Consider the following 144,179-nt stretch of genomic DNA (forward strand, 5'->3'; position numbering starts at 1 on the left):
GAAATGTATGTAAATATTTTGTAAAGTGTCGAAAATTTGTAAGTTAAATTTAACTGATTTCTACCAGAATTTGAGAAATATCCTGCTCTTTGATATTAGTGAACAACAGTAGTGTGACTTTATTTCTTATGCATATTTAATGAATAATTCATTGTGTGGTATAAAAATGTTTAAAATTCATAAAAACTTTAAATTCATTTTTCACACCATTAAAAAAGATATAAACGATTGTAGAATCTTTTTATTCCGAAAGAAAAAAAAAACCGAAGCCGGAAATCCGTGTTTTATTTCATGGAAAAAGCACGATGTTCTCCTCAGTTGTGAAAACTAAGGAATACCCAAGAATTGAGAAATAAGGTCAATACGCGATCGGTCCACCTCCAAATCCGTGATAAAAACCTTTGTATATTTCTTTCTCATTTTCCACACGTGCATTTACGGAACGGAGGAGAGTAGTTACGGTTTTAGACGCACCGCGGACACTGGCGCTGATTGTTGTGCGGGATTCATTTTCACATGGTTGTAGAGCGCAGACTGGAATTTACCTTTGATGAGAGAAGTTGTCATTCTGAATCAGTCGGTGAAGTTATAAGTGAAGTGGGATTTTGAATTAGGTGTTGGACTTGCCCGGAATTAAGAAAAATAACATTACTTTGTAGTAAACTAAACCACCTGGATCTTATAATCTTAGTCAGATTTGTTTATAAAAGTAAGTGGCATCTTTGTTTCATTAATACCTATAGTAAAAAACCTCTATTATACTACTCTCAGTGTACTATCAAGTCTAAATAATAACTAAATTTTACTATAGTCAGATGATTGCAATGCTTTTAAAATTTTTGTCGAGAACATAGACTGTTAAAAATGCGAAACGTTAGGGTTAGTTTATAATAATAAAAAAAAAAAAGTGTACCCTTTTTTTTCTTCTTTCTCCATAGTATTTAAAAGTTTTGTTTAAAATACTTAATTTTGTTTAGCTCGTTACTTTGATTTGTTTTAAACTCTGGGAATACTTTGGAGTAATATTCTATAATTGTAATTATTTTCTTGAAATTTTTAATTTAAAGATAATTATTGTTTAAAATACTAATCTCATTTATGGAATGTTTTCTTTATAATATTAATTCTGTATTTAAATGTTATTTATAAAAATGCTGCAAACTAACTTTTTTAGTGATATAGCGTGTCTAACATGCATGAATAAAGTTTTTGATAGAAAATAGTATGCTGATGTTATTTGTTTATCGGTAATTTTAAAAGTTAAAATTTTGTGGGAAATTTTTATTTTGTGATTTAATTTCACAATATTACTTTTTTAAAAACCTTAACGTTTCGATGAATTTACAACTTTTTTTTTAAACGCGAAGGGATCTTTTGCTGATTAAGTCTTTCCCTTTGTTTATTTAGTTTTGTATTTACTTTTGTATGTTGATAATTGAAAATTATACGCTTAACGTTTTTTTTTTTTTTAATCACAATTTGATTTATTTTTAAAGAAAAAAATGCAATGCGATTAAACTATACTTTAGTAATCCAGTTATGACTTATTTCGAATGTTTTATAGAAGTGAAGTGCACATTCTAAATCCATAGGAATAAGTTTCCAAAAGCAACTGATTTTATTTGGAATTTTATATACCGTAATAGTTCTCTTTAAATTTATACGAAATGCTGCTATTCGGGGTCAAAATGAACAATTCTCGTTATTTAGCGTTCAAAACAATAGTTTTCTCATGTAAGTATAGCGTGAAATTCTTCAGGTCAATCATTTTAAACTTTTGACCTCTGTACTTTTATATACCTTTGAATTCTATCGGAAATTGATGTCACAACACGTTTAAAAGGAAAAACAGTATATGTCTAAATATTTTTATGTTTATCATTTTCTCCATTGAAGTCTCTTTATTTTGTTGCGATTCTTTTAAAAAAGGCTATTCAAATTCTAATGGCATTGTAATAAATAATTCTTTTATTTTCAGTAATTGTTTTTCACCTTTTAAATTTTAAGTCTAAAACATTATTCAGAATAGGTTATTAGTGTTTTTAATTTTTTTTTCTCTTTATGATAGCCAGGTATCGAGGCTGTGGATTGTTTAATATCTAGGTCATTTCGTTTTATCCTTTTAATTTACACGCGACATCTTTGACAGTTTTTTTTTTTTTTGAAGTGAAGTTTTTTTTAATGAATTTTTAATGTTATGTAACGCTTTGATCATTGAAAAATGCTAAACTTTTGGACACTTTTACACAGTCGCGTTGATTTTGCTCAATCTTTATTTATTTCCCAAATTTCTTTTCTCTCTTTGCACAGTTTCAACTTTTATATCTATTATAGTATGCATAAACTCTATTGTAATAACACATCATTGAACTTGTGTTAATATCTATAAATTCCCAAATCTGGTGCTATAGCGAAGTGTTGACCAGCAAATCCAATAAGTTAACATTTTAATTTATCTATTTGCTTTTTAAGTATCTGTTATGACAAACCAATTATCTAACACATTGGTTACGAATGGCGATTTCTCATTTGTACAGACATTATCAGATTAGGTACACCAAGCTGAACTCATTTATCATTAGTTTTCGAAGCACGCCTACTTCAGCCTTCTCTGTTCAAAAAGGTGTTCTAAGGATATGACCAGGGGTGACCTTTTGTGTCCCATTGAGATCTTTTATTGGAAAAAGTAAGAATGCCATCGTCATTGGTGTAGTTTGTAAGAGTGACTGTGCCCTGGCATGATAGAGCGCGTTTTTAAAGAACTTCTTATTCGGATCAAGAATTGTTTTAGAATTTTCTGGCATTTTTATCTAGTGGTTATGATAGTCAGGATGAACTATTTCTACCACTCACCCATGCAACATGTTTTTAGTATGCTATCCATATTCTAATTTAATAGTTCTGGTAGGTCACTTGTTTTTTTCTTTTGTAGAATTCTTAACTCCTATTCTGTCGTGCGATAGGAAAAATCAACGTAAGCGACAAAATTCAAAATTGGGATTTGTATGAATTTGCATCTCTGTATGATGAACTACTTGTTGCAAAAATATTTTTTCAAAAATAAATTTCGTTTTATCTGTTTTCTGAAATTCTGTTTTAGCATTATAGCAACAGAAAGAAAAAAGCTGTCAAGCCACTTTTCTCGGATTCTACGTTTTTTCAATTGCACGGCAGTATTAATGTTTAAGAGAAAAAAAAGAAAAAAACTGGTTTGGTACTGGAGTCCAAGTTTCAGGAAATATTTGGAAATTTTATAAGCCCATTGGCACTCTTTGCATCTAATACCGTAATGAAAGAAGTAATTTAGTTAATCACTAAATTACTGCAGGTGAAAGTTTCTTCTAAAGTTATTCGGATAAACTCTAAAGACAATTTGATTTATTTCATTTAGCCAGTATATAAAGAACTTACTCTGAATAAACTGAGTAAAATTAAGCAATGTCGCAGTAGCGCGTTATTAGCCAGGGGAGTCTTTAACATTATTGCTTCACAATCGCGTGACAAATGGCATAATTATGACTATGTGGTGAGTATTGCGCACAGGTCGCCTTTACTTTCCAGGCGAACTGGTACCCATTTATCTGAAGTTGAAGTAGTAGTGAGGTTCTCCATATTAAATTATAGGGTAGGGATATGTAGTCAGAATAAGCGTCCGACGTTTATTGTAATTTTAAACGTAAGTTTAATAAATTTATGATACGTATTCTGTTTTTCTTTTCGAAATGCGTGCTTAAAGAGCTTTTGTAGAATAGTTGCTAGTCGTATTACCAATTTGTTTAATATTAATTTATATTTGAATTAATGACTCTTTATTTTATGGTTTTAAAACTAAAGGTATATTTCCAATTTTTATTAAGTCATTGAGTACAGGGTGCGTAGCCAAATTTTTTAACAAAAAATAAGTACTTTTTAAGCACTCAAAAATATTTTTAATCACTTTTCAAAGAAAAGAAAAATGGTATCTGTGCAGTAGTAAAATTTTTTTTCTATCATTTAAAGTTAATTTATTAACTTTAAACGATAAAGTTCAAAACAATTTTCAAAAACTTAACACAATCATAAAATAATAAATATTCAGAAAAAATTGTGAAAATCGTGCGTTTTTTTTTTTTTTTTTTGTAACGATAATCGACACGGCAAAGAAAAAATTTCTTTTTAGAAGATAAAAAATGAAGCAATTTTTATAAACCTCGAAAGCACTTTTAAGGACTTATAAAAAATGAGCGCTTCTTAAAAATGCTACGCACCCTGGAGTAGGTCTAGAACGCTACCAAAATACCAACATAGACTGGGTTCTTGAGAAAGCAATTACTATTCTTAATTTAAAAGCTTTGTGATGAATATTATTTTCGGCAGTTCTTTCCATTTTACCAGGCTTTGATTATTGGTTCTTTCCGCTTATTGGACGTTTTCTGTTTCATCGATTTTCCTTCAATAAAAAGTAAGTCTCGTCAATAAACTGTCTGCCTCTAGATTTCTTTTTATTCTTTTCAAAACTTTGTGTTGTCTAGTGTCTCAGTGACCTAGATACTAGGCTGAGAACCAATTTCAATCTCATTTCTTTGGGAAGCCTTTTGTCAATCGGTTTTTAAAACAAGGTGTGCATTTTTGAAAACTTCCATTAAGTGAAATGTATTTACTAAGTAGTTGGTGTCTTTATTTAATTGATCAATTTGTATCTGTCTTAATTTGTTTTTAATCGCTAAAGATAGTGTTGTTGAATAAATACTGGTTCCTATTTTTTCTCTCTTTCATCTCTTCGCTCTACCTACTTTCTAGTACCGTTTGATGATTTTACCTTTAGTGCATATCATCGCAAGTTTAACTACATCTAGTTTAAAACTTTGTATCGTTCTGTTCATTTAATAAAATTTTTGATAAATCATTGATTTTTAAATATTTTGTGTCCAGTTCTCTAATTTCAAAAATGGTTGCCGTCACTTTTCTTCCAATTCGGGTTAACTATTAATTTAATAGTATTTTGGACATATTACAAAAATCTGCATTGCGCAGAAAGTTGAAAGCATGTGCTTTATATTTTAAAAAAAAGGAAAAATACTTCGCAGATTAGCTGGAGAAAAAGGTAGTGTTTATTCGAGATTTTGTCAAATAATCCGCATTAATGACCCCCCCCCCCATGAAGAGAAAGAAAAAGGAAGCAGTATGTACTAGGAAATCTCTAGTACTAGGGATTTCATAAACTTTTCTACATGGTTACATTATTTAAAATGAGGCTATGCAATACTGTCAAAGCTTACAGAAATACTATTTTTTTTTAGGAATTTCCAATAGTATTTCGGTTATTATTTTAAACTATTAGAAAACTATGCCTCTTCTTCATTGAGGAAAAAGATTCTTTGATTTTTCATTCTCAAAATCCGATTTTCCCCTCCATAGCTACGAAGCTGAGTACTTACCTAAAGAAATTTCACTAAACACTGTAGCCTGTTTCCTCGTGAGTAGGGCAAATGATATAAGTAGATAATAAATTACTGTCCCTAATCCCACGTTTTAAATTTGTTTGATTCCTAAATGACTTAAGCTTTCGAATTCTCCCCTGCTACTTTAAAACTTATCTTATACACAGGTATTCAGGTTAAAATTTTAAAGTTTTAACACCTGGTCTACCGAAACCTGACAAAGAGTTAATATGGCATACGAATTATGCTTTCAAAATGGGGTAAAATATATTAAATTAATAATTATCTTTTAACTTGTCGATGTCTCTCAGATAAAATTTCGATTTTTTTTTTATATGTATAAGAGGCAGATAGTGTTCTACTGCCAATCGATAACGATCTTGGTTGGATTTTTTTTTTCTCTGTCTCTCCAAGTGACTTAGTAAGCAATTACACATTATCTAAACAATGAGGTAATTTTTCCTCAGAATGGAACGAAATAAGAGCGCGTAGGATTGTTTTCAAGCTCAATAATTTAAATACTTCGCTCAAGGCCAATCAAACATTCTTTTCAGGAAGAGAAGGTATGGTACTTGGAAGTTGCGTGCCATTTGGTGATTGCTCATAAATATCGAATTGTTGACACATTCAGCAGTAAGTTCGAATTGATACCTTTTTCTCCTCGTGAATGGGGTTTTTAAAATACGATTGGTAAACAGAGCGATTACTGCTTTCCTTGATTCTTTTCGAATGTTGCTAGTTTACAAAGATATCACTTCCGGGGGTTTCCTTTTTAATTATGAAAACTCGCGAAAACCAATTTCCTGAGGAAGTTATCTGTATTAGCGAGCTTTGACAAATATGTAGTGTTTGGTTTAAATATTTATTTTATCGAGAAAGAACCGGTCGGATTGCTGTTGTGTGATAGTCTATGTAATTATATATAAAATTTTAAATTTAATGACATTTTCCTTACCGTTTCCTTAAACATTAAATTTGAGTGAAAATTGGTAATAGCAAAATCTTTATTGTTTAACTAAAACAAAATTAAATAGAACTTAATAAGGAAATTAATAAAATGAAGATTAAAATATGCGTGCATCTAATAAGCGTTTTTTGAATTCAGTTTCATACAGGATTTTTAAAAATTTCTTTTTTAAAATAATTTTTTGGAATGGAATAAATCAATAGCTACCCAATTTTATCAGCTACCATTCTGTTAAAAAAAAAGCAAGCTTAAGAAAGTAAGAGAACTGCCTTTGCGTTGTGCATTATAAACAAAATATTTTTTTAAAAGGAAAAAAAAATCTAGATTCTATTTGAGGAAAGAAGGTATTTATTATAAAGGTATTATTGTCTTGAAGGTATTTATTGTTAAGTGATTGTGGTAAAAGAAATTTGTTCAAAATACGCTGATTTTAAAGCAATGAACTTAATTTTTCCCTTCAATTGTGGCACTTAATTCTTCTGCATTAATATTTATTGGTGCAGAGTTTGTTATTTATGCATTTGGGCATTTTATGCTTTCTTAATATAATTGTGCTTTGTATAAATTTTTGAAGAAGCTTTTTTTTTGAGGGGGGGGGGGATATTGGTACTTGATAAAGACTTCAACTATCTTACCCATATATCTGTATCCACTGAATTGTAAAGAGTTCTTAATTTAGATTTTTCGTTAATGTTTTAAGTTTAACAAAAATAAATTATATAACTCGAGTCAATCTTTTTGATCTTGCCGTTATTAAATGTAATTATTAAGAAATATAGTAAATTTGGTATCAAGTTGGTAACTATCAATTTTATCAAGGCAAATGCATTAATGTCTCTTGTGCATATTTGTAGTTAATTTTTGTATTACATGTTTTGACATTTATCTTACAACTATTTTGTTTAAATTTTCGTACCAGCATGTGTTTTGAATGTATACCACTAAATAAAATAAATCATAAATTTATCATAATTTATTGGTATTTTGTCTGTGATGAGATTATTAAGCAATCATACAGCATTTACATCATCAATGTGTGATTGCTCTTTTTCAGTTTATTTTGCTTGTTTTAAATGCAGGTGAGCATTGTCTACAAAGTGCGATTATTTAAATTTTTAACTTCCGCTGGTCTATTGTTTTCTTATAAAGTGAAGTTAAAGTTCATGCTTTCTTATTTAATCAGCTCTTTCTATCTCTGCTTAATTTCATGGAAAATTTCTGTCTTGTTAATCTGATAAATTAACTGAAGGATGAGTTTTTAAGAAACGCGCGAGTTAATTCTATTTTCAAAATCCTTGGACTTAACCGCGATTATTTCGGGGTCATTGCGCGTCCATATGGCCGGAAGTAAATTGGAAAGTCAAGGTGTTGAAAATGCTTTCTTTTATGTATTTATTTTTTCTCCTTGGTCTAAGAAATTAATTCATTTTCATATTTATTTTTATTTCGGATTTAAAATTCGTAATTTAATGTTTTTTTTTCCTTTTCTCCTCTGGTTTAACATTTTATTCATCTGTGTTGTATGCAAAATTGTGAAAGACATGGACATGATGTTGACACTATAATGGTTATAAGTCAAAACTAAAAGTCTCACCGTTTAGAGCAGAGGGTGATTAAATATAAAAGATGACGATTATAAAATTGTCTTACAATTGCCTCTCGATGCCACTTTTTCCGTCGAAAATGTGCATTTTATTTTTAAAAATTGGAATTTACTATGGTATTTTATAATTCTCTCAAAATTGCTTTATTTCACTTATTTCTTACTTTTTTTCATTGTAGAAATGATCATTGCAATGTATATCAGATTTTGAGAAGTGCATGAAAAATCCTTTTTATAAATAATATATTTGTTTTTTAAATTTTTTTTAAAATTATAATTTTCAACTTTTGGATAAGTGGCCTTTGATAAAAACACTACTACTGGCCATTGGCTAGTAACAAAATTTCCTAATTTTGCTGTATTTTTTAATTCATAATTTTATAACTCCTTAAAAGACATGGTTTTGTGTATTTTCTATCTCTCAAAAACAGAATAGTGTTTTCACATTTATAAAATTGTAAGTAGATTTTACACAAAAACTATAAAAAGTTTGAAAAAGCGGATTTTTGTACCCCCCACCAAACTACGACTTTTTTTTCCATGAATTCACAAAATTACGTATTCGTTTTTCGCAATTTAAAATAATTGGCAACAATTTTGGTTGTATTGATAAGGTAAGATATCGATATCTGCCAAGTATCGACATTCATAGTTTTTTGTATCAGTGATTATCTGGCATTCACCATACATAATTTTTTTTAAAAATTCATATCGACAAATGTGTTCTGCTGAATGTTGAATATAAAAATTATTTTTCAGTTATAGGGCAAGTGTGCCTTTATAGCTCTGATCTTATCAGATTTAGTAATTAAGATTGTAAAATTCGATTTTCGTCCTTCGAAGGATATCCGATTATCTTTTTTTGTCTCAATTTTACCAGGATTTGTTATGGAAATTGAGGTTTAATACCCTCATAGTATTTAGCACAACTATGTAAACTATTCAACTATGTAAACTATCTGCGTCGTTAAAACTGGATCAGATTTGTTGAATGAATAAATTGACTCTGTCATCATTAGCCATACCATTACTTCGATGTTAAACAAATATAAAATTACAGTAGTAATGATTACCATTTTTTTCCCGGTTATAGCTACTATATTATGTATATTCAACGTTCTGAAAGTTATCTCAAATCAATATTTTCAAGATGCAATTATTATTATTTTAGAGATAATACTAAAGTATTCTGAATAAAAGTGTTTAAAATTTTCTTTAAATAACTTGTAAAACTAAAAATTTTTTATAATTAGAACGTGAAATACATGTAACCAAGCATTTTGAAATTGGCTTCTGTACTGAGTAATATTGATTACGCAGTTGAGAATTGTTTTTTTTTTTTTACAAAATAAATGTTTCATACCTATTTTGATATATTTAGATCCAAGAGTTTCTCTTTTCTCTTGCAATCGCTGATTTGATGCCATTTAATTGTATTTAGTATTGAAGAGAAGGAAAAAGGAAACATTTTGTAAGAAATTAAGGTGACAGTGAACGTGATAGGATGACATAAAGAATTAATTGTAAATTCGATGAAAATCGTTTGCTTTTTTTGAAGTGATAATAAAATTTAAGTCGATATTTCACAGGAAGTTGAAGCGTAGTTAACTCAGCCAATCAGAGATTTGAATAAGTATCTGCGTTTTATGAAGTAAAAGTTGTTTGCGTTTTTGAATCGTAACGTTGCAAATTTCGTTATTCGCATTTTAAATATTAATTTGCCGTTAGATATTATGTAGCTATTGCCAAAATGCTTTTCTCCATTTCAGTTCGAATGAAATCAATGAACTTAATATCTAGGAGTAACATTTGTTTACAATTTTTATGGCGAATTCGATGCTTGTTCTATCCGCCTTTTGATTTAATGCCTCCTTTTATTGCTCATATCTAATGTTCAAAATGGAATATCATTTATTAGCAAACTTTACGATGAGTCGGCTCGACACTATAACTGTAACTTTATCGACTCTGAAATTTATTGTTCGATTATGGAAATGTTTCGAAATTTTATTGAAATCTTTGTATTTAAAGCTTAGTTATCCAAAGTTTAATTTATTTTATTAGGTTTTGTGGCCGAAGTTAAATTTCTTATTTTAAATGTGTTTTTTGTTAATTTTTTTTGACCTTGGCAAACAGGTTACCAGTTGTGTGCAAATTCTGAATCGCGTGCTTTTTTTCCCCTTTATACTTCGGGAAGTGTCCAATACGGAATTATAACCTTTTTAATCACGGAATCACCTGTTCTTTGCAAAGTTGGGCGTCGACGCTGGTTGAGAGGGTGATCATGATTTTTATGTGAAGTTTTCATAAAATTTTTCTTACCTGATTTTCTAATAAGAATTTTGTGATCCATTTTTAAATAGGTTTTGTAAATTGTACTTTGATAACAGCCTAATTTTAACCCTCTTATCATAAGTTTACTAGGATTATTCTACTTTCGAGAAGATTGAGGCGTTTCTTTTTAAGAAAAAAAAATTTAAATGTTATGAAATTTGTTTTTATTTTGTCTTTTGCCTCGCAACCCTAAATTTCAATTCAACACTTGTATCTAATCAAATTAAAATAAATTAAACTTTGATATTGTTTCTTTGCTGCATAGTCAAGAGGAAATTGTTTTGTGTGTTAAATTTAACTGTAACCCTATCATGGTTCAACAGTTTAATCAATATATAACAATGCCGCGGATGTCCGTTGTGTAAGTTTTTTTTATTGTGTCTACACTGCAATGTGTAAATTTCGATACTACTAAGGATTTTAATCATAACTATTTAATTATAGTTTGAGATGAGTAATTATATACGATCGTTAAGTAGTATTTAATTTAGTTAAGTAGATCAGGGAATCGCAGTTGAATTATTTCATCTCATTATGCCCAATAGTGTGCCCTGTCTCTTATTTTAAGAACAGTTTGTGCGCATAGAGCCAACACCTCCTAGAAAGAACAGGCCTCAGCACGGGTTACCATAAATATCCCTTACTAGTCCAAACGTAATGACATATTTTGTATTTTCAACCACTGCGCAGCTTAGTACCCCTAACGTAATGACATCTTTCTTATTTTTCGTCTACTGCGCAGTTAACTTCGTCACATCGGACTACTAAATTGATCCGTGCTGAGGCCTTTCTACTTCTAGAAGGTGTTGATAGAGCGCGAGTTCGAAGTTAATGTGTAGCAGAAAAATTTTATTCTTCCATGTAGGATTAAACTTACGATCCGTGAATTAATTTCCTTTATTTTATATGCGTTAAGTTTTGTTAGTGGTTACCTATATTTAAACTGAAATAATGAAAATATATATATTGGTTTTAAGAGGATTTTGTGGATGCGTTTTATTTCCTAAATTAATATCGCATTTGGCTTGAATATTTATTATTTCAACCATAACATAATTTTTGTGCAACTATGGTTTCTTGGTTGCAATCTTCTGTGCAATAGTCTTCTAGAGTACAGGTAGAGTTTATGCTTCTCTGAATCAAGAACGTATGACGTAGTTAGCCCAATATAGTTAACATAAAGAATATCTTGGGATACAACTTAGAAATATTTTTATTTCAAATTAATGTTAAGCGATTAAAATACTTTTCTGAAACTGTAGAACTCTTATCAACTGAACGGAAATTAAACGAGGGTAAATTTGAATGATTGTAATATTTTTTTTATTTTTTATAATTGAGCAAAATTAGCTCTTATATGTATATTGCTCAAATCAACTTTTTGAAGCACTGCTTCGAATCAGTAATTCACTTTAATAAGCTGATTCAAGATATTCAAATGACCTTGATGATTCGTTTTGTCCAATAACTAGAATGTTTTGAGTGTGCTGTGTATTTCGTCATAGGTTTTTCGAACTCACCTGGTTCAAGAAACTTCCCACATCACTCCTACGACTTCACAGAGATTATTATGCGTCCCTTGCTCGGGCCCATTCCGGCAACAGAGATTTCAACCCAGACAAGAAATTCACGAGCTACTTTTCCTTACAACTTGCGTCACGGCTAGTCAGTCACACATCGTCGTGGTCCTTATTAAGTAGGGCAGAAGAAGATCCGCATGTCTCTTGAATTGCTGTGATTCATAGTTACTTACCAATATGGAAACATTCAAATCATTGAGTGGGAGGCTCCAATCACTTCTGAATGATAGATCTTTTTGATAGTTAAAAGATAAAACTACAGAGATTTGGATAAAAAAAACTATGATCGGCAGTTTAGAATGATTACATTTTGCAGACATCTGAGTGAAATTTGTTTTACAATACCATTTATGTTATTTCATCAGAAAAAGAAAGTTTAGTGTGATCTTTAAAGTGTCTTAATATCTGACATTTAATTTTTAAGCTCTTTTGAATTTATATTTTTTCATCGCATTTTCATAGATCTATTAAGTCACTAAAAAAATTTTTTTTGGTTTCTCAAGATCCGCATTGACTTTTGAATTGCTGTGATTCTTAGTTACTTACCAATATGGAAACGTTCAAATCATCGAGTGGGCGACTTCTATCACTTCTGAATGATAGATATTTCGATTGTTAAAAATAAGGATACAGAGATGTGGAAAAAAAAAAAAAGCTGTGATTGGCAGTCTAGAATCGTTTAAGTTCTTGAAAATTTCTATTTTCCTTATCGCTTTTCATAAATCTATTTTGTCACAAAAAATATATATATATATTTTTGGATTCTAATTTCAAAAAATTGCTTGCTTTGAAGATCCGCCTGACTCTTGAATTACTGTGATTCATCGTAATTGATAGTATGAAAACATTCAAATCATCGACTAGCGGATCCAATCTCTTTGGAATGATAGTTATGTTTGATTGTTAAAGATAAAACTACAGAGTTATGTCGAAATTTACAACTACTATTGGCAGTTTAGTTTAGAATGGCTACATTTTCCAAACAAATCTGTGGCTGATAGGATACCAGTGTGTTTATTTTCTACAGAATACAAAAGTTGGGTGTTATAGAAGTAGTATCTGATATCGAATTTTTGAGTTCTTGTAAAGTTAAAGTTTCAAAGATGTGTTTAGGGACCAAAATGTTCTTTTTTCATTGTACCTAATTTCCAAAAATTGTCCGCGTTTGCGTGAAGGCGTTGTCGTTTATCAGTTTTGCGTGTCAGAAGAGGATATCTGCTTCGATGCACTTCTAAGTTATTTGTATTGTGATAAAATGTCCGAATGGCCGACAATCGTTTTGGAGTTTTTATTTAATAGTTTCAGCACTTATGTTAATAAAGGAAGTGGAATTTCCAGAGGCATGTGATTGCTTTTTTATGTAACATTTCTTCAAGTTTTGTCTGACCTTGCTGCAGTGTGACGAAACGCTTTGTCAACGTAACTATTAAGATTGTTTTTTTAGTTGGTGCTAAATGCGCATTTTGGTTTTAAATGTCTTATCATTTATGTATATTTTGAAGCTTTTACGACTAATAATTTCAATCACTAGCTTGGTTAAAGGTATTAGATTAGTTCAGAATGATTTTCAAAATCAGTTCTGCCAATTTTCATTTAAAATAGATTCTATATATAATCCGGGATAGGTTCTCAGCTCACTGGTTTGTTTATAATCCTATCTTTGAGTGAATTTGATTTCTATTTTGCATGCCTGCTCAAAAAGAACCCTCTATTTTTCAGCTTTTCTTTTGTATTTTCTCAGTATTTTTCTGTCTTTTACTCTGTACTTTTTCTGTCCGAGACGCTATTTTGAATATTTTATAACTCCAGAACCGTAAAATTTGGACATCGACTATGTGGAGTAACTTTTGATCCCGATCCGACAAAAAAACAAAAACATTTTAAATTTTAATCAGTCCGTTTGAAAAAATATTAGAAAAATGGTTTGTTTGCATAAACTTAATATTAGCACATTGCGAAATGAATATTTTTTAAACATTGGAATGACGATATGTTCTAAGATAGATATCGACGTGAGAACTGTTGATGATTATCATACGCAATAATATTGCAATAATTTTAGACAGTGATGAATATCGTATAAACAATATCGCGATTGCTATCGAATACGATATTATTCGGTGTTGATTAATTTAGTTTAGATTACGAAAATATTGGTCAATGCGAAAATAATGCTAATCAGTAAAAGTTGTGAAATATTGCCGTTTTTCGATATTTTCTGACAAAATATCTATTGAATTTTACCTAATTTTAAATATATAAATTCGCATGCAGTTTTCTAAACTTTAACCAAAAACTTTTTGACTTTGTAACAAATCAAGGGGTGAGCTAAGTTCTACGATAAAAAGTATAAGAATTTGGGTTTACATTTATACGTTTTCTACAATTTCAAGATCTCATCATTCTTTCCTTTAATGATTTCTTTAAACAGAACTTTGAGTGAAAAATTCCTTCCCAAATCATCCCAAGGATAATAATGTAAATAAAAAAGATGATGGGGTGCTTGAGGAGTTGCCCCCCTCCCCGTCGCCTTAGCGGAATCTCTTGGCCCAGAAAAGCAGCACTAGAAAAATGAAGGTCATGCTTCAAGCTGTGGAGGCGTGAGCGAAAAATTTGTCGACTGTTTTAGTGAAGAAAGGACATTGAAAATATTTATAGGTCGATAAAAATCATTTCTTTATTGTGATTTTTTTTTTTCCTTTCGTTTTTTATTTTGTATGTTTTGACAAACAGAAATGATTTATCTTAATTTTATTGAATAATTCATTATTTTCGAGATATTACTAAGCATTTTGCTGGGAAACTTTAGTTTTATTGACCTGATTTTTTTTTTTTTCTCTTTGGAAAATCAAAATGTTTATATTTTATCACTTCTGTTTTTTTCTTTTTTTCCGCAGTTTATCTAGAGTTCTTTTTTTTTAAAATATCAACTTTATTGACTAAAATGATCGAGAATTTAAAATTTTACTCAAATAGTGAGCTGCTTTTGGCTTCACGACTAGCAGTTTTATAAGTTTAATAGTAATACTATTTTATAAGTTTAATAGTAATACTGTTTTATAAGTTTAATTGTAATAAGCAGTTTTATAAGTTTAATCGTAGTAATGAGTAGTTTTATAAGTTTAATCGTAGTAATGAGCAGTTTTATAAGTTTAATCGTAGTAATAAGCAGTTTTATAAGTTAAAATTAATAAATATAAACTGTTGCTTTTTTATTTCAAACACAAAAAATTAATATTATGTTACGCTTAGGGAATTTCTGGACTTGGGGTGATTTTTGGAAAAATTTGGCTTCGTTAACTGAACCTTCTCATTTTCTCATAAAATCGACTCTTCACAAAATATTTTAACTTAAAAATAGTTCTATCACAATTTTTTTTTTTTTTTTTTTTTTTTTTTTTTTTTTTTTTTTTTTTTTTTTTTTTGAGAAATGAAATTATTGACCTCCCTAAATTTATTATTTTAAAACTATAATTCCTCGAAAGAAATGTTTTTTTTCCCCTTCTGCAGTTGGAAAAAATAACGAAAATCAGTAATAAGGCATTAAAAATGTTCCTTTAGAGTTCAAATCGCTCCACTAAAAATGTAGAAGAAAAAATCCCTATCATGAAAGTATATTTTTTTAAAACATTTTCAACAGTTAATTTAGATGTTAATGCATTTCTTTGTTTCAATTTTCAACCTATTCAGCTTGCAAGCATAAAATAAAGCTTGAATTATGCAATAAATAATACAGTATTGCTAAAACTTTACATGTAAATTCATTGACTTATATAAGCTGGACTTTTTCAAGGGCACACTTAAAATTCAATGATTCTTCAATAGGTAATATGATCGTAGAGAAGTTTCATTAATCTTTTCAAGACGAGTTCATGCAGCATAAGAAAATACCTGGCTATAACTTTCACCATGCCATAGGCATTTGCATTGGTATCATTCCATTTCCATTTCTTGTTCTTACAAACGCATGAAAAAGTTGATTATTCTTTGTTTTTTGTCTCCTTAATCATCGAAGCAGAAAATACGTAACAATTTCACAATTTTCTGGAATCTCTTCCCTCGTATTTACTACAGTGAATTCGCGATAACTCGAATCTGATAGGACTGACGAAAAACTTCGACATATCGGAAGTTCGACTTACCGTTAGTTTCGGTTTTGGACTTACAAAATATTGTCGGATTATTTAATTAATGCTTATTAATTACAAATCTTCTAAATGCTTACAATATTTAAGATCATTTTTCTGACAAGCCATTTACGATAAGACTGTTTTAAGCACTTTATGATGCCCTGGTCCATCGGCTGCAACTTTGCTGTTGTGTTTGGCGGGAGAAACTGTAAGTTTACGGCTTTCAAATTAGGTAGCTCACTACGTGCTGTGCATTTATCCATTAAGAGTATCACTTTTCTTTTTTTTAGCGAAGAATTTCCGATCCAATTTTCTTACATAGTCTTCAAATAAAGCTGATGTCATCCAAAACTTTTTGTTAGACTTGTAATCCAAAGGATAAGTTTTTACATTCTTGAAACATCGGGGATTTCGGTATTTTCCAATAACAAGTAAGGGCAATTTCTCTGTCCCAGACGCATTTCCTCCAATTTGGACAGTCAAACGTTCCTTGCTCATTTTACCCCCTGGGCAGTTTTCATCCTTAAACATCATAGTCTTATTTGGAAGACATTTAATAAATAAACCCATTTCATCAATATTGAAAACATCATTTTCACTGTATCCTTGAAGTAAATTTGGTAACGTTTCATTTAACCACTGTTCACATACTTCAAGAGGGACAGCTTTAGCTTCTCCATGAAGAGTGCGAAAGACATTGTGTGTGTTTAGCAAAGGAAGGGGAAAGATATCAGTTCCTAGTTTTTTTTTCTTGCTTTAAAAGATCCAAAAAAAAATCGAGTTAAAGGGAGTAAAATTCGAGTAATCGAGAATAATTAACATGAAATTGAAGATAAAAGGGTCGGGACCTCATAAAAAAAATCGAGTTATAGTAATATTCGAGTTATCGTACTTCGAGTTATAGCGAATTGACTGTATTTGTTAATTTAGCTTGTTTTGGTGTTGATATTTATGTGCTTTGCTTTCGTATTTCATCATTCTGTTGCTTATGATTTTGATTTATGGAGCTATTTGTTTACGAGTGCGAATTAGAATTTTCTTCCACACTGAACAATCTTAGTGCTTGCGATCGCCTGCGTTATTATGGTTGATAATTATTAAAATGTAAATATCACATTTTAATTCCTTGAAGTGTAGGCATTCGTATGCAGGACTCCCGTGGGGCAGTGAAATCCGGTAAAAATCTGGAATTGTAGAGAAATTTATTTTTAACTCTAAAAGAAAAAAAAAAGGGGGGGGGGTAATCAGAAAAAGTTAAATTTTTTTCTTCTTCAAAAACCTGGAAAGTTCCTACATAATACCTGAAAAATAGCCAGTAATTGTCAGTTAAAGTAATCAGTTATTGAAATTAGAGTTAAATAAGTCTAATGCGTATTACAATTATTTGTTGTAAAAATTCTGCATTTTAGGGTAAGTTTTCCATCAATATTTTTTCGCTCACAAATTCAAATATTTGGCATACAAATAATAAAATTAGTTTTCTGATGAAAAGTGCATGGTTTTGATAAAAAATATGATCTGGATTTACCTGAAATACCTGGAAAAGTCGTGGGAATTTTATTTTACTTCTAAAATTTAGTTGGAACCCTGGTATGCTATGTCTTAAAAGACCCGCACGTTTTTAATTTCCCTAATTGCTGCGATACAGGTTGAGGCGTTATCGAATCAAAATTTTACTTCTTAAAGCTTTGTTTTTGCCCAGAAATCTATTTTAATGAAGCACAATATTGTAAATAATAAATTTAAAATGTTACTTTTTTTGTTTTGGGGCAATTTAAAAAAAAAAAAATAATAGGTTATTGAGTTGTGTTATTCGAATATCCCAACAAGGCTTTTTTTTATTTTTTATCCTACTTATGGTTGTTACGAAAGCATAAATTAAAGCGGAAATTCCATTGCCTGTTACAGTTAAAGCTTTGGTTTCTTTTTTTTTATGACATAATTTTTAAATGACATTATTTTTAATAATTAAACTAAAATTTGTATGGTGCTCACTCAATCTAGAAGAAACGAGAAATAGGTTAATATATTTCTTCAAAAGATTTTTATTTTTTAAAAAAAAGGACTCCTTTGGTTGTTAGCTTTTACGTAAGCATATTTTTTTTCCTGTTAATATTTAATTTTACTTAAGCATGTCATAAACACTAATAAAGCGAAAAGTTTAAAATTTTTGTTATAAAAAAAATTCCTTTAAATACATTCAACATCTTGAAATTTATTGAGATACTAATTAGAATTATTGATATATAAAATTTAGAGATTTAACTTTTTTTGTATCATAACCAGACTCAGTATATATGCCCCTCGCTTAATCTCTAATTATCTATAAATTTATTATAAAACATTTTGCAATAAGTATATATTTGGCAATGTAATGGCAATCCGTAGTTTTTTCAAATTCGATTTTTCGCTTTTGTCTTGCATGGTATGCCAAATACTTTATAAGTAAAAATGCATTTTTCTAACTTCACTTATTTCGGATTGGGGAATTCCTAAATTTTGTTCTCGCATGCCATTCTTTTATTGTTCCTTCAAGTCATTCGGAGTTTCGCGCTCTTTCGAATTATAGCATTCCTTTGCAAATAGTTTGATTCGCTCGTAATCAGTGGGAGCCGATATCTATTCAGGATGAGTTAATAAAAAACAAAATATAATTTCGTTTATACAATATGAACTATTATTTGTACATTCCATAGTTATATTACATTCCAGCTCTCTAATTAAATTTTGATCAGTGACAAATCCGATACATAACGTAGTTAATGTGAATTGAAATCTAGCGATACATTTGATCATATTGATTCATAAGTTAATAAGTTTATGAAAGGAAGTTTATTCAATTTTACCTTCTAATTTGTTATGAACTAGGGATCGGCATTTACCCGAATTTCCAATGTTAATATCCTTCTAGAATTCCATTGTTCTTTTACCGTTAAATAGGGTATTTTTTTAAATTTTTAGTGTAAATACTTGAAAAACAGTATCATTCGAGTTATTAAGGAAAACTAAATATTGTACATATTAATATAATTTTGAAATTTATTTCCTGATTTACATTTGGTAGCAATATTCTTGTATTTATTCGTGTATACCATTTTCTTTCATTAAAAATGATTTAGAACATCAGTCTGATTAATCACTGAAAAACCGGCGTTTGTATGCGGCAGGGATCATGTAACATCTTGGTTATGAAAGTTTAAAGAGGTATCAGCTCAGATGTCGCCCACGTCGTTTGGCCGGGTTCAAAATTAAGTGACGTTCCTATTATGGCTGGTAAAAGATAGTCCTAAAAAACTGGCTTGGTTATGGTTAAAGTGGTGTGTGATTGACAATACAGAACTTATAAATTTAGTGTAAATACTTGAAAAATCGTATCTTTTGAATTAATAAAAGTATTAGTATGCAATTAATCGATTACAAATTTAAAAAAAAATTTTAATTACAAAATACGTTAATTTTTATCATTACGAAATTATAGTGTTTAATATTATAAGAGATCAGAATTTTTTTTTTTAAACTTTTGGCGATTGAAATTTAGTTAAATTTTTTTTCTCATTAAATTTGCAACTTTATATCTGATAGTAATTAGAGTTTTTTTTTTTTTGAAGAAATACTGAAGTGTGGTGTATAATCATTGATATCAGTATCCTTAGGGGGTGAGATTTTACAAATATTGTTTTGTTATGTTAAGGAGGAACTTGTTTTTGCATCTAGGGTTACAAATATATTTAAAGTGCAATTTCAGATGTTTTTTAAATATCATGATACCGATATTCCACACAGTATTTGCCCATTAAATCGATTATATATTTTCTTGCGATTAGTACCGGATATACAATAATTATCGACAACGATAATATCTCTAATATTATCAATGATTATTGTGAATTAAGAAATTTTATTTGGGTAGCGATAATACTGACTAATGTAAATATAATGTCAAACATTTAAATAGGTAAATATCGCATTGTATAATGAGGTATTGATATTCCAAACGTACATTGTAACTTGTCGTCCTGAGTCTTGAACGCCTTGAAAAAAAAAATCTTTTCAGATATGACGAAAAACTGCTTTTAATATTAAGGAAAATTGTATAAGTTTATTTAAAAAAGTATATATATATTTTGTCCTCTTTTAGAAAAGTTCTATTCTTTTCTAAGTAGTCTCAGCCCTGTCGCTATATAGAGTGTAGTGTCTGCTCTTTCTTTCCCTGTCTTCATCAGATTTCGCCTGTTTAATATCAACTGTTTATTTTACTGTCCTCAAGCTTGAAATTTCAGCTTATTTAAGGATTTGACATTCGTTATTCAAAGAAAAAACATAAGAAAAATCTTAAAATAGTTCACAATCCCAGGCAGGAGGAAAAAACTTATCCAACTAAGTGTTGAGAAGCTCTTCCTCTTGTCATAATTCCTCTGCAGTTTTTCATCCACCTTCAGAGATTGCTGGACTTTTTTTTTTTATAACTTCTGGTTCTCAAGAAAATCTATAAAAACGATCATAACAAATTCTCAAAATAGCATCCACTGCGTAACAGTTCCTAAGTTTAGCATAATCTTAAACATCTTCGGGTCAACGCGGCGTTTCTTAACTCATCCGTCTGTGTGCTTGTTGGTGATTGATTTACTTAAGCAAAGAGAAAGAAAGATGCACCATTGACCTGGAAAGAAGAAAAAAAAACTGGCTTTTATTCGATTGGCTTCACGCTACCCTCTTACCTTCTGTTTTTACTTTAAATTACTTTTAGTTAGTGGTCTGCGTGTACAGTGCACGGTTCTATTCAAGTCCGGGTCACGTGTTTTCAAAAGTGTTACTTTCAAAATATTTTGTCTAACGCACCAGATATAAAAAGATGTAAGTTTTTACTCAACTGAAATGAAACAAGGAATAAATGTTAGAATTAGTGGTAATTCTTTAAAAAAAAAACAACAAAAAAAATTAAAGAACAGAATTACAGTTGAAAGGAAAGGGTTGTATTTCTCTTCTAGAAAATTAAACTTGCTGTGCCCGGGCAGATGTGTTTTATGGAGGAAATGTTTGTAATGTTGGATTTTAATCGTTAAGTTTATTTTTTTATTTTGCAGATGTAGTAACACGTCTATGGTAAGATTTTAAATCGAAAGTTTTTCTTGTAGCCTGATTATTATAAAGTTTTTAAATCTGGTGTTTCATTTTACAATACATTGTTTGACTTTTAAACTATTACTTTTTTAAACGAAATTTGAAGTTTAGGTTTTGATATTGCAATTACCATATAAATTCAAATATAATCAAATTAAATTATGTCAGATTTAATTAATCCGTACTTTATTTAAATTATAATTTATAAAATCTTAGCTGTATTGCCCTGATAAATTAATAATAATTAACTTCAACTTTTTCCTAATTTTTTTCTCCAGTGTTTCCGATCCGGTCAAAAAAAGAAATTACCTGTTAATAACACGAGTAAGCTTTTAATCAATAAACCGATGAGTTATATTGAAATTAAAAATGGTCCTAATTTGATGCTGTAGAAAATGTTTTCCACATTTCGTGCAAATTTATAATGGCCCTAATTGTTTTGATGCAGGTGCATTGCTTACAAAACTTGTTATTCGAAGATGGGCTTTTCCTGCTTTTCTTTTGGCGCTGATGGTACCGACACCGGTGTCTTTTTCGAAAAGTTTTTTTCTGACTCTCTATTTACAAGCAAAAATATTAGTTATAAATTATTTATATTTTAGTTATAAAAAATAGTTTAATGGCTGCTAAAAGAGTGTTTGATTATCGGAATTATATTTGTACTAAAATATAAAATCCAAAATAGTAGTTTGAAATTTTTTTTCCATCCATATTTAAAATTTATTAGTAATCGATTTTTTAAATGAAAGAAATTTCAATAAATGATTCTTTCTCTTAGACCTAAATAACTTCAAATTAAAAAAAAAAAATAATAATAAATTGTTTGGAAGTGAGCCATGTTAGTTATATTTTACTTTTAACGTACAAAAAGACACCGGTGTTTCATGCTATATTTCATAACCATTATTTATTAATATGCTACATTTAATGTTTTTTCACTTATTTTTACTTAAAATAATACAAAATAACGAGAAAGTATGAATTAAAATTTAAATTTTTATCGATAGATTTTGAAAATTAAAGAAATTTCAATGATGGACAACTGTTTCTCTTAGATCTAAGTAACTGCAAATCAGAAAAATTGTTTGGAAGATTTTACTTTCAATGCAGAAGGACACCGGTTTTTAATTGCTGTATTTCATAACCATAAATTATTAAAATTCTAAATATAATATTTTTCACTTACTTTGACCTAAACTAACACAAAGTAATGAGAAAAAAAAGGCGTTCAAGGGCATATTTTTTAGATCTACAATAACATAATGCCCAATATTCACATATTCACAGTTATTCGTTTAAGTGTACGGGCAATAAATATACAAATTATAGTATTAAATTAAAAGTTTATGTTCCAATAATTTTGAGTAATTTTTCTATTAAAATTATTTTTTTGTTAACAAATTATCTTTTAGGTGCTTATATTCAACAACCTTGGGGTTTTTGTTTGTTTATAAAGCAATAAATTAAAATATTATGATGAACTAAGTCCCACCTTTTAGTTTTCATCAATGCTTCAACAAGTACGCGGAACATCAAACTTGCTACAACTCCTCAGCATTTTTAGTCATTTTCAAAGTTTTCTTTAAATAGTTTACGACGAAAGGAGGACAGGCTATCGCCCACAATTGCATGTGATGTGAACTCCCTTTTTACGACCAGTCCTTGAAGAGTTTTTTGCTTTTTTTTCATCACTAAATATTGTCAAAGATATACCCCACCTTGCTGCCACGTGGGCAGAACCTGTTTTATTTACTAATTTTTTTTTTATTTTCAATTTATTTTTTACTTTTTTATACCTACTGTTTTTCCAATCTTCGCTTGACGCATCTTGAAATATCTTCCAAGTCAAAGTTATACGGACTTGGGTCACGGTTTTTTGATTTCGGACAAAAGCATTATTTGATTAGAATGGAATAGAAGCAGAAGGACTTCTGAATTTGCAGCTTGCATGCGATTCTATTCAATTTGATTGTGATGTGTGTGCGAAGTGTCAAAATTCATCCAGGTTATGGAGAACTCTTCCTAGTTTCAAAAAAAAAAAAAAAAAAAAAAAAAAAAAAAAANAAAAAAAAAAAAAATTCATCTTAGAAACTAATTCTATGTTCATTTTTTCAGAAAGAAAATTATTTTATCACTTGGTGTGCTTCCAAAAGATATTTGTCTCAAGTTAAGCCTAGACATTTTTTGTTGGTAGAATTGAGCGGTGTGCGATTTTCATAGTGCTTGGTAGTCTTTCTAGAGAAAGCAAACCTCGTGTTGTATGGACAAGCGTTTCTCTATTGTTTTCTGCTATGGAATCTTAAATAAGCAAGTCGCTTCCGGCGGACCCAACTTCATATTTAAAGTAATTCAAAACAAGCCTCTTTCGTTGGTGCCCCCATGTTTAAATAAATAGACAATTACGTACGTTTGAGCCTGGGTTTTCTGGTTGGTGGGCGTTGGACTCTTGTTCGAGAGAACGGGAGTTCGAATCCACCCATCCTGTAAAATCCCCGAATATTAATTAAATGGTGACTGGTGCACGTTAAAATCTGTCGGGGTGACTGAGCCCTCCAAGTTCCCATAAAAAATCAGTACCTTTGGGGGTACTGATTGAGTTCTCTTGTCTTCTGGCTTAGGTTCAAAATTACAAGGTTACGGAGTTAAACACTGGTAGTCGTAAACTCAAAAATTGGGACAGCTGTTTAACGACGGTTGTTAAATAAAATTCTGTGCTTATTATCCATAAAAATACTACTTTATTTTGATATTTAGACGTTTTTTTTTCTATATTTAATAAGATGAATAAAATAAGATGTTTTATCATCGATAATCTTAAATTAGGTTTTATGTTTGACAGGCGAATTCAGTCTTGTAGATGAATCTAGTCTAGCTAAAAATTTGTTTTTATATTGCTATAATGAAAAGAACTATTATAAACGTTTAAAATTATTAGGGAAACATATTTCTTTATAAATGTATTCAGTTATTTCACTTTGATTTGAAAAGCGCAATATGAATTATTGATTTTTTTTTTTAAATGCATGTCCTTTTTATAATTCATAATTGTAAAAAAAGTTTGATCTATATTTATATATTATTAAATTTCTCTCTTTAGCATTTTGCTTAAAATCAGGGGTCTGTCTAGGTTTTTCTGACAGGTACCTATTTTGTGAAAATTTAGACGTAATTTGTGAAAAATTAAAAATTATATTAAAAAATCAACACAAAAATATGGATTTATCGTTTCTTAAGGGATACAAAAATGAAATTTTAAGAAAAAGTATTTTGTGAAACTACCGTTTTTCCTAAAATTGAATTTGTGAAACTACCGTTTTTCCTAAAGTTGAATTTGTGAAGGTACCGTTAAACGGTAGTAAATTCGGCCTGGACAGACCCCTGAAAATATAATTTCATAAAGGAAATCGAAATAATAAGTAAATAATGAATCATTGATTGGATCTAAGAGTTGCAGATTTCAAAAATGTTTTTTTTTAAATTTTTCAAATTTTTTTATAAAGAAAACTGTTTTAAAAAAAGTCTCTACTCTTGGAATCCCTTTTAACTCTTTTACGGAACCCTCGGGTTCCACGATCACGAAACACCATTTGGAAACCGCTGCCATAGACGACAGATATTGTAAACATTACATTTTATAAACTTGTCTATTTTTTTTAAAATTGAAATTATATCGAATTTCCTATTAATCGCTGTGCTACTTTGTATGGTTTTTTTGAAAAAAAGAAAAAAAAAAGGCACTTTAACAATCAAATAATTAGTTCCGGAGCAACATTGCTTTTTTTATAAGTTAAATTTCCTAAAACTAATTTTTTTCTTTTATGAATGCATGTCTGGTTTTGTTTATTTTATAAAATTAACGAGTTAGTTTCTAGCTCATTGGTTAGTAAAAGATACATTTGATGTACATAAATCGCCCCAGTTTGCCATATTGTGCGCACCATGTTATGTGTCCAAATTTCAATAATGGCTGTAAAATTATTTAAAAATCAGAACTGTTTTTATGTAAACGAGGGTTTTTATTTTTTCCGTTTTTACGTTACGCATAGTAAGTGATCTTATCTTTCCCCGCTATGTATTCTTATTATATTTTGTTTCGTTAAATTTAAAACAAATCGTAGTTTTCTTTTTTAATAAAGAAACTGGTACTTTTGATATTATTTGACCTGGATGCCTGGATTTTAATATCTTACTGGATTCTAATGTTCTCATCACCGGAGAGAAAATGATAAAAACTATATTCTTTCTGCTCACTGGGTGTACGTGCTGTATTTCATAACCATGCATTAAAATGGTAAATATTTTAACTTATTTTAACCTAATTTGGTACAAAATAATGAAAAATATTTTAAATAGAAATTCTGCGTCAAAGGGTTAATATATTAAGATAATATCCACGATTTACAACAAAATTAAATACGAATTGAGCCATCAATTCTAAACTTCAGCGTTCTACAATTTCTTCGACATAAAATTTACGTTTACAAAAATCTACCTTGGAACATTTTAGTGGGAGGGAAAAAAGAGGGGGTCTTTTACGCGAATCAGAAAACTGGTTTGATTACTCAAATGAGGTGGGGAACCTGTTCCACCTGGATTGTTTTAGTTTCCAAATACTCTTTGAAAGTGTTTCATCGCATCGTTTGCTTGTTTAAATTACTCAAACGACAAGACGATTTCGGGAGGTCTCTAAATGGGATTGGCATAAAATTATGACATTTATTTTGAAAGTGTCTTTAATTCCCTGTAATGATAAAATTACTGTAATTCGGGAAGTCTAGTGTCATTTACGTCCTTGATTTCAGGGTGTTCGTTTGAATATTTGTTACTCTAAATTATAGTTTAGAATTGCAGACTATTTTTTTTCCTCGGAAGAATAAAAGAACAGTTGGTGAAACTTTTAATTTTGATGATTGAAGTTTTATTACTTTTTCATGCATTCATAATAATTTGCGTTAGTTATTAATAATGAATGGCCTTGTCTTAAAATTTATTGATTTAATTGTCTATAAGTGATAATTTAATCGATATTATTGCAAGTTGTATGTTTTTTTATACATGTGGCAAATTACTTAAATTTTTGTTTTCACATATCTTTGTAAAGTTACTACGCAATTACAAAATTGGGTAATAAAATATGTCATCTGTTCATGGTTTAATAGTTAGAGGACAAAATCAGGTTTGAATAATCAGGTTCTGCTTATAATACGTTTAAAATCAGGTTATTGCAATAGTACTTATTATTGATCTTGGAAGTAGACTTTTCAATATTTAATAAAATAACCTTATACAAAGGCCTTGATAGACTTTTTATATTGATTGTTTGACTTGATTTTCTGCGAACTTGTTAATATTTTCCAGTTTTGTTAATGAATCGTTGGAATTGTCGATGTAGGTTGTACAATTTTCCGACATTACATGATTTCCGCTTTTCTTTTGTTAAGTTCTATTTGCCTATTTTGCTTTCATTGATTGTATTTTGTGAATGATTTGTCAAAAGGGTGTTATCGCCCTCAATATTCGGCGGCCATATTTTTTTCCCGCTTTACTGCTTTGTTGAACAGAAAAATTCACCGGATTCTGTTTTGTGAGTGAAATATTTACCGAATCAATGGCAAGATAGTAAATAGTTTTTTTTTCCGGGTGTGGGGGGGGGGGAGAATATGTTTTGGTGAAGAGAACGTGACTCGTGTTGAAATGAATAAATATTGTTTAAATGACCGTGCTCGTGGACCATTTTATGAGGACGATTTACCACCGAAGAAATGTTTCGTGGCAAATTCTGTTTCACCAACATTGGTGTTATAAAAATTAAAGTTTTGAGAAAGTGTGAGTTCAAGGAAACCTAAGGTAAATAAAGTTTCAAATGCTGCAAAAATGCTTAAGAAACAAATTTTTGCTGGGTTATTTATTTGTTTGAGTCTGCAGTATTCCTGCATTTTTCGAAGATTTTTCGGCATTTGAAACTTAATGGTTTATTCTGGTTTTACCAGAGTTTTCTATTTTTTTCTTTTCCTTCATGCTTTAAATTGTCCAGTAAAGTGCAGACAGAAGTGTCCATACACAACAAGAGTTTCGGTGCTACCATCTGATTTTTAACCCTTTAACTCTGAAGTTTTATTAAACATATTTTTCATACTTTTCTCTTCTTGTATTTTAAGTAAAAATAGGTGAAAAATATTAATAAAATTTAATAAATAATGGTTATGAAATATCGCATGAAACATCGGTGTCTTTTTCTGCTTTAAAAGTAAAATTTTTCAAATTTGCAGTTATTTAGATCTAAGAGGAAGATTTATTCATTGAAATTTCTTTAATTTATAAAATCGATACATTTTTGAATGTGAATGAAAAAAAAATTTATTTTTCACTCTACTTTTTTGGATTTTATATTTTAGTACAAATATGATTTTAATAATCTAACTTCTTTTTAGTAACTATTAAAGCGTTTTTCATAATTAAAAAATACCAAAATATGTATTTGTTTGTATTTAAAGAGTCAGAAAAAATTTACATAAAAGGGATATCTGCTATCTGGGTCAAAGGGTGAAATGGTTACTTTTTATATCCAGGTGAAACAGTAAGTATGGTAATCGTGACTTACGCTAAGACATCTTTACTGGCTTCTTTACATGGATAATAATTCCGATACTGGCTTAAATGTCCAAATTAAATTTACAATTAGTTTTTTTTTATATATTATATGAATAAAAAAAAGCACTAACAAAAATGCAGATAATAAAAAAAAAAATTTTCGCGCAATTTTCTTAAAACACAAGTTCTTACTTTTCAGGTTTTTATTTTCAAAAACTTCATGTAGTAATGGAATAATACAGGATTACAAAAACTACTAAATACAGGATTCTAGAATCTTGACTCTAAACCTAGAATGTAACTCGATTTTTGTAATTTTTTTTTTAAAATTGAAGCATTGGTAGCAAGTGTCAAATTAATTCTTAAAAGTACAAATAATTTATTTCCGAATAATCTTAAATTATGCAAGTTCAAAAATTTAAAACTTTTCTTTTTCGTTAGTCTCTTTCGTTGGAAAGAAGGGGAGGATTTTTGTTTTACAAAATTTATTTTGAATATAAATAAATTTTGCTATGTTTTCATACTTTGATTTGCTTTGTATTTCGGCGTAAAAATAAATTAAAATTAAGAAATTTTTGAGCTATGTTAAATAGATAAAATTGTGATGTTCGGCGTAAAAATAAATTAAAATTAAAAAAATTTTAGAGCTATGTTAAATAGTTAAAATTGTGATGAGTTAGGGTGTTATTTTTCAAGGATGTGCTTTGGTTGCTGTAAGTTTTCTTTGATTCATAATTCTAAATACATAGTTCTAAATACTTAGTTCTAAATACTTAGTTCTAAATACATACTTCTAAATACTTAGTTCTAAATACATAATTCTAAATACATAGTTCTAAATACTTAGTTCTAAATACATAATTCTAAATACATAATTCTAAATACATAATTCTAAATACGTAATTCTAAATACGTAATTTTAAATACGTAATTTTAAATACATAATTCTAAGTGCCTAATTCTAAGTGCCTAATTTCAAAATCAATCATAAATTCTAAGCTTGCATGCTGCTGTAAAAAGAAATTATGTATTACAATTTTAAATGAAGTATTCTTTGCCATGTGTTCTGTACTGTTCTGCAACTGTAACTTAGTTAACGTCTATTGCTGACCTTGGCAAGCGTTTCTACTCATTAAAAACATTCTTCCATTGTTCCAGTGATAATCATCGTTTCGTACCTGTCCCAGAACATTTTGATGGCCACGCAAAAGCGTGCTTCGCAAAAACTCTTAGCCTTTCAGCTCTAAAATTTATCTCAATCGTGCAAATACTTTCTCTACGTAACCCTTTTTTTATGTTAAGAAAACTAACTAAATGAAGCTTCTCCGCCAGTTTATATATAGGGCACTCTTTTTTTGATACGAAGACAACCATAGTTTTTATAGTTTTATCTTTCTTAGATTCTTCATATGATTCTGTCTTCTGGACCAGTTTTGTTAGACTCCGCGTCTTTTTCTTCGTAAATTTTTAACAACTGATTGTTTTATTTTATTTACGTTCTCTAAACTGAAATTTAGTCTGGAGTTAGGCCATATCATATAGTGATGTTTTCGTTACATCGATATTACTTAGTCATCACGATGGCAATATTTTAAAAAATGTTCTCTCGCTGTATCGTGAATATCATGCCTTATAATTCATATCGCATATACGATAATTAGCTATACATATTGAATGCTGTAATATCGCTTTCATTATCGACTTCGATAAATACGTACTCGGGTAACATTGTGATTAAGATAAAATGTGACGTAATAGATTGTTTGATAAATATTTTGGTAACGATAACATTGATTAATGTGAAGATAATGTAAATAGATTGGAAAGATATCTCTATACTGTGAAATATCGACCTTTCCTTATCGATAATTCAGATGCCGTTCAGGATTTTTATCACTAATGCTTTTTTTCTTTTTTAATAGCCTTACCTTGATCATTATCGACTACGATAAATACACAATCTGATAACATTGCGAATAAGATAAAATGTGATGTAATAGATTGTTTGATAAATATTTTGGTAACGATAACATTGATTAATGTAAAGATAATGTAAATAGATTGGAAAAAATATCTCTATACTGTGAAATATCGACTTTTTCATAACTATAATTCAGATGCCGTTCTGCATTTTTATCACTAATGCTTTTATTTCTTTCATTTTTTGATAGCGTTTCCTTAATAACTGTTTAGAGGTAGACTGTCACGTATTTGAAGAATAATTGAAATTTACTCATTTATTTATCAAAACACTTTAAAGTTAAGTATAGCTTGTAGTTCATTGAATCTCGGGCATATGAATCTTCAAAATTGACGTTAGTCATGTGCCGACCTGGGGCTCTTTTCTCACTTTTTTATTTAAGTGGTTTTTTTTTATGATTGAATATCAATTATAAAAAATAATTTTTCCAGAATTTCATTAAAAAGTAAACAATAAGTTTCGGGTCTTCTTAATCGACAAACAGCGCAAGGTTTCTAAGCTTATTACTGAACTTGTATCTGCCTTTACAAACTAGCCAGCTGCTAAAGTTCTTCCCACGATATCGTCTGCAAATGCTAGCTGTTGTACGGATTTCACAAAAATTTTGTTCTGCGTTTGTGTACCAGTCTTTAATAGCCATCTCTAGTGCTATATTAAAGAGATGACATAACAGGGAGTCTCCCTGTTTCAGTATAGAAAGCATTTGATATTTTCTGAATTCACTCAACATTTTACTCTATTGGGTGTCATTCTTATGAGGTTCCCGAATTTTTTAGGAATTCCAAACTCTGACATTGCCTGATGATGGTTACGTGCTCAAAAATGACTAAACTTTTTTTACGTGAAATTTCAGTTGCATAATGGATTTGTGAATCATCACATTTCCAATTAATTTATGCAATATTTATTTCAAAATTTTGATTTGCTGTGAAATTCTGTTCACGCATGACTGTATGAAATAGGGGAAAAAAACCCATTGAAACATAAATCCGCCCCAGTGACCTAAACGTACAGAGGAAAATTTTTCGAGCCGGTCCGTGCTTGCAAGAGTCCATTAAAATGGATTATCATTGGATCGTCAACTACGTTTATTGCCATATTCCAGCCATGCTTTGTTTTGAAGTCTGCTTTACCGATCACGGTCACGGCCAAGTGGATATTTTCAATCTTACTTTTTCTTACTTAGGGGTCTGCTACTGAATTATTCATGCCTGTGTCACTGCCCTATATAATTGTAGTAGCTGGTAATGTTTGGTCATTGTCTTTTGTTAAAGGTGGCTGACACGTGATTGTTTTCTGTGTAGGAGCAAATGATAAAATTTAACCCTACAATTGAATGTACAGAATACATCATAAACTTAGAACAGTTGTGAGATATACATAGTTTTCACTTTAATCTTTTATATTTATTTTTACTCTCTGCGTTGGAATCTTAATTAGGTGGGAGATGGGATCTTAGAAGTTAGAATATTAGTGTTCAATCTTAAACAACGTAAGCAAGGTACGCGTGATTCAAAAGTAAAAATCAAGCATTTTTTATTCTTAATTATACCTAGGTGCTATCTTAGCATTTAATTTACAGACATAAGTGTTTAACAATACTTGTGACAGTAAAAAATAAAAGATGGGGCTGGTAAGTACATAGATGAGTTCAGCTAAAGGTTTTTAATGCATTGCTGTAACTTAGTTGTTAATATTGATTAAAAAAGTTTTTTTTTAGTAAGAAAAAATTGCAGTTTTGTGAACTTAACTTCTATTGTTAAAATTTGAACCCTTTTTTTTATTTTTAAGTTTTTGGCTCAAAGATAAATGCAACATGTCTAGTGGTGGCACTGGCAAGAAATTACGATGCGCTTTCCAAAGCAGTCTACTCCATATCACTGCGATGCGTTAAATATTCTATGCCTTATTAATCGGTACAATTTTTTAATTGTGATACGAACCACGAACTTTTTCCTTCTCTTATAATTGCTTGGCTATGTGTACAGCAGGTCGTTGACGATTTTGTGACAAAAGCATCATGACTTGCTTGTGGTACTTCACAGCGTTAAGTGGTTATAAAACTGTAATTCTATTAATTATGCCCAAATAATTTTTTTTGTTCGTTATCATACATGTCTAGTTAAGTGTCAGGGGTCTGTTTAGAAGAAATTTGGGTCCGTTAACGGACCCTTCACAAAATATCTTTTCATAAAAACGGACCCTTCGCAAAATATTTTAACCTAAAAACGGACTCTTCACAAAATGATTTTTCTTTTAATCGGACCCTTCACAAATTTTTTTAACTTCATTATTATTTTGTTAATCGAACAAATCCTTTCCAGGGCAGAAAACAAGAAAGATGGATGTAAACGAATTAAGTTTTGTCTTCGGCAGACGATTCTTCCATTATTCGTCCGAAATTAATATTCTGCGTTCAGCAGTATAGGCTAAATACCAAATATTTGTATGTTGCATCTCTAATTTAAAAGGAGCAATTGTTGTTTATTTTTTAAAATTTAATTTTTTTAATTACAATTTTACTGTGTTGAGCATAATCTTGTATGTCTTACAATTTAAAAACTCCTTGAAAAAAAATTTTTTTTTTTGCAATAACGGACCCTATTTGCACAAATTTATAAAGGCGGACCCTGGTTGAAAGAATGTGAGTAATTTTTTTTCACAATTTCACGAAAAACGGACCTTTCACAAAATGTCTGGACAGACCCCTGAGTGTTTAATAAATATTTACCACAACTCTTAAATCTTTAGTCTTAGAAACACTTCCATGCCCGTCCTCTAACTTTCTAGTGCTCATCGGTAGTACATCCTCTACTTTTTCACTATTAAGTTGTATCAAAAAGAAGCAACACAAAGAAAATATGCTATAAATTTTAAGCGTGAGACGTCATCTTTACGCATTTTACTGAAATTGTTTTTATCCTGCTAGGCAAAGAATAGGCCTATTTTAATTTGTGTTTCGAATATTTCGATCCTTCCAGCAGGAATAGGATCTAGACTTTTAAATTTCTAATTATGATTAGTGCCCGACAGTTGATATTAAGCCATAAATTAATTCTCAGTAACTCACCCTTCATTAAAATATTTTGCTTCTTTTTTTCGTTTTTGAAAATAAGGGAACATAAATTGCTAAAATTTTAGTGTAATATTAGGAATATTTCCCCAAATTGCTCATTCTTTGTATGAAACACACAATTTATAACACATGAAAATTATTCAAATTACTAGTCTAGTTTCACATAACTATTTTAAGCTTGTAATGCCTTCCTTAGTAGAATGCAATTTGAAACACCGCTTGAAATTATCAAGCAAATCATAGGCGTTTGAAAGACACGCGCACAATAACAATTTTCAGAGCCGAAAAAGCCGAAATATTTACATTCATGTCTTACATAACAGAAGTTTTTTTCATTCGAAAAATGTAAATATTTCTTTACTAAAATATAACTTATCTCCACGGATTAAACGAACGAGATCGGGCTGATTCTTATGATAGTCCTGTGTAGATTTCGTGCTAAAAAGCTGCTATTCAAATCCCATAAAACCATTGTTATGCAAATCGCATCATGTTCTTTATTTATTGACACGTTAACAGAAGGCGAGGCAGTGTCTTGTATTTGTAAGTTTATAATACTGACAGCCGTACTCATAATCGTGTAACCGTAACCGTTGAACTCTACCTGTAGACCAGAACTTGTTTTCTCTTCAGGTTTATTTTTCGCTCTTGAATTTCTTTTAATTGGCCTCCCTTCAACCATTGTTTTCTAGCTTCTTTCTATAATTTTGTTTTCTTTCATGAAGCCAGCGTATGATAAAATTTGCATTGTGACAGCTGCGTACTCTTGGCGAGATTCCATTTGGTTATGTTTGGTGTTTGCTTGCAATCAAATGTTTTAAACTTTCTAGATGGATTTTTTCCCCTTCGAATTATTTGTTTGCTGAAATATATTCAAATGAAAATTGTATTTAATTCGGAATTAATCCGACTTTATTGCTGCAGAAAATGAGATTTGTCTTGTTTAGCTTAGATATATACTCTGATGACATTGTTGAATATCATATTTGGATTTAGTCTTCCAAAATTGGTACAAACCGACTCTTTCCTTCTGATTTCAACTAAACTGGACGTGCTGGAGAAATTTCTCAAATAGGTAAAGTGGCTGCAATTTTTGTGATTTAATGATTTAAAATTTGAATTAGTTGATTACCACGACATTTAAATGGTTATGTGGTACATAAAAAGTATGCTTTGATGTGTTTTAAGTGCTGGCGAAATTTTTTAACCCGTTTGCACACCTAATTGTAATTTACCCCACAGCGGAAATGTTGAGAAGAGTAACTTCCGTGTTGGCAGATCTGTCTTTATTTTTTGCAAATGAACTGTTGCTGGATATTTATGTTCTCGCCAGTAACTTAAACTCGTGTAAAATACAAGGTTTTCACCAAAATAAGCTTGAAAATGAAAACCTAAGAATGAGGTTTTAAATGTTAAAAATCGCTTGTTTCAGATACTTAATAAGTAAACCTTTCCCTCAATAAAACGCATTTTAATATTAAAATTTTAAATATATTTTTGGGAAAAAGCACGTGGTTTGTGAATATTTTAAAATAATTTTCCTCTCGAACTCCTAAATTAAAAATCCTGCTAATTGGACTCACTAAATGTGTGGCACAAAGTGTGTTTTTCATATTCCTATTTTAAAATATTTTTAGTTATGTCCTTTTTTTAAAGAAAATATTTATGTACATAATTAACTTTTTATTTATTTTATTTTGTTTCTTTAAAAATGTTTTAAGGGCATCTACCCCCTTCTTTAAATAAGGAATTTTGAGAAAATTGGCTTCTTGGCAAGCCGTCAGGACATCATATTTTTAAATTTTAATGGTCCGTGCATACCATGGAAATGGTAAAGTAATCCACTGCTTAGATATTGAGTTTAGTTGAGAACTACTGAATAAATAAATAAATATAATAAATTCAATATAAAAAAATGGCTGTACAACAATATTTTTTCGAAGTTGTGATAAATTTTGAAGTCAATTATAAAACATTTAATTTTCGCACATTTTATTTCTTAAATAAGGCTGCTTTCTTCTCAAATTGATCTTAGTTCCGTAATACTTTTTTTTAAAAACATTTTCAAGTTTCTTACCTTATCGAAATTCATGAAAGAGTTTAAAATGACCATATGTCGTTGAACTTATACATGTCTTTCTCTGTAAGCGATTTTTATGTTTCCTTTATTTCAAATTCGTGCAGTTTCAAGAAATCTTTTCACTCTTATCTTAGGACTACTTTTGAATCTTAGTTTAAATATGGATAAGTTATACAGCTTAACATTTAATATCTTTGTTAAAATGTAAAGTCTCGAATTAGCGAAACTCACTTGTCTGTTACAGGAATGTTTTGTAAACTGAACATTCATTGGGGTTAAAATAATCTTTAAATAATGATCACTGTTTCATTTCAGTATTTTTTTAAAAATTTAATCGTTAGTTTTTTTTAAACTTTTATTATTTTTTATTTTTTTACTGTAAGTGATATGGAACGTTAATGTCCAATTTTTAGTTTATCTATATATTTTAATAAGAGCACAGGTAAAAAAATTTTATTCCATTTACCATTTTGTAAAATTCTATGGCGTGCAAAATTTTTCTCCGCAAAATTTAACTTCTTAGCATTTCTAGCATTTTTTAAAACTATTCTTCAATAGAAGTAGAAATCTTTAAATAGTTAAGTTTTTAATAAATAGATGTTCTCTAAATTTGTAGAATACTTTCAAAATTTATTGACCGAACTAGTTAAAGCGAAATTAAAACAAGTTAAAATTTCGAAATGCCTCATTCCCGCTTCAGTCTAACGAGCTTGTAAATTTTTTCGTTTTAACTCAACATTTCGAGGAAAAAAAAAGAAATTTCACAAGTCTGGACTTCTGGTTTTTCTTTTAACGTTTTTTCGTTTCAAATTGTAAAAAGCCTAATTTGTTTCGCCAAGCTCTGCAGCACTTTTAAGTGTTTATGGATGCAGTCACAGTTACGCTTTTATTCTTTGCTATGAAAGCAGGTTTTTATTTGCAGGTAATATATTTTTTTTAATGTTTCGTAACATCGAGATTGCGTATGTTGAATATCAATTGAATATTTAACTAAATCTTGGCTTCGTTGTGGGCGTTACGGTTAATATGACCGGTCTCTGACGTCAACCAAGTTTATTGTGAATTGTATTCTAGAACTATTTCTTGAACACCATTTCACGATTTCATTTTATTTCCAAATTATTAATTTTATTTTCCGCCGTTGTAATTTTTTTTCTTTTATTTTTTTTAAGCATTTGCTTTGTGGATACAATTTTAATCGCTGTTTCCAAAACAATTATTTAAATTGTGGTATTTTTATTTTATCTGGATTATATATAGAACACTAAGTTTGTGGTAATTCTTTAAAATTATGTGCACAGGTTGCAAATGATATAAAAAAAAAAACATCCTTCGTTTATGCGTCGCTCTAAAAATAAATTTTTCAATTATGAGCCGAAATTTTAGGCTAAAATTTTATTTTTTTAATCCTTTAAATATATTTTTTTAAAAAAAAAATGTTTTAAATTAAAAATGAAACAAATAAGCAATCCTTGTTACAGATAAAAAGAAATATATGTTAGATCCTATTAAATTTTGCTTCCCCCTGTGACCTTTTCTTTTTTGCTGTTTCTGGAAAGACATTCTTTCTAGAATTTTGAATAGGGTGTCTTATCTGTTACACCAACAACAATGAAAGCCCATTCATCTTTTAAAAAATGACCATTCCTCTTGTCCAGAGGTTAGTTTTACTCCCATGCTGTTTTCTAAAAAAAAAACACCTGGAATACGAAAGATNACTTCATAAGTGATGTTTCACCCCCTCCCATAAAACTCAAATTTTTTTGTGAAGAACTGTTCATTTATATCTAACTAAAACTTGTGAACGATGAGTACGTGGTGGATGATACTGACGAGATGATAAAGTTCCTCCAAATCACACAGCAGTATTGAAAGCTTTAGACGCTATTCTTAACCATTTACAATTTAATTTTGCTTCTGAAACTCCCCCTTATCCCATTTATATGAACAGGAAAAAACTGTTTTTGAATAACATCTGCAAACACAAATACAAACATGTATTAAGATTATTTTGTAAGAAAATAAATTGTCTTAAGGTATGTTAAATTTTTTTCTTTGTATAATTATAGTAAATACCAAAACAGTATAAATATTAACATTTAATCTTCAGAAACATATTTATTTATATTGTCGCTGCAATTTACGTTACGTTTTAGAATTTTGAAGTTTTTCACTTATGCGCCTCTTTCACTTATGCGCTTTTTTCTCTTGGGCCCCTTACACCGGTGCATAAGTGAGAGTTCACTGTATTAATAATTTTAAGCTATTGTTAAATAAACAAGAGCAAGATATCTATACAATTTTTGGGCAATAAATTATTGTACAGTTTGGTTGGAGCTGTGCTTGCTTTGAATTATTTTAACATTCCATGTATTTCCTCAGAGGCATGGGATACTCATACTGTTTCATTCCTTTCCTTTTAATTATATGATTCAAGCTCTTTGCAATTATTTTCATTGCCGCTTATCCGAAATATGAATGGAATGTTGCAATGGCATGGTCAAAAGTTCAGGCGTGCATATTCATTGAGAAGTGTTTGTAAAGGTAAGCATATACAGGATTCCCTTTCGCAAACACGTGATTACCTGGCCTTTCAGCCCCCAAGCTGGACGTGATGTTCGGCAAAAGCGGAAAATTATTCTTTTTTGTCATTTGCCTCGAGGGTCCGCAGTTGTTTTGGTTTTGCTTTCTTTTTGCAGCATCTGTTGACAAGGGTAACAGGTCGTTGACTTAACATTTGCTCATAAGTTATAAACACACCTTTGATAAATAGTTTGATTAGGCTTCACTTTTAACCCTCTTAACAGAATTCGAAAAGCATCGAAGTTAAAAATTCATTGTATTATTATTGATTACTTAAGAACTTCTTAGCTATTTTGAAACTATTAACTTAAATATTTTTAGTAGTTTTATATTAAAGAAAATATTCTGTGTACGTCCAGGATTTATCTGTGAGCTTCTATTTTCTATTACAATGACAGAGTGTAAATAACTGTTTTAACTTCTGCAATTTCACAGATCTATTATTTCGTAAAAAGTAGACGTGTTAAATTTTTCCAAACATGTTAATTTTTTAATGCTACAAGTAAGAGAAAGTTTCTGTTCTAGTATGAATCAAGTACCTGCATATCCCTTAATGAACTATAGCAGATTTAGAATGTAAAATTTGTTATAAAAATCATAAACTACTTTTAAAAAAACAAAAAAAATCAATGCAAGTGTAAGATGTCCTGGAATCCTCGCAGGATATAAAAATAAAATTTTAAATAAAACAAAATTTTGGGAATTTCTTTTAAGTTATGAAGTATACAAAGTATACAGATGGTTTATGTTTATAGAATATCATATCGAATAAATTGTTTCTGAAGTTTTGCAGACTCGTGCTCTTTTGTTGAAGTTTTCAATGACCATTTTCTGCGCATAATATAAGTGTTCTAAAGTTTTATCTATTAAGCAATTAAAATATTTTTATGTAGGTGCGCTTCTGTTTAAACATAAGTTTTAAAGTAATGCCTTAAGAATAAACGCCTTATCATGCCTTAAGATAAAACAATCACTAACTGCAATACTACAGTTAATTTTAAATGAAGTCTTTAACTAAATTTGAAACTAAGTATTAGGTCGTTAAATATTTAGTTGATTATTCGAATATTTTTAGTTAATTCGGGATTTCATAGTGTCAATAGTAGAGGTGATTTGATTTTGCGGTAAAGCTATTTTTGCTTAGGTAATTTTGAACTTAAATCAGCCTAACTCCTTGGGGTTCTGGACTTGTTGTAAATCTATTTCCGTTCCAATTTTTTTAACGAACTTGATTCTAAATATGTGGGTTAATTAGAACTTGAAATTCGAAAAGAATATATTGCCTTTCATTTAATTTCGTGATAGAATAACTTTTTTTAAAATGCAAATTTTATTTTGATGTATTTTGTGTTGTATTTGTGTCACTTAGACTAAAATTGTGTTTTTTTTTTTTTTTTTTTTTTTTTTTTTTTTTTTTTTTTTTTAGGAAAAAATGCTTGGAGTGATATGGGCACTTAGTGCCCTATTAGCGTTTACGGAAGGACAAAGGTGAGTTAATTCCTATTTGTCTGTAATTAAGGACTTATAAGTGGTTAGCACTAGGTTACCTAAAGGAAGTCATTTTGAGTGCTTTTTAACTGTTTTTTTCATTTGCAAAAAATGTACAAATAATAATGCATAAAATAATATTTTCTTTCCAAGTGAAGTAAATTTTTGTTGTTGTTAATATTTACTAATAAGTTGTTATATAATTGAAAATAATATAAAAAATATTAAAAATTAAAATTTTTTTTTTTACACTTTAGTTATTCTTTCACAATGCAGTCATTTTGACTGCTTTTGTTCGATGTAGGTATATACTAAGTTTTAGTTTTTCTAGTGTTAATTATTGATAAATTACGTTAGATGTAAATTAGATAGAGTAAGTATTAAAAAATATAGATGAGTAAATAATTCCAATATTAAAAGTTAAATTAAAAATTCTGAAAAATTGTTTCATCCTGCCGAAGAAAAGCGTGAATTTAATTTTGCGTTTTAATTTTTTAATTGCGCCCTAATGTTGTGTCGCACATTTACGGGACAAATACTTGCGATGGAGAAATAGTTTCTTTTTTATTTATTTTATTAATATTGCAAACAAATTTACAAAAATGATTACTTTTATCGCTTGTCGTTGAAAATACTTAAAGAAATTACTTGAAATTCTTATCCGGGAGATTTTATAAAATAACAAAGCCTGAAAATTCCATCTAATTATGCCACTATTTGGTTGCATTATTGATAATTCGTAAATTATTTAGGAAATTCTTAACGATATTCGTTCCAGAAGTGAAAATGTGCTATAATCACTACATACATCACTGAATCTTGCAGGGCTGTTTCTGTCGTCATGGTGGCATCAAACTTTTTAATAAGTTTCCTATCTTTGCAGATATAAATGTAAAATAATTTAATCCATTAATATCGTAAAATGTTAAAGCTTTGACTATTTTAAAGCTTTTAAACGTTTAAATGATATAAACGTATTGTGGTCTTGGTGGCAATCGATAGTTTATTCAAAGCCTTTTTAATTGTTAATTTTTCAAATGAATGCTATCATAGGCTTGATTCACTGTGATATTGTATTTCACAATCCTCTTCAAGGCATATTTTTTTTTTATGCCTAATCAGTTTTTATAAGTTTTCAGATTTATAGTACAGAAGCTTTAAGCAAAATTTAATATCGTTTGATTTTATGATTGCAGGCTCAGAAGCTGCAAATACCTTCTTAAAAATTGTGTGAAGTTGGTAATTGATTCAATGAAAAATATAGACTATAGGTATTGTTTGCTTTGTTGTTAAAATTTTCATTTTTTCCCTTTAAAGTAGTACGACAGTAGCTCCCCTGTCTTCAGCTGTCTATACTGTGATAGCACCTGCAAAGCTGCGACCAAATATTCCTTTCCATGTGAGTGCGTCTGTCCATAATCTTCCTGCACCACTAGATTTGAAAATTACAATCGAAGGACCAGCTGATAATGGCCAATACAACACAATAGGAAAACAAATTACTCTAAATTCTGGTGAGTTGGTAAACTTTTATTTTTCTCAGATTCTTTTATTTCAAGGTTCAACTGAACCTAGACTTACAAGATCATACGCTATAACAGCTTGATGTCAAACAAATTATAAGAAACTGTTCATAAATGTGATTTTCAGTTTTTTACTCAGCATATTTGTAAATATAACTTTGAAGCCATTACTTGGTATCATCCAATTTTTTAAAGCTAGTAATTGGCATTTTACTATTTTTAAAGTCAGTAATTGGTGTCTTGATATATTAAGTTGGAAATTTTTTATATTGTTTATATTCAGTTAGAAACATGTTAAAATAATTTCAAATCTTTTTTTTTTTTTAATAGGTGAAACACAGATCCTGAATTTTGAGGTAAGTGCTTAGTTAATAACTTGTAGCTATAATTTGCATTTAAAAACTAAAATAAATTTGCAATTTACATATAAAAACGATCAGCTCAAATATTCTGAGATATATTTTAATTTAAATTTTAAATCGTTATCTTAATTTTTAAAAGTTAAATATTTTATACTTTACTTAATTTTTAAGACTTAATTTGAAAAGTCTTAATTTTTAAAAGTTAGATACAGATACATTATTAATAGATTTTATTTTAATATAGTTGATCCCATTTTCACTATTTAAGTTAAAGGCTTTTGTTGCATAAACTTCTAAAATGAGAATTTTTATTAAAAAAAAAGTATAAAGATAAATCTAAAATGAATATTGATCAATATAAAACGTCTTGCTCAAATTAATGCTTGAGTGTTTCTAATTTTTTTCTATTAGAAATGATTGTTTATAAAATTAAAGTGTCATTATATATTTGTAAAATACTTCTAATTTTCATATTTTCTTATCCATTTGTGATGCTGCCAAAATGCTTCCTAGGGAACATTTGCTTTGATTTATAAATCTTAGTTATTTAAGTTTTTTTAAAAAATTATTGATCAATAATTTAAGCATATTCGTAGTTATGATTAAAAGGATCAAGCAGTTATTATTTTAATTAATGGCAAAATAACAACTTTTTTATAAATTTTTTCTTTCTTTTACTATTAATTTACTACCACTTTGAAAACCCTTTCCCAATGATTGTACTGGCTGTCTTTAATGTACTGGGGTTTAGAAGAAAAAAATCACCTCATTCTTCCTTTTCCATTAGATTGGTGAATGGAGCTCTGGAAATTACAGTCTAATTGTGGAAGGCGATGGTGGACTAAAATTCAGAAATCAAACAGTCTTGACTTATGAACATAAAAGCTATTCTGTCTTCATTCAAACAGACAAAGCCATTTACAAGCCTGGACAATTAGGTAAAACTCAAATTCTTTTGCACTAAGTGCTATATCCTGAATTTATGTTGTAAATTAATGAATTATATTAATCTAGTTGATGAAATAGTTTAATTTACAGAAATTTACTTTATTTTCAGTGCAATTCAGAGTGCTTGTTGTTAATCCACATCTTTTGCCTTCTGTAACTGGTGCAATAAACATGTATATTACTGTGAGTATAACTGTTTATTAAAAGTAATAATTTACTATACTATTTGTTTTTTATACTTTTTAGTAATTTAAAAACTAATTGTGTTCATTTGTTTTGTGGACACGCAGCTTAAAACTATTAAATCTATAATTATCAATCTATTTTTAAAAGATTATTTTTAACTTGTCTATGTTTATAAAGCTTCCATTTTTTAAAAAAAATGCTTCCAATATACAGATTTTTATGATATTATTCTTTTTTTTTTCTTTAGCAAGTTACACTATTTTGATACATGCATACATGAAAATATTATTTCTAAATCTCTGTAATAGACACATTTAAATAAAAAGATAGTTTGATCTTTAATAGATTTTGAGTAACAGTGCTAAAAAATATAGTTCAATCAAGTCAGTTAAACTTACAATTTTTTATATTAACGTTCTTTATTCATGCTAAAATCAATTAAGTGATTTAAATTTTTCATTAACATCATATCAATATGAAATCACATTTCCTATTGATAAATCTAAACAAATGAGCTAATCCTAACAAAAAATTTTAACTTTTAAATCATCTTGGAAATTGAAATGATTTTTTTTGTTCAAATTATTTTTATAACATTTTAATTTTAAATTTATTTTGTATTAATGTATTCATTACAATTAATGTATTTCAGGATGCAAGTGGTAATAGAATAAAACAATGGGGAAAAGTTTTTACCACAAAAGGTATTAATTTATAAAATATTTGTTTATATGTGGCACTGAAAAATGTATTGAAGTAATTTAGAGTTGTTTTAAACTTTAAACAGGTATTGCATCGGCTGAGTTATTGTTATCTGATCAACCAGTTTTAGGAGATTGGACTATTAATGTCGACATTTTGGTAAGTAAAATATTAAGATTTTTATTTTGATAACTTCATAATATATTTTTTCTAAATGAATTTATTTATATTTTAGGGTCAAATGTTTAAGAAAACTTTCACAGTGGCTGAATATGGTAATTTTTTTTTGTTTTTTTTGTTGTTGTTTATAATGAAGTCTTATATTATTTCTTCATGAGAAATGTTTAACTTGAAACAAATATTGAGTCTGATAGAAACTTTTGGCAATTTTCTAGTTTGCATAGTTTAAGCTATTAAAAATGCACTTATAATTCCACATTTCAGGAAATCTTTCATATTTCAATTCTCTGTATAATTATTGCAATTATCTTTATATCTCTTCAAGGGGCTTATATATTTTGGTAAATTACCATGAACCTATAGCGCCCTGTTGAGCTTTTCTCTATTCTTCTGTTATTACTTATCAATGCTATAAGTATTTTTTTCTTGAACTAATTTGCCTATATATCCCTATCTTATCTTGATCTTATGAAATTTAAATTCTGTATTCAATCTGTTATTTAATGATTTGATTTTGCCTGAATGTATTATAATTGATTTTTCTAACCCATTTTTTACTTGAAATTCATGTATAATTTTAATAATTTATTAGAAAAATCTCAATTGGAAATTTATTAATTTAGCTTATGTAATATTTTCACTTCATTAGCAAAATTAGTAAATTACTAATTTGTGTTTTTTACAATTATTTTAAAACTTCACTATGTTTAAAGTATTTCTGTTAGTATAGATAAGAGTAAATTATTGAATTTTTTAAAATTTATTTCATTTTCTCTGTGTATGTATATGCTAAATAGGTATTGTAACCGTAATGTATAATTGTGATAAAAGCTGTTTTGATTAACCAATGTGATGTATAATTACATTTTCGTGAAAATAAAAAGTAATGGTCATAATAGTTAAAGATATAACTCGATGTCATATTTAGAGATTAATCTAACAATCTTTTTAAGTATTTTTTGTTTTAAAAGCAAGTCTTTAGGATGTTAAAGTTTTAGCTAACATATACAAAATTACATAAATAAAAATGATTGTAGTTTGTTTACATAAACTGTTTCAATTGCTGTTTCTAAATTTTAGATATGTTACTGCATCTTCATAAGAAATAAGTACATATATCTTAAATTATGTTTGTGTTAAAAATATATTAGTTTTTATGTATTTTTTATATATTTTTATATATTAATTTTTATATACTAATTGTTATATATTTGAATATATTTTTATATATTAATTTTTATATATTTAAATATATTTTCTATACATTATTTTTTATATATTTTTTTAGTCTTACCCAATTTTGAAGTTCAAATTGCCCTACCACCTTATGTTACTTACAATAAACCAGATTTTGTTGCAACTGTATCTGCAAAGTGAGTATTATTTTTAAGAACTAGTTCCCATACAATCAGGCATGAGTTAGGATTCATATGAATCATAAAACATACAATTTTACAAATTAGATTAATTCTCTTCCATAATGTTTTATTTTATCTTATTCAGGTACACATACGGAAAACCTGTAAAAGGCCATGTCAAACTTCTTGTCAAGCCTTCCTTGAGATTTGGATACTTAGCAAATGAAAATAAGCCTGCTGTAACTGAAGCTGAGGTGAATCTTATATTAAACTGTCTAAATTATTTCACTGGGATTCTGAAAATTAAATTTGCAGATATTCTATCTCTGAAGTTTCTCTCACTGTGTTGATAATGTTATTAGTGCAGAGCGAATTTTTAGTACATATTGTCTTTATAAACGCTTCATTCTGTAGTTGATGGTCTGAGAATTTGTTCTTAGTTATTTTTAACAGCTAGTTAATTTTATGCGATTCTAATCAAATAGTTCATCTTGTAAGGGATAAAATGTATTCATTATTTTGAATAATATACCCATATTAAAGTTTTTTGTTGCAAACTTACCTCAGAAACTTAAAATCATCTAGAGGTTAATATTTTATTTTTGTTATTTTAGTACTCTATCTAAGTTGAAATTATCTATTTATTCAAAAGATATTTGTATAAATTATGTCTCTATTACATTAATAACTTACTTCATCATTGTCCCAACATTTTAATTGTTACTTGGAAAATTTTAGCGAGAAATTTTCCTATATACATTATTATACAAGGATGAAAACGATATGTATATTCTTTTCATAAACCATGCGAGTGATTTGGCAACAGTCTTCACAGCATTTTGTCTTCATGCAGTTGTCTGTTGCCCTGACAATTTATAATGCTTAAAATATAAGTTTTTCTTGTTTTTTCTGGTGTTTGTTAGTATTGCAAATTGTTGAAAATCGAGCATTCAGTTGACATAACGTATTACGTATCAGCTTCGTTTATTATGTTTTATGCATCTTGCTGCATCTCTTTTGTTTCGTTCAAATTTTTGTTTTGTAAACAGTAAGAAGTTCTATTCTTTCTTTATTCTTTAGTTTATTAAAATCCTAAATTAAATTAGCCATAACTGTTTTGGAGATTTTTATAATGCAAATGTCTTTATAAATGTTTCATTTAAACAAAAATTACAGATGTTTTAACTGTTAATTTTATTATAAAACAATTCCATTATATACAAATTTAATATTTAAATTAATATCTATGTTTCAGATTGATGGTTCTGTGGACATTCCAATAAATTTAGCCCGTGATTTAGGTTTGAAGGAAGATACAATGGCTTTAGAAATTGATGTGATTGCTGAAGTAGAAGAATATTTAACTAAACGAAAATATAATGCCACAAATATACTTAAAGTATATGACAGAGATATTAAAGTAGAAATGGTGAAATCTTCAGAATCTTTCAAACCAGGCTTGAAATATACTGCACATGTAAGATTTGCTTATTTTATGTTTTGGTTTAATTCCTTTTTTTTTTGTATTGATAATTTTTAAAATTTTATACCTACAAGTGTGTATATCCATTTTTTTAAAATCTCCTTTAAAGTGATTCATGTTTTTTGTAGCACATTGTTTTCTTATTAACGAAATGTAAATTTGAAACATGTTTATTAATATTTGCTCTAATCTTTTACACGGCTATAGTGATAAACTACATTGTTAAACCAGTTGCTTTTTTATTATGTGCAGAATAATTTTTTAAATGAAATAAGCAGGGTTTTTCGTATTTAGCAGCATAAACATTGACACAGTAAGTTAATAAAATAGCATAAATGCTCAAATGTTGATGCTCAAACTTACTGTGATTACTACATTTCGTCAATAGGTATTCCTGCATTAAATAGTTATATATATTTTTTACATATTCTGCATTTTAAGCAATTTTTAACTCAGAAGATTAGTTTGTTATATGTAGATGCATGTGGATAATTGTTTTGATAATATTAATTTGTCAATTGAAATTTTTCTGCCTTTAAGTAAAAAATTTTAATTTAAATTCAGTAATTAATGAATTTTGTGATAATAAACTATCCATTTTATTATGACTTATGATGGCTTAATTTTCTAGCTTAAAGTATGCTATCAAGATGATACTCCTGTTGTGGTTACAAACGGTGATCAAATTGTGTTGAAATATGGATACACTTATGATGAGCGCCAGTGGGACTCTCGTCGAATTGCAGTGCCCAACAATGGTTTGCTTAGTGTGGATTTCTATCCCCCCGTCAACACCAATGCATCTTCCTTAAGCATGAATGCTGAATTTAGAGGATTCGATTACAATCTTGATAATGTTGAAGCAGCAATGTCACCAAGTAACAGCTTCATTCAAGTGCTGTTGAGAACTGAAAACCCAACTGTTGATAAAGAAGTTGAGTTGGAAGTGAATGCTACGGAACCTTTATCTCAACTTGTATATGAGGTAATTTTAATGGTTATCTAATTTTGTTTTGTTGACTCCTAAATGTTTGTGCTGCAGTCTTGTGCGACAAATTAAAAGTTAAAGAACTTTTTAAAAAAATCCCAATTTCATATTTTTATTTAATAAGTATTATTAATAGTTACCAGAGTTTGCTTGGATGATTCGCTTGTGAATGAGTCCTCCCTGTAAAACTGGCTGTGATGTATGTGTTCTTGTCCATAGATAGCATCACTGGAAACTAAGATTAAGAAGTGCACCCCTTTGAATTAAATAGTTTGCTGGTATTGGCTAGTGGTATAACAAAACAATTAGTTTATTGCTGGAATTTGTTCAGTCTAATCTAGCATATCGAGAAAAAGGTTTAAAAATTAATCTCTGGAAATTCTATTATTCCCAGATCTGATTATTTAAGAATATTTTTTTAGGTGGAGACATGGTTTTACTAATTTGAAAAAAATTATTTATAAAACTATCAGAGTTAATTAAACTGAGTTGTGAGGGTTCTTTCTTTCTCACAGAAATTATTACAGTATTCCTAAGCATGTTCAAAGAAAATATTTAAAAAATTAGATTATCTTTTAAAAAAATGCTTTATTAATTTTGAAGTTAAATTTTTAAATATAGGTTTTAGGACGTGGAGACATTGTGTTGGCTGGTGCTATTGATGTTCCTAATGTTAAAACCTACAGATTCTACATACCTGTTACTCACAAAATGGCGCCCAAAGCAAGGATTGTTGTTTTTTATGTTAGACCTGAAAATAATGAAATTGTCGCTGATGCTGTGAATTTTGATGTATCTGGAACATTCAGAACTCCGGTAAGTTTATGCATTAATTTATGATTTAAAAAAATTCATTTTGAGAATAGTTTATTAAATTTAATAATTTTTTTTCATAGGTCAGTATCAATACTAATGTTAAAGAAACAAAGCCTGGTGCTCCAGTCAATGTGACTGTTGCAACTAAACCAAATGCCCTTGTTGGTCTCCTTGGAATTGACCAAAGTGTTTTATTACTCAAATCTGGCAATGACATTACTCAGAATGATGTAAGCATAAATTTCTTCATATTTGATATTAGTGTTATGAATTTTTTACTTTATTATTTTTGGTGCTCTAATTGTGTTTTAAAATATAAAACTTCAAATGCTGAAATATAGTATTTGACTAAATAAATTCTTATAATAAAAGCTTATTAGAATATATTAAGTGATATTTAAGTAAATTTTTTTTAAAAAACAGCTCTAAAATTTAAAACCTGTTCACAGAACATTTTTTTCCTTAAAAATTTAAAGGCCTGTGGCAACTGTCCCATATTTGGTATGGTTTGTTTCGACAAGATCTTAAATTTTGTGAATCTTTATATTTTTGAGGTTTCTGTGTTTGATGTATCAATATGTTGAACATTAATATTTATTATAATTCAAAAATTTTTTTAGGTCATTACTGAATTAGAAACCTATGATGGAGGAAAAAAGAGGTATCAATATGGTCCATATTATCGCAAAAAGAGATCTTTGTGGTGGCCTGGATCTGCAACTGCTCATGATGTATTTGATGTAAGTATTATTATTTTTTTTTTACTTTTCTCTATTTTTAATGTACTTTATCTAATTTTAAATTAAAATTTTAGTCTGTAGTATATTTGTACTATTTTTCAAAATTTATTTTTACATCAGTTATTTTATTTCAAAACTTGAAATATTTTTTTATAGATGATTCAGTATGATATTGCGCAGAATGTTACTTTATCATTGATTAATTCAAAGAGAAACTTGTTTTTGTTGTTGAGATGTAATCAGCTTTAAGTTTGGAAAAATCTTAAACTGAAGCTTAAATGGTTAAGAATTTTATTAAGGTGTTAGGTAATGCACATATTTTTTAATTATTATCATGAATTATGTTATGTTTATTCAATCCTCTGTAACTACATTGATTTGTAATACATGCTTATAAAACATGAAAGAAATTTACTTCTATTAACTTCCATGTTTAAAAATGTAAGTAATTAATGTTTGTATGCTTGTATATTATCACTATTGCTAATACATAAAAGCATTAAAATCTTAAATTTTTTATGCTTGGAACAAACTACTTATTTTGTACTTTGACATTTCCAATCAGTTTTGTTTTAAAATTAATATGTATGTGTAGTATGGAGTTTTAATGCTTTTTATTTTGTTTAGGACTCTGGTGTTGTAGTTTTGACTAATGGTCTTGTATACCGCTACATCCAATTAAGTGAGTATTTGTTTTCATCGAATGACATTAAATTTGTTTCTTGGAAATATATATCGTTCACAGCATTATTTCTCAAAAATTTTGTAAAAGGTAGTAAGTAGTTTTGTAAAAGGTAAAAGTAGACATGCTATTAAACCAAAAATATTGTTTGTTAATGCTCAGATTTAAAAAAAAAAATAAAATAAAGGATTTTATGATATTAAAGACTACTCCAATGACAGCCATGTGTGTGCTGTATCATCTAGAGCTTATATTTTTGAGTATTTCAAAAATGCAGAAAAATAATTATCAAAAGGTGTACTGCACAAATAGAAATACTAAAAATGTAGATTTGTATTTGGCTGAAAACCTATCCTCCATTTGAAATATTTCTTATGTTTTATAACCCAATAGTTTTTGTTAATAGTTCTGTTATTTTTTTTGTTTACTTTTAGCAATTAATGTAAATATTCTAAACTTTAAAAAAAATTTTGTGTTTATTTAAAATATTTATTTTAAACTTTTTGTAATACATAGTTTATGCCTTCATGTTTTGAGGAAATAACTTTCTGGTTTATAAAGAATTAATCTTAATTTTTTTACTCCTATTTTCATTGTATAACTTAAAAACTTTTGAATTTCAGTTATGTACAGATCTTATTCAGGAGCAATAGAAGATGAGTTAAATGCTGTTGACACAATGCTTTATGATCATGGCAATGGAAAAGGATCTAAACCGAGAGTTCGAAAACATTTCCCTGAAACTTGGATATGGGATCTCTTGCCTGCTGGGTTAGTTTTATACTTAATTGTAATTTTTTAAACTGTAAATTATTGAATGCATGTTCATTTCGTTTGTACCTATTTAAACTTAATTTCAAAAATTTGTTTTTAAATTTTAACATTTTTGTGTATAAACTTCGTAAATCTATTAAACTGGTTTAGAATCGTGTTTTCTGGTTTACGAAATTTGTTTTAAGAATATTAAAATTTGAAGCAATTGTTATTTTTAGTATCGCACTAGAACATCTGGTTAGAATAATCTGTGATATGTACTTCCAAAATGTGCAGAAATAAATGCTATTTTTGGGAAGTATTTCACTAAGGAACACACCTCAGCTTTCAATATTTACTCTATTTGTCTTTTTCTTTCTTTCTTAGAAATGATGGCAAATTATCACTTGTGAAGAATATCCCAGACACCATCACATCATGGGTAATCAGTGCTTTTGCTATGGATCCTGTTAATGGTTTAGGAATTGCACCAGATACTGCAAAGGTATATATTTTCAACTTAATACCACATCTTGTTAGATATTAATTTTTGTAGCCATTATACGGGATTTGAAAATAATTCTGGTACCTGGTTAGCTGTTTAGTTTGTTTTTAAAAGTTTTTCCTATTGTGTACTTTCTTAGCATATTTATTGAAATTTTAATTATAAATTTAGTTTTAAAAGACGTACAAAATAAACAGAAGTTTTGTAATTAAATGGAAGCTATAGTTTCTACTGATTATTTATCTTTACTCAGAAAAAAACTTAAAAAACATCTAGAACTTGGAAAAATTTTTTAACTAACATAATTTGTTTTTTTTTTTGAAAATTGTTTTTAAGTAAATTGCAAATACTGATCAAATGAATTTTTTTTTTGGACTAGGCATTTTATTCTATTGTTATTAAATGAAATGAAATTTTTTATAATCCCAAAAAACTTATTTCATTTAAAAAAAAAGGAAAAATTTATTACTTTTTTATTAACCAAACAAAAATGTAATAAAATTTTTTTCTTCTTTCTATTACTGAAAAATATTTTTTCAGTGTAAACAACTCTATATGTTCTTTACCATTGATGTAAAAAAATTTTTTTGATATATGAATTTTATCCATTTATCTATATATTTTTTCGTTACAAAGTGGATAAATATATTAAGTGGTATACTTTTTTGTAATTTCTAAAAAAAAAGTAAAAGTTGTAAAACTATGTGATTTTAAAATTTTTAACTCTAAAACTATTTTTAAGTAAGATAAAAAAAGAAGATAAAATGGTTTTTTTATTTTCAATCATAAGAGTACATGATTGCAAAAAATTATAACTTTATTGTGATTAGTTTTTTCTACATATCAGCATTATCATTTAAAAACTGATAAATTATTTATTTAATCCAAAACTAAATAAAAATTTGACCAAAGTAAGGCTATTATAAATTATGTTGAAAAAAATATTAGGATATTGATATTTATTGATTCTTCTAGGTCACTGTGTTTAGACCATTTTTTGTCAAACTAAACCTGCCATACTCAGTTGTCAGAGGAGAATCATTGTATTTAGAAGCCATTGTTTTCAACTACAACAAAAAACCTATGAAGGTAATTTAGAAAAATTTGTTATAATGCAACAGTGTCTCTAGTATGGAAGTTCTAATATGATTTTTATGTAATTTAAATAAAATTTGCATTAAAAATGTAATTACTACAGTATTTGTGCTAGAAATATATGTGCTGTTTATTTTTAAATTATCAGTATATATGCTTTTAGTGCAGTTATTTATCTTAGTTTATGTGTGATAATCTGTGTTCATAAATGTGGAGAAATTTGCTAAAGTAGATGTAGTTTACATTGTAAGTTTCAAATATCTGCTTGTATTGTGGCTTTAGATTTCTCCTCATATTTGTACATTATGTGTGAATATAATACTAATATATATATATAAACAAACATAATTTGACAAGCATATTAAAGGCTTTATATAAACTTAGACTTATTATAATTGCAAAAATGTTTTGTGTCAATCAAAGCAGGGAATAAATTTTATGGACCTCCTCCAATCACAACATCCATTGAATACAGTCATGGTGTTAATATTCTGAAAAAAGTACAGAATCCATGCGCACATTGCTTTTATGCTATTAGTATATTTGTGCTTGTAGTGAAACTTAGTTAATTAGAACAACTTTTGATTGATCAAAATGATATTCAGTTAAGCACTAGAGTTTCTTAGATGCATTATTGATCTTTCTCCCTCCTTTAAGTAATTTCCATTCTCTTAAAAATATGATAGTATAGTAACTTTTAAAAACATAATTTGATTGTTATATTTGCAATTCGTGTTTCAGAGAAATGTATTTTAATGTAGTACATAGGTTGTTGCAAGATATTGAAAGAAGATGTTTTAATTAGCAAATTTTAGTTTAGTATCCCCCAGCCATCAATTTCCTACTCTTTTTTTGGAGTAAGTCATATAGAGTTTAGCTTCAGTTATTAAATTTTATTACCCTCGTTCAACAGCCAACCGAATTTTCAGTTTACAACTACTAATGTTCAACTCTGTATCCTTGTAATTTTGAACTCAATATAGAAGACAATGAAACTCCTGGATCAAGTATTGGGAGAAATTTGCCTTTCGCGGAGGACTTTTTGAGGGAACTAACACGCATTTGCGTTACAAAGAGAGGGAGAGCACGAAAACCTCCTACCTAAGGGCAAGGGCTAATCTATGTTCCATCTACCACTGAGGCTATTTTACGTCAGCACTGTGGTTGGTGTGACCTGGGTGCAGAATTCAAATCAACTAGCCATCACTGGGATTCAAACCAGCTCACCTCATTGGGAGGCAAGCGCTCTATCACCTGAGCCACCATGTGTCACAGTTATTACATTAAATTATTTCATGAAAATGTACTTTTATTTATTGGAACAACTTTATGAAATTGATATTGGATAAATTTACTAATTGTTAGATTTTGCTTCCTTTGCATTTTTGGCTCAGACTTTTTTTTATTTTTAAACAGGCTGTTGTTACATTGGAAAATAAAAATGATGATTTCGAATTTACAGTAGCTGGAAATGAAATTGGTGAGGCTTATGATAAGATGTCAAAGTCAGTTGAGGTATGTTCTGTTGTACTGTATTTGCAAAGTGCTTATAAGCAAATTTGGAAATTTGTGCATCATTATAATATTTTTTTGTTCCAGGTACCTGCTGAAGATGGTGTGTCTGTAATGTTCTTAATTACACCAAAAAGTCTTGGTTACATTGATATTAAAGTTTCTGCTGTTGCTAATAATGCTGGTGATGCAGTGGTTAGGAAGCTTCTAGTAAAAGTAAGGATATGTTTGAGGTGTATTGTTTGACATATTTAACTACCCTCTAATTTTTTTAATGTTTTATGTTTGCATTTTTTATATGATTAATCATTGTTTGTCTTTTATGAGAAAGTTTTTTAAAATTTTAAATATTAACATAATAAATATAGATAGAAATATATAAAGAAAAAAATTGTAGCAAGTTATAATTTGTCTACAAATGGCTTCTCTTACCAGATATGCTATAATTTTGCTGTTTCTGGAAATTTTGAGCATAATTTCAAACTATAAACTTTTTGTTGAAGTTTGTGTTGCAAATTTTTTTCACGGTATCATCAAACATTGATGATTTATTTGAGGATTAATTACTTTAAAATGGGAAAATATGACTTTATATTGTTTTAATTTAATAACATGATCATTTTTCTGTTGAATATTTTTCTTCTCAATATTTGTTGAACTAAACATCAAAATGTGTGTTGCTGCAAAAATATTAAAAATTTTAACCATATTACTAAAATATTACTTTTGTTTGCTAACTTGAAATAAAAAATAACATTTATAACAAATAAGTACATGTATATTATAATATCATACTCTAACTTTCACCTCTACAGTTTCTGTATTTAAATTGAAGACCAAAAGAAAATTTGAAATTTTAAAGCTTAGTGGTAAAAATTTTAAATATTTGTTAATTTAAACAAAAATGTTTGTTTTTAGCCTGAAGGAGCTCCTCAATACTTTAATAAGGCTATTTTGGTGGACTTGAGAGATACCAATTCAAAGAAATTTGAGGAAACTGTTGAAATTTCTATACCAGAAGAGGCTGTGCCTGGATCGGGAAAAGTATCTCTCTCTGCAATTGGTAAATATATTTACTTAAATATATGTATAATTGGTCGATTTTTTGTACCTGTACCGGCACCAAAAATGTTTTTTAAATTTTGACTACTACATGGCAGTAGCACATCAAAAATAACTGAAAAGGGCCAACTTGAAATTTTTTAACTTTTGCAAAAAGCAATTCCCTTATGCAGGTGAACAAGTATTCCAGTAAAAATGTCCCTAATATAATTATAAATGACTTAAACAATCTTATATGCTAATAATAATTTTATTAAGTTCAAAGTGTTTCCAGTAGCAAATGCTGTACTGTTCCTGACTATTTAATGTTTCTTCATTTGTGGTGTTTATTAATGTAATATCTTTTTGTTTCGCCATTTATGTGTTGAATGTTAACATGAAATAATTATTTGATGTATGATAAAAATTAGAGATCATACTGTTTTATGAACTCTTAATCCAGATTGTGAAACTGGTTCAGATTGATTACTTTTCCTATAAAAATATTCAAAAGTATGCAGGATTTTAGAGGGGGCATATTTTTTTTTGTATAATAAAACTTGAGTAAATTGAAATATAATAACTTGAGTAATTTGAAATTTACCACACAATTTTTTAATAAAAGATAAAAATCTTTCTATCTTTTTCAAATTTTAATTTTGCTTTTTTTGGGATACTCAGAAGCAGAGATTTATAATTGTAGTCTTTCACAATCATACAGACTATTTTTATGCTCCAAATTTTAAGAGAATATGTAAAATAATTTAAAAAAATTTACAAGTAACATTTGTCCAAAATTTGTCTTTTGAATTTTGGATAAAATCGCAAAATATTTTAATAATGATAACCGTGCAATATTTTGGATAAAACATTTATTTGAAATAGTTTTCTGCCTTTCTCTTGTGTAATGTGCTTTTAATTCTGTGACGGAACTCCTGAGAAGATTTTATTCGGATGTTTTTAAATCATATTTTTTCTTTGATTATTATGAAATAGTATCTCTCTCTGCTTTAAAATGTGAGGATTGAAAAAATCTTTCAGCACTTAAGACTAGGTTAAATTTATGCTAAAATGTATCTTTCTAGAACATTTTATAACTTTATTATTGCTTTCCAAGCTTAATGAGTCTGTGCTAATTTAAAAGTAGATTGAAAAGTTTTATTGTGTAATAAATTAAGTGGTCTAAAATATTTATTATTATAGCCATATTTAATAACATTATAATTATTTTTATGTTGCAGGAGATTTGTTAGGTCCTACTGTTAATAATTTAGATAAACTGCTTAGAATGCCTCAAGGCTGTGGTGAACAAAATATGTTGAATTTTGTACCGAACATTGTCATTACTAAATACTTAAAACGAGTTAACAGATTGACTCCTACAATCCAGAAGAAATCACTGAATTTTATGGAAAGTGGTATGTATTATACTAGCTTGTAACTTCATTTTTAAAATGCTAATGAGTATATGTTATCTGAATCTAAATATTACACTTTCAGGATACCAAAGAGAGTTGACATACAGAAGAAATGATGGTTCTTTTAGTGCTTTTGGAAATAATGACAAAAATGGAAGCACATGGTGAGTTATAATTTAGTAAAATTTGGTGAATTTTTTAAAAATTGGAAAATGTTAATGCTCTGTAATTATCAACTGTAGGGTAAAACTAGGAAATTTTGTTACTGATCATTGTTACCGGTCGTGGCCTTTTTAACCATGGTCACTTTTTCTAAAATTGAAATTCTCAACCGTAAAATATGATAGTATAAGCATTTCTCAAAATATTGTAAAATTTATAAGGTTCACTTCTAAGATTGAAAAAAAAAAACATTGTAGAATCAGTGAAATCATGGGCGTCTTTGGCAAAGGGGAGCAGTAGGTATATGTCGCTCTTAGTAATTGGAATTCTATATATTTCCCCTCAATATTTAGTTTATCAATCATTATAGATTTAAATTCATTAAAGGTAAAAACAAGAAAAAGTTTCATTTTTTGTATGAATGTTTAGACGATTGAAGAAATGTTTTCTTATGAATAAAATTTAGAGTTAATGAGATTGCATTTCAATTTTGTCCTTGGAAATTAGATACCTGGGACACTTATGTATGAAAGAAAGTAGTTTTCTATGTATTATAAAACAGTCATAATAAACCCATGTTTAGTAAAAATGAATTATAATAATAAAATAATGCACGTAGGATGCATTTTCAACTTGGGTAATAAATACTTAAGATATGGTGCAATACGCAAAGTAAACTTAACATTAAGTGGTGCAAACTTTCACCTGATTTAATTACCAAACTATTGGAAGCATATTTTCCTAATTTAAGCAGCCCCCATGATTGAAGGTTCAAAAATTCAAATCTATCTAAAGGAAGGTATGTTTATGCAGAGAAAAGACACTTTTGTATTTGATTTCATTACTGAAAATAAAGTCTGCACTAACCAATTATCATATTTGTCGTACGTCTCTTAATGAAAATCCGACCATTAGATCTAAAGTTATTCAGAGTAATTAGTGTTTTTTCCTGCACAATGTATTCAGTCAGTAGATACAAAAGAGAAAAAACCTCATAAATGACAAATTTTTTTATTAGATTTAAAAATTTTTTTTTATTGTTAAGGCTATATTTGGTTTTAATTTTTTTAAAAGAATTGTGAAACAAAAAACATGCTATGATATTACAATTAGATAAGCAATGTTTTTAAATATGTGAATGCTTAAATTTATTGTTAGCTTAGGCATTCAAATGTTAAGTGCTGTTTTACTTTATTTAATGAAGTTGATAAATTCATACCTGCCAAGTCTCCTTTTTTTTTTTATTGAAGACTCCTGTATTTTACAACTATTTCCTGCGTAATTGTATATTTTCAAATTTCTCTGTATTTGTTGAAGAAATTTGCACATGATTTTGCATGATGTATCAAAACGTTACTCGAAGCCTAAAAAATGTTACTAGCAAAATCTGTGTTATTTTATTTCTCCAATTTTGGCAGGTATGTAAATTTATGTATCATTTTGATTTATAATTTTTTTTAACTCTTTAGGCTTACAGCATTTGTTGTTCGATCATTCCATCAGGCTAAAGAATTTATGGAAATTGATGATGGTGTAATGACTTCTGCATTAGAATGGTTGTCCAGACAGCAAAAATCTGATGGTTCATTTGATGAACCAGGAGAAATTCATCATAAAGCAATGCAGGTAAAATATTTTGAGTGTTATTTTCATCAATTTGTATTAATTTATGTATTGTTGGTGTGTCATTTAATATATAAACTTGTGATATAAGGTTTTGGAGATTATTTCAATTGCTGCATCTTTAACAGAGCGCAATACTAGATTTGTATTTAAATATAATAATAATTTGGTTAATTAAATAAGTGTAATTGCACAATGACATTTTTTCCGCTTTTTGTACGAATTTCCATTTTTTCAGTTAATAAATGTAGATTCTCCCTTTTTTTAAAAAAAAAAATTGTTTTTTTCCGAATTCTTAAAAAATATTTAATTTTTTACTCTATCTCCTATTTATGTAAATGCTATTTAAAATTACGTTCACGAGATTTAAAATAACTAATCGCGATTCACATTCACTAAAATGAAAATTGCATGCAATTTGAAACTATGTATCATGACATATTCACGTGATTCCAAGTTTCATGTTGAGATTTTATCTTCACACAAATTAAAAATCAGATTCAATCATGTAATAAAATAAACCATGCATTATTTAAACCATGATTTGTATTCAGGAGATTTAAAAATCACGCTTTGGGATTCGTATTTACATGATTTAAGCATCACATTCTGGTTTGTATTCATACAATTTAAAAATAATAAATTAATCATGCAAGGACAATTTTTATCAAAACGTTCGTAATATTTTATTGATATATGCTTCCTACATCTTTTTTTCTTGCTCAAATTTCGTGTATTTTTTCAACCATTTAGAAAGTGTTTTATGCATAATATTTTTAGATTTCTATTTTCAGCTTTTTTGATTTTATACAAAACTCATCCATCTAAGATAATACTAATCATTTAATCTTTTTTTAGGGAGGTTCTGGAAGCAAGAGTGCCTTAACGGCATACGTTCTTCTTGCTTTCTTAGAAAATCAGGTACATAAATTTAAATTTTACTTTTCTCTCAATGAAGCTTTCAAAGAGAACAAAATTAAGTTTGATTCTTTTCTGGTAGGCGCAAAAAACTTTTGCTCAAGAAATGGACAAAGCTACAAAGTACCTTTTGAGAGAATTGAAAAACTCTCAGGACCCTTATTTTGTGTCTATTGTTACATATGCATTCCATTTATCTGAGCATGAGGAGAAAGATACAGCTCTTCAGAAACTGCTGAGTTTATCAACAAGAGGAGGTAATTTGCTTTTTCTGTTTTCATTTTGTAGAAAACTTATTATTTTTACATCAATAATAAAGTCAAACGATGTTAAAGGTGAGAATTTGCAGTATTAAATTTACAGTTAAGCCTCCTTTAAGTATCACCTCTAAATAACGACAATCTCGGAAAACCGAACATATTTTAATGGAACTAAACTTTTTTCATAAGATTTACTTGAGGACCAACTTCTGAACAGCAATTTTCTGAACAATGGCCACATGCTGCAAGCATGAATTTCAGTTCAAAGTGAATTTAATCACTCTTTTTTCATTTATTCATCTCTAGTTTGCAATAATTTTTATTGGTCACTACTTAATATATTATCCCACAATGGATATCTCATTCCAATTATTGTTTGTAAGAATTCTTTCATACAGAAATCTATCATAGATACAACCGGACAATTTCATTCCACCTACTCGATCTGTCATGGATGTCTGCATGAATATCAATATGATCTTTTAAAATGTTGGATACATTATTCTTTAAAATTCTTATGCATTCTAGATTGTGCAATCTTTTATCTTAAGTTTAAGTAGTTAGAAAAGCTTTGTGTAATTTAAGTAGTGTTTCCATTGTGTAAATAAATTTGGTGTAATATTTGTTTTTACTGTGAGCATTTGCTCCTAATTTTCCAAAGTTTGATTTGTTGTCTTAATATAGTGTCTGAAATTATTGCTTTGTCTAAAATTCTTGTAGTGATATCTCATTTAAAGTTTATCATTAATTTAATTTTCTAATCTCAATTCAGTTGATACCATCCACTGGCAAAAACCAAAGGACAACTCTATGCCTTACTACGAACCTCAATCCCAAGATGTAGAGATGACTGCTTATGCCTTGTTGACATACTCTGTGCGAGGAGATGTTGCCGGAGCCTTACCCATTCTTAGGTGGATGATCTCCCAACAAAATGAATATGGAGGATACTCTTCCACTCAGGTAAGTCTTAAAAGTGTTATTTTTACATTATATCTATCATCCTTTGTTGCTTTCGGCTAGGTATGGATTAAAATATTTTGAAATAGCAACTGTAAGAAAATATTAAAATTTCTGATTTCCTATCCTTTCTAAAATGTTATTTATTTCATACCTAATATGCCATGTAGCCTTCAGCTAGGTCTGGGTTAAAACTTATCTAGTGTTTTCTTTGCACATTTGCATTCAATTTTTTTATATCTAGCACAGTGGTGTGATAGTTGCTTCAGTCCATATTAACTACTACAAAGCAAGCATTGTACTAATCGGAGGATGAATCGTATTCGGATAAATCAGATAGTGGATCGGAGAATAACTTATTTATTAGTACATTACACAGAGAGAAACTCAATTGAAATGTACACTGGGAAAGGCCTAATAGAAAAGAACATTTGAGTTAAGGATTAGTTTATATTTATAGCCTTTTTGGATTGAAACTCAGCCTCCAATTAGAACATTGTGATTGCATGCAGATGTAAAAGAAAGCTGCTTCAAATAAATGTGGTTAGTTTTTCTTCAAGCAGAATTTTTAGACATAATATAATTATATTGTGCTTCTGATTAAAATTAATCACATATCCAAAGATTCACAATTAGGTAGATTTTCTTCTCTAGTCTAGGAATTAAGTAATTTTAGTTAGTTTTGTAATGCTGATAAATTATTCATGTTGTGTTAGTATACTATTTTGTAACTGTAACAACAAATAGAATGAAACTATTACTGAGAATAATTGAAAAATTAAAAGGCTTTGGCCAATATAATAGGCCTCATATTATATTGGCCAAAATGAAGGCCTCATATTATATTGGCCAAATGGCAGAAACTCCTGAATTACCTTTCTAGAAATAATTATGTAAAAACACCACTTTTGAAAAAATGTAGCTTATTACTGTATTCTCTAAAGACTTGTATCATAAAATTTCTATTATATATTTGAAATGCTTTAAAATTACATCATTGCCGACAAGACTTATATTTTTGACTAATACATAGGAATATTTTTAAGTTACAAAATATTTTTTCATTTTAGGACACAGTCGTTGGTATCCAAGCCTTGGCTTCTTTGGGCGTCAGACTCGCTTCAGCTTCAATATCTATTAACATCTCTTACAACTTCAATGATATGCAGAAAACATTAAGCATTAATTCTGATAATGCCATGGTGCTTCAGAATGTTATTGTAAGTTACTTTTTTATTAATTCAGATTTTTTTAGTTGTACCTTTTTTTTCAAGAATTTAATATATATTTTTTCCATACCAATAGTTACCTTCTGATGTCAGATCTGTTGCTCTTCAAGCTGAAGGTTTTGGAGTTGGTCTAGTTCAGGTGAGAATTTAATTTTCTAGTCGAAATATTTAAAGTTTTTTGTTGAGATATGCATTTTTTAAAATTTTGTTAGTGATGGAATGTGCAGTGTTTAAATAATATTATTAGTAATGAAATGTTTCTCATTAAAAACATTTTTTTAAAATAAAGGATTTTGGCTTTAGTTCACTGCCAGTGATAAAATATTTTGGATATTCTGGATCCTTTTAGTGGAAAAACCTTAGTAGAAATAAATTCTAACTACTCCATCAATTATTCATGCAGTGAAGGTTACCAACTACGAAAACTTATTCATAAAATTTAATATATTTACTTTTCGCACCAAGAACTTTTAATGTGAAATTTCGTTTTTATTTTCGGGTCTTTTGAATATTTGGTTAAATTTTTAGTTTTTGTTTCTTGAAATGTGTGTTTCTTTGTCTACTGGGTTGGGTTCAAAATTGCAAGATTACAGAATTAAACAATGATAGCCGTAAACTCAAAAATGAGTTGGCTGCTCAACGCTAATAATAAAATAAAATAGTATGCATGAGTCGCAGTGGCTGGTAATAAAATAAAATAGTATGCATGAGTCACAGTGGCTGGTAATAAAATAAAATAGTATGCACGAGTCACAGTAGCTAGTAATAAAATAGTATGCATGAGTCACAGTGGCCAAAGATGAAGGGCTTGCCTTCCATTAAGGTGATTAAAGTCTAAATTCCAGTGATAATAGATTGTTAAAAATCCTGTCACTTGCTCCCACTGGCCACAGTGCATTGCAAAATTTCCTCACTGGTGGACATTTAACATAAATACAGGTTAGTTCCATCTGAAAGTTCACTATGTAATCTAGTTTAATAATGCTCATTCGAGAGGCTCCCTTGTCTTCTGAGTTGAGTTCAAAATTACTAGACTACATTGTTGAACATTAGTAGTTGTAAACTCATAAATAGGTCAATCGTAGTTATAAAATAAATAGTATGCATGACAGCCAATTATAACCATTTAATAAATTTACGTTTTCTTTCTCATTAAAGTGCATACCTACCAACTCTTCCGGAAGATTTTATTTTCATATTTAAAGTGGTAGCAATACTCAGGTTATTCCAATTAACTTTTTGAATTATAATGATAATTATAAATGAGTCTGACCACCACTACATATAAATAATTACAATAAATATATGAAAGCATAATCTTTACGCAAGCTATTTTCATCGGGATCAAAATATAAATATATTTTTGAATCAGATTGATTTTCGGTTATTGTTTTACAACCACTCTGAAAATCCATTCTCGGAAGGAGTGAAAGTTGGCAGGTATGAAAGTGTTCATAAGCTAAATAATTAAAAAAAAAATCATTGAGCACAGAAAGTATATGCAAACAACTACAAATTATATAGAATAAAAAGTATTCCATTAATTATAGTTTTGAATTGCAGGTCACATGGTCATACAATGTTGCTGTTACTGATGTCACTCCCGCTTTCTCATTAAAACCTGTTTTGGGCAAAGCCTCCACCGATGATTACATGGAGCTAGATATTTGCACTCGGTAATATTTTATCACAATTTCTAATGTATTTTTTATCTTATTCTTTAAATTTTTTAATATTACTTGGCATAAAAGGAAGAATTTTGAGTTAAAATAGAAGCATTTGACAAATATTTTTAGGTATCAGTACATTAGGTTCATATTTGTCCTGATATTTCTGATTTTCTTGATATTTAATAAATTCTGATTTTTATCTTCTTGTTTTGAGGTACCTAATTTTTGTGTGCTTTCAGAGAATCCAATTTTCTGCAATACAAATGCAGATTTTTTTAAGAAAAATAGATTTGAAGAATAAAAGGTTTTGGATTTGAAAAATAAAATATTTAGAAAATTTTGGTTTAAGATATAAAATATTTAGAAAATTTTGGTTTAAGAAATAAAATATTTAGAAAATTTTGGTTTAAAAAATAAAATATTTATAAAATTTTGGTTTAAAAAATAACATATTTATAAAAATTTGGTTGGGTAAAAATTAAAAAAAAAAAATTATGCCAAAAATTTTTTTAAGGGGAAGAGAAGTTTTTCAAAGTTGTCCATTGGTTGCTTTGTTGTGTGATGTAAGAATCTTACATTACAATTTGCTTTGGTTGGAATGCTATAATTTCTATTTTGTGTAATTTTATCTTATATAGGAAATAATTATCTCTGCTTTTGTCGTAAATGTTTTCTTTTTTATAACAATAGTTTGAATTTTGTTCATAAATAACAATAGATAATTTTATATTATTTCAGCTACAAAGAGAGTGGAGCTAGTAATATGGCTGTAATGGAAGTTGGTCTTCCTTCTGGATTTGAGGCTGATACAGAAATTTTACCCATGATAAAGAATTTAGACAAAATAAAGAGAGTTGAAACAAATGAGGGTGATACCAATGTTGTCATATACTTTGACAGGGTAAATTTTCATTTTGTAAAACTTTCATACATAATGTTGAATTTTTATTATGTTAAAGTATAAACTTCAATGTTAAATGTTGTTATTACTAATTTTAATATATTACAAAATATATTAAAATTTGGTGTAGGGAAAATTTTCTCATTTTAACTAAAAACTTTAAAAGAGATTTCAAGAAAATTTAAATTAAACACAATTATATATTTAAACATAAATTATATATTTTGTAATAATTATTACAAAAGCAGTGTTTATATGTTTCAAAGACTTGAAAATAAATTTGGCCATCACTTTATTTTGTCAAAAAAACTTAAAGTATTAGCTTGTTATTCTATCTTACCAATAAGTCCTTTGAATTTCCTTGTTTTTTGTTTTATTCTTGCCGTAATAAGTTTTCAATTAAGAATACCAATTTAGAAGTACGAAAATAAAGTTATATGCTATGCATTGCTAAATTTTCTTTGCAACTTTAATATGCATCATGATTTTGAGCAATAGATTACAAATATAACGTTAATTTAAAGTAATGTAAAAAAAATGTCAATAATAATTTGTTATTTTATTTCATTTTTATAATCAAGGAAAAATAACTGAATTCTGCCTGGAAGACATGATTTATAATATGAGTGATATATATATCCATGAATTTTTTTTTAGATTGACAATGAAGAAGTCTGTGTTCATGTCCCTGCTTTCAGAAGTCACAAAGTAGCCAATCCTAAACCTGTGCCTGTTAAAGTGTATGATTATTATGATTTATGTGAGTACTCTTCCTGTTTACAATAAAACTTTTGTTACTGTGATAAATAAAATTTATTTTAAATTAACTATATATAGATGATTCCCATAAAGAGCATGAAATAAAATAAACAAAGGAGGTATGTAGCAAAAAGTATATATAGGTAAATCAGTATTTGTTTGTGAGATTAATCAATGTAAGATATTTAAATGTCTAAAAATATTTTTGATCAATAAATAATAAATACAAAGCCTAAAAACTTAAACATTTCCTATTCGAAAATTAATTATATAATTGTAAAGATCTTGGAAGTAAAACACGATTACCCACATTTTATAAGAAATTTACTACTTAAAATAATTGTACATAAAAGTTTTAATTCTTTTTATGTAGATTAGTTGTAGATTAAATGGATATTTTATAATATCAGTTGACAGCAACACTTATTTTTACAAGTAGCCTCATCTCTGCTATATCTGTAGTGAAAGAAAAATGCACGTGTTTAATCTACAAAAATGTAGGTTGGTACTATTTATTAAAAGTCATCATTTTTAAGCAAAGAGTTATTCTAAATTATGTATTATTTTTGTTTAATTAAACAAAATTTTTAAAAGAAATTTTTTTTTTAATAACATTGAATTGCAATGCTTTGTTGATAACAATAATAGTATAGTGAAACTTCTAGGAAAGACCACTTCTATGTAGAGACTACTTCCATTTACGGCTACCTTTGGGAGGCACAGAATTTTTTCCATTAACTTTGTGTTGAGGAAAACCTTTAGGAGAGACCATTGAAACCTCTCCAAGCAACCGACTAAACATCTGCACCAAATGTGGAAAAGGTCAAATGAGGAAACACGAAAAATATTAAAACAAAAAATTTAACAAAACAAATGAGTTTATTGAAATGTGTTCAAACTATTTGTGTGAGGCTCTTATTTAAAGCTCTTTTTGACGATACACCCTCATGTTGCAAAGAGTGCACTAAAGACAATGCTATCAATGATTTACTTTTAGAATTTAAAGTTAAACCAGAAAAACAAAAAGTTATTATGATAAAACAGGCATCTCAAACAAACTTCATCTTTTAAAGCTAACTAATTTTTTTTGTTATAAAATATAAATGCAAAATTAAGCAAAAAATATTATTGTTTATATAAAATAACTTTATCATTCATAATTGGTACAGTTGTTTTTACACATAATTATATCAGTTGGGATCATTTTTATAGACCTTAAATTTTATGCATTGATTTATCTTTTCACAATGTCAACAGAAGTAGCATATCCGCACCAAGAAAATGACACTGATTAAAATTGAAATCTTTTGGGAAAAATCATGTACCTTCAATCGATAACAATTTTGAAATCAATGGGGGGTTTTATCAACGACCAACCTCCATAAACAACCATTTTACACTGGAACGGAGAGTGGTCACTCCCGAGAGGTTTTATTGTATTGAAGTATTAGTCAATGTAATTTTTCATAAAGCATTAACTTAATCTCTAAAGCAATCCAAAATTGATAAATTTGTTGGTTGTTAGCTCTATTGCTTATAATATAAATTTTTTCTGAAAACAATGAATATTTAAGTGCATTTTTCTGTGTTTTAAGTATTAACCTTTAAAGTTGTTTTAAACCAGTAATACTGATCTGTTTCAGATATACATTTCTATGTTTAATACAAAAGTTTAATGTATGAAAAGTTTAATATATAGCACAAAATTTTATACAATGCAAAGCCTCATGATTCAAAGTTTGTTCTGAATGAAAAAGATATTCTACCACTTTAAAAAGAATAATTAACCTAAAATTCTATGTCAGCTAAATTCTGTGTTTAAAAAATCCAAACTTAAATGGCAGCTCATTATACACAATATATTTAGTATTACAAATTTTTACATTTCATTCATTATTATTTCAGCCAAAAGTGCCAGAATGTTTTATGAACCAAAGTCTGTTACACTGTGCGAAGTCTGCGAGGGTGAAGATTGTGGCAGTAAATGCAACGAGCTTACAGATGGTGTAAATGCATCTTCAACACCCATATACAACTTATTCCTGATTGCATTGGCAGCTATGTTTACCTTTCAAATTGCAAGAGCTAATTATTGAGGAGGTGATTAAATTGTTGACTTGAGCCATACAGCTGCAATAATGGCAAAGCTTTTTTTAGCTAGAGTGGGATGTGTGTATGATCTGATATGGTGATATTTTTTGTATAGTTACATAACGACAGTGCCTACCGAGGAACTAATAACTTCGGATTTTATGAAAGTTTAGCTATCGTCAAACTATTGATAGAACTATGAAAAAGCTCAGTGCTTGGTCATTAACTTGTGGATTGTCATCACTACTGTTTTTATCGAGTTTTCTTTAGAGTTCATAATACCTAATGCTAACATTCCATACTTTGTGTTAGATCTTGGAATATTTCATGTGTGTTGTCTGATTTTCTTTTGCAATTAAGATAATTTATTCATATTTTTTTAAAAATAACTATTGCATTCATCAGCATTTGTTTTTGTTATAAACCTTGAGTTATTACTCTGGTGCATTTTGATCTTAAATATTTTTATAATTTAAATCTTTTTATTATTTAAAGTTAAAAGGTAAATAATCATTTGTTGATCGGCTTTCTCTAGTCATCCGTGCATATTTTGACACCAGACAAATAAATCAAGGTTTAGTTTTTCTTAGATATTTTGTGAAATTTAATTTTAAAATAGGCAGTTTTATTAAGTATTCTACATCTGGAATTCAGCCAAATTTTTTAAAATATAGATGCAATTAAAAATTTATGTTAAATCTGATTTTAAATCAACATAATATATTTTTCTAGAAAAATTGTTAATTTATGCCAATGAACTTCAATCATAGAAAGTTTTAATCCTAAAAACTGAAATTTTAAATTGTTGTATTGTACTGGAATTTTTAAAAATTACATTCTTGTACATAGCTTATGTGCAATCTCCCAATTTTTGTACTTTATTATTCTTGGGAATTTTAAGCAAAAGCCTGTACAATGTCCTTTCTTTTTTAAGCATTAAATGTATGACTTTTATAAGAAGACATTGAATATATTTTAGCTTGTCATTTTCTTTTAATAGTCAAGGTTTTCTTATTCTAAAAATAATACTAATTGTTGCAAACAGAATACAGTATGCTGCAAACAAAACCAATGTTATTGAAAACATAACTTTTAAATATCAATAAACAGTTTGTGGGACTATTTGGCAGCTTTATTTGTAGAGACAAATTTCACTTATTTTCCATTTTAGTGTAGATGAATGTGCAAATGATTAAGATGAGCTATATCATTGTCATCTTCAACTGTGATAAACTAAAAACCCTTATTTTCATACTCAAATATCAAACTGTTTCAATATAAATTTAAAATTTTAGCCAAAGAAATCTGGTTTTAAAATTATAAAATTGTTTATGTTTTGACATTAAAGTTCATTTAAGCTGTATTTTTGCTGTTTCATATGCCTTTAAATATTTCAAAAAGTGATTTGTAATAAAATTTTTATTAAAACAGTTTTTATTTTTTTTCTTCTTTTTATCAACATCAGTTTGAATGATAATGTAAAAGATTTTTAGAAGTAAATGGGGTCAAATGAATAAGTGAAAAGTGAGTGACTCAGCATTTTTTATTCTACATGGTGGGTGGCGTTTTTAAAAAGTGCTTATTTTCGATTTTCATTATTTAAAAGCCCTTAAAGGTGCTTTTTTCATTGGGTGTTTTTAAAAAGTGCTTAATTTTCCCTTTTAAAAAAAAAAGAATTTTTTTTTTGTTACCATGTTGATTTTCGCCACGTATTATGCAAAAGCGTGATTTTCACATTGTTCTATTTAACGTTTTCACAGTCCATTTTGATGTACCGTCGGTCCATAGCGTATGAAAGCGCCTATCATTTTGCATGTTTTATGAAATGCTTGAGAGTCCATATGTGCGTCTATTGAGCTGGGTTCAGTGAGATTATTGCCTTCTCATGTGCAACTCTGCTGCATTTTGCAAGATATTCTCAATTTCAGACATTTTCCAACCTCTTATATCAAACCGAAAAATCTCTTGATCATTTTATGAGGGCTAATATAATCAAGAAAAAGAGTAACTAGTTATTTCAGAAACTAGTTATTTTCTCATGATCATATAAAGTCTTTGAAAATTATTTTGCTAATGTATGTAGTGCTTAAAAATATTTTTTGAGTGCTTAAAAAGTACTTATTTTTTGTTGAAAGATGTGGCTACGCACCGCAGCCTGTTCTAAATGAAAGAAAAATGGCTTCGCTTCAATGAGTCACGATAATCTAAGCGTACTTAGTTGAATTTATAGCTAAATTATTTTAAAAAGATGAAACATATTCACCAGTCTTAAATATTTGATCACCAATGGTGAGCTCCCTTGATGGCAATTTCTTATCACTAAGGAAATTTTGAATTGCAAGAAAAACAATGTAATCGCTTTATGCCAGGTGCAAACTAAATGGTGCATTGCATCAAAACTTGCCAACCTAGCTCCCGGAGTTTCTGGAAAGTCATTAGAGACTTGTGTGGCCTAGTGTTTTCTTGATGGAGAACCTCGTTGACCAATTGTGGCCGTTATTGATCACCAACTTCAAATGGTTGAGTTGTTGACAGTAGAGATTCAAACTTATAAATTATTTCTCTCCAGTCCCACCTAATGCACAAAATCTTCCTGGTCATTATCCTGGTTTGGACACAGTTTGAACTGCTTCACTGCACTTTGACCATGATCATTTCACACTATCTTGTCGTATATGACCCATTTCTCATCCCCAGTCTCCGTTTATGAAATGGCTCGATTTCATTCAGTTTAGCCAAGAACGATGCTCACATACTGAATCAAATGTCCATTTTCCTAAATACGCATTTCACTGGCCTCTAAACTAAACTCAGTGGCTCGACAGTCCAAAGACAGGGTGCGTAGCGTTTGTAAAAAGTACTTAAAGGTGCTTTTTTGGGGATTTCGTTTTTAAAAGCTTTTAAAGGTGCTTTTTTCAGCTGGCGTTTTTAAAAAGTGCTTTTTTTCACGAATAAATTTTTTTTCCTTCAGTGATATCTGGTAGATCCCATTAATTTTACGAAAAATGGGGTGTTTGCTACGCAATCATTCACGCGGACTTCATGTCCGCGTGAATGATTGCGTGTCATACCCACGTTATGACTTGCGCATGCGCGCACGCTTAAAACCGAAACCTGAGTGCTCCAATTCGGATAGAGAATAACAGATCCTTATGAAATGTTTTTCTTTTTAATTTTATTCTTGTTTATTTTATTTTTTACTTCTAACACTTTTTTTGACGTAGGGGGTAAGGGTACTTTTGTTCTGAATTCAGGGTCAAGTTGAATTCACTCGGTGATGTGGGAAAGTACTGATTGTTTCGATTTACGCCCGTTTCTTTTTGGGTTTTTTTTAACGCTAAAACTGTTTATAAAAAGTTTTTGTTTTTCAATAATATCATTGATTGAATATGAATCTTTTGAGTGCTTGAAAATTTTTGTAAAGTGCTTGAAAAGTTTTTAAAAAGTGCTTATTTTTGATTCAAAGATTTGGCTACGTGCCCTGCAAAGAGGGTCAAGGCCTACTGTGCCCATTTAAGTTTTCTTGGGCTCTGTGGTGCAGAAGCACGTGTTCCGGTTAGGTGGTTAGCCGAAGGCGAAACCCCCAGTGTTTAGTTCCCAAGCATGCTTGATACTCTTTTCTCGACCCACTGAAGGAATGAAAGACTGAGTCAACCCTGCCCGAGGATTGAATCCAGGACCTGTGGCATGGGAGCATGAAGAGCTACCACTCAACCACCAGGAGTCATTTTCACTGGCCTCTTACATAAAAAACAAGGCTGCAACCTTGACTGCAAGTTATTTATAACATGACTTAAAAAAACGTGTAATTTTATAAATGAATGTTCCATTACAAAGAAAACTACACATATGTAAAAAATATATTTTATTTGAAGCATAACTGTAGTATAAAATGTGCCAATTTCCAATAAATAAATTGTCGAACAGAAGATAACCGGTATACACAATAGATTAAAACAAAGAAATAGAATAGAAACTATGAAAAATTAACAGATAGGTAAATAAACAATAGCAATAACACATTGTGCTTATACATAAGGTAATTCGAAATTCTGATGTATGATAAGCAATTTTAAGTCTTATTTTAAATATGCTTATATTTATTTATAAGGCTAGAATTTGGTGATAGTCAAACCACTGAAGTTAGATAACTTAATAAAATTTGTCAAAAAAATAACAAAACGCTATCCAGACTTGTAACAGAACATGCTATTATTACACCCAGCTATTGAAATTTTGTTGTAATCATTTTAATCCATTAACTATTATAAAATCAAATTTAGAATCTTGGAAAAGCTGTAAAACACATAGAACTATAACGAAGATTCATAAAAAGTTTCATAAACACAGCCCTTCACATGTATTTTTTGAATCCTTGACAAAAAGTATGCACATTACAGATAGCAAATTAATATTGAAGTCAGAAAAAACATAAATGAATAACTAAAGAAGACAGGATTGACCACATCAAAACCAGCTTGATTGCCTGATAAACCTTTGATATATTTCTGTTTCCTGTGGTTAATTAATCACTGATGTTTTCATCTTCTTCTGAAGTGATTTGCTAGATTTTGATAGCATTTATGTTTTTCTCATAAATATTAATTTGTGACCTCTAATGTGTGTATTATGACTTCCTTTACTAGAAATCTTGGAAAGTATATACTTCAGAATACACTATACATTGAAATACATGCAATCTATTGAAATAGAAACACTCAAAACTTTATGTTGGTAATATAGTAGAAACCCAATTATCTGATGCTTGATTATACAACACTTCAGTTAACTGACACCTCTACCGCCTGGTATTAAACACAATCCAACGCATGTTTTGTTTATTATTACAGATGCTGCTGCTCAGTAACTGCAGTGGTGACCAAACCAAAATTTGGTTGTAAGAAAACTGCAATCAAACAGAAAGCAAAAAGGAGAGGATATTTTTCTTCATGATATTGTATTGTTCTTTTGCTAGAACAATACACAAATGAGAATTTTTTTTTATTTCAGTCCCTAATTGGAGGAATTTCATTCATAATTTGGTTATAAACTTAAAAAGGTCCTCTAATCATCCAAGGATTTCGATTTTCTGACATATCCCTGGTCCCGAGGGCGTCTGATAATTGGATTCTACTGAATAAAACATTGGAATATCATTTGATTAAGGTTAACTTTAAAAATTTTTTTCAAAACTCTGTAAATTTTTTTTACAAATTATGCTATAAATATTATTTAAAAAAAATCAATGTGGCAAAAATCGTTATCTATCATACTCTATAGCAGTTACTGAATGTTTGAAAGACAAGGAATTGAAATATCAATCAATATGTATACAATTGTAGCTACTGAAAGAGTATTAAAATAAGGCCACAACCAATATAAATATCTTTTCAGACCTAGTTCAATCATGATCCTTTCACTTCAGTTGTTTCGTCGATGGGTTTAAATTCGTATGCACCACGGCCATCCATGTACAGTACATACTGAAAATAAATAAATAATTTTAAATTTATTCGTAATTGTTACAAAAAAATAGATATTTAAAAATATAACATCAAAATCTTCAACTAACAACAAGGCACAAATTACAAGAAAATGCTTAAAATTGCAGTAGACTCAAATCCAATTAAAGCTGCTTTGAAATTTTGATTAGAAAAATAAGGAAAAGATAACTTTAGTTCATTAGTTTGGAATAAATGTGAATTTTAACATAACATTTATATTACATTTTTCACTTTTCTTTAAGATTATTGATTCAGTCAAACATATAATATTTAAATATATACAACTTGAGAAGCTGAAGTACGTAATTTAAAAGTCTAGGCAAAATTAATGGTTTTAACATTAAGTATTGCTCCAGTACTCAAATCTTGAAAAATGGCGTTTTCCAATGTTTTGAAGATAACTCTTTTCCCGGGACACCAACTTTTACCCACAAGGTGATTTCTTTTTAAAGTTTACATCTTTAAAAACCTCTGGCAATTCAAAAATAATACGCAGACAAATGAAAAGTAGTAGGAAGAAAGAAAACAATGTTAGAAAAGAAATTTATCTAAATTTCTTCTTCTTTTTTTTAAAAAGATAAATTTAAATTAGAGCCTTAATCAAAAATTAGTAAAATAAGAACATGGTTAGTTTTATTTTCATTTATTAAGAAAATTCTAAGGTACACAAAAAAATTATCTTTCTTTATTTCAAGTGTTATTGCAATTGTTTCCTTTCTTCTTTCTTACCTACCACATCACTCTCTATGGTATAGTTATAATAATAAACTACAATTTTTCTTTCACTTAAGTTGAAAGGATCGATGTTAACTCTTAACTACTTTAACTTTTTGTTTCATAACTGAGAGTTGTTAGATATAGCTCTGGATGATTAAATATTGCAATAAGTACTAACATTCGACTGTTTGTAGTTGTATCACTCAAACAAGTGTTTTACTTAGTTGAGGTTGATGCTTTTCTTAATCTTATAATGGTCTTCTTAAAGCTGTTTAAGTTTTTTAATGTAGGATTGCAAATTTAACATAACTTTAACGGCAGGAACTTATTTGTACACCCAATATAATTTCAGAAAATAAAAAAAATTACTACATACAGATGACTGATAAACAAATAGGTTTACCTCATGGTGCTTCCATAATGATTTTCTGTGTGATACAGTAAACAAAGTTATACCAATCTATAAAAGTGAATAACATTTTATTATAAAAGGAGTGAAATATTAACAAAAAAACAAAACAAAGTAAGCAGAAAGAGATGACTTTAAAGTAGAAGTTTCACTGTACACACTAACTTTTATTGTAGTAATTATTACTAATAAGTATGCTTCCTTACCTCACGACATTTAGCATACATATTTTGTTCTACATCTACACTAACGGCACTTGTGCATTCATCAAGAATAGCAAATTGAGGGCAGTGATAAAATAAACGCGCCATCTGAAAAACACAAAATATGAAACTTTCAAATTAATTGCTGGAATTTCATTTTAATTAAAAACAAATGCAATTAGGAGGAATAACTGTAGTCATATTCTACATTGACTCAGTAGGTTCTCTAAATTCTATATTAACGGTTTGCAGATTTTAAATCTTTTAATTGTTTATAATTTTATGATACAAATTTTCTTAAACTCATATCAAAGTAAATATAAAATATAAAAAAGCAGCGAATACTATTTAAAGATAAAAACCAAAGATAGTATTATATATATAATTTAAAATTCTTTTTTTTAAAAACAAGTTTCGAGATGTTTTAAAAGCAAATGTAATGTTCTTTCCAGCCAACTTAATTCTTTGAATCTTGGAATTATCCAATCATTTAAAGAATGTTATTTAAAGAAACGAAACAATAGGTTTGGTAGTAATTTCTTTTTCTTAATTTTGGCGACCACAAGATGCTGCTTCTAAAAGTAAAAATTAATATTTTGGAAGTTCTGAATGTGATTTCTACATCATTGGACAGTTTTGACCAAAACGCATTACAAATGAGTTAAATAAGGCTTCTCTGAATTAATTTCTTATCGGCACTTAAAGGGAACATTGGGGTTCCACTGGATTACTTTTTTTAAAAAAATTTATAGAGATTGAATTTTTTTTTTGTAAGAGATGCAGTAAATACTAAAACACATTAAGTTTTACGTTAAACATTTTTGTTTTAAAAATGACAGTAGCTTTTTAAAACTCAAAAAAAAAGTACAAGGACAAAAAAAAAAAAATCAAGTACAAAAAGAAAAAAAAGTGAGGAAAAAAAAGATATAAAATACTTACAGCAATTCTTTGTTTTTCTCCACCACTAAGCAAATCCATCCAATCCTAGAAAAAAATAAATTACTATATTAGAAAGCTAAACATATAAAATAAAAGAAGGCAATACAATTTAAAAATAAAATCTTACTTTTATGGATTCCCAACCACCTTCTCGATCGAGGATGTATGTTAATTGAACCTGACAAGAAGAAATAATCTTAATGAAAATTGTATTAAAAGGTAATTTTATTAAAAAGTAATTTTAAAAATGCTATCAATTAACAATTAGTTTAATAGACAAATTGAAAAAGAAATCTGTAACTGTAATAATCTGTAATAAGAAGAAAGTTCTGCATTTTAATATTCCAATAAAAATTTTCATAATAATTGAAATACTTATATAACAATCGAAATACTTATTAGTTTATACAACAATATTTTAAATAAAAAATCATCTAAATTAACTTTACCCATTCTAATAAAGTTTTTAAGTCTTGGTCAGATTTTCTTTTGCGAATCATTTCCTCATGACTATCAGGATATATAATTTGATCTCTAAATGTGCCTAAAGTCATATATGGTCTCTGTAAAATATAAAAATTAATGATATAAATGTAGTTTGAATTAAAAGAGAACAAAGTTAAATGTTATAGATAATACTTCTAGTGTTCTAACTCCAGTAAAAACTGGAACATGTTATTTTTCCCATTTTACTTATTAATTAAGCACACTAGTTTGAATATCAAAAGAGTAAAATTTCAAGGTTTAAAAAAAATATTAAATCTTGAAAATTTCATAAAAATTTTTTTTTTTTTAAAACTCTAAACTTATACTAAGTTGATTTTTGTCCCAAAAAATAGCTGTTATTACCATGGAGTATAAGTTTTTATTCAGTATATGTCTACTAAATTGGACTGTCATAATTAAACCGATAAAAGTACAAGATCAAGTAGTTTTAAAATTCAATTTTGTTTTCTTTTAGTTTAATTTAGTAAAACTTTTTTGTTTCACTCTTTTTTTGTTTTAAAATTATAGGCAATTGAATGTCATTAAGATGTTCATTAGTAATGAAATAAATAATTAATGAATTTAAATTTTCTGAATGATTTGAAAAGAGTTTAGGACTGCATTTAAGATTAACAACAAACTACTTAATAATAAAAATAAGCTTATAGCCAAAATAAGCTTAATGCTACAAATGTGATTACAAAGACGCTGTGGAAATGTAGTAATGAGATCTAAAGACATTGAATAATTAATAAATTTAAATTTTCTGACACAGTTACAAAGAGCATTAGAGCTACATTCATGATTTTCAAGCACAGAAAAAGGTTTTTATTTATTTCATCCTTTTTATTTTATAACCGTCATTGAATTATTTTAATATATAATATTATATATATATAATATTGTATATATATATGGTCACATTGAAATCTTTCTCCACTTCATCAAAATAAAAATGACTTTTTTTAAGAAGTTCCCCACACAGATGTTCTCAAAACCATAAATAGATTTCACAGTTACGGTAATGTCATCAATAAAACTGAAAGTGAATCGTAGGTGAAAGATTTCTGAAAAATCTAATCAAAACATACAAGTTGGAAAAATTTCACTATACATTTATGCTTTTTTAAACCAAATACTAAAGTTTAAACACAATTTTATTAAGCACACAGTTCTAACCTAAGATTGTCTTACCATTTATAAATAATAAACAAGAAGAAATTATAATAAGTAAAAAGGAAAAAAAAAATACCTGCGGTATGTAGAACAGTTTGTTCTTGCTGGGTTTTGTCAATGTTCCTCCAAACAAAGGCCACAACTAAGAACAGAATAATAATTTGTTTCGTTTAATTTTTTTTTCAAAATTAAAATAATTTTGTTTAAATTAAAACTCAAATGGTAATAAAAAAGAGCAGTTTTCCTTATATGCGAAAAGATAATGTTGTATTAAGAATAAACAACTTTTAGGCATCAAAGTTTAAATTACTTAGTGCCAATTGTAATCAAAACAATAAAAATAATTTTTTTGTAAAATTTTCAGTGATAGCATTTAACCCTTAAGTTGCTAATATTTGAATTCAGTTCAAGGTAAAATTAGCAATCTTAACTTGATCACAAAGAAGCTTCATACAATGTGAATCATTTAAGGTATATAGCAGAGATGATACATTTTTGATTAATGGCAAAACAGTTAAAGAGCTAAGCCCTTTAATAATGGATGGATTTAGGATGGATTGAATTAGGGTAGTCACATTTAAAACACTTGCTTTGAATAAAAACATGTTTTTCTCAGAATAACAAAAAAATTTCTTACTTAAACAATGTCATCAAATTAAAAAATTGATGGAGAAATGGAAACAGGATAATCTTTTATATAATAATAAAGGTGTGTTAAAAGCACTTTTGTTATTATCTTTTACCAACAGATGGCACTAAACATTTACAAATTATAAAATCTTTTTACTTTTTCTTTTTTTTACTTTTTTACATGTATAGTACTAGCAATATAACTACTAAAACTGTAACTGTAAAAATTTCTCCAATATCTTGGTGGTTAAGCTTATCAAAGGATGTGGATGAATATGTACTTAGTTATTATTAAAAAATTACATACAGCTGTATGTTCAACTGAGGAAAAGGAGAGGACCTTTTCGGCATTTGGTTTCATACATAGGAATATAAGTAAATAATATTGCTATTGCTAAGACTACGAAACATGGCAACATTTGAAGTTCGAAATAAATAATTTATTTTTTAATTTTTTATTAGGTGGCTAAGCCTCCTGTTCGCTGCTGCTCACCAACCACAATGATTGTTTCCAATATTTGGTGTTTCTTGGCATGAAACAGTTTTTTCTATGAAAGTTGACATGATTCACTTGAAATAAATTAACTAAAAAAATCAGTTTGTTCAAACTTGTGGTCCTAGTACCCACCTCCAAACATTTTCTTACGATTCTATTAAGATCTATTAGTGAATATAAAATAATATTCCCTAGATTTAAAAGAAATTTTTTTTCAACCCTGCTATAAAATTAATTGATTAAAAATTCAACTACAAAGAAATACACATGGAAAACAACATAATAAATAAACCAATAAAAAAAATCGTGATACTCACCTCACCTAATACTCTAAACAATGAACTTTTACCACAGCCATTAGGTCCAAATACTAGAACATTCATTGAAGATTTAACCTAGATTAAAAAGTAAAAAGAGTCAATCATTTGTATATTTTATTCTAAATAAAATAAATTAATGCATCTTTAATTTAACCCTCAAGTATTCAATTACTGATTGCATACAAAAAATATTGCCTCTAGGTAGAGAGATATTTTTTCAATAACCATTTCCTGATTCAGATTTGGTACTAAAGGATTAATAGAGAGTCATTTTGATAAACAGTTAAAATAAAATATTAAATTAATCTTTTAGTGTTAAATAATTGATTACTTAACAAATTTTGTTTTTGTTTTAATGAGCAAAGACCAACAATAAATAAACATTGTATTATAACACTAATTCTCTAAAATTTTATAAAAACTGTCCCTTGAGTCAGATTTTGGAGCTAGAGTGCTAACAATAAATCATCTAAATGAACCATTTCACAAAATCGTAACTAAAGCCTCTACTGCTTTCTAATTGATTATTTGACAAAAAACGCACTAATTATAGTTTGTTCTCCAGGAGCTGGCACTTGGCTCCATCACCCTATATCCGACGATACTATTTCGCTATTTTTGGGAGAAGGATGTAAACAATCCTGAACAAGGTTGCTGTTTGGCGATTGTATGACAAAAATACTTATTTCACAATCTTTAAGTGCATTTTTTTACATTAAAAATTTCATACATTTTATGATATTTCTCCCTTTTGAGTGAATAGTTTGTCCTTTTTGAAAATTCAGCTACAATATATTTAATTAGCTAGGGTGATGAAAGGTATAATAGCAGATGATAAAGTGAAGTAAGTGACTGAAAAAGAATTCACTGTTTGCATTTGGCGCACATTAAGGGTTGTCTCAATTTCAAGCGTGGAGACGTTTCTCCTCTTACTTCCGCGCTGAAATGAACTCTTTGTCCAAGGAGTTGGAGCCAAGTGCCAACTGCTGGTGAACGAACTATACTTCCAATTTCATAAAATTCACCTGAAGTCTCAGATTTTTTGGTACTAGAGGGTTGACAGTAAGACATCTAGATTATTAAGTACACAACATGAAAATCTATCTACAAAAGAGTTAATACACACCTCAAATGAAAGCTCCTCGATTAAAACATCTCCATTTGGTGTAACTAAAGGCACACGATCAAACCTTAAAGAAGACAAAACCATTTTACAAAACAAATTATAATAGAAATCTCCATTCAAACATCTTAAATATTGTGTTTTTAACAAGTAAACTAAGATTATTCTTTTGCTACTGAACATTAAACCATCAAACAAGGATCATTTTTTTTTTAATAACGGCAGGCACTGAACTTTCGTTCTTCGCCTTAGAAGATGCCGGAAGTGTTGCTCATTTATCGTTACTCAGTGGGCACCTGTGAGCCAAAGTCACGGAGGTGAGCAACATTACCCACGCCACACTGCCACAAAAACACGTTCATAGGGTGGGTCACATTCATACATTCACGCATCAGAAGACAACAGAGAGAGAGAGAGAGAAACATCGATGCCCAGAGCAGGATTCGAACCGGCAGCCATTGGCCTCGCAGTCAGGCGCGCTAACCACTCGGCCACCTGGCCGGCGAAAAAAAACAAAACAAGGATCAATAAATATGGACAAGCTCTTTTCTCATTATTGACTACAAAATTACTTTATTAAAATAAAAAATACAAATAATTAAAAAGATATTTTAACTTCCACTTATCAACCGATGGTGAAATGTTTGATTATTTATGGAGTGGATGGTTTCATGGCATACAAAATGAGTGTTTAGATATGAGCAGTAAATAAAATTTAAAAGTGGCTCACTTGATTACGTTGTTTTTGTTAATAATTCTGCCTGATCCTGGTATAAGTCGAGGCTTTTTTACAGCTGTTTGAAGAGAGACATCTGAAATTCAAAAACAAAGTATAAAGTTATCCCAAGTCAATTATTTGATTAGTTCAAATAACTACTAAATTATTGTTAACTATTTAAGCGAATTATGCACAAATAAAGTAATGTCTTATTCATGCATAATAAGATTAACTCAGAACCAATTAATTGATTTTGTACAGCTATTTTAAGTCTCAAAATCGTTGTACAAGATAGCTTTAAAATAATTTCTTTTGTTTTGTTTCACAAGCAAAATCTTTGAATATTTATTTAAACCTCATATTAAACATTTCATATTATTCAAGTATTTGTACAATGCAATGTTTTACAATTTATTACAATTATTACAGTGTTGCAAAACAGGTGAAAATGCTATAGTGACAGAGAACACATTTTTATCCTCAAATAAGGTAGCTTTGATTAGGATGTTAGATACAATTTTTTAAAAAAAAAGTTTTAATCTTATTTCCTGGTTTTTAAAAATTTTAGCTTCCCGGCTAATAAAAATATGAATTATTGAAAACTTTTATTAAATTTAAAAGAAAATTTTAAATAAAAAAATACTATAAAATAATTTGTTTTAATGCACTGAAATTATACCTAATTTCCTCCAAAACTCAAAACGTAAAGTACTTTATTTCAGTAAAAAATTAGAAGAGAAATTACCAGCAGCTTTGGAATGTTCTGTTACCATTGTTCTAACATATGAACCTTGACTCAAATCTTTGAGAACAGTCACAAGTTGTGTAATACGAGCTGTGAACCCTGCTAGTCTAGTCAATTCACGTCCGGACAAAACTAAACGGCCAATAGCTTCAGCTAATTTAACCAGCATTCTGCCACTTCTGTAATATGACTAAAAAATATTTTTAATAATAATTTTTTTTAACAATAAACAGGAACAGACTTACTGCATATGAAATATATGCCACACAATAATTCATAATTTAATCATAAGTAGTAATTACTGCATTTACAAAATTTTAGGTATAACACTTACCAACTGGAATATAAATGATATTTTACTAACTAGCAATAATAAATCATCAAATGTATAGACAATATTGTTTAATACAAATAGAAGAATCATATATTAGGTTGGTGTGCATGAAATGTCAGATTTTTTAGTGAATATATAAAATTGCATATCTTTATGTGAAAAATTGCAAATCAAAATATGCTCCATTTGCTTCAATAGAATACACTTTTACCAACAAGACATGATTACATAAATGCCTGTCGTAAAAAAATTCTGATTTTTTGAATCAACAAACTCTAATATGAAATTTTTCAGGTTCTTAATTTTCATACATTCTAACTCTTAAAAACTGCTCTAAATTTTTAAAAATCTATATTAATATATTTTAAAAATATAATCTATTGGTGAAAGATCTTGTGAATAAGCTTATTCACTACATTAGAGTTCCATATTTGAGTTTCAAAATAAGAAATTCCATAAAAGAATTTCCATATCAAAAATTCCATATTAGAGTTTCTGTTAAGATCAGAATTTCTTTCAGACAGACAGCTCATTCAAAATTGACATTTCATTGGGAAAAGTGTATGGAAGCAAATGGAGTATATTTTGTTTAATAAACAGTTTTTGAAAGAAAGATATGCAGTTTTATAAAATTAAAAAAATCTGACATTTCATATCACTAACCTAATATACCTTTAAACTATTTGCTCTTTATAACAAAAAAACAATTAATGAAATAAATGCTATAAATGAATGTTTTTATTTTCATAAGAAAAAAGTAGATGAGTGAGAAAGCAATAACTCAAGATGATGCTGAAAGCAGCAATATTTTAACTGCCAACTGATATGGTGGTTAAAAATGACTTTAAAGCCAACATTGGCTTGAATTCAAAATTACAAGGCTACGAAGTTGAATATTGATAGTTGTAAATTCAAAATGGTTCCAATTATAAAATATAATTAAATTGTTACTACATTGTACCTCTAATAATTTTAGGAATGCTTCAAAATAATTTTTATAATTAATTTTCTATAGAGGTTTATAATAAATTATAAAAAATGGCAAATACAGCTACAAGCTAAACAATAAAAAATAAAACAAAAAATAAATCTGCTTAAAAAATTTAAAAATTCATAATCATAAATTAAAGATCTATCAATTAATAATTAAGATATTACTGCAAAATTTGACATAATTAACGAAAATAAAGCAATGTTTCAAAAGATATTGAAGAAAAAATTATTTTAATTTGCACATGAAGTTTTTGGGAAACGAATAATAAAATTAATACAATTCTTACCTCAACTCTGTCACCATGAGAAAGTGAATCTTTTCTAGAAGTTATAAAAGGTCTACTTATCAATAGATAACCAACAACTGTAGCCCAATCTAAAGTAAGCCAATTAGAAAAAATATTTGTACAAAATATTAGGATACACAAAGTTATTATAAACATTACTTATTAGTCATTACATGAATTAAGTACATTTATCACACTATAAAATAAATATTCAGTGTTGACATTTGTTATTTATTACACATGACAACAATTTTTGACATAAATTAAATTTTTCAGAAGATAAAATAAGCATAAACAATATCAAATTATAAAAGATAATAAAAAGTACATTATTTGCTAATTATCCCATCATTAAGTAGTATTAGTTTTTTCCCCCCCACTAGGGTTTTAAATCTTAACTTATTGAATCCTAAATTTTATAAAGAATACTTTAACTACATTAAAATTTATTACAGTTCAAGTATTTTTAAAAATAAAAACATAAATTGACTATAGAAAAATTTTTTTTATTTGAAAAAAATACAAACTTCTATAAATTAATCAAAAGAAATTTTAATTTTTAACTAAAATGAACATTTAAAAATAAAACATTCCTGCAATATCAGAATATAAATTTATTTAACTATATATATCATGTTTTAAGCTTTATCCAAACAAAGGAGGATTATTACACTTTTTCTAATGCTTTTTATCCACTTATTTGATTAAATAATTAGAGAAAACATATCTAGAAATTAAAAATTACAAATAAAGAAAAATATATATAAAATTACAAATGCCAAAAAATATCGAGAATCAAAGATTGTCTATAAATATGAAGAAAAAAACCTAGCTCTGCCCCAAATACATAAAATATAAATACTTAATAATGTTAATTTGTATTTTTCAAATAATATGAACTTAATTGAAATTTTGTTTCTTAAACAGATCTGCTAAAATAAATATTTAAAGATAATTGTTCAGTTCAGAAAGATTTTTGCACTCAGATAAAAATGATTAAAATTGATGAATAATAATTTTTTTTAAAAAAAAACTCAATATATATTTTAAAATTTTTCTTTCATATTTCAGGAGTTCCAAAACAAGGCAGCTTTGCAGTAACTTTTAAAATTAAAAAAATTACATCACAAACTCGTTTTTCTCTAAGTTTAGATCTTCATAATGACCTTTTATACCATTTTCATAATTTGCACAGAAAAAGCTGGCTTAAAATGGATAAACCTTAATCAACCGTCAACAGCTGTTATAAAGTCATAACAAATATCAAAATAGCACATCATTCGCTAAATAAATGTTATTTCATGCAATGACAGAAACATCAAAGAACAGCTTTAACAAAGAATTTGAATAAGAAGTTCAATTATATAATCATTAAAACACATTTAAAACAAACAACGATTGAATAACTTTTTGAATATTTTTAAAGTTGAAATACAGAGACGTATACATTTTCAAGAAACTTAAATATATATAAAAGTTTTTAACCACATTGAAATAATTCGTAATCATAAAACGAGTGAATTATGAGTTGTAAATTGTAAAACATGTCTAATTTTAACTTACAGCGAGCAACAATATTATCAATGTATCCCATTGAAAAATTGAAATGATGAGACATTCTCAGGTGATTAATCTAAAATAAAGAAAATAAGAATTTATGTTACAAAATACTACTGAATGACCATTTATATATTAACAATATAAATACTAGAAACTTACCAGTCTTTGAAATGAATGTAGCATGGTAACTTTTTCTTTACCATGACCCTGATAAAATGCTATTTCTTCACTTTAATAAAAAGATATGTTATAAATATACAGATAAATGTATACATGAATCGTTAGCTACATCAATTATTAATAAATATAAAATATAATAAAAAAAGTGTATAAAGTTCAAAATCAAATATTTCAATTGCAACATACAGAAAACTCATTTTGAAAGATGTTATATTTCATTAGAGTTTAAGTAAGTAGATTGTTGTTGTTGCATCAATGATTGCGGTCAGTGTGTGGGTAGGTGACCACTTTGATCAGTTTGTGTAGGGACCGAGGGGGTGTGGTATTGGTCCTCGTTAAACTGTTCTACCGTAAAGTGCTCGACTTCGCATGCAGTTCATTGGGCTACTGAATCGGGGGTCCATCCCCTCTGCAGAGGATCAAAATTGTGATGGCGTGTCTTCGGGTCATCCTCAGTGATGTTTCCCAGACCGTCGCCAATAGCTCATTGTGCAGCTCTAGTGCGACATATATGAGATACAACAAATAAGTAGAGTTAAGTTTTAAAAGGTTTTGAAAATCAAAAATAGACCTTCTCATCATGAATATGCTCCAGTACACAGAGAATCAAGAAGAATGCCATGAAAATTTTTTAAACTTTCTTACCACAGGAGAATGAGAAACTTATTAACTAGGCTTAAATCCATTTTTTCATTTGGTTAATTTTGGAGACAAGGATTTGTACTAAGACTCATAAGATTTATGCATTATTAAGAAAAACCTTATGGAAGGAATCTGACAAAACAACAGGACTAGGTGAGTCGCAGAACTGAACTGAAATTTTTATAAACACTTAGTGATGACCAAAACACGTCATCTCTATCACATGTTAATATGTAATAAGTAGTAATGTTTCCTTGTTCATTCATAAGTCTGGTTGTGGTATTTCCGTTAGCATTTAAATTTTGTACTATATGAGCACAAGTTATTTCTAGTCAATAAATAGCAACTCTACATTATTATAGAAGCAATGCTATATACAAATATGTATTATTCAAAGCAATGCTATATCATAAAATAGCTGATTTTATCAGACACAAGAATAATTTAAAATATTTTTAAATAAATTTAAAAAATTTCAAACTTAAAAATTTACAGATCTCAATTATACCTATTAGTAATTATTCTAGAATTAACATATCTCAATTCTCCTTCCAGTTTCTGCTCAGTCATCGTCATTTTACCAATCGGCCTTCTAAGTCTACAAGAAGATAAAAGATAGAAAATGCTGTATTAAAATTTTTCCATAAAAAGTAGCTTGATTACTTGTAATAAACAATAATGCTCATAACAACAAAACAATAATGAATAATTACTGATACAGGCAGTAATAAAGACAATTGATTAAACAAAATTGATTAACATTTTATTAGAATTGATGAATTCAAGAAACACATAATGTATAAATTTGTGTTCTAATAATTTTTTGAAAAATGATTTAAACACAGTAATTTTTTAAATTAAGTTAACATAACTTAAATATAAAAATATTTCTCCAAAGGTAACAGTAGTAACAGAGGTAGCAATATTCAATAATGTTAACAAAAATGAAATTTTTTTACAAAAATGAAAACAAAAATGAATACAAATGTTATGTTAACAAATAAAAATGTTAACAAAAATGAAAAAAATGAAAAGGTAATTAAGTAATAATCTTAACTACTATGACCTTCTTTTATTTAATGTTTCATCAGAAACCAAAAAGAAATAAACATATTTAAAAAAATAGTATTTCTAAGTAATATAACCCATGAAGAGATTTGAGTTTGAACTCATAGAAACCAAAACAATTGTTAAACAAATGCAATTTTAATGAAACGGTGTCTAAAATGTAAAAAAAAAAAAAAAAAAAAAAAAAAAAAAAAAATTATGAAGATAAAAAATTACAAAAGTTTTCAATTATGTTTTTTATGCATCAACTTTAAAATCTACTAATTCATTTTAACTTCAAAACATAAAATAAAAATTAGGAAACAATTTTTTCCAGAAGAGAGAGAGAAAATGTATTCATTTATATATGTCTGTGAAATGACTTACCTTAAACATCAGGTTTAATCAAATAATAATTCAATACATAAAAAGTAAATATGTTATTTCTTATTTAACTAAAAAAGTAAACATATACATAAAACAGAAAATAGGTTATTTTACTAAATCAAAAATTTCTGGCATAATAGTAAAGCAATTATATTATGCTGAGGTAGTAAGTGCCCCAAATACATCAGAACTTTTGCACGTAAGATTACCTTTCAAAACATCTAAATTTTTTTCCTTTGAAATGTATGTAATTAAAACACTTAATAATTTGCATTAGTTTGGAAATTATTATAGAATGAGCTATTTTTTTTATTGACTGTATATATTAAATGTACCAATAAAATGGATAGAAACAATCAACCAAGTTAAATGAATGTTCCACATATAAGAATTTAAAAGAAAATAAGGAGAACAGCAAAAATAATTTATTTAGTATTTTCATAAGCTACTAACACTTCAGTTTAAAATAAAAGTTATCTTCATACTTTTATAGCATAAGAAGTTCCAGTAAACCTTAGAAATTTATGTTTGAAAGAAAAAAATATTGAATAATATTTATTAATTGGACATGGATATTGATGACATTCTTAGATATGGAAAAAAATATTTTTAAAAAATAATTAAAAACTTTTAAATGATAAAATCTTTTTTAGGTTTAATGGCTAAGATGTGGCACTAAACTATGATTAAATAAAAGTTATCTTTATACATTTATGCACATCTTTATACATTTACATTTTTATATATTTAAAATAAAAGTTCTTTATACATTTATGGCATAAAAAGTTTCAGTAAACCTTAGAAATACATATTTGAAAGATAAAAACTTCAAAAAATATTCATTAACTGGATATGAATAATGATGAAATTCTTAGATAAGGAAAAAAGTTATTTTTAAAAGTTAATTCAATACTTTTAAATAGTAAAAAAGTTTTAGCTTTATTAGTTGAGAGCCAGATGTGGCACTAAACTACGCTATAATTAATAAACAGTTGTGATATTATCTATTCAAAGTAACAAAAACAAATGGCACTATAATCAATTTCTCATACAAAAATAATAACATGCAAAAAAAATTTTATTGAGGCATTTTAAAAATTCATCCCTAAGTGAAAATTAAAGCAACAATGCTTAAATGCAATCATAACTTCTACAGAAATTGTTGATATGATTGGTTTACATAACTTTAGTGATTAACTGTTTTAAATATAACACCCAAAGTAAAGTGAAAATATAAACTTAAGTCAAAATTCAATAAAATTTTAAAATATTTAATTATTTTTTAAATACTACTTCTGAAATTTCAGGTTCTTATTAAATTTGAAATTATGAATTTATTATGAAACAAATTTCAAAAGTTTATTCTAATTAATTGACATTTTAAATAAACTTGGTTAAAAAATGGCTTGATAATAAGCTTTAATTAGCTTGAAACTTTGCATGAATATTAAATAGAAAATCTGAAAAGTATCTAGAAAATCTTATTTAATACAAACTAAAAAAAGTCATAGGGCATTACAGCATTTTGAATTTTTTAAAATGGGTTTCATGCCTAACAATAAAACAGTTCTTATACAGAAAAAAAAATGTTCTTAAAAATTAAGAAAAAAAGGAGTGGAAAACCAGTTTATAAGGAAGGAGGAAGTTTAAACCTTCATAATTACTGACAAGAAAGTGACAGATATTTGAAAAGGTAAGGTTAGAGAGTAAGAATTTTAGCATCATAAATGCCATTATGTAATTTTCTTTTAAAGAAAGTATGTAAGTAGAAGAAGTCCAGTGAAAAAAAAAAGTATAATTTGATCGTTAGTTCAAAAGATATTCAGAGTAAAAATTGTTTATATTTTGTATGCTTTGCATAAAAAAACAATGTATAAGAATTATAAGTCTTACTAAACTTACCTTGTGAGAACAAGACCAGCTAGTATTAAATAAGCAATCATTAGAGAAGGACCCTAAAACAAATTTGTATACATAATGTAAACTTTTTATGATTTGAAAAGATAAAAATTTTAAAAGATATATTCAATATAATATAAGAACTGACACCAATTAAATTATTATATTTCTCTTCACAATATAAATTCCTTTTATATTGTGGCTGCATAAATAAGTTATTTCTAAAACTTTTACTGCCACTTACAAGAAAATTGAAATTAGTTCAATAAGAAAGTATTTGATAAGTTATAATAATAAATTTGCTTTTTAAGGGCAAATACCAGCAAAAAGGTTTTAAAAAATTAAATTTTAATAATTTTCTAGGTTGTTTAATATGGGTGAATATTTTGCAAAATAATTTTAACTCTTACTACAAAAAAAAAAAAAAAAAAAAAAAAAAAAAAAAAAAAAAAAAAAAAAAAACAGCACAACCTTATCTCTAAAAAAAATGATAAACTATGAATTCAAATTACATATTAATAGTGGTAAAAATATTTTAATGGGATAAATACATTATACAAATATATATATAGATGTATATGTTATTATTATTAAATTTTTAAAAGTTACCTCAGCCCCAATGTCTGAAGACAATCTTTGAACGAAGATTATAATGTCAAGAAGAGGCTAGAAATAAACAATTGAATTAGAAAAAAGAAGAGAAAAAAAAACCCATCAAACTTGAAATAAAAACTTACTTTGCTTATATTTGAATATAGCTCAACAACAGAATTGCAAAATTTATCAACATCCTGAGTCAAAAGCTGATCAGGATTGGCTATCCTATTGTCAATGTTACTCATTTTGTAATAAGTTATGCCGCTGAAAAAAAATATAATACACAGATATCTCATTTGCTCAAAAAAATATAATAAAATATATTTATACTGAAAATATAAATAAAATATATTTATACTAAAAATATAAATAAAATATATTTATATAAATTAAGAAGAAATATTAAAGTTACAAGTTCAAACAAATTAGTAAAGATACATCAAATAATTTTATTTTTTGAATTCCCCATAGCAATATTAAACACTATACCAGAGGTGGAGAACTTGCTGCCTTGATACCACAGGCAACTTCTGTGAGCTTCTTGTGCAGCCCCCAGCTCTTATATTAATTAAAATTTAATTATATAGATTATTACAATTTGAAAATTTATAGAATTAAAAAATGTGTTATCATCCATTGAGCATAACATGAAATATAATGCTGCATTGTTGTAGTTTTAGCAGCAGCAGCATGCCATAGTCTGAATTAGTTTCCATTCTAACCACTTTTTCAGTTTGCCAATGTCAAGCAACAAAAATTCTTCTGTTATGTTCCTATTTTTTTGGCCATGGCTTACCCCTATTTGAAATACAATAAATCTGTTGTTTCAGGTCGTATTGCTATCGGCCATTGTGAAAAACTATGTATTACTTTACCAATTCTGCTATTATAATACATGGTTTTCATGTATTTTCATTAAGTATATGCTTTCTTAAAAATACTATTTGGTACAAATTTTTTCTTTATTTTAAATAAAAAGGGAATAAAATGAAGAAAATAGAACATTTAATAACTACTTTGAAAAAAAAAATGAATACAAATAAACACTATTTGACTCATTTCATAAGGAATATAAATATTTCAATTTTGAAGGTGAGGCTCAATGAGAAGTATTTATTGAAAAATACTTATACATTATTCAAAACAATACTTAAATCAATGTAGTTTATTAAAACATTATTAAATATTAATGCTATTAATAAGTTATTATCCTCATATGAGTACAAAAATATTTTATACTGTTAATTTTTATTTCATAAATGACTTAATGTTTTTTTAAACATTATTTCTAAACAATGCTATAAAGTGATAAAACTATAATTATTTCACAAAAGTCACATCTATAGTATATCAACATATGCGGCCTCCTTTTTCACTGCTTAATTTAAATGTGGCCTCTCATGGTAATTCTTACATAAAAGTCGAATTTATAGGTATATCAACATATGTGGTCTCCTTTATCACTGCTTAATGATAATGTGGCCTCACATGGTAAAAAAACTGCCCCTTTCTGCACCATACTATAACGATTTAAAGTGAAATAAATAAATTACACTTTTTAATGTTAAAATAAAATATTATAGTTTAATGTAGTTTCATAAACAAACAAGATTTTAAAACAAGTACTTTACCTTAGGTATTTGTCATACAGATGTTTAGTAAGTCTTGATCGGAAACGAAGCTTTAACTCATTTAAACCAAACTGAAATATAAATTATTTAATCATAATTTCAAGACATAAGAACTAACATTGTTTTTCAAAGCAGGGTTGGCATGATTTAAATATTGATGAAAATTGCGACTGAAATCACTTGATGTTTTTTTAAAATAGTCATTTGTAACAATCAATTGGTATTTAAAAAAAATAAATCATTAAGTCAATTTTCTTTTTTATAAATATATACTTTAGGGTGTGATTCTTTTGTAAGTCTGATTTTCTTGATATTTAAGGTTTTATCCAGAGAAAGAATGAAAAAGGGTAAATTATTATTTTCAAAATAGACTAATAAATATCTAAAACTAGTGACTAAAAGTGAATAGAGTAATGTTAAACTGTTAAACAATGATTTTCCAGTAGCTGCATGTAAAATAATTTGTTGATAATAAACATATTTAAATTATACCCATTTAGTTTTATGTTTATCCGAATGCTTTAGATGCTTTTAAAACATATAAAATACATAGTTAGTGTTAGCCAATATTGAAGAAAGACATATTCTGCCCATAGAAACTTAAAATAATTTTTTTTATGTGTTCTAATCTAAACTAATTAACTAACAAATTATTACTTAGTCTTTACAATTTTAGGATGCTTAGCTCTTTTAAATATAACAAAAGTTTTTTTTAATTAGTTATAAGTTTTTTATAATTAAATTATAATTTTTGAAACATTTTAGTTAGAAATATCAACTACTTAAGCTATATTATTGTTTTTAAATAATATTAAGCACTGTCAACACATTTTAAAAATTATTTGGCTGGTAAATATAAAAATCTGTGTGGTAAATCTGTTTTAAGTAAAAAAATTTAATTTAAATAAAAAAAAATCAGATTTAAATAAAAAAAATCAGATTTAAATCAAATAAAAGTGATTTTTTAAAAAAAAAAACAACATTAATTTTGCAAACTCTGTTTAGAAGTAGTTAATAGTTCATCAATGCAACCAGATGAATTAAAACTTATAGTAAGCAAATAAAATTACAAATCTTTTTTGATGAAAAACAAATACAATTAATTCATAAAAATAAATTACTGTTTTTAGAATTAAAAGTAATAACTCACAAAGTACAACTTTTTTTAAAGTTTATTGAGCAGCCTAATTAAAAACTCAAATTCAGAATTATTTTAGATACCTACCAGTTACCAAACAGTTCAAAAGTTTATTTTAGCTATCAAAAGAAGGAAAAACTTACAAAAATTATATTTTTGAAATGTTATGATTACCTTAGTGCCCCTGTGATGAAATTTTTTATGTATTTTGGTTTTTAAAGCTTAAAAAAAATATTACCCATCAAAATAAATAATTTATTTAAACATTTGTATATAAGATCTTTCAGTTTTTCAATTTTTAAGTGTCAGCAAAAAAGTTTAATATTAAGAAAATTTTTCTACTTTTATCGTCATTTTAGGACCATTTTATAAAAGTTTTCTCATTGGTCATATAAGTTGGGTATGTAATAATGCTTATCAAGTTTGACAACTGTTTTTATAATATTTCAGTGACAAATAATCATCAAAAGAAAAATACACAGCTTATTTAAGCATTGAGTGTCAGTGTGATTTCATATAAAATACATTAAAATAACAATACAAAAGAAATTAAACTTACTTTCATAGCATTGTTAACAAGTGATATCTAAAAATAAATATATTTATTACTTAAAAATAATTAACAATAATCAACATTTACCTAAGATTGTAATGCACGTACAATGTGCCCAAAGAAAGACCACCCTGAATAACTTTTGATCTATTGATCAGATCTTCACATTCTAGAACTCAATCTTAATGGTTTAAGAGGGGTGACTACAAATATGCTAATTAATTACTGAAGGCAAAATTTAAGTTACGAAATCAGGAATAAAAACTTACTTTCTCAGAACAAACAAACATTTTTTTAAACGGATTCGGATTTCTGACCTTCAAAATATAGAGGATAGCTGCAATCTAGGAAATATGGTCCCTATAGTTTGGTCAGGAGAGTGACTCTGAGTTTAGAGCTCATTGTTAATTTTATTTTCTGCTTATCTAGACTATATTTGGAGAACTTTTAAAACAAAATGAAAAATTTTTGCATACAATTATAAAATTCTTTTATCCAAATATAATTCCATGCAAAAAATAAATTTTAGTTAATATTATTATTTTTTATTATTTTATTTAATAACAGTCGCAACATTGGGAATTGTAGGGCATAGAATTTCTTACATTATTTTATAGTATGTAATTTTACATAGCAAAAAAGAAAATTTGAGCAAAATTGGTTGAATAGTTCCAGAGAAATCAAATTTTAAATGTATGACTTTTTTAAATTTTGATTTCTCAGGAACTATTTTGCTCAAATTTTGTGTTTTGATATGCAAAATTACATACTTTAAAATGATATAAAAATTTTATACCTTACAATTTAAATATTTTTCGACGATTATTAAATAAAATAATAAAAAAAATAATAAATATCAACTATAATTTATTTTTTGCATGGAATTATATTTGAAAAAACGAATTTTACAATTGTATGCAAAAAGCGTTCATTTTGTTTTAAAAGCTCTTTAGATATGGAGAAAAATGCAAAAAATTAAATTAACATTATGAGGTTCAAACTTTCGACTGCTCTCCGAACCAAACTATGGGGAATATATTTCCGAGACTGTGGATACCCCCTATATTTTGGAGGTCAAAAACTTAAATCCATTGAAAAACTGAGCGTTTTTATGTCTGATATCGTTACTTAAAATATCGTCTGCACTAATTAATTAGCATATTTGAGGTCACCTCCTCAAACTATTAAAATTGACTCATAGATCATGAAGATTCAATCATTAGATCAAAAATTATTTAGGGAGGTCCGTTTACATGGCGCACGGTACTTGCTTTATGAAATTAAGATAGAGAAAAGGTTTTAAAAACTAAGCGTTGAAGAAAATATAGCCAATTTTTAAACTAAAAGTTAAAATCAATTGTAATGTAAAACTTAGAGAATCTGAAATAAGGTAGATAGGAAAAAATTGATTATTTCAAAAGAAATCAATTTGTTATATAGTAATATAATAAACAGTTTATTTAAAGTATTACATTATTAAAGATAGATTCAATGAATGATTAGTATAAGTGCAAAACATTAGTGAGGTTGTAAAATGCTACAGCAAATGAAGTTCAGAATATAGTACCCACCGCCTATTAAAATCACATTTGTTCTGTGAATATATAATTTTATAAATTGGAATGTCTACACTTAGGAAAAAAAATTTAAAAGTTAATCTTTACAAATACACAAAAAGCGAAATTGATTACTACATTTATATTTTATTTTTACAGCATCTACATTTGCCATTTTAATTAAACAAAAGCTATATATTTTCCAAAATTTATAGATGGGTTTTAAAATATAAGCATTAACACATTTGTTTGATTAGCAAAACTAACAATTCAACATGGTTTAAAAATTTATGAAAGTATTTATAGCTTTCAATATTTCTCTCTTTTTTTCTTAAGTGGATTTTAAAATAAGTGATTTTTCTGACATCCTTTGAAGATAGATTTAATTATTTAATAAGTAAAGATCATTGAAATTGAATGATAATAAGCACTCAGTGCATATTTTGAAACAAAATGGGGAGTCAACTAAAGTGTCACAATAAATAGAACTATTATTATAATTAACCAATAGAATAATTATTAATAATTATAGGCCTAAGAAATTTACACAATTTATATATTGTTTATATTTATAATATTATATTTATAAGAAATCTTATTTTATATACATATATATACTCCTGAAAGATTTTATGCTAAACTATTTTTAGGAGATTTTTTTCACATGATGTTATTTTACTCAAGTTACAATAGTAAAACGACATAATCAAATATCATGCTATTTTAATATCTAACTGTAATCATAATGATTTAACTTGTTATTTTTCATTGTATCTTCAAAGGATATTTTAAGAGGTATTAATAATATTTAAATATAATTCCATAATATACAAAAATTATAAAACTCACCATTGGCATAGCAAAAATAAATTTTTCTAGTGACTGCCTAAACAGGGGTATATTCTGAGTAATTATTGATCTGCAAATTAAATAAAAAAACTTAAATGAAAGATATTGCTTTAAAAAATTTAATTATTTAAGCAAAATATGATTAAGGATGCTCATTTTTTTCTCATAATCAAATGCAAAGACAATAAATTTAAATAATAACAATATGAAAGAGATTTAATATCATGGAAAAACATATAAGTTACTTTTAAATTCCGTGCAACAACATACAATTCAAATAAAAACTCTTTTTTTTTTTTTATTATTCTTTTAACAAATTATTCTTTTTAATGAAGTAAAAAAAGAGAAAAAGGAACATTTCCAGACTAATTTATCTTGGAGTAAAGACTAAAAATAAGCACTAAAATAATTAAACTCATATTATATGACAAAAAAACATAAAATTTTTTTCAGTGGGAAAATTTAATGAGTGAAATTATGAAAGTGGAAAGTAACTTTAATGCCTTTGTAAGTTTTTTTTAAAGTAGGTAATAAATTGTGCATGGAACTTCTGTGCAGTTTCCTTCTTTTGTAAATAGTTTCATGAAAATAAACTTCTGATTAATACTCAGAATTAAAAACTTTTATAAATCATCATTATATACAGTAAATTTAAATGAGAATAAGAAAATAATGTTATCATTTCCCTTTTTAATTATTGATATAACAATACTTATATAACATGCTTATTTCCAAGAATTTTAATATGATTTAGCACTTAAATCAATTTTAAATTTTACCCACTTTTTTAATAAACTTTTGAGCAGAAATCATTAATTTTCTAAACACATTATCTTAACTACTTAATAAATGTATATTAATATCTGAACAGTAGTCTTTAATTCTTAAAATAGATTATATTCATTCAAATCCATCTAGACATACTCGTATAACAGAATAAAGAATTTGTGTTGTAAGTACTAAAACTATGGCATTCAACCTGAAACTAAATTAGTAGAATTGTAAACAAGTTACGAAGCTCGATTTTCAGTTTTTTAGTAAGAATTTAAAAGATAGAATTTTCTCATTGGTTTAGCAGAAGTTATAGCTTTAATTTAAATTTTATACAATTCCGTTTAGTAAATTATTTTAAAGATAACATCAGTGATGTTTGCAAGCGTATAGCTTTAATTAAAAAAGTTGTTTGTAGCACGTTCTATACCTTTATAATTATTCATTCAATATTCCAGAATATGTGAAATGTCAACATGATTGTGGTAGCATAAGTGGTCTACCATAATCCAGCGTCAATTTAGTATTTCTAAAGTTATCTGAAATGATGTGTATGTAGCTAATCAACAGTTGTAACTAGCAATTAAAAGCTATCATCAAAATGCAGTTATTTGCAATAGAAATTACCTATCATGATTTGATACGTTTTTTTGTGAAGTTTTTCGTTGATTTCTGTTGAAGAAACTACATTTATATAGTCCCTGCTAGTACGTTATTTTTCTACAGAATTATTGCTAGCTAAGTATATTTATATGATTTTTATGTTTTTAAAATTAGTTACTTACTAATTTATATAACATGAGTGCTGAAGTTGGTGGGGGGGGGGATGCCGTTCAACCAAATATTTGGTTTGTAATAGTAAAAAAATTTAAAATATTTAAAAGAACAGTTTTTTATTCCTTCCTTTTTGTTCTATGTTTATTTCTTTATTTTTTTATGAAGTGAAGCAAAAATTTCTAGTCGGTTCTGGAAAATGTTTTTTACATTGACCGAAGTGCAAATTGTACCAATCAGATTCGAAAAAGTAAGTGAACTTTAAAATCTGATTGGTGGAATTTTCGGGCTTGCTTGTAAATACACGCAAGGAGAATAGTCCTGTAAAGAAATGTATATAGTTCTTACATTTTTTGATGTAGTTGAAAAGCTAAGTAATTAAAGTAAATATTTAAAGAGAACAAAAACTTTTATAAAGTTTCTTTAACCCCTCAACGATCGGTTAATTTTTAAGAAAACGGTCATAAAAGTGCTTATTTTTTGGCTTTTGTATTTGTATTTGATTCGTGCTGAAATCTAGTTTAAAATAAACTATCTACAATTACCTTAAAAAATATTCTGGTACTGCTATCTGGTATGTAAAATGAGAAATAAAATATTTTCCGGGCAAAAGAAATGAATTAGTTTTATTCTTATTGGCGTGCTACTACTGAACACTCCAGCCCGTCAATATCACGGGAGCGAGAAGTAGCAGGCGAAACGCCACCCTGTCATTTTCACGGGAGCGAGAAGGAAGGGGCTAAATTAATTTCATATAATTTATAAAATTTTGAATATTAAATGAGACTACTATGTTTCTTTATAACAGTGTCTTACATACTTTATAATCTGATAAGCAAAGGATCCAGTCCAAGAACAAATAATTATGTTCAAGCAATAAAAAAGAGGCGATCTCAAATGTTACTTACTTTTTATTTGAATTAAGGCACTTTAATTACCTTACCTTATAATTGAAGGAGTAGCGTTGGATGTTTGCTATTTTACAATATTACCCCCCCCCCATATGCAAGAAAACAAATCTTATGAAACATTTCAACAGAAAAAAACATTTTTCAAAACGTTCTGCAGAAAAGTTTTTTGCAGAACAGCTTTTGTTTCTGCAAAACTTGTGCTGAAAAAACCTCATAAGTTTTTTGTTTCCCAAATGAAAAATTTTCCTGCAAAAACTGCAACAGTTTGAAAACAAGGTTGTTGTAATTCTGCTATAGGGAATATTTGCATAAAAATTGATTTTTTTTTTTAAAATATGGACTTTGATTTTTAAAAATAAATATTTTTCAGTGTTTTTCTTTTCGTTCTCTTCAGTGATTACACCTTTTTACAGGGGCATCTAATCAAGGAGTTTGCCCTTGGCATCCATGTATCTCTTCATGTCTTTGCCAAGTCAACATATGCAGTATTTTGTAGTAAAGCATTATGTGTATTTTTTTAGCATTTTTTCACAAAAAGGTGGCAGGCAATTCAATCGGGTGCATTGACTTCTTATCAATAATTTACTCGGTCACTTTAATGTAATATATTTACGAATTAGTAAATTTAAGTGTGAGGGATTATTTTCAGATTTTAAATTAAAACTCAAACAAGATTTGAATGTTAAAATTTAAGGATTAAAAAGATATTTGTTGAACACATGTCTAAAACATCTGACACATATAACAAAAAAAATACATGAAAACAAAGCATTTGTATTGGTTATTATGTTCTTTTTGAATTTTTTTTTAAATAAAAGATTTCAATGCAGGGTTACATAACTATCTTTTATGTCATATAAATCCATAATAAATCTCCTAAGAAAATTAAATTTAATCAAAAATATATAGTAAATTTTAAATAATTTAAACACTGAAGAAAAAATGAAAGATTAAAAAAGAAAATAATATAGTTAACAAAGAATTGGGAATTTTAAATATAATTCGAATTAACTGCTATTTTTAAAGAAGAGTAATTAATAATGAATACCTACCTTTCAATGACAGTACCATTATGAATCATCCAAATATCCCACAATGTTCTTCCAACAAGTGAGCATGCAATCATAGCAACATATGCTGCCTACAAAATTGTAATACATTTTAGTACAAATTGAACATATTATGAAAATAAGCATCAAATTACAGACATTCTATTTTCTAGCAAATGATAGATTTTTTTATGAATAAGAGTCTTGAATAATAATTATTAATGAACTTTCAGAACAATTTTAAATTGCATATAATAGCCCTTTGTAGTGAGCAAGGTCTTTGTAAGTAACAAGGGATAAGATAAAAAAAAATAGGGAAGTCAAGCAATTCTCATTCTAATGGCCTCTGGATATTCCATAGATAGAATGTTTGTTTTAAAATTTTTTTTCAAAACATCAAACACACTAGTATTAGTTTGGTTGAGTTATCCTCCTTCCAACACAAACCGTAGCTTTTAATGATTTAGGACACTTTATGTAATGAGGATTTCTTTTAAAAATTTCACTAATTATCATTTCTTAATTATTATAATACTTCAATTGGTTGTTTTTCATTTGCACTTGGCTATAAATTTCCTAATGACTGCTCATATAGAGGCATTTAACAATTGATAATTGCTCAGATAATTCTGTAATTCAACATTGTTCACCAAAAAAAAAAAAAGTGTGCATAGTAAAGAAATAAATTAACAACACAACCAGCATTCAACCGTCAATTTTAACCAAATCTCATTAACGGTTCAAAAGTTATCGAGTTTCTTAAGAAGCTCAATAATTATCATCTTATAACTTATTCTTGTTAAGTAGAATATCATAGTTGTAGTAAATGGACATATTATTTAAATTAAGTTTTAAGTCAAAATTAGCATTTAAGTATTGGTAATACAATTGTTAACATTGGCTAGAATATTAGAAAGTTGTTTGTAGACATTAATAAAAATGCCTAAAAGTTTAGCATTTGCTAACCTAAGCTATCACTAAACCTTTTAGCTAAAAAGCTACTTGGTCTTGCAGAGCAATGATTCTCTATTGAATAACATGAACACATATTTGTTAGTTATGGTATCACTGTCACAAATAATATAACATTAATTCAGAGTTCAGAATAGACTATTACATAAAAATTATACTATTTGCGTATTTAATTTTGCACAAAAAGCCTATAGGCATATATTTAATGAATAAAAAGAATTGTACATATACATACTTTTTAATACATCGAAAATATGATATAAAAACTTAGCTAAAAGAAGAAAAATTGCTTTTCTCAAAGTAGTTAGGGAGAAAATTAAAGCATTAACATTTTTAAAGAAACTTTTATTTTTAAACACAATTAATAAATTTTTCAAAAGCACTTTTTATCATGTACTTATTTTAAAGTGTACAACTAATAAAAATACTTTTTGTAATGAACATTTTTAAAAAAGGATCTGCAAGAAACAAGTAAACAAGATCAAGTTAATTGAATTAGTGAGTATTTACCTCCCAGCTAAAAACACCAGGTAAAATAATTTTCAAAACTGCTTTCAGCTGCCTAAAATACATAAAAGTACAAGCAAATTTATTAAACATACTTCAAATAAATTTTCCAAATGAGTACTTATGATCTAATAATTTTAATTGGACCACAGACCACATTTTATTTTGTTGCAGTATTCTGAGTTAAGCAATATTTATGAGAATCACAAATGAGCCTACCCATGAATTCACAAATAACATATATGACGGATTATCTGCGAATTTACAGCATAATTAAAATTATAACATATAAATAATGTTTAAATTGTACAGCAATACATAACATTAGCATTTCATAAAGGTACAGTAGAATGTTCAAATGTTTCGTTAAGTTAAAAGCAACATACTAATAAAAAGTTGAAGCAAATCATAAAACCTAATTTGATTTTCTACCTAAAAAATTTCGCATCAACTTGGACTTTTTCTTTCTTTTCTTCTTTCTGTGAAAAAATAAAATTCTTAATATGTTTAGTAGAAATATGTAAGAACAATAAACTACTAAACTTTTTTTTAAAAAAATGAACTAATCTAAAATTTTAAGATCTAAATCTAAAACTTAAGAATGCTAACAATTTAGTACCTAAATGCTTACTTGTTGCATATTTTCTACAAAAAGGTGCCAGTAGTGTTAAACTTTTTTTTATTTTTTTTTTAAACGTTTGAGTTTAATATAGTCTTTTGTTGTCAAATATTTATATAGGGTGACAGGGAACAAATGATGGAAATAGACTGACCAAGTCAATAGATGCTGCCAAGTGAAACTAACACAAACTATAATTATCCCAATATACAGGTGATCTGTAATCACTGCATATAATAAATATTTTTAGACTTCTGCAAAATTATGTAAAAAAAGCATGCACATTAAGAATAACAGATTAATATTTTAGCAATGAAAACACAAAAAAAGCTTTCAAAATCTAATAAATTACTATTGAGGAAAGAGAGCCTGAAAAAATTCAAATTCGTTTGATATCTAAAGAAGAGTTGAAAAGCAATTATTAGAAACACCACTAAATTTCATCTGACAATTAATCACATTTTGATGTCCTTTTATTTTAAATAGAGCTCATTGCCTTTTGTTTATATTTCAGTTGCGAAGTATTTATGTTTTAAAATGTTAAGTTAATTTGTAAGAATTGGAATAAAATAAAAAAAGAAAAAATTAAAAGAGAACTTACCTGAGCATAGGCACAAGCCACTTCATCAACATCAGCTCTGTATCAAAGGAAATATATAAATATAAGTAGCAGAAAATGACACTAGTATGTTGGTTTTTATAATTACATTTTTTTTTTTTTTTTTTATAATTATGACTTTATAAAGTCTTTGATTTGCTTAATATTTCCAGAGATAATCTGAAATAAGCAAAACTGTCATTCAGATATGTGTAATATGCATGAACACTGTTTGTGAAAAGTTATAATTAGCATGAAAAATTTTATAGCACAGTGAAACCTCTTGGGGCGACTGCTCTCTGTTCGACAGTAAAATGGCCGTTAATGGAGGTTGGTCATTCTTAGGGATTACCTTTGTTGACTATTGAGGGTACATGGTTTTTTGCAAACGATTTTAATTTTAGGTAGTGTCAGTTTCTTGATACAGAAATGTCACTTGTGTTGACGTCATGAAAATCGGATCAATGATCCCTACAGATATAATTATGCATAAAAACAAATTTACCAATTATGAATGATAGAACTATTTTAAATAAATAAACAATTAAGTTTTTTGTTTCAGTTAGCATTTAATTTTATACCATAAAAATCAGTTTTAAAAAATGAGAAGAGGTTTGTTTGTTTATAATTTAAGGGTGAAGAATCCGAATCCATCATAAAAAAGATATGCTTCTTAAGAGAAAGTACATTTTTGTGTCTGCTTCTATAGCTTAAAACCATGTGTGTACAAATTTAAAAGCTCATGTAATTAATTTTTGCAACTCAAAAGCTTTTATTTTATTTAACTATAAAAATCAAACCAAAAATCAACCAAATGAAATAATCATCTTAAAATGTTTTCATATATCCCTTTATACAATTAAATAAATGCATATATAAATCAACTTTGCCTCATCCTTATCATGGTTCTGAATAAAACTATGATAACTTCTTTGCGAACATCTCAATACATATATTTAAAATATAAGCTTTAATAATGAATAGATTATCAATGGAATAAATTGGTTAAGGAATACATTATCAAAAATAAGAAAACATCTATTAGAAAATAAAACAAATTTCATAGTTTAAATTTTTTTTAGTTAAAAATTTTTTTTCTATCATTCTTATGACTTTAAAACTGATTGATAATCAAACTAGATGATTCTATATATTAATGAAATTAGCTTATTCTCAAAATCCTAAACTGTAGTTCAGGATTTTGAGCTCTTTGTCTATGGGAAAAAAATTCCAGTTCAAAAATAATAATAGGATTATAAAATAAACTGATAGATATAAATGATATAAAGAAAAAATTGAATCAAAGTTACACAAAATTGTATTCAAGTATGTATAATATTTGATGTGCTTTTGTATTGCTTGTTAAGATATTTCTAAAGATTAATCAACCTGTTATATGTTTAAAAGTGTGGAAATTAGTATTCAAGCAAGACAGTTGATACTGTAATGATGTTTATAGTTAGTTTGAATCACTGCTTAATCTACAATGAATACCTATTGAAGCATCAGAATCGATGAATCATTGCTGACTGATGCAGCAATAGCAGCTGAGTTACAAGTGGTTACTATATTAAACACGGCATCTATGAAAATTCACTTTTCTTTGATGCTTTTTTCTCTTTTTAGGATAAGAGGCATTTCACTGATAATAATTACCAATCGCTATTCAAATATTTGATAGCATTAAAAATTTATATTTCATTAAACACTTATTAACAACAATGATCAAATATAAAGATTATAATTTATATGTTATTGAATAATAACAAACTTTTGTTGTCTTCTTTTTAAGCGAATTGAAGAGACCCAATAAACTAGCCCAACTGATGCAGCAATAGCAGCTGAGTTACGAGCGGCTACTTTACTAAACACGGGTGCCATTTTTTGAAATTGTAAAAATGATTATTATCCAATAATATACACTTGTTACATGACCTGCATAAGTTGAACTGACAGTCACGATGACACAAGGATAACTACAGCTTTAAATACAAATCTTTCCTTGACGATATTAGTTTTGCTTCTTTTTTATTTCCGATCATCAAAACAAGCAGAAAGAAGTTCACGATGGTTACAGTTGAACTATATTTTATGCAATATATCATAAGAAAACTTTCCGAAAATTAATTATTTGTGTGATAAAACTCAAAATTTGAGTGATTAGTAATTTTAAATCGTTAATAAAATAACTAAAAAAGATTTATAAATAACATTAACTATTCGTCTGTTGTAACTTTAACTTTCATTGCTTAGTACAGAGAAATTTGTAAACAAACAATCTCTTGAAAACAATTTCCAGTGATCGATTCGACCCTTTTTGATTAAATAATCCTGATCACAATGAAAATTTATTAATTTCTTATTAAAAAAAATTAAGATATATGATGATTTTAAGAGTTTATATTACTATTAACATTTTTAACGCTCACTATATTCATTTTTGAAAGAATTTAACACTTTCTCGTTGAAGTTATGTTAAGTAAAACCTTGTTTTATTCTTTAAATATTTTTTGCAATGGTAGAAGACGTTTCAGGTATCCAGCATTCATAAGAGGTATATTAATTTTCATGGTTTAGTTAAAATTGATCGGACACATAGAGTAATTATCTTAAACTGTGCATATGGCATTATTTATTTGGAAAAGAGATTTATTCACGTTCTGTATCTATCTTATTTAATTATAGAAAATTGCAATTTAAATCTTTTATGTAATTGCGGTACTTGAAAAAATTGTATTAAAAGTAAATATTATTTAAATCTATAATTATATTTGCTAAAAAATTACTATGGGGTTCCCTTTGTATTATAGCAAATTTTTATGTTCTTGCAGAAAAACAGGGTGTTAACAAGTGAGATTTTCTAATAATAAAAAATCGCTCTAGGAATATTTTATTAGGGAATATTTTAATATAGGGAATAAGTAAAGGGAATATTTTATATATAGTAAAATAGTACACCCAATACAAGGGTATACTATTCTACACTTTAACCCACTGTTTATATTGCCAGTTGTGTGTTAATTTAGCTTTCTTTTCATTACAAATTGTATGTGTGCTGTTGCTATTCTTATTACATATAAGTTCTAAGTTAATCTTTTTTCTCTACGTAAATATCTTTTTATAGGTAACAAAACTTTTATTTACACATTTGTTTTCTTTTTATAAGCAGAAAACAAATAAATGAGTTGTGTAAAGAATTGATGTAGCATATCTTTTAATTTAAAAGATCATTAAAGTAAAGAGATTATGAAGTGCTGTGAGAAGCTGTACTTTAAAGATATATCCTCATTAGGAAAATATCAATCTTGATACGACTGTCAAATTAATCATCAAGTTTTTGTGACTTCTAGGCAGTGGCCCACAAGAAATTGAAATAAGATCTAAAAAAGAAAAAAACATCTTAGGGGTCCAACTCGGCTTGTAATTATTGCTGGCACTATGAAAATATTCCATTTTCATTAATAAATGAACTGAGTCATTTTTGTATGTAATTTACATGTTTATAACTTATGCAATAATTATAAGACAATATTGTTGTAATTATAAATGAATGAGGGAATTTCATTAATGAATGGACTGAGTCATTTTTGTATGTAATTTACATGTTTATGACTTATACAATAATCATAAGACAGTATTGTTGTGATTAATATTAATGAGGGAACAAAAATGTTTTTATTTTTAAGCTGGGGGGAAATGGGCTGAAGGAAATCTGTATTAATAGTGAAAGTACAATAATAGAATATATTAATAATAGATGTTTAATATCACAGTATCTCTAAAGGTTGGTAGAAAAAACTGTCAATAACAATATGAAGCTGCCAACTGAAAGGGAAAAAAAATCTTTCTGAAAAAATTGGCTGCTGCATCTATTTTAACAAAAGGAAATATAATGACATATTTGAAGAAAATATATACATTTATTTTCATTTTCAAGTACTACTTAGGTATTTCATTATGCTTCTTTTTATTTTGTTTGCATATTAAACACATTTTTTTCTTAATTTTTTTTTTCATAGCTCAGAATTTTTGTAACAGCAGCCAGAACAACAGAAAATTATTTGATTACTTGAGTATGAAAATAGAAGCAACAGGGCCAATGACTGTAGCAGATTACATGAAAGAAGTTTTAATTTCTCCTGTCTCAGTAAGTAGTTGTTTTCTCTGTAATTAAAACTGCCTTATTATTTATTATGCTTATTTTGCATGCTAAGAAATGTGTAGTTTTTAATTAAAGTATTTATACATACTGGTTTTGTTATGCTCAAAATGAAAAAAATTCATTACTGGGCTAGTTGTGTAAAAAATGTTTTTCTATTTGTTAGGTATCAAAAATGTATGCCTACGCATTTATCCCTCTCACATCACTGTCAGAGAATCAAAGATTATTACTTGAAGAACTTTGAAAGCTTTCTCATGAGCTATTTTTCATTGTTTACTGCTATTACAACAGCCACATTAATTTTCTTCATGTATATAGTTTATTTTTTTAATTTTGTTTTAATAAACGTATGAACAAAAAGAAACAGTCCACTTCATAATATATATAAGGCACGCTTTTCATGCAGTAGCCTTTCTTATACTTGGAATAAATTTTTAAAAAATGTATAATGGCTTGCTTAGAGATGGCTATCAGTTTTATCCTTTGAGATTAATTTTTAATCATCGTAGTTTTTTAAATCTTTTTTTTAAAACTAGTTTCTTGTATGCCATTATGGCCTGACCATTATAGCTTGAGTATAGATAGGTAAGTTGTCCTCAGTTGTAATTAAATTATATTCCAACTGTGACCAATTCAAGCTACAAAAACTATATAATTCTACCAACTGTTACTGAAATTTAAGTCTTTATCAGCGATAAGTACTTTATATTTTAAGTTGTCAATATTTAAAATTTAATTACATTTATAAAAACTTGTGTTAGAAAAATAAAATCTGATTGTCTTCTGATGTTCAATTAAAAATAAACATGATGTCAGGCAATACAACAACTAAGATGGACTTTGTATTTAACCTTAGAACAGCAAACAAATGACTATTATAAAAATAGCAACATATTAATTATTTTCAAATTTTTGAAAAAGATGTAAGTGTTTGATTATGGAATGATTTCTAAAAAATATGTACCCATGAAAATAGTTGTTAAAGTCTTACAGGTCTATGATTTCTTTTGCCCATGGCAAAGTGGATATTTGATATCTTTATCACTGAAACAGCTATACTCTGTATCTATGCTTAACATTATTTAAATATTTTCTATTTTTATCTACAACGGCACTTCCTTCAATAGGTCTGCATTCAAAAGACTCTAATTTCAAGTAAAGAGAATCTTTTACCCTTTAAATTTGTTATCACTTATCACTTGATTCTTTATTTATTCCAATTCTTTCAATCTAATTGTTTTGTAGAGTCAGCATTTTTTAACATAAGAGGGCAAAGGAAATCATAGACCTGAAAGACTTCGACAACAATTTTCATGGGTCTATAATTTTTTAGAAATCATTCCATAATCAAACACTTAATTTTTTTTCAAAAATTTGAAAATAATATGTTGTTATTTCTATTCATTTGTTTGCTGTTCCAAAGTTAAATACAAAGTCCATCTTTGTTGTTGTATTGCTGACTTCATGTCAATGATAAGTTGCATAAATTAAGGATACAAGAATTTTTTCAGAATTTCTTCTTCACTTTATATTTCTAGTTTGAATAAATTTTTCTCATTAGAAAAAGTGTATTGCCTATGTATATTTTTTCCCTATTAAAATTAATTTGTTTTGAATCTTTAACAGGGCTATTATATGAAAAGGGATGTTTTTGGAAGCAAAGGAGATTTCATTACTTCACCTGAAATTTCTCAAATATTTGGTGAAGTAAGTATTAAAAAATATTTTAATTCATGATATTGCTTCGTATATTTAATTTGGATAGCTATGGTTATTTCCTAGATTTCAAATTTATCAACTGGGATTTTTTTTCATGATAAAGATATATGATTTTGGAGATTTTACAATATTTTAGGATTAAAGTTATTTAACTATAGACCAGTGACAAAAATAGAAATATTTTTTACACATTTTCTTAAAGTTTAGCATTTAATTTCAGCCAATTTTGTTATATTTTTTTCTATATTTTACATGCATCACACTAAGTACAAAATTTTTTATCCTCTTGTCTTCTAGTAGCAGTAAAATAAAAAAAATAAAAATTCTATTTTTTATTAATATCCTTTTCTCAAGTATTTTATTTAAATAATTCATTAATGTCATGAATAGTGATTTGGCCAAATACCGAATATTCGGCAGCCGAATAGCAACTTTTTTTAAAAAAAAAATCATATATAAATATTATTTTTTATATGGAAATAAGTTTAGTCATTATTGAAAAAAAAATCAAAAATGACCAGCATTATAGGTATGGGGTAAATTAAAAAACCTTTAATGGAAATGTTTGAGATAAAAATAATTAGATATTAAGATAATTAGAAATATTTAAGATAAAAAATACTGACTAACAGCTATTAAAAAAAATTAATAAAGTTGTAAAGTTTAAAAAAAAGAAACTGAAAAAAATCCTTTTAATTCTTAATACAAAATTTTAATGCTAAAAAAAGTATTTTCTAGAAAAAAAATTCAAAACACATTAAAAAATAGGTCTAGCATTGCAGAAAAGGAGTAGAAATTAGTAAATAGGAAATGCTTTTAAAAATACAGTGCTATTATAAAAATGCCTATAAAAACAAAGGTTATATACAAAAGCAAAACAGAAAAAATAAAAATCGATCTTAATTTTTAAAAGAAAATTTTAAAGCTAAGCATTTCAGTTTTTGAGTTACTTTACTTTCAAGAAAGAAAGTGAAGATTAAAGTCTAATAGAAACCCTCTTAATTGTCACGTCATACTAAATATGTCCATAAAAACATACGTTTTTTGAAAAAGAAAAAACTAGACAAAAAACAAATCGTAAATCGTTCTTAATTTTTAAACGAAATATTTAATGTTAAAAATGTTGTAGATTTACAGTTATCCCTCCATTTTTATCCCTTGTTAGTGCAAAGTTTGATCTTTTGTGATCTTGTTTTAATGCTTAAATTGTTCTCACAATAAATTGGATACAAAATTAAAGCTTAATAAACAGTGGGATTGTTCTCATCTAAGCCTGCTAGATGAGAACAATTTTATTATAGGCCTATTAGGGGATCGACAATGTGGCCCTATAGGTTACTATGTAAATATACAGGGTTATTCATAATTCTCTCCGGGGTTTCGAAGCGTTATAGTAAAAAAAAAGAAGGCGAATATGAAAAAAAGAAACATATTAAATTATTCCGAAACTATTCAAGTTTTACTTACATACATTACAGGTGTTCTATGTGTGATCCCTTGGTCACACGGCATACATCAATGCGATAGTCCAGTTCCTGCCATACTCTACTCAACATGGTACTGTCTATCTTATTGATAGCACGTGTTATCCTTTCGCGCGGCATATAAAACTCGAATACTTTCGGAATAATTTCATATGTTCTTTTTTGCCATATTTGTCTTCGTATTTTTACTATAACGCTTTGAAACTCCGGAGGGAATTATGAATAACCCTGTATATAGTGTGTTGGATAGCGTTAAAATGAAGAAATCCATCTTTTGTTGCACCATAACTATAAATAAGCAGCTTAAAATTCATGTTATTAATTTATTTATCTTATAAAATATTAGTATTTTAAAATAAATACTTAACATTTTAATAATTTTATTTTATTTATTTTAGCTCATTGGTGTGTGGTTTTATAATGAATGGTACAAGATTGGAAAACCACAACCTTTACAGCTCATTGAATTTGGTCCAGGTCGGGGCACACTGACTGATGATGTTCTCAGAGTAAATAATCTCATTGGAGTGTAATTATAATTGTGTATATTCATTTTTTAAACTTTCAAAGCTAAGGCCATTTAAACCCAATGTTAGTTTCTAGTTTATTTCCTTGTTTCCTTTTCTTTTTATTTTATCTCACTTGGATATTGACTTCAATTTTTAAAAATCTTCTGTTATTGATGTTTTTACTGTTAATAATCTAGTTGGAATGTAATTATAACTGTACACTACCTATTATAAATTTTTTTTTCTTATTGAAAAGTTTAGTGCTAAGTGTTTTTAAATGCTTAAAGGGATATTTTCTAAGTAAAAGTTATTTCAGTGTAATTATAATGTTTATTGTGTGAAGATTTGATTAGTAGGTCAAATATTATATCTTGGCATTTAACATTGTTGTTCTCCTTTGAAAAAATATTTTTCTTAATGTAGTTATTAAATAAATAAAAATGTCCATGAAGAAAATAAGATATTGTACATTTCAATATTTTAAAATGCACTATAAAGTATAATGATAACTATATGACACTAGTTTTGTTTAGAATTCTGAAGGCATTCCCATGGAGTCTTTAGTCATTCTGAAAAATATTTATTTTACCTAGGAATTAGTTTGTATAATTATAATTATTATTTTGTATTATTCTTTAACCGAAGTCCAGCATCACTGGCTGCGGTCAGTGTGCAGGTGGAGGACCACTTGGATCAGTCTGCGAGGGGTCCGAGGGTGTATGGTATTGGTCCTCGTCAAACTGTTCAACCGTAAAGTGTTCGACTCCAAATGCAGTTCGTCGGGTTATTGCAGTAGGTGTACCATCCCCTCTGCAGCAGATCAAAATTGTGATGGCATGTCTTCGATTCATCATCAGTGATGTTTCGCAGATCATTGTCAATACCCCACTGTGCAGCTCTAGTGTGACATAAAATGAACTACAACAACAAACATTATTTAATACAAAGAACAAATATCTCTAGCTTTAATTTTCAAATGTTGGCAGCTTTTTTTAAATTATTAAATAACTAAGAATAAGGATATATTTTTTCTTTAACTATCAAATTGTAAACTAATCACATATACATTAGAAAAATTAATTGAAGTTCACTAATTATACAAAACTGATTCAATAATAATGCTTTCTTTAGTTTAGTAGGATGACGAAAAGAAAATATTTCTAAATGTGGTTTTAAAAATTAAAAAATTCAATTTTAGTTTGGATAAATAAGACAAAGATAACAATTACAAAATAGACAAATACGACAAATGTAACAATATTAATAATTATGTTTTATAATAATTATTCATTTTTGCAACCCTTACATGGTAAAGCTTTTCTGTTAACACTAATGATTATGTGGTGTCCCCATTAGATGCCATTTAACTATTTATGTTAACAAAAGAGCTTCATTCAATAATTACATTTTAATAATTATGTTCTAGTGCTTCCTTTTTATTATTTTGAAAAATTTTAATACATACAGTGAATAATAAAGTTGAATAGGCAGACAACAAAATAAAAAGTTTTTTCTCTTAAATTGAGAAGTGGGGTTCATTTTAGAACCCAATGAAAACAAAGCTCAGAATTCGAACATACTTTTTGAGCTCTGTTATTTCCCTAAAAAAAAATTGGTTACTAGCATTTATTAGGAAGGACAGCGATTAAAAAAAGGAATAATAAATAAAGGAATAATTTGTAAGGAATAATAAATAGAAATTTGAAAAAGGAGTTTATGATAATGATCTTTACTTGGATAAGTACTGTTGTAGGAATGCTTTACTTTACTTGTGTAGTTTAGTTCCCCAACTTCTAGAAGAAAATGTGGTATGTTATGTGATATAAAAATATAATAAAGTATTACAAATGGAATTGGGAAAAAGCCGTAAAAAGCTAGAAAAAGAATATAATAATTTTCAAATAATCAAATTTAGGTCATTTGCGTATTAACATAATGTTCTTACATAAAATTATGAGAATCATATATTTTATTAGCAAATTAATCTCTTTTTCCTTTTTTTTGTTTTTGAACAATATTGACTTTTAAGAAAAAGAGCAAAAAACATTTTGAATGAGAAACAATCAGGGAGGTAGGTAAGTAGAGCTCCCTTGTAGAAAGAAATCTATGATTTTTACATTTTTTTTATGAAAATATATTTAACTCTTTTTTGTCTTTATAATGTGAATGCTTCAATTAATAATATTTTTTTTGTTGACTGATTGAGGTTCCTGCTGAAATTTGTTGAAATTATTTTGTACTAAAATTAAAAGAATGTGTGTTTTGTTATAGGTTTTCACCCGGCTGACTACTTCAAATGTTAGTTTGAGTGTTCATTTTATTGAGGCTAGTCCATATCTTTGTAATGTTCAAAGATCAAAGCTTTGTCCAAACGTAGAAGTCTCAGAAGAGGATGGTCTTCATAACAAAACTTTGGAAACAAAGTATAAAGTACCCTTGACATGGCATCATCACTTAGAAAGTGTTCCGGAAGGATTTTCATTGTTTTTAGCTCATGAGTTCTTTGATGCTCTCCCTATACATAAATTTCAGGTACTTTGGTCTTTATATATTTTTATATACATTTAATTTGGAATGGTCTTGGCCTGTAACAGGCTGTAGTGCCTTGAAAGAAGAAGATATTTAATTCATCAGTTTATATTTTTATAATCATCAGGGTCGTCATTTCATCCAGGGCAAACCTGTTTCTTGTATGTTGGAAGAAACTGGATTGAACAGAAGAAACTAAAAAAGACCAATTCAAATGTTTAGGAGAATTATAATAATACTTTGAATTTAAACAAATTAAATTTATAGTACCAGTAAATTCCAAGTTTTTCACTTCTAATTAAAAAGAAACTATTTTTATATAGAATTTTAAAAATTTTTTGAATTGTTGCTTTTCAGTTTTCACTTTTTTAACAGTGATTCATTCATTAGCTTAAAAATTAATATTTAATCTTATTAATGCCTATTTAAACTAGATTGCAATTGTAAACTATTTAGAACTGTTTTAATATTTGATATTGCTTTGGAAAGAGTTTCTTTTTTTCCTTCCAATCGGATGTGAAGAAGCCTGTTTCTTCCTAGGCGGTATTTTCAATGTTTTTTCTTCTTTTTCTTTCCCTGTTTTAGAAATTTACAATTTCTGATAATCTTAAATTTCACCTTTTAAAATAGTTCTAATTTTTTTACTAGAAAACAGAAAATGGTTGGCGAGAAATCTTAATAGATGTAAAGGAAGGAGAATTTCAATATGTGATGTCACGCATGGAGACTCCTGCTTCCAAACTTTTGATTTCTGTAAGCCTTGTTTATATTCTATAAATTAGTTTATTCAATGTAGGCATTTTTAAAAGTTATTTATGTATTTAAGACATATAGCAAAATTAAAGGCCACCACTGCCCGAAGGGTGACTAAATCTAACAAATGGTGGTAAAAAAATATGTGCTAATCTCTTATTTTCAGATTGATGCTCTAGATTGCACCTTCAGATTGTTTATATTCATCCAATATACAACGCATGTGCATTTTAATATAATTTTGTTTCAATAGATATGGAATTTTTATGAATTATCTTGTAACATTCTAAAAATTACTTTTTCCACTTGTTTCTGAAAATTTTTATTCAGTTTAGGAATGAATCTTGTAATATTTATTGTATTTTTAAAAAAACTTCAAAGAAAATAACGTTATTAATATCAACAGTTTTTCTTTATCATTTAAAACGTTAAATTTGTGAAAAAGGGACCACATGTTTTAAAATGTGGTCATTGTTAAAAATGCTATTTCTATTGGCTATTGCTAGCTATTGGCCAGCAGCAAAATTTCCTGATTTTGCCCTATAATTTAACATATGAAGTTAGAAGTTTTTCCTCCCTTTTTAAGAAAATATTTTTTTTTTTTTGGCCTTGTATTTTGATATAAAATGAAACACATAAATCAGTTTTATTTTGTGATCAGATTTTCACCTAATAAGATGCTATCTTATTAATCTGAGAATCTAAATCTAATATGCTATTTAATTTTTGAGATATTTTAAATAACAAAAAAATATTTTTGTACGAATAAACATACAATTGTTTTTGTAAAATTTGTTTGTAAATGTTTGTAAAATTTGTTTGTAAATGTTTGTAAAATTTTGTCTGTAAAATTTTTGAATTACCAAGTGCATGTAGGATAAAATATTCATAAAGGACCACATTTTTGCAGAATTTTTTTTTCCACCTAGTTATCAAGGATGTAAGGCAATAGAACAAAAATGTAAGATCTTTAGGATTTATTATTGCCTTATGTGACAAAAACATATACAAAGATTAATGCATATTTTAAAATATGTTGTTATCAAATTACATTTTTATATTGTTTATGATCTCAAGAACAAAATCTAGTTTCCTTTTAATCTGCTTACTCTGTATTTTTATGTAATTACAATAGTTACCTGTTTCACAAAATTCTTTTTCATCTGCTTGGAATATTGGTTATATCATCTCAAAAAACTGGTAAAAATTATAGTCAAATTTTGGGAACAGTTCTTAGAAATTCTCTTACCACTTAAATATATTCAATTGGCATTAATATATTTGTACCTGTAGATAAATATCTTATAAACAGAGTTATATCAGTTTAAAAGATTATTGACAAGTTAAAAAAAGAAAGCTATTTTTAATACTTTGTAATTGATTCTTCTGTTCTCAGGTAATTGAAAAAAAATGTTTTGTTTTGGGATTGTGGAAGTAATTTTTAAGTAATTATTGATTAATAATTAACATAATATTCTGTCATAATTAAATTATAGGAAAATGAAGAAAGAGATCACATGGAAATTTCTCCAGATTCTGGTATTCTGTTAGACAGGATTCTAAAAAGAATGGAAGAAGATGGGGGAATAACTTTAATTATTGATTATGGTCACGAAGGAACAAAAACTGATACATTTAGGGTAAGTTACTATTTTAATAATTTTATTCCTTATTAAAGTTTTGATAAAAAGCATTATTAATTCACAAATGAAACTTTAAAAAAAATCTTAGTTTGTTGATGAATAATTTTCTGTTTCATATTTTTTTGAGTTCTTCAGGAATTTTAAAATAAGTCAAAGTTTCTAAGTTAAAATTGGTTCATCAAGTTCTATTTCATGGTATCTACTTCATTTGAAGTTGTAAAATGTTGCGAATAAAGTGGGATTCAATAGCGAAAATTAACTGTTAAATTATAAAAAGATAAACTTTTCACATATTGCCTGCTCAATTTGCTATTTTAATAATAATTATTTTTTTTCAAGTTTAAGGACCATTTTCTGTTATTCCTTACACTGATCTTTTTATTCCTAATATAATAGAATATTAGTAATAATAATCAAATAAGACAGTTATTGAATTATTTTTGTTTCCTAAACAATTGTATTGAACAGAGACAGGGTGCTTAGCGTTTTTAAAAAGTGCTTAAAGCTGCTTATTTTCGTTTTTTTAAAAGCCCTTAAAGGTGCGTTTTTCATTGGGTGTTTTTAAAAAGTGCTTAATTTTCCCTTTCTCAAAATGAGATTTTTGTTTTACTATGTTGATTTTCGCCTCGAATTATGCAAAAAGACACAGTTCATATTGTTCTATTCAATATTTTCACAATTAATTCAACCCCAATCTATTTCGACTTGTTGTCAGTCCGTAGCGTATGAAAGCGCCATTCCTTTTACATGATTAAAAATTTCATGATTTTTGACAATTGCTAAAAACAATACCAAAAGTTTTTTTTTTTGACATGACGGTTAAAACAAGATAAAACCGTTAATTGTCAAACACTTTCCAATCCTGCCTAATTATGATTTTTTTTTAAAGTGCTTAAAAGGTGCTTATTTTTTGTTAAATAATTTGGCTACGCACCCTGAGAGAGAAATTTTTTTTTCTTTAGTCATGAATTTAGTTCTCTTTTTTGAATAAAGAAAAGAAAGAGAAAATAATTTTCTGTTTTGTTTCACATGTTTTATATTTGCCAAACCTTACTATGTTAAGGAGAATTTGTCAATGTATGCAATGCCTAGGTAAAGTAAATAATAATTTTCATGTATAACACCATATTAAATATAGAAGTTAATAATATTCTTGTGATAGCATTTGATAATTCTTAACTATGTAATGATTCATTTCATAAATATTGCAGCTTTCCAAATTTGCCAGTAAGGTACTCATAAAGAGATAGAAAAGCAGATTTAAATCACCAAAAAAAAAAAAAAAAAAAAAAAAAAAAAAAAAAAAAAAAAATTGAATAAAAAATCTTTTTTTTTTTAGTTTTGAAGTTGAATATTTTTAAAATTCCTTTTATTATGTATTTGTTTAAAAATAATAATACTTAAGTGTTCCATTTATAAACTTGGCTAATTAAGGAAATATTTTTTGAGTTACTATTTTAGTACGATGCCCAGAGAATTAACTTTGCAGTTGTCATGATTAAGCTAAATCTTATCATTAAAAACTTTTTAATTAAAGGTGATAATTCTTCTAATTTATTATTCTAACTTAAAAAAATATTTTATGCATAAATTTTTTTTTTACATCAGTGCTATAAATTCAATTGTATCCTATCCCTATTATCTCCTATATATTGCTGTCAGAAAGTTCAGGCTCTCTTACTTTGTAGGATATGTCCTACGTATCGTGTAATAATATTAAACATATAACAGTTTTATTCCTTACAATAAATGTTGTGTTCTTTGTTTTAAATAATTAAAAAAGCTGCAAAGAATTCTTTTTTTATAAATATAAAATAAGTAATATAAACGAGCAAAGGTTTTGTTTTCAGTAGAAATAAATACTAATAAAACAAGTGAAAGTTAATATTTTAATTGAGTTATAAAAATAGATGTTATAGAAATGAATCTGTAAACTACAATTTTAAAAAAGAATTTTCAGAGTCTTATGAAATATACATAAACAATTTAATAAGAATCTGAGGAAAATACAAAACTTTTTGTGTTTTGAAGAAGGTGCCAAGAGTAAATTTTGTTCTTGAGCCCATGAAACCATTGTCAGGCTTTTTAAATGAATTGCTTTAAATGATGATACTAAAAAGTGTTGAATGTATTAGTATTATTTTTAACTTTCATTTTTTTTATATATAAATTTTTATTTAGGTAATTTATAATGTTTTTTTTTTTCATTCAGAGTTTTAAAAATCACAAACTGCATGATCCATTGAAGTGTTCTGGAGAAGCAGATTTGACTGCTGATGTGGATTTTGCATTTTTAACTGAACATGCTTGTGAAAAAGGTGAGATAATAATGTCTTAAAATATTCTATTTCAAAATAAGCAAAATGGTGAAAATATTCTATCCATTGTAGCAAAAAACATATTATGGTTATTATGAGAAAATAATTCAGTATAAATGTAAAATAAAATTTTTTTCATTAGTTCTGAAAGAAAGAAATCAGAAATAATTCGTATTCAATATGCATGATGAATGTCATTCATAATTTGAACTAAACTGCTGTTTGTAGAAAATGCAACACCATGAAGGAATCATCAGAATCAAATGAAATATTATTTTAATAATGGATATAGGATATTATGCAAATTAATAAAGTTTCAGAGCCATCGCGCGTGCGTGGCGCGCGCAGCGCCCTCTGAATTGATGCTGAAAGCGTATAAATAAAGTGCTGTAGCGGGACGTTGAAAATAGTCTATGATTATTTGTTAGTGGCAAACGTTTAGTGAGACCTGAGTATGCCTCCACGACGGAAGAATAAGAAATTCAAGCAACTTACGGAGTTTGAACGAGGGAGGATAATCGGCCTTCGAGAAGGAGGATTTTCCTATCGCGCAATAGCAGCTCGTATGCAGCGGAACAGTTCCACAGTGATGCGAGTTTGGAAGCAGTGGACCGACGAGCACCGAACAACTCGAAAAACAGGCACTGGACGACAGAAGGTGACGTCAGAGCGCGATGATCGACACCTGCTCCGCATGGCGGTGAATGATCGCACAGCTTCCTCCAGGCAGCTGGCAGCACATTGGTCTACTGCTACAGGTGTACAATTGTCGGCTTCGTCAATTCGTCGTCGTCTGCTGCGCCGTGGATTGCGTGCAAGGGTGCCATTATACAGGATTCCCCTCACGGCGGATCATCGACGGCTGCGTCGGCAGTGGGCTCTTGAGCACAGAGACTGGCGAGCTGATTGGCACCAAGTTGTCTTTTCAGATGAATCACGCTTCAATTTGTGGACCCATGATGGCCGTGTTCGTGTTAGACGTTATGCCGGTCAACGCTGCCTTCCTGAGTGTATTATTGAACGACATAGTGGTCGAACACCCGGAGTTATGGTCTGGGGTGCGATTTCGTATCATGGACGATCCAATTTGATACGAATTGAGGGTAATCTCAATAGCAACAGATACGTCCGTGAAGTGCTACAGCCCGAAGTCGTTCCTTTCCTTCAAGGCATCCCTGGAGCTATCTTTCAGCAGGATAATGCACGCCCACATGTTGCGCGGACTGTTAGAGACTTCTGTTCAGCACAACGCATGCAACTTCTTCCTTGGCCTGCTTATTCGCCGGATATGTCGCCTATTGAGCACGTGTGGGATATGGTTGGTCGGCGTCTCACTCGTGATCCGCGTCCTGCAGTTTCCAAAGACGAACTTTGGTTGCGCATACAAGCGATATGGAATTCTCTTCCTCAAGCAGATATTCAACATCTGTTTGACTCCATGCCACGTCGTATAGCAGCACTTATTGCAGCGCGTGGTGGCTGCACCAAATACTGATTTCGGACGCTTAATTTGTTTCTTTTGTTTTGAAAATTTCATCATTTATTTGTATCAGTACAAGTCGTTTCTGCATTAAATTTCATTTGATTCTGATGATTCTTTCATGGTGTTGCATTTTCTACAAACAGCAGTTTACATGTATGAACTACAATGTGTTAATTGAAGTGTTAATGTGGATTCATATCCATTCATATTTAATAGAAATTTAGATATTGTTATTATTTTTGTAGCATTTAGAAAAGATTCATTTCCATTTTCAATTTTATTTATTTTATTATCTTATCAATTATATATTATCTCTTCTTAATTCTGATAGTAAATATTTGTATGTGTGATAGATTAGTTTAAAATTCTTTTTCTCGAAATTAGACTTCAAAGAATTGAATTATGTAAAATTCATAACTTTTTAGAGTTAAGGATGAAAAGCTGATATTAGTCACTTCTAAGTTATGCTTATTATTGTAAATAAATTTTTTAAATCTAATAAATATTAAGAGTCTCTATATTTTTCAAAATTTCTTTATGAATTTTTTAAACTCCTAATTTTTTTAGTATCTATCTATATGAGTCTATCATTTTTTCAGATTTTAAGAAAAACAATATATTTATTTAAAAATTTGATTTTAACACTCTTACAAAGCTTCTCTTGTCTTCCATATTTCTATTTCATATAACACATTTTTTTAAATTTATATTTTAGTTAATATAGTGGTTCCATTGTAGAATAGTTTATATTTAAACTTTTAATATTTTTTGTATCTATCTGTATGAGTCTGTCATTTTTTAGGATTTTAAGAAAAATTATTTATTTTAAAATTAGATCGTAACACTGTTAAAAAGCTTCTCTTTAACTTCCATATTTTTATTTTTATCACATATTTTTTGCATTTATATTTTAGTGAAAATAGTAGCTCCATTATATGATGGTTTATATTTAAACTCTTAATTCTTTTAGTATCTATCTGTATTAGTCTATCATTTTTTAAGATTTTAAGAAAAACAATTTATTTATTTAAAAATTAGATCATAACACTCTTAAAATCTTCTCTTATCTCCCATATTTTCATTTTATTTAAATATTTAAAGTCCATATATAAATATTTAAAATCTGCTTACATTCTCCTTTTTTTTGCAGCTGTTGTATATGGTCCTGTAAAACAAGCAGATTTTCTCCACAATATGGGTATAGAAATTCGATTAAAGGTACAAATATCTCTATGATTAATTGTGACAAACACTTTTCTTATTCACAGTGTTACATATTGTAAGAAGTACTAGAAAATTAGTTAGCTTAAGGAAACGCTATACATTGGGTTCTTCTTGGAAAATTCTCTTTCGACTACAATACTATAAAATTTAAACTGTAGAAAAAAATTAGTTATGATAAATAAAGAATAAACTATAAAGTTTTAAATGCTGAAATTTTTTTTTTCAAAACAGCAAATTGGTAACAAATTATGGTAAGATTAGCTGCTGTTATAGAGAAGGTAAGTAATATTTTGCATGAAAAAGGTTTCAGCATTCGAAACTTAATAGTTTTCTCTTAGTTTAACTCAGCCCCCTTTTCTCTGTATTTTAAATTACTGATGAAGGCGAAGTCGTCTTAATAGGTTTCTTCCATAGCATAGCGTCTTCTTAAAGTTTTATTTTCAATATCAGCCTTTTAATCTATTTTTGTTATTAATAATTTGTAAATGACCCATTTTTTTGCACTTATTATTATTAATTTTTTTTTTTTTTGCATTATAACATGATTTGTATTATACAGTCAAACCCCGCTATAGTGAACTCCCGGATATAGTGAGCGAAATGTTCGGTCCCGTGCCTTGCCACATATAATGTTATTTTTTGTGGATATAGTGAACCAAAAAAGTGAAGAAGTTGGATATAATGAACTTGTTTCTGTCTTCGACTGATTTTCTTCTTTATTTTTTTGGAATAATTTTGAAATTTCTACTTCAAAATAAATGCATATACCAATGTTTAAAACCATCTATAGATTGGAATGTAGCGATAAGCATTTTGTCTTGTTTGCTTCTTTTATTTCACTTTCCAATCCTTAAACAAACCCTGGCAGATGATGCACCTGTAAGGTGTCAGTGGGATCAATATGCATTCTCCATTGATGATAAAATGGGCATAATCTGAAAAATTGAAAATGGATGCAATCAAGTTGATATTTGCAGGGAATATAAACTATTATATTAGAATATAAACTGCAGTTTGTAACATATAGAAAAATAGGTAATTAATAATTTCTGCCCATGAAAAAAATTTAGATAGCAGAAAAAATATGAGAAAAGCAGATCACAAGGATGTTAAAGAAGCATTACTGAAGTGGTTCACCATTCGAAGAAGCTGCAATATTCCAATATCTGGACAAATGTCGATGAATTTTCTAAGCGATTTTATGAAAATACTTTTATGTTCTCGAATGGCTGGTTAGACAGGTTTAAAAAGCGGAATAACATAAATTCCGGAAAAATTATTTGAGAGTCAGGAAGTGTTTCCATATCTGATGTTGAGGATTGCCCATCAGCTAAATATTACTAATTTTTTTTTTGCACGCAAGACGAAGAGTAATGAAAAATAACACATTTTTTGCTACTACATAATATTTTTCAGTCATTTATTTGAATAATGTGCAATAAAAGGGAGGAGTTAGGGAACCATTGGTTAAATTACCTGCTTAACGGATATAGTGAACTCCCGGTTATAGTGACGGCAAAATTTCAGTCCCTTGAAGGTTCACTATAGCGGAGTTTGACTGTATATATATATATGTTACCGTCGTTGAACAAACGACCCAATTTAGGTCTTATGGCTACTAATGTTCAACTCGGTTCCCTTGTAATTTTAAATCCAATTCAGAAGACAAAAGAACTCCTGGATCAAGTAGTGGGAGTCGTTTGTCTTCATGGAGGATTTTCTGATGGAACTACAGCACATTTGCGTTACATGGAGAAAAAAAAACAGAAAAACCTTCCTCGGTTAGCCTAACGGCAAGGGCTAGCAGAACTACCTCTGAGGATATTTTACGTCAGCACTGTGGTCGGGTGCAGAATTCGAATTGACTTGCTATCGCTGGGATCAAACCCGGAAAACCTCATTGGGAGGCGAGGACTCTATCCCCTGAGCCACCATAATTTGTATTAATAGTGTTCCAGGAATGATGTGGTAAAAGATGAGCTGTGTTTGAATTTTTTTTCATTTAATACTAAGCCACATACTCAAATTGATTGGGATAGAGTATTTTTGGTAAAACAACTATTTTTAATAAGATATTTCTGAGAATTGTGCTGTTTTCTAATGGAAAAGTTGAAAGTGTTTATTTTTAAACTATATGAAAGAAAAGTTCATTGTAAGAATACAACCCAATGAAACAGTGTGGTTTCTCATTATGTTTCCCTAAACCCATCATATATACAAAACATTTTTGTGTAAAAATATGTATGTTATGCTAAAATTCTTAACTAGCAATTAAAATAAAAACTCAATTTGGAGTAGATGGAGTCATTGATTGTTTTTACAACATAATAAATTGTATATCAACTAATCATAACACTTCGCAGCAAGTAATTATACTCACATTATTAATATTTATTTGATAATCGATTGCAATTAATAATTAAAGTCCATTTATGAAAAATCACACTGTCTTATTTATAATGAACAGAGTAAGAAATTATAACAATGTTCATAAATTTATCTTAATCAATCAACTCTATTAATTGAAAATAATTACTAATGTCTGTATTTATTCATTTTAGAAATTAATAGAAAATGCCTCTAATGAAACTGTAAAGTCCTTAAAGTCTGGATATGAAATGCTCACCATGCCAGATCAAATGGGTGAACGATTCAAGTTTCTTGCCTTATATCCTTTAGTCTTGAAAGAATTTCTTTGTAAACATCCCCCACCTGGATTTTGATAATAAATATTTTTAAGTATATTTGCTTGTTTTTGCCCATTTTCATTTGTTTGAATTAAAAATCATGATTCTTTTAAACAGGTCTAGAAAACATTTCATTTCTGAAACTACTTGTTTAAAGCATTACTATTTAGTTGTTATTTAATAATAAAAATAACGAAACATGGAATTAAATGTATAATTTATAACAAAGCGACCATCTTAAATTAAAAGGTTTTGTTATTTTTTATATATTTTTTTCACTAATGTTATTAAAATATATATATACCAATAGTATGTATTGTCAATTGTACCTCAGTTCTTGGTTATCTTCGAAATTTTATTCTATTAGTGTCAAGGATCACAACTTTCTTCCACCGTGGAAAAAATTGCCTCAAAAGGAATTGGTTTCTTCCAACTCTTTTGTAAAAGGAGCATCAAACATTAAGACAGTTTTTTTTAATAGTTTATAATTACAATTTATTTTAGTAGCATTAATTAATTTTCCAGGTATTTAATAAATGAAAACTAAAAACCAGAAATTAAAGAATATTCTTAAGTCTCTTCTTTTAGGGCTTTTTATATCCAAATTTCATTAAAAATCAATCTGTAGTGCGAAAAATTAAAAAAAAGAATACTTTTAATAATTTTTGATTTTATGATAGAATCTTTACGTTCCAAGATTCAAATTCAAAGGTTCAAGAGGGTGACCTCAAATATGCTAATTAATTAGTGCAGACGATTTTTCGAGTTACGGAATCAGACATAAAAACGTACTTTTCCTGAATTCGGATTTCTGACCCTCAAAATATAGTGGGTGGCCGCAATCTGGGAAATATGGACCCAAAAGTTTGGACTCCTTATTGTTAATTTTACTTTTTTGCGTATTTCACCATGTTTCGAGAACTTTTTAAACGAATTTTAAAATTTTTTGCACACAAATATTAATTCGTTTATCCAAAGATAATTCCATGCAAAATATAATTTTCTGTAAATATTTATTATTTTCTTTAACAATAGTAAAAAACTCATTGAGTTTTATGGTGTACAGTTTTCTATATCATTTAAAAAAATGCAATTTTAAATAGCAAAATACAAAATTTGAGCGTAGTCGGTAGAATAGTTTCTGAGAAATTTTATTTTAAAAAAGTCGTATTTTTATAGATTCGATTTCTCATAAACTATTCGACCACTCAAATTTTGCCATTTAAAATTACTTTCTTTAAAACCTTCTAAAACAATTCCACCTTACAATTCAAAATTTTTTCGAACCATTTATAAAGTGAAGTAACAAATAGTTACTAAAAGTTATATTTTGCGTGGAATTTCCGTTCGTTAAAAGAATTTTATAATTGTGTGCACAAAATTTTCAATTCGCTAAAAAAGTTCTCGAGATATGGTGAAATACGAAAATGTAAAATTAACATTAAGGGGTCCAACCTTTGGACCGCTCTTATGATCAAACTATGCGACCATATTTCTTAGGTTGCGACTACATTTTGAAAATCAGAAAGACGAATCCTTTGAAATAAGGATGTGTTTATTTAGAGAAAGTACATTTTTGTGTCTCTTTACGTAAATTAAAATATCTATATTAATTAGCATAATTGAGGGTCATCTCGAACTATTTAGATTGAGTCCTAGAACGTAAAGATCCGATCATTAGATCAAAAGCTATTTAGGGTGGTCCGTTTATTATTATTTTTTTTAATGCTCACTATATATAAATAGCACCATTTCAATTTAAACTTGCAAAAATTTTCTGACAAGCTTAGACGTACAATTATATTTCTACATTATCGCAACGATTTGAAACACCTTCCCAAAGAGCAGTTTCATATTGAAATTCCCTGTTCAGAGACTTGTGTACTTTTTTATGTCCTTCTTTACATGAGTTTAAGCTGGAATAGCGGTTTCGTCGTAATGCATATTATGGGAAAAAGCAATGAGCATAACTTAATTAACAAACATTTATTAACACATAGGACATAATACAGGACATTTAACATATAAGAGGAGGCCGTCTGCATCGCCAGCCTTCAATCACATTTGCTGCGCGGGAAGAATCACAAGAATGACCATCTAACCACTGTTTAGTTAAAAGGTTAGGATGTGCGTGCGCATTAAGTAAGGAATACGCTTCCTACAATATTGTTTAAATTTGTTAATTTATCAACTCAACATAAAATTGCTGAAGACTTCAACACTCGTGACGGAGATTTTACAATTGAGCAAGGCTTTGAATCATTCATACTATTATTTCCACACTACTTGAAAAATTTAAAAAAATGTCAAGTAGGATTGAAGATTAATAATATCTTTCAAAAGCTTGATGAGTGATGTTTTTAGATACATAATATATTTCTAAATTATTGCAACGAGATAAAATACCTTTTCCAAAGAGCAGTTTCATATCGAAACTCGTCTACAAGCATATACTTTTACTACATGTCTTTCTCGGCTGAAGTTTGAACTGGAATAGCAGTTAATTTCGCAACAAAGTATACTTATTATTAAAATTTGCTAATTTATCAATCCAACATTGTATTTGTTTAATACTTCAATACTTCATGATAGAGATTTTAAAATTGAGCTCTGAATTATTCATACTATGATTTCAAGACATCTTAAAATAGAAAAATGTCAAAGAGCAATGCAGATTAATAATGGCTTTCAAAAGATGTTCAAAACCTTGGTGAGTGATGCGTTTATCTTCAACATGACCTGCATCGTTCAATCACATTGTCTCACCAGAATAAAGTGTTTAATCTCGTCAGAATAAAGGTACTGATCTCGGTTGTTTACCAAAATCGTTATTTCAGCAATGGCTGAGAACGCCGGGCTCAATAAAATGCTTTTTTTTTAATACCTTTATACGAATCATTAAAATGATGTTTTGTTGTTAGATTATCAGTACAAGAACGAATAATAAGTTGGATTGGAAATCATTGTCCTGAACACTAAATAGGCGGTACAATCGTGCTTGCTTTTTGCTTTTAGGACCACATAATCAATCTTCATGATTTTACATCAAACATATTCTTGGCAAGGGTTTGATGCCTTTTGCAAATGCTACAGCATCAACAATCATAGATGAACCTTAAGTATTTCCGCGTAGTGGGCAAGCTTTAGAACTGTGGACTCCTCCCTCTTTATTTGGAGCCCGGGGTTAGTCGTGACCAATCCTGATTAGTTTACAAGCGTAATGTACAGAGCTGAATCATCAAAATAAGACCAGTGGTTTCAGGTAAGAAAGAAGAAAATGCTACCAGTGGATGTGCGATTAGGGATTCGTTTTTATAAATGGAAGTTTTGTGCGAGCGCGCCAATTCGTGAGTAGTTGCGGTTATGGTTTTTTAATCTGCACCATCGCAGTAGACTTTTGTTGCGAATTCCTTGCCCTATTTCAAGAAGAAACTTGGTTCTCAAATTACTATCTCATCTTCTGCCTCCCCCTTCCTTTCACAAGAAGTTGTGCACTCAAATTAAGAGCCTTTTCTTGATGAAATATCGCTGTGAACGCAGAGCAATTATCTTCGAGCTTCTCTAATGGCTTTAAAAATGGGATAGAAATAATTTCTATTGGGTTGAAAGAAAACATTTTATAAAACTAATAGGTTCGTTTTTATGGTTTGAAAAATTTAGCAATGAAATCATTTTTATTTAAAAGAATATATAGGTAAATTTCTTTTGAGTGTGTTTCTAAAAGTGACATTATGTATCCTTCTGAATTATTTAATTCTAAATTTTATATGAAATTACAGTTGGTGTATTGAAAATTTTTTGGTGTGTAATTACCATTCATAAATTTTGTTCTAACTTTAGTTGCTTAAGAAGAGTTACGACTAAAATAGTTATAAGAATTCACGAGGGAATGCTTTGGTTTGTTTAAGAGATATTTTGTCAAATAATCCTCTGTGTAGGGTCAATTTTATCAAAATATACTTCCGCTGCTGGCTGGGCAACTGAGATGAGTTGGGTATGTTTTCTCCTCCCACGATACCAAATTTCCCCTATGGTTGCTCAAAGGCTCCATGTTTGTACTAGTCTTACTCAAAAGAGCAGCTGCGACTGTTTTCTGATTATTTGTGCGATCTTAAAATGTGTGATAATATTTTTGATCTCACCAAGTGCGAGGTAGATGGGAGAAACGTAGTTTTGAACCCAAAACACTGAAGCCATAATATTTATGGTACTTAGAATTGGTTTGATTATGAGTTGTAGCTTTGGTTTGTGGCAAGTTTTTTTTCAGTGTGACGTGATATTTTCGGTATAATATGCTTTCTGAATGAATGAAGAAGAAAAAAACAGTCCATTAAAATTTTCAGACGGGTAAGTGAAGATAAGGGGTCCATGTCCGAGAGGTCGCGAGTTCGATGCCCGCCGGCTGAATATTCCCCGTGTAGTAAATGGTGACTGGTGCACGTTGAATCTGTCGGGTCATAAAGTCCTCCATGTTCCCATAAGAAATTATACTTTTGGGGGTAGGGGAGAGAGGGGTCAATTGTAACATTTTTTACTTAACTATTTTTAACTAACAAAAAATCCAATATATTATTAGTATTAATTGACAGACGAATAAAGTAGACTATCCTCTACTAGAAAAAAAATAAATACCTTATTTTAAATGTTATTATATTAGTTATTAACAGTTTTTGACAGTCGTGCACTTGTCCCAACTTACAATTGTCCCAACTTACGGGGTCAATTGTAACAGTTCATAAATTCAACTAAAACATAGTTAATTATACATATTATCATAGTTGTGATATATTTTTTTATTGATCAAAATAGTAGTGATATTTTAGGAGTAAAAATAATAATGAGCAGAGACCTAAAGGGTTAAACTTTTAACTTTAAGGGGTTAAAAATTTTAATTTATGCTGTGAAAGGTGACAAATAAAATAATGCACATGCAACATAATATAAATGATATAGGAAACTATTGGTGGTTCTTAAAGAGTTAAGTAATGGTTTGTAAACATAAGATTATTTATTTTCAGCTGTTACAATCGTCCCTTTACTTATTGTTACAATTGTCCCCAAGACGCCATTTCAGCTTCATTTGTTAAAAACAATGCTAGTTAATTAGCAAAACTAATCTTTTTTTTATTGAAATGTTAATTAAGGTGTCCACTTACATATTCGGTTACTAATTTTTATTTGTTTAAACAAAATTACTTTGTTACAATATAATATTCTAATACCAAAAAAAGTACTTGCGTGGCGTGAAAATATCTTTTGTGATCTAACTCTTTCAAAAGTACATAAAAATGATTGCCATCAGGGGTGTACATGTAGATTTATTAAATACACCTTGTGCGCCACCTAGGAACCAAATCTAGAACCCGACACTCGAAATTTTTGCTCTGTTACAATCGTACCCTGTTACAATTGACCCCACTCTCCCCTACTGAATCGGAGATTGATCGTTCTCTATTTCAGGTCACAATTACGATCTGTGAATGAATGAATGGGTGTCCCCTATAAACAGGCTGTGACGTATGTGTGGCTGAAGTATTTTCGGCCATAGAGAGCCACACTGAAAAACATGAAATTCACCCTCTGACTTAAATTCGCTTGGTGTCACCAAGCAGGCTTGCTGATATTGACAAGTGACATTAGAAACAACAACAACGGAAATGTAAACAGCTCAAAAAGGAGGATTCATGTTGAATGGTGTAAGAATTTTTATTCATGACGAATAATAAACAGATCGATTTCAGTTTATGACTGATTCATAACAATAATTGATAAAGTTTGACAAGATAAAGGATTAAACGCTTCTTGACTGACGGATTGATCTTCTTCTTTCTTGAAATTTCAAGAACAATACTTTATGAAACTGATAGTGGTGATGTGGGCTATCGAACCAAAAAGTGTGCACTAGATGGTATTTTGATACACGAACGAAAGCTGAAAACAACCATCAAACAAACTCAGAAAACAAAAATAAGAGCTGCGCTGGAAAATAAGAATAGGAAGGAATTATTGATGAACTGAAAATTCAGTCACAATTGTTACAGGCTATGAGACCAGAATTTCGCATTAAACAAAGTCACTGGAATATCATTTTTCCCGATCGCTAAGAAAACAAAACCCATTTTGAGAGTTTCAGGGATTAATAGTGTGTCTTATTGAACTGGCTTGATTGAAACGCTGGCCTGATTGAATTCATTTTAAAGTCGAATAGATTTTTGGATGGAAAATGTAGATCTATCATGGTCACTGATTGACAGTTATAAATCATAGGTAGTCATTACTTTCTTGCAAGTAAAGTTGTCCTCCTAAGGTTCATAATGTGGGCACTGTATGGAATCTCGAACGTTTTGTATTACAGCTTTGCATTCGCCGGACTTTGATGATGGCAATGAATATGTTCCATTTCATAACGCCGTCAGAACATTTAAAAACGTTCTAGAGTCTATGCCTTATTATGCTACGTTACAAAATATCAGATAAATTAAAAAGTATTATCGTCAGGAATGTCTGGATATATTTGTATAGTTTTTAAATGTTAATTCGTGATCATGATGAATTCATATTTTCCTTCCTAAAACACTTGCGATTGCCTCTAACAGTCTCGTTAGGATTGATTTTTATCTGACCCAGCATTTTGATAACTGATTCTTAGTCGTTTTTAAGTGTACCTCATTTCTTCCAGAAATTTGTTCCTCAAGTTTTGAATTACCCCACATATAAATCTAGATACAATGTAGTGATATAATGATATATAATGATCAATATATTTTAGATGAAGGTATATGGCAAAATAATAAAAGCACTTCTATAATAACTCTAAGGAAACAATCTCAGCAAATGTTTTTGATGATTCACATTAAAAAACTGCAGGATTTCTTGTAAAATCATGCTTTAACTTTTTCTTGTAAAATCATCTTGTAAAATCATGCATCACTGTCGCTAAATCTGTTTTGTTTTGTCTTAACAAAAAGTTCATTCAATCGCCTAACCCGTCATCGCCACTATTTCGACTAGTGAAGAAATCAGTAACAATGCCTTAGGAGATACTGTGCTCGTTGAAGTTATTCAATCCAGCTCGAAACTTTGAGATCGTAGCATAGCGGATATTTCTGTGCCTATATATATATATAGGCACAGAAGCATATATATATATAGGCGTATATATATATATAGCATATATATATATAGGCATATATATATATAGGCATATATATATATATATATATATATATANTAAATTCTTGCGTTTTGACATCCTAAAGATCCAAGAACAGCAAATATATATATATATATATTGGCACAGATCTTGATCTTTAGGGTGTCAAAACGCAAGAATTTAACAATTTTCAATCATTTTGAGAAAAGATCACGACCTGAAATTAGTGAGGTGACAGCATCTAATACCAATATAAGTTTTTCTGTAGTACAGAAATGTGATACTCCCATTGAAGAAAATGTTTCTAGCATAACAAAATATGATAAATGTAAAAGTGGCCCTCTAAGTATTACTTCCCACCCATATGACATTGGACTTTTTTCAGAAGATATTACATGCAAGAAGATATTACATTATGATCTTAAACTTAAAAAATCAAATCAAAATTTAACTAAACAATGTTGTCTAAATAAAGAGTCAAAATTGTCGAGCTGTCTAAATTAGGGAAATAATAGTGCTTTATTACATACTCGAATTTATTTTAGTAGTTTCAGAAAATTATGAACACCCCCCTTGAAAAAATTCTGCGTACGCCACTGGTTTCGCTCTATATTTTTCGATCCCGCGATATTTCCGGGCAGGAGTGTTCAGTTGCAACGCGCCAAGAATAAAACTAATTCATTTCTTTTGCCTGGAAAACATTTTATTTCTCATTTTACACACCAGATAGCAGTACCAGGATATTTTTAAGGTAATTGTAGATAGTTTATTTATGAAAACAATAAGTGATGTAGGAAGGAAACTCGGTACTACTGTCCAGATTGTGACGTTGGCCTCTGTATCTCATGCTTTGAAATTTACCACACAAGAAAAAGTTACTAATCTTTATTTATTTATACGTTAGTTTAATAAAAAATTTTTTTTAATGTTTAGAACACATATTTTTTAAATTTTCCTTGCTTGCTGGAAAACCAACATTAAGTCATAATAACCCTGAATGCTGGCTTTTCCTTAAAATTTAATTTCTTAAAATTTCAAACTAAAAACAAATCAAAAATTAAAAATGAATATATATATTGTTCATACACATATTTTTATATAATTTTCAGGGATAAAAACATAGGTACTTTTACGACCGTTTTCTTGAAAATTAGCCAATCGTTAAAGGGATAAACTTTTAGAAACAGTGTACTTTTTACCCATGCAAAATGTATATCGACTAAAAATGAGAAAAGCATCTTTCCTTTTTTAATCGTACCACAATCAAACTGTGCCAACAGTTTCACCACGAGAAATCTCGAAAAACATGTTGCTGAAAGAAAGACTGATAGTATAGAAATCTATAGAGTTAGTATAAAAGTGTTCATATTATTTTACCTTATACCTGTATATGTAAAAAGATCATCTGAAGTTCATTTCACGTTGCAAGACCGTTAGACGATAAAAATTATATTATGCTATGCAATCTTATTTTACACTAAGCCAACGTTGGTCTATGCACAGGGTAATTTTGTGCTTTTAGCAGATGTAATTTTTTTCAGAGCTATGAGTTTTCTCTCAGTATAAATTTACCGGGAAAATCATTTAGAGCTTTTTCATACGATGATTAAAAGCAACGGAAATTAAAAAGATTATTGATTTTAGGACTAGCTCATTCCAAGAAAATATTCAAGTTCCTTTGCCATAAAAATATACAAATATACAGCCGAATTTGATATGGCATCCTAGAAATTGACGTCCTCCTGATTACTGCCCTCTTGGTTTGGTGGTACCTAGATTATTATTGCCTTTTTTCCTATTTTCAATTCTTTTCAATATTGTAAAAATTAAAAATATGCAAATGTTTTTCTTATTTTTCAATATTTAAATATATAATCCCAGACTTTCTTTTAATAATGTCTAATAAAGAACATCTGTAGAGACTCCTTCCTCGAAGAATTGAAAAATCGCAATTCCAATAAACCATGGCCTAAACAGATTTTCAATGTCCCTCAGTGCCCTAGGAGGAAATCTGTCGCCATGTTTCGTTTGATATCTGGACATGATTGCCTGAATAAACATCTACGTCGCATCAATGTGGTTCCTGATCCTTTTTGTACTTTGTGGGATCTCCACGGAGAGATGGGCATGCCTCACCTGTTTAGATTCCCTGCTCTTCCCCGGACATCATTCAGGGAACGCTACTGGACTGCTCGCTCTCATTTATAGATTTAATGTTATTTTTTTGATATACAATTGTCTTTAAAAGAACCAATGGAAATAAAAACAATGTTCAAATATTGATACATTTATGAACTTATGGGGCACTTTATCTATATTGGCTTTCAACAATTTTCTTTAATGTTCCTGTCACACATGAAACTTAAAATAGAAGAAATTATATTTTAATTCTCTATTTCTTCTAAAAGAATGTTAGCTGATAAAATCATATTTAGTCTGATGACTTAAGAGCAGCTTGTGCATATTGTCTTTCTCCTACCTTTAATGTTTCTTTGTTGTTTTACAAGAATATAAGCAAGGTATAAAAATTATTTTTCATTTTAATTGATAAAATGGTATGTAGAGATAGTTATGAAAGTTGCTTGTATATTTTCAAAAATTAAATAACAGTAATTAAACATTTATTTAAAACTTCCTCGTATCGCCTATACCAGTGTTTCCCAAACTTATGACTTTAGTGTACAATTTCTAGATTTTTCGTAACGGTGCGTACCAGTAATAAAAAAATGAATGTATTTTTTACTATAAAAAAATTGCACTAAAGTTAAAAATCACAACTGGCTGTTGACACCACTAATTATTAACTGTTAACTCTGCAAAAAATAGCCAATAGAAAAATACGTAATCGTAAATTTTCATGGCTAGCTTTATTTTTAAATAAAATTTTTTTGAAATTTTCGTTTGTTGCAAGATATTTCGCATAAGAACGCGTACCCCCGCTAAACTGTTCCCTTACCCCTGGGGGTAAGCGTACCACACTTTGGGAAACACTGGTCTATACCCTTTTGGCACTTGAGTTCGGTCGCAGGGTTAAGCTTCTAAATAAAAAAAACGGCTGTTCAGTATTTTCTGAAAATTGAGGCAGCCGTACTTAAACTGCTTGTAAGAAGGTTATGCTAATCCAGTTGCAAATAACTGCTGCTAGTAAAGGTAATCTAACAGCTAGTATAATAACTGATATTGGTTGTAGATCAAGACTGAAGAGAGCCTTAAGAGGACACCACACCACAAGAGAAACTTTTCAGGGGAAATTCAATTTTACCACTAATGGTATTTTAAAATTCTAAGTTTAGAAAAAACTGAATTCGGGTAAATCTAAAATTAACCCCAATGTCCCAAATGCTGAAAAAATGTTTGCAAAATATCAAAATGCAAACAAATGATTGCAAAATAACTTTCCCGCTGCTTAATCCTAAGTAATCTAACCATAATTTGTTTACTTTTTTGATATTTGGAAAGCATTTCTTTTAGCAATTGGAAATTGAAGGTTTACTCTAAGTTTACCTGATTACAACTTTAATTTTAAAATATCAATTGGACGTTAAGCAGAATTGATCATAAAAAGCTTCTCCCTCAGTTTATTATGTCCTCGTAACTACAACCCAAAAGCAGTAATGGTATCTACTTTTTCCCAGCGGCTTCTCTATACATAGAATCAGAGAAACATTTATTACAAACTCACGACTTCTGGTCACAAATAGGATAATGAACGGGTTGTGTACTTTGTACAGATGCTGAGATTCTAACGGGTAGGAGGTTCGGTCTGGCACAACATTGCACCATTTCATCTTACGCTTCTGCGGACTGGTTTCGTAGCAATTATTGTATTTCTGGGTGTGAGAGGAACAAAGTTTCTCTTGGGTCGAGGGAAATAAGACTGGGTTGTATGACCAACATGACTACCCACCTACGCGATGGAGGACTTTGATTTCCAGGAGCGTAGTCGTGACTTCTTCTCAGACAATATAAATTTGGCGATAAGCAAGGGGCCAACACCCAGTTTTTCTTTCTTTTCCCCATTCCTGGAGGTTCATTCTTTTTTTATTTTCTGGGATCGTGAAGTCGTGCTACTGAGTATGTTGTTCTTGGGATGTAATAAGGAAACCAGAACTATGGTCAAGGCGTGACTGGCCATGTAGAGCAAATCAGCTGGTAGCGGAAGGTGGAAAAGATTCTAAATTACTCTCGGTTGCATTCAAACTGAATGCTTTGGGCCGTTTCGGAAGGAAAGGGCAATCTGATTAAGAATCTATATTACTGAGTTTTGGCGAAAATGATTGTTGAAAAATTATTTTTTCCCTTCTTGTAAGGAGCTCTAATGAGAGTTTTATTATAAAATAAAACTCCAGTTGATTCGAAATGATTCCAAATGCACGTTACATTAGTGTTACATGCCTGCTATAGTGGTAATTTAGGCACATTCCTTTATTCCAATTTGTAAGACAAGTACAGAGGAAGGTGTTGTTTTTTATGATTTCTGCATTGTTGTAGTGATTGTAGTTTTTGAGTGGAAGAGAGCTAAAAATTCCTAAATTTTAGGCACTTCTTTTTATAAAAGTATTTAGAAATGTTAAAGAAGCTTCTTTTGTACCCACATATGATTTAACAAATTATAAATTATATCTACTGTTTAAAATAAGGATTTTTCCTATTTATTTGAAATTCTAATTTCGAAATAAAAGACAGTTACTACACTATATTTATGTATGTATTCATTTCTGTTCCAATTAAGCCTTATTATGCTTCAGAACGGTTTTTTTATTAAATTTTAAATTTTTTAAAATATTTATTTTGCTTGAGACTTGATACTTCTGTATAGCATTAAGAACCCCAAACAGTCGATTGAAATATAGCGACTATATTTTCTAAAACTATTGCGATCATGTTTTAAATGTTCATGTTCATGAATTTTTGTAAGCACTTTGTAATTTAAAAGAAGTTTTGTTTTATTATGCCTTCTCAATGTTTGAAGTGAATTAATTTTTAAAATATGTGTGTAAATCAGATTTAAGAGACCTTTTAATTCAGACAATGTTGTATTGCTTTAAGTATTTTAGTACGACCTTATATTATTATTATTATTATTATTTTACCATTTTTTTCGATTAGCTTTATACTTGAGGTTCTGTTTATGGCATTAAGATTTTTAAAAAGTCAATTGGACTTTTTAAAAGTCCAATTGAAAATGAACGAGTTAAAATAACTCAACTTGAGTAAAATTTCACTCATTTGTCTGAAAAAAAAGAGCCTTCTCATCTTGAGTTTAATTCACTTAAGTCGAAGTGTCAACTGAAATAACTCAAGTTTGAGTGCATAATTTTGACTCGAAATTGAATGAATTTAAATCGTTTTTGATTGACCAGGCTGTATCATTTGATAGGATCGTTTTAACTCGAACTTGAGTGATTTTCAATCATTTTTGGTAGTTTATTAACATCATTTGAGTGCATGATTTTAACTCGAATTTGAGAGGATATAAATTATTTTTGATTCATAATTATCATCCTTTGAGTTAATTTATTTCAATCATACTAGAGTTATTTTTTACTCTTTTTACTTGAATGTCATTTAAATCACATTTGAATTAAATTAATCCCTTTCAGACTATTCACTGAATCTTTCAATGCTTATCATAAATAAGACTGAACGAAAAATATTTTTAGTATGCGTAACAGAGATAATTTATCAGCATTTGTTTCTTTTAAATTTTATAGATGGTATGTTCTTTAATTAATAAGTTTCTTTTTTTTTTAAATTTTAACGCTGAACTGTGACAGCTGAGAAAAAAAGGGAAAGCTTAGTAATTCATCTGTATTTAACAATTAATATGCTGAATATAATTGCTAGATAATACTTTTCAGAGTTTGAAAGCTTTGTGACAGACTTAAGTACAAAATTTTAAGGATTTTAAACTTTTTGTAATGAAGCAAATTTATATTTTCTATGAACAGTTTCGATAATTTTTTATTTTATATGGGTACACATATAGTAATTGAAAAGACTTCATTAATACGTTAAATTGTACTTAATCATTTCCATTCTAGTTCTTGGGAGCATAACTTCGATAATTCTCCTACATTCCTATTTATTTGGATCTAAAATTTTCTAGTTATTACTTTATTTATAAAAGGTTTGCTAATATATACTTGTAAAACAATGCTTAAATCTTAGCGAAAAACAAGAACATAATGTCTTTTTAACAGGGTACTCACTCAATTTCAGAAAAAAATTCCTTAACTTTTCAAGGTATTCCAAGTAAACTTCAATTAAAATCTAGACCATATTTTATTTATACCATGTTCATCAGAAATCTCTGATTCTTTTATTTGTAATGCCAAATATTAGATTTTCTGTGTTAAAAAAAAATCCTTAAATGAAGATGGGAACATTTCAGTTTGACTAAAATGTGATTGTAATTGATGTTAGAATTGTTTAACTCGAATATCCAATAACTAATTATTGTTACAGACAATTTTAAGATTGACTATTTTCCAGGTATATATCATATAGGAATTTTCCAGGTTTCTGAGAAAAAAAAATAAAAAAAAGCAACTTCCACTGACTATTCCCTGATTTTTGGAAATAAAATTTCCTGACAATTTCAGGTTTCTCTGTTTTCACTGACCCGTGGGAAATATGTTTTAATCGTTCATTTGTTTAATTGTTATTTACAAATGAACTGAACGAAATTTAACTGTAATTAAAAAAGCACAACAGCATTTTTGGTAATTTTTAACTTGCTTTTATATAGTGTTATATGCATGTGTAATACAACTCTGAAAATCACATAAGTCATCAATGATAATTATAAAAAATATATAACTTTCATGTCAGACTTATTTCATGTATTAGCACTTTGCGGTCATAGTCTATCAACACTCAAAAGGAAAGATGCCAACAGTTGTGTTGAATAATTCAAATATGTCAATTCTCCTATCCTATCACGTTAGAATTATTTTGTGGTGTGCATTCTAAAGCATTAGTGAAAGGAAACAAAATTATGCAGATCTTAGTTTTTAATTTTTTACCTCTCTATAAAATGTCTTAAAGAAAATGGAGCAGTCAACATACCTGCAAAAAGAATTGGTGTAAGAAAGCTATGATATAAATCCAAAGGGTGAAGACTTTTAACATAAGATGTGAGAATGCATTAGTGAATAGGACAAATAAATTACAGAAAAAAAATTTATTATGTATATTTTATTATATCTAGATTGTTTTTTTTTATATGTTCACTCTAGATAGTAGAATCTTTGAGTTTTCTAAAGTACATTTAGAAGAGCATTTTTCAGCTCATAGAGCATAAACTGAAGTAACGAGAAGAACATAGAGCTTGATTTACTGTATATTACATTGAAAACAAAGTGACTGTTAAACAAAAAGTGAATTGCTGTTATGGAGCAAGTAATACATCTAAAATCATCTTATACAATATAAGAAAAAAATTTCTTTGTTTTCTTGTCCCCTTGTGGTTGTGGGCAGTTTATTTTATTTAGCTCTTCATAAAAATTCACATTTTCCTAGAAAAAACATTTTGCATCATGTTGACAATTTATTAAACAAAAATCCAAATTCTGGAGTATTGTTTTTCTAATAAGCTGACAAATTAATGCTTTTCCCCTCTTTTAATACTGGTAAAATATAAACTGTTTCAGTTAAAAATAGTACTTTAAAAAATCTTAAACATTTTTGTGAATTTGGAGACGACTTTTATAGCATATCTTTTCTTGAAAAAAAATAAATTATAAAATAAAATTTATATCTTTATTAAAATTCAACAATCAAATAGGACAATAAGTCAAATTTTTTTTTTGAATTTTATATCGATCACATTATTCATTCATTTTACTTTAGTATGTAAAACACAGTATTGTTTATTTATTTGTTTTTGCTCAACTGTCACTGATAGGGGAAAGAAGGTTAAAATCTGCCACAGGAATACACAAATTTAAAAAAATTTGATTCATTCAAAAAAAAAAAAAAAAAGAATTAAAAAAAGACCTTGATTTTTGGATTTATTTCATTTTGAATGAAATTCAGCATAATTACAGCTACATAACTAATAAGTGTATTATAAAATGAAGGAATCATAGAATACTTTATGCTCAATTTTAAGTATTATCAAATTACTTTCTACACATAAAAAGTTTCTGGTTAAACAAATACAAGTTCCAATTCAATAAATCCAATCTGGTTTAAATAAATTCAAGATATATTTCATATAAATGTATCACAAAGAAAACTAAAATTAATTCAACAATAAAGGTTTATAGCATAGTAAAAAATAAATACATACTTATTGTTGTTTCAATATGTTGTTTAGATAAGTACGGGGGTTTGGACAAAATAATGAAAACATTTCCATAATAACACAAGTTTGGATCTTTATCAAAAAATCATTTTAATCATTTAATCAGAATCATTTTAAAAATATAGATATGTTTAGGTTATGCGATTTCTCATAATTATCAATAAAGTTTAAAGCTGTTAGAGGTTTGGGGGATAATTACTAACGAAAAAGTGTTTTTGGACACCCTAAGCAAAAATGTAGTAATAAACTTGTAGTTTTCAATAATTATTTTGGTTATTCTATGCAATAATTACACAAAATTTAGTAAACTTAGCTTAAATATTTATGAAGATGTTGAGATTTTTATAATTTTATTTTTATTTTATATTGTCTTATGCTCTTCTGTTATAATTTTAAAAATATTCAATTAAATAAACCTAAATTTTTTGAACAATTTAAAATTAATTACACAATTTTTGCTTTGAAATTTGAAATATATATTTAAAAAATTATTCAAGCTGTAATCAAATTTTCTATCTTGTAATAGATATTACTTTTGATACTGCTCCAATTGTTTTACTATTAATCAATAATAATAGCGAAATTATAATTTATTTATATTTTAAAATACTTTAATTAGCATTGTGCTTTGAATTGAATATTAATTCTGTACTTTTAGTTTTGCCTCAATTGAATTTGATGAAAAGAGGTAAGAAATGTTATGCCAACAGCACAAAAATAGTTCGTATAACGTGGTAAATACTTTATCAAATATCTAAGAAGTATTAATTCCGAATTCCAATTAAATAAGAACTAAAAGCAGGATGAGATAGAAACTTAAGAGTTTTCTACGAAGCCTAATAACATGCAGAAGTTCTGCTAGCAGATAGGTTTTGTAAAAAATGCAAGAATTGTTATATGCATGCGTTTGAATGTAACAGACTATTTATCTTTGAAACAATTATATTACCATTTAAAATCTCTTCATATTTATAGAGTCCACTCTCGTCTTCTTACAATATTTTATTATTCTTGGGGTATAATAGTATGCAAATTTCCCCAAGAAGGATCCTGCATTGGGATGCATCAATACAAATTTTGCATCAATTTAAATAAAGCAGATAAATTAGCAAGATTTACAATTTTTAAACCAGGCAACACACTACTACTTAACAAAAAAGAGTGTGGAATAGTTATATTGTTTTTAACTCACACAAAATAATTCAGAATTTGATATTAACTAACAGAATTTTCAAAATTTAAGTTAGAATAATCATAGTTTGAGGGGTATTTGTGGTATTGAGGATGTGTTCGTGGAACACTTCTGAATTGTTTTATTCTCTTTTTGAGATGTAAATAAAGAAATAATTGGCTAAGTATCTTAGGGAATAATAAAAACAAATCTAAATTGCCTGCACAATAGAGTTGGATACTTTAGAGTCGGATAGAGATTTTTTTTACATCAAATGAATACATCTGATCAATATATTATTGCTTCATTATTATATTATATATATTATATTATATATATTATAATGGTACAATATATTATTTAAGATCTTTTAATTTAAGAGGCATGAGAAATTATAAAATAATTTCAAGTGTAAATTTTCATGAATTAAAGACATTCAACTTTATCAGTAGAAAGCAATATAAATAACAGCAAGTATCAACTGTATGAGCAATAGATTATTTCAAAAATAGCCTCTATAAAAAAGTATAGAATGAAGTGAATATGAATTTTTTGTAAAGAATTTCCTTCTACGTGTATTCTTAATTCAGAAGCTTCTTCTAAAAACATAAATTAAGAATTTTGATAGCTTTTTCTTTGTTTTTTACCCTCAGAGAGTTCATCTAATTTGAGCAAATACACGGTCCACTATACCACGTGATCAGCAGATGTTACTAATATCACCGTTTATGAAGATTAAATAGAAAAGTATAAATTTTTATTTGCCTTTTCTCTTAGGCCGAAAATGTGTTTCAGAGAATCGCGTAAAATAAGTCGAATTATATACTCCAACTAATAACCGAGTTTGTTTGATGTTCAAAAGCTTTTTCTATTAAAGCAAAGCTTCTTCTATAAATTTCTGTTAAAGCAAAGACTACCTTTGCAGCATTTCAAATACTTTAAGACAAAACTCCTTCTACTTTCTTTACACATAAATGTATCAACTTAAATGCTAATGTAAATCTTGCCGAAGGCAGCAGGGTCAATTTGGGAAACGCGAAGTGTTGAGTTCGTGAAGATGAATATAAAGAGGGAGTCGCAAAGCGGTGAGTCCGTGAGCGTTTTTTACCCTACCTCTTGGATTTGTTTCTCAAATACCAATGCAATAGAATCAGAATAATGGTTCTGAATGCAATAGAATAAATGCGGAGCAGTGAAGTTGTGACTCCTTGAAAACGGAAAACAATGTGGAACCGCGGCGCGGTGAGTTCGTATAGGCGAACAAGCTCATCGCTGAAGGCGGTTAGTTCTTGAATAAATTTATTTGGAAGAGAAAAACTAGCTTATATTCTGGGTGAATCATAGTGGCGTTCTTTCGAAATGAGATATGTTCATTTTGTCTCTGTAGTAATCTCCCCCCCCCCCTATTGTTCTAACGAGTCCATTGGTTTACCCATTAAATTGACATTTGTATTGATATGGCAAGAAAAAAGAAACAGTAATTATTTTCAAATGAAATCATAGTGATATTCCTATAAAAAGAGACATGACCTATAGCTTTTGTAACTCCTGTAGAAATTTTTTTGATAGTCTTAACGAATCCATTAATTTATTATACATTAAAATCGAAAAATTGTCCAGTAGTTCTGCGAATAAACGGGTTTTCAGCCCAAATGCTTTAAAATGTTTACATTTATTTTGTGTGTTTGATTGAGTTGAGCTCATTTCATTCCTACTATGAATATCAAAGATTATCTGAAATAAAAGTTATCCTTTGATAATAGGCATAAAAATAGGGCATATTTTCTGTTTCATCTAAAAACCATGATTTTTCTCTTTATTTTAGAAAACAGTTGGAGAAAAATACTGAAAGTCGATGACCTCTCTGTTAGAAAAAGAAAAGAATGTGCATTCATCGTCATCATCACGACATGGGAGAATTAAATGCAGTGCCATATGGCAAGAACGTCTTATTGTTCTTTTTATTCTTAAAAATAGCCAAGACGAAGTAATTTTTCTATTCCAAGTTATTCATATTATGTAGAAAAAGAAAGAGTTTGCATTTAAAAAAGAGAAGAAAACAAATGAAGCTGAAAAAGAACTCTTTCAACACTTCTTTTTTCGTGGATTTGAAATAGATTTTGATGAATCGTCTAAGCATTTTCGAAAGTCGTGGGAATTTTTAACTTCAGGTCATTTTTATTTTCTTATTGCGCCGTAATTATTGCATATATTAAGACAAAATAATTAATTCTGTATTTAAATGAGTAGTGATATAATGTTGAGATCATCTTTTTGAGGTGAAATGCAATTTTGAAATAATTTAATTGGACTAACCATTGCTAAAAACATGATGGAAATGTTAACATTCCTTTATTTTTAATGAATAATTTTTTCATAGTAAATACTATCGTCGAGGTTTTTCTTTTTGTCTTTTTTAAAATTTAGACTAAGAATTTTTTTTTTTATTCTTACAAGTTTATTTCTTATAGTTTAGAAACTTTTAAAAATATTATTCAATCTTAAGGGTAACATATAAATAGCCCTCTGTTGAAACTGTTTCTGCAATAGAACTACAAAACGAGTGAACAAGGGATAGAACTACAAGTTTAAGACTTTTATTCTCACTGTAGTAGCTAAATTGTATTACGAATTACTTTTGGTTATATTCTATATAAATACTTTGTCATGTGCACTATTGCTTTAGAAATATATCCAATTTAACAGCAACAAAACAATATTTATTAAAATTTAAAGCGACAAAACAAAACAATTATGAGTATATAAGGGCCCTCAGCGGCCAAAATAGAATTACAGAAATATTCTCTTATCGAGGAAAGACCAGCCTACGCGCCGGCTCCTCTTCATCTCTCTCTTCTCAAATCTTTAATTGGGTTAGTGATTAACTCGCCCTCTAGCGGTGAGCCAATCACTACACCCCCCAACCAAGATTGAAATATTAATTTATACTTTCAATCTGATATACAATATCAAAATGAACACTGAATATTTCTATATTATAGCTTGTAAAATATATAAAAGTAAGCTTATAATTAATCACATGAAAACAACAATCAATCACATGAAAACAACAATTAATCACATGAAAACAACAATTATCCACTATTAACACAAAAATTATAAAATTTTAAAACAAGTTTTCCAATTATTAAAATAAAATTAATATATAAAACTAATATTAATGAATATTTCAAATAATGCAAATAATATGTAGTTACTTCAAGTAATAAAACATTTCCAATAAGCAGATAATGCACTCAATTACTTAACATAACATAGCATTAAACTATTAAAATTGATAACTTGCTTATAAAATCAAAATAATATATATAATTAATGAAATGTAAACATATGTAAAAAGAATGCCACAAATTTTACAATTTCCATCAAAACTAAGTAAAACAATGCTTGACTGGAAATTCTTATTAATAAAACAGATTAATAACCAACTAATAAATTTATCAACATTTCAATATATTTTAAACATTACCCAAAATTAATATATTATAAGGGCCCTCAGCGGCCAAAATAGACTTACAGAAATATTCTCTTATCGAGGAAAGACCGGCCTACGCGCCGGCTCCTCTTCATTCTCTCTCTTCTCAAATCTTTAATTGGGTTAGTGATTAACTCGCCCTCTAGCGGTGAGCCAATCACTACATAAAGTAAAATAAATTAGAAAATGTTAATAATCGCTTTGATAGAGTCTCATTATCGTCTGTTAGCATTCAGTTAGACTGGTATTAAAACGTTTTCACTGTTTTCATTTGTGTGCAATGTATTTTCTAATTATTTTCTTTACTCCTATATTTAAATTACTAGTAACTTTGATATCTGAGTTGTGTACGAAAATACAAAGAGCGTTTAACAACGTTCGCAAAGAGGACAGGCTATATATCAAGGATGATAAAAAAAATGATTGATTAATAGAAAATATTTTTTATTGCCATAATGAACATTTAGGTGGAATGCTATTACCGTCAAGAAATCTGAAAAACATTTTTGTGGTTTTCTTTTGCTTGCATCACAAAATTAGATTTGTTTTAATTTAATTTTACATAAAATGGGTTGCTAAACTAAACTCAGTGGCGCGACAGCCCATAGAGGGCCAAGGCCTACTGTGCCCATCTCAGTTTTCTTGACCTTGGGCNTGTTTAAAAGCGCCTCACACGTTACTTTGGCGGAAAGTGACCGAAGGGGTACCGCTTCGGGCCAACGAGACATTTGGTCCATTAAGCACAATATATACTTATGCCCACGACCAGATGGAGGTTCAATTGGACCTATCAGATCTACGTTCACAACTTCAAATGGAAGTTCAGGTCGAAGAACAGGTGTAATTGGAGACCTATCACTAATTTTTTCTTTTCTCCTCAATTGACAACCCTCACATGTTAATACGAATTTCGAAATATCGCTTGCCATATTAGGCCAATAGAAACTATACTTTATTCTTTCTTTAGTTTTCTTAACACCGAAATGTCCTCCGAAAACAGACTCGTGAGCGAGTTTCATCACTTTTTCTATTCTTTTACGCGGTAACACTAATTGAGTTACAGGCTCATTAAGAATTTTATCTTTATGATAAATTAAATTCTCAATTAAAATAAAATTTCCTTTATTTAATTTTAAAGCTTGCCGAACATTTTCTAAAGAAGAACACTCGATTTGTTCTTGCTTTAATTTTATCGCGTCAGAGGCAATAAAACATTCTTCCGAAGAAATGGAATCATTCCCTCCCGCCTCCTCAGATAACTCTTCGTCTGAGGGCATCTGGCAAAAAATATTAGCCTTCTCTTCTGAAAAAGAGGGATTCCCTTTCTCCGCGCTTTTACTTATTTTATCTTCATTATTATACGAAGATATTTCGCATAAGGACTCATAGAGAGATTGTGGAATAAGTGCATCCACACATAATTTGTCGGTCAAAGCCAGAACTACTTCCATGGGATGATTTAATGAGGTATTAACGTTTCCTAAGGAGATCGAAGTTTTAATCAATTTAGCTTTAATTTTTTCTCCAAAAGCAGATGTTAAAATTATATTGCCGTACTCAAATCCTTCTGTGTTTTTGAAAATATTCTCATTAATAACAAATAATTGACAAGCAGAATCAATTACGCAATCAATCCTCTGCTCGCCTACGTTTATAATCGCTCTTTTCAATGGGTGAAGACTTATGGGCTCTGGTTTTAAGTACTGCGCGTTGATTTTCGCCACTACAGCTGGGTCTGTTTTGACTTGGGACTTTTTATTAAGGTATCTCTTATTACATTCACGTGATTCAGTTCGTATCCTGGCGCCTACTGCGCCAATGTCATGTGCACTATTGCTTTAGAAATATATCCAATTTAACAGCAACAAAACAATATTTATTAAAATTTAAAGCGACAAAACAAAACAATTATGAGTATATAAGGGCCCTCAGCGGCCAAAATAGAATTACAGAAATATTCTCTTATCGAGGACAGACCAGCCTACGCGCCGGCTCCTCTTCATCTCTCTCTTCTCAAATCTTTAATTGGGTTAGTGATTAACTCGCCCTCTAGCGGTGAGCCAATCACTACTACTTAAATTCGGAAGAAATTTATTCTAGAGTATAAATGAAATGTTAAACGCGATTACTTGATAAATTTAAAGTAAAATAATTTTTATTGTAAATTTTAATAGTTTTTAAGAAATATTGTATATAAGTTATTAAAATATATTCTATATGCTCTATATGTACTATATACTATAATATATACTATATAAGTCATTAAAATTAAAAGAAATATAAATTATAAAAAAGTATTTTTGTTGAATGCATTCTTCAAGGAAGCATATTTAGTCACTCTTTTCTGTCTTTGTTACCCGTCCAATGTAATGCAGTAGATTAGGTTTAATACCGTTTAATGGTTCGTTTAATGTAATGCACAAGAGTAGGTTTTATATCGCTTAATGGTTCAATATAATACTCCAGAGTAAGTTTTTTTCCGTTTAAGGGTTCCATGTAAGGCTCAAGAATAGGTTTATATTGTTTAATAGTTCAAAATAATTCTCATTAGATGGTTTTTGTTGCTCTCTTCACATAATATCGTTCAATATAATAAAGAGTCGGTTTTGTTGCCATCATACCGTTCCATGGTTAAATATAATGCAAAAGAATAGGTTTTGTTGTTCACATTATACCTTCAGTGTTCAATATAATGCATAAGAGTAGGTCTTATTGCAAACTTTAGGAAGAGCAAACATCTTCATTTTGCTTTAGAGTAGGTTTTGTACCGTTTAAGGGTTTAATGTAATGGTCAAGTGTAGGTTTTATACCATTTAATAACTCGATAGAATGCACTAAAGTAGTTTTTTTTTTAACATTAGGCAGTTTAATGGTTCAATGTAATGCACAAAAACAGATTTTGTTGTTCCCTTTATACCTTCCAGTGTTCAATGTATTGCATAAGAGTAGGTCTTGTTGCAAACTTTATAAAGAGCCAACATCTCCATTTCGCACAAGAGTAGGTTTTATACTGTTTAATGATTCGATGGAATGCACAAAAGTAAGTTTTGTTCTTTACATTGCACCGTTTAATGGTTTAATGTAATGCATAAAAGTTGCTATTGCCGTTTCCTACTGTTCAATGGTTCGATATCATACTTAAGAGTAAGTTTTATACCGTTTAAGGATTCCATGTAAAGCTCAAGCGAAAGTTTGTTGTTCTCTTCGCATTATATCATTCAATAGTTCAATATAATGCTCAAAAGTATGTTTTGTTGTTATCTTCTTACTTTTGTTCTATGGCACAATATAATCACAAGAATAGGTTTTGTTGTTCACATTATACCGTTCAGTGTTTAATATAATGCATAAGAGTAGGTCTTGTTGCAAACTTTATAAAGAACCAACATCTCCATTTTGCTCAAGAGTAGGTTTTATGCCATTTAATGGTTTAATGTTGGTTTTGTAGCTCCCTTTATACCGTTCAGTGTTTCAATGTAATGCGCAAGAGTAGATTTTATTGCTCCTTTCACTTTATATCATTCAATGACTGAATGGTAGTGCACAAGAGTAGGTTTTGTTTCTGCTTTAATATCGCTCTTTGGATTTACTATAATGCATAAGAGTAGGTTTTGTTGTCAACTTTATTAAGAATCAACGTCTCCCTTTTGAATCTCTTATTGTTCAAAACCCGTGAATTCTTTAAACTCTTTAATGGAAAATGACGATATTTGTTACATTTTCATTTCCACTTAATAACATCGAATTTAAATTTTTTTTTCTTCCGTTTATTATCATGCCTTTCTTTGATGTTTTTTAGTGTACTCAAGTTTAGTTCATAATTCGTCGGATGTTGTGTATTTCGCCAGTAATATAAAAATTTCATCAATATATCCAAGCATTTTAAATGAAGTGCGTTTTTTAAAACATCGTACGAGGTAAACGTGAGCAAAGTGTTTCTGGTTGTTGGTATACAACTTATAATGTGTTTGTAATATGATGAAAAGCGCCACCTACGCCACCTTCGTGGTTCGATTAAAAGCGCCAAATTATTTGTATCCTAAGTTTAGTTTACCTTGAATGGCATCGTAGTTAACATAAAGAATAAGTTTTATTTATTTAAAATTACGATTTTATATTAAAAAATAAAATGAGTCTGAGAAGAAATTTCTTTTTGCTAACTCCAACAAATAAAAATTTTCTCAAATAAATAATAAAAAACTTAGCTGACAAAACAAGAAGATTTAAAAATGATTTGTCTGAAATGTCGTCTATTCTGGGAACATAATGAAGAGCCGCGATTATAAAATTAAAACTAACATTCTTCTTCGTCTAACTATATTCCATCAAAATTAATGTATTAAATAAATTTGATTCAGTGGCAAATGGCAACTACGATTCTTTCAAGTCCTTTGTCTT

At 28.2% G+C, this 144,179-nt stretch overlaps 3 protein-coding genes across 5 annotated transcripts; 2 read left to right on the forward strand and 1 right to left on the reverse strand.

Annotated features, from left to right (window-relative positions):
* Positions 1 to 431: 431 nt before the first annotated feature.
* Positions 432 to 67,252, forward strand: LOC107457179 (CD109 antigen). Of its 2 annotated transcripts, none has more exons than XM_016075277.4 (35): positions 432 to 709; positions 38,893 to 38,954; positions 40,272 to 40,468; positions 40,808 to 40,833; positions 41,627 to 41,777; positions 41,897 to 41,970; positions 42,626 to 42,677; positions 42,761 to 42,834; positions 42,911 to 42,950; positions 44,144 to 44,228; positions 44,359 to 44,467; positions 45,469 to 45,690; positions 46,328 to 46,681; positions 47,306 to 47,500; positions 47,581 to 47,730; positions 48,121 to 48,240; positions 48,868 to 48,922; positions 49,546 to 49,693; positions 50,063 to 50,180; positions 51,156 to 51,269; positions 52,692 to 52,790; positions 52,875 to 53,003; positions 53,706 to 53,850; positions 55,070 to 55,246; positions 55,329 to 55,410; positions 56,878 to 57,034; positions 57,890 to 57,952; positions 58,032 to 58,206; positions 58,982 to 59,172; positions 60,240 to 60,389; positions 60,475 to 60,537; positions 61,962 to 62,074; positions 62,807 to 62,969; positions 63,627 to 63,729; positions 65,634 to 67,252. In XM_016075277.4, exons 2-35 carry the CDS (start codon positions 38,899 to 38,901, stop codon positions 65,822 to 65,824), a joined length of 4,341 nt encoding a protein of 1,446 aa, XP_015930763.2. In that variant the 5' UTR covers positions 432 to 709; positions 38,893 to 38,898; the 3' UTR covers positions 65,825 to 67,252. The 2 variants fall into 2 exon arrangements, with proteins under 2 accessions (XP_015930763.2, XP_015930765.2); XM_016075279.4 differs by having other exon boundaries at positions 530 to 709; positions 40,275 to 40,468.
* Positions 67,253 to 69,669: 2,417 nt separating this feature from the next.
* LOC107457181 (ATP binding cassette subfamily D member Pmp70) lies at positions 69,670 to 101,203 on the reverse strand. Its single transcript, XM_016075282.3, has 26 exons — positions 100,911 to 101,203; positions 99,143 to 99,179; positions 98,355 to 98,401; positions 97,926 to 97,977; positions 96,447 to 96,535; positions 92,939 to 93,008; positions 90,540 to 90,566; positions 88,843 to 88,913; positions 87,352 to 87,475; positions 87,224 to 87,280; positions 86,618 to 86,670; positions 83,790 to 83,879; positions 82,619 to 82,688; positions 82,463 to 82,532; positions 80,900 to 80,988; positions 79,286 to 79,475; positions 78,553 to 78,634; positions 77,826 to 77,889; positions 76,697 to 76,774; positions 75,330 to 75,395; positions 74,041 to 74,154; positions 73,719 to 73,769; positions 73,592 to 73,636; positions 72,656 to 72,760; positions 72,444 to 72,500; positions 69,670 to 71,302 (listed from the first exon to the last, which is right to left on the reverse strand). Exons 1-26 carry the CDS (start codon positions 101,018 to 101,020, stop codon positions 71,225 to 71,227), a joined length of 1,986 nt encoding a protein of 661 aa, XP_015930768.1. The 5' UTR covers positions 101,021 to 101,203; the 3' UTR covers positions 69,670 to 71,224.
* Positions 101,204 to 101,390: 187 nt separating this feature from the next.
* Positions 101,391 to 119,707, forward strand: LOC107457185 (protein arginine methyltransferase NDUFAF7, mitochondrial). Of its 2 annotated transcripts, none has more exons than XM_016075285.3 (10): positions 101,391 to 101,693; positions 103,159 to 103,286; positions 104,928 to 105,008; positions 106,903 to 107,013; positions 109,285 to 109,545; positions 110,191 to 110,295; positions 111,792 to 111,935; positions 114,151 to 114,256; positions 116,890 to 116,957; positions 119,525 to 119,707. In XM_016075285.3, exons 1-10 carry the CDS (start codon positions 101,612 to 101,614, stop codon positions 119,684 to 119,686), a joined length of 1,248 nt encoding a protein of 415 aa, XP_015930771.1. In that variant the 5' UTR covers positions 101,391 to 101,611; the 3' UTR covers positions 119,687 to 119,707. The 2 variants fall into 2 exon arrangements, with proteins under 2 accessions (XP_015930771.1, XP_071038528.1); XM_071182427.1 differs by lacking the exon at positions 101,391 to 101,693 and adding an exon at positions 101,859 to 101,881.
* Positions 119,708 to 144,179: the final 24,472 nt, after the last annotated feature.

The sequence above is a fragment of the Parasteatoda tepidariorum genome, chromosome 6 (genome assembly GCF_043381705.1).
Source record: "Parasteatoda tepidariorum isolate YZ-2023 chromosome 6, CAS_Ptep_4.0, whole genome shotgun sequence".
Lineage (NCBI taxonomy): Eukaryota > Metazoa > Arthropoda > Arachnida > Araneae > Theridiidae > Parasteatoda > Parasteatoda tepidariorum.

Bases quoted from the DNA above. Each gene is read 5' to 3' on its own strand.
- LOC107457179 (XM_016075277.4), top strand. From the start codon at position 38,899: ATGCTTGGAGTGATATGGGCACTTAGTGCCCTATTAGCGTTTACGGAA. The intron at 49,694-50,062 runs GTTAGTTTTATA...TTTCTTTCTTAG, and splicing joins TGGGATCTCTTGCCTGCTGG to AAATGATGGCAAATTATCAC. The intron at 57,035-57,889 runs GTAAAATATTTT...ATCTTTTTTTAG, and splicing joins TTCATCATAAAGCAATGCAG to GGAGGTTCTGGAAGCAAGAG.
- LOC107457181 (XM_016075282.3), bottom strand. From the start codon at position 101,020: ATGGCACCCGTGTTTAGTAAAGTAGCCGCTCGTAACTCAGCTGCTATT. The intron at 74,155-75,329 runs GTATTTTTTTTT...TATATTTTACAG, and splicing joins AACTGTTCTACATACCGCAG to AGACCATATATGACTTTAGG. The intron at 72,761-73,591 runs GTAAGTATTTTA...TGTGTTTTTCAG, and splicing joins GAGAAAAACAAAGAATTGCT to ATGGCGCGTTTATTTTATCA.
- LOC107457185 (XM_016075285.3), top strand. From the start codon at position 101,612: ATGTTAAGTAAAACCTTGTTTTATTCTTTAAATATTTTTTGCAATGGT. The intron at 110,296-111,791 runs GTAAGCCTTGTT...ATTAAATTATAG, and splicing joins CTTCCAAACTTTTGATTTCT to GAAAATGAAGAAAGAGATCA. The intron at 111,936-114,150 runs GTAAGTTACTAT...TTTTTCATTCAG, and splicing joins CAAAAACTGATACATTTAGG to AGTTTTAAAAATCACAAACT.